The following is a 144,179-nucleotide window of genomic DNA, read 5'->3' as shown; positions in this document are numbered from 1 at the left end:
TTTGCCTCTTGTTCCTAAGTGAATCACTTGCCAGTATTTAATGTCATTCCATTTTGGAAGAACCACAGTGCCGATTTGCGTAGGGCTCTTTGGATTTTATTCTTCCAAAATGTCAACCACCCCATCCAATTTAATATTCGAGGAAGCCCGGCGGTTGGGATGGTCGGGGGAAGAGAAAGGCTCTGGGAATCGGGAGATGTGGGTTCTCGGCCTGGCTCTGTGAGAAAGGGAAACCCTGCTTGGGGTGGCACTGTCAGAGCTGAAGGTGTTTGACCAACGACCTGAAGTGATCTACAAGAAGGACCAAGCCCTGCGGGTGTCGTGAAAAACTGTCGGCCAGCGGTGGTCAGCAAGACAACCGCCGGCCGGGTTAAGACGGCAGGGCATAGCTCTTCGGTCGTGTGTTCTTCGCAGTGTTCTGCACCCCTTCCAATCACGTACTCATTGTCGTCATCATCACCAAAGCACGGGAGAGAAAAATACAAGCATTGTACAACGAGTTTACGGTGTAGAGGGGGAGACAGTGATATAAATAAAAACACGTTCCGGCAAGGATGAGACGGCATGAGTAGGGAGGTGTAAACCACCAGCACTCTAATCGATTCCTTCACTCAGGTTCTCGATTTCGGGACCGAGGTCGGCTCTGCCGTCGCTCTCGCAGGCTCCGTCGGCATCTGCAGATAGGAGGAAGCTCTCATTTCCATTATCCTGGTCTTCCTGTGGAGGTGGGCGCTGAAGAAAAAGTAACTAGTGCAGTACATGAATCTGGATGATGCTCAGTTTTACTGATGAAAATGGAATAGAGATGGAATGGTCAAAGATCACTGAAAAAATACCTGCATCATCAGATTAACAGAGCTGACAGGTGGAAAACGGAAGACTGCAGAATTGATTTCGACCCACTGCAATGATGATAGTGGTATTTGTTAAGCACTTACTATGTGCCAAGCACTGTACTAAGCGTGCTTGGGTAGATGCCAGGACGTGTAGATTGGACATAATTCCTGGTCCACATGGGACTCATGGTGTGAAATGGAGAGCGAATGGATTCTAGTGGTGCCGTAGTTTTGATGTTAAAGGTAGGAGCGCATTAAATCGAAGGAAATGCTTTCTGTGGGTAGCAGAGAACCTCTGTGGTTCTTAATAAAGTCCAGTATACGATGCCCATCCTTTTTTTCTATCAACTGCACGTTTTTGTACTCAATCACAAAATTGACACTCATTTTTAAAAGACATATTTTTGATAGCACATGCTGTGTTATAGACAGCCATCTAGTACAAGTGCGTTCTGCCCGGGCGTGCTTTGAGCTCTTCATTTATGGAGATTGATTATGGTATTGAGTGTTGTGGGCAAGGAATAGTAATAGTAAATTCATTCGATCGTAAGCGCTCAATAAATACGAATGAATAAATGAATTTATGATTTGCTGAGCCCCGGGGTCGGTATATAGTGTTATCCGACTCCAGTGTGCGTAGGCGCTCACAATCTCAATGAGGGTCTGTGAGTACAAAGAACAGCAACGGCAGATAAGAGAATCAGTGTGGTCTAGTGGAAAGACTAGGCCCGGAAGTCAGAGGATCTAGTTTCTCATCACTTGCCTGTTGCTTGACTGTGGTCAAATCACTTGATTTCTCTGGGCTTCAGTTTCCTAATTTGTAAAATGGGGCTCCAATACCTGTTCTCCCTTCTACTTAGGCTGTGATTCCTATGTGGGATGGGGATGGTGTCACAGACTCCATTTTCTTGTGTCTACCCCAGGCCTTAGAATGCCTGGCACCGAGTAAGCACTTAACAAATGCCGCAAGTATTACGATTGTTATGATTATTTTTTAATAATACAGTAACAAAGCTCACCAAAATCAAAATGTTAAGTAAACAGCTCTTGAGGACTGTTCACTGCTTCAGATAAGATCTCTGTAACAGTGTCACCCGTCGCCGGGGACTGGTTCTTTCAGAATCGGCCCGGCGAGAGAGAGAGGCCGGGGATGGAAAACCTGAGTTTTGTATAGAATTTATTCCGAGGGGCGAATTGAATTATTTAGACGCGACAATCGGCCTTCCCTTTAGGGGGAAGCATAGTGTTAAAGCTTCCCCTTTGGGAGGAATATGGGATTAGAGCTTCCCTAACGGGAGGAATACACTGGTATGTTACTCGCGTGTGGGTGGACACCAGGGCCTCCCCAGGCAGAGCTCGCTTATGGTTTACTCACAGTGTGGTGAGTCGGCTCGTTCCCACCATGTGCGCACCCACTCAGGAGGAACCCACTTAGGCATTAAACCCACTGGCATGTTAAAATCCTCTTATGCATTAGCCCCACTTGTAGGTTAAAACCCACTTAGGCGTTAAGTTCACGTATGCGCTACTTGCACGTGGTGAGGCGGCCAGCTCCCGCCACATTCACGTCCCACTCGGGAGGCACCCACTTAAGCATCAAATCCATTTAAATGTTACATACCCATGGCGAAGGGTCTGCCTTCCAACCCCACGAGCGCTCAGCAGGACGGGACACTCACCCATCCCACGGCTCCTCACAGTGCAGGCAGAGCGGCCTTCTCACGCTCTGGACAGAGGCGACCCGCAGCCGGCCGCTGCGGGTCCAGTTCCTCTGCACGGAAGTTTAGAGTCGGCAGGTATTTAACACCTGTGCCCTTAGGCCTTTCCAGCTTCCGGCCTCAGTTTATCCAATCTCTTCCCTCCCCCCCTTCTCCATTCCTAATTCGATTGGCACGTGGGCGAGGGTCATCTTCTGTATTCCCAGCTTGGACTGTCAATCTGGCAGTTTGGGTTGTGGGGGCGGCGTCACCCCCACACTTCCGAGTTCCGCCTACTGGCTCAGGAGGTCACGAGGTAGCATTTGACCTCGAGATGGTCGGTACCCCAGGGTCACCTTGGGACAGACAGGCTATCCCAGTCGATGGTATTTGAGTGCCGATTACAAAATGCCATACTAGATGCTTGGGAAAGTTCAACGGGAGCATTACGCAGTCCTTCCCCACAAAGAACTTACAGTTAAATAGGGAAAACAACTGTTAAAAAATGGAGGTAGGAAGAAAAAAGGATAAAAGTAGAGCGTGTGCCATGATGAAATAGAATAAATCACTTATACATAGTTTGGTAGATGCTGTGCTTATGATGGGTATAAATATACAAGTGCTTAGGTGGCACTTGGGTTAAGAAGTAGTGGCATTGATGCTTATGGTTCCCTCCAGTGGTTGCCTATCAACCTCCACACAAAACAAAAACTTCTCACTCTAGGTTTCAAGGCTGACCATCACCTTGCCCCCTCCTACCTCTCCTCCCTTCTCTCTTTCTACCGCCCACCCTGCACACTCCGCTCCTCTGCCGCCCACCTCCTCACCGTCCCCCGTCCTTGCCTATCCCGCCGTCGACCCCTGGGACACGTCCTCCCACCCTCCCTCCTCACCTCCGCCAAATTGATTCTCTTCCCCTACTTCAAAACCTCCACCCAGACGGCTACCTTACTGCTACGGGCTCTCGTTATATCCAGGCTAGACTACTGTGTCAGCCTTCTCTCTGACCTCCCTTCCTCCTCTCTCGCCCCGCTCCGGTCTATTCTTCACTCCGCTGTCCGGCTCATCTTCCCGCAGAAACGATCTGGGCCTGTCACTCCCCTTCTTAAACAACTCCAGTGGTTGCCTATCAAGCTCCGCTCCAAACAAAAACTCCTCACTCTAGGTTTCAAGGCTCTACATCCCCTTGCCCCTTCCTACCTCTCCTGCCTTCTCTCTTTCTACCGTCCACCCCGCACGCTCCGCTCCTCCGCCGCCCACCTCCTCGCCGTCCCTCGGTCTCACCCGTCCCGTCGTCGACCCCTGGGCCACGTCCTCCCGCGGTCCCGGAACGCCCTCCCTCCTCACCTCCGCCAAACTGATTCTCTTCCCCTCTTCAAAACCCTACTTAAAGCTCACCTCCTCCAAGAGGCCTTCCCACACTGAGCTCCCCTTTTCCCTCTGCTCCCTCTGCCCCGCCCTTCACCTCTCCGCAGCTAAAGCCTCTTCTCCCCCCTTTCCCTCTGTTCCTCCCCCTCTCCCGTCCCATCCCCTCAGCACTGTACTCGTCCGCTCGACTGTATATATCTTCATTACCCTATTTATTTTGTTAATGAGGTGTACATCACCCTGATTCTATTTATTTGCTATTGTTTTAATGAGATGTTCTTCCCCTCGATTCTATTTATTGCCATCGTTCTCGTCTGTCCGTCTCCCCCGATTAGACCGTAAGCCCGTCAGGCGGCAGGGACTGTCTCTATCTGTTGCCGATTTGTACATTCCAAGTGCTTAGTCCAGTGCTCTGCACATAGTAAACGCTCAATAAATACTATTGAATGAATGAGTATGGTGTGCAGAGGACTGTACTGAGCGCTTGGAAGACTACAGTACAACAGTTGATATGTTCCCTGCCCACAGTGAGCTTACAGGTCCGTGGGCGATACAGACATTAATATAAATAAGTGCTAATAAGAATTGTGACAACTGTGACACGAGGGTAAAAAAGAATCAGGTCGGACACATTTCTTGTATCGTGCTGGGCTCACAGTCTAAGGTAAAGGGGGAGAATTGAGAGAATGATGGTGTTTGTCTACAGGGGATGGACATGGAAGACGAATCACGTGTCTTTAATTTATTACGTATGTGTAATTCATTTGTATTGATGTCTGTCTCCCCTCTCTAGACTCTAAGCTCGTTGTGGGCAGGCAATGTGTCTGTTTATTATTGTATTGTGCTCCCCCAGGCGCTTAATTCAGTTCTCTGCAGACAGTAAGGGCTCAATAAATACGACTGAATGACTGATCGAAAGGAGTTCCGTGGCAAAATGAATAGGTGGGCTTGAGAGGAACAAAATACTCGCCAATGGTCAGGAGTTTCTGCGTGATGCAGAGAGCTAACGGGCAACCGTTGGGGATTTTTGAGGAATGGGTGATGAGGAAGAAATGATCCGGTCGGCAGAGCCCAGTGTGGATTGGAGAGAGAAGAGATAGGGTGCAAGGAGGTGGGTGAGGAAGCTGATGTAGTAGGCAAACCGTGGTATAAGTGCTTGATTCAGTGTTGTTGCAAATTGGAGAGGAAGGGATGAATTCCGCAGATTCTGGATTTTGGTGGGATTTGGGGACGGACTGAATAGAGAGAGTAAGGAATGAAGGATAATGCCAAGTTTTGGGACTTGAGAGATGAAGAAGGTGGTGATCTTGTCGATCGTGATAGGAAAGTTAAGAAGAAAATTGGGGAGGGCAGAAGAGTTCGGTTTTGAACAGGTTGAGTTTAAAAGCGCCTACAAGACATCCTATTTAGTGATGTCTTGGAAGCAGGAGAAGCGAGATTGCCCAAAAGGGTATAAACTGAGGCTTAATGAGATTGAGATAGATTTGCGAGTCATCTGGGAATTGCTCGTAGGTGAAGCGGATGAGCTCCACACGAGCATGGGTGTCGACTGAGAATAGACGGGGACCTGAACCAAGGCTACGGAGGTTGGACGGTTACAGAGTTGGAGGCAGAGGAAGATCCAGCAAAAGAGATGAAGAAGCAGCCCGGAGAGGTGGTAGGAGGAGATCTGGCCTAGTGGCTAGAGCCCGGGCCTGGGAGTCAGAAGACCTGGGTTCTAATCCCGGATCTGCCACTTGTGTGCTGTGTGACCTTGGGCAAGTTACTTTGCTTCTCTGTGCCTCAGTGACCTCATCTGGTAAATGGGGATAGAGACTGTGAGCTCCATGTGGGACAGGGACTGTGTCCAACTGGATTTGCTTGTATCCACCCCACTGCTTAGTACAGTGCCTGGCAGATAGTAAGTGTTTAACAAATGCCATTATTATTATTAATATTATTATTAAGACTTTGAGCCCCATGTGGCACTGGGACTGGGTCCAATCAGATTTGCTTGTAACCACCCCACCGCTTAGTACAGAAGCAGCGTGGCTCAGTGGAAAGAACCCGGGTTTTGGAGTCAGAGGTCATGGGTTCTAAACCCAGATCCACCGCTTGCCAGCTGTGTGACTTTGGGCAAGTCACTTCACTTCTCGGTGCCTCAGTTACCTCATCTGTAAAATGGAGATTAAACCTGTGAGCCCCACTTGGGACAACCTGATCACCTCGTATCCACCGAGCGCTTAGAACAGTCCTTGCACATAGTAAGTGCTTAACAAATGCCACCATTATTATTATTATTACAGTGCCTGGCAGATAGTAAGCACTTAGCAAATACCTTTATTATTATCATTAGTATTATTATTATTAAGACTCTGAGCCCCATGTGGAACAGGGACTGTGTCCAATCAGATTTGCTTGTGTCCGTCCCAGCACTTAGTACAGTGCCTGGCATATAGTTAGCGCTTAACAGATACCGCAACCCCCGTTCCAAATGGGATTCACATTTTCAGATTATCCCCATTTTACAGATGATGAATCTAAGACCCCAGCAAGTGAAGTGATTTCCTGTGGTCACACAGCAGGCCAGTGGCGGAGCGAAGGCTAGAACCCAGGGCTTCTGACTCCCAGGCCTGGGCTCTCTTCACTAGACCAATCAGTCCTATTTATTGAGTGCTTACTGTGTGCAGAGCGCTGTACTGAGCGCTTGGGAGAGTGCAGTGAAACAGTGTTGGTTGACACATTCCCTGCCCACAACAAGCTTAGAGGATCTAGATCAAGCTGCTTTCTACCCTTGCTGGACTCTCAGGGTGATAAACTTCCTTCAGGGTGATTCCTACCCTGGAAATTCATTCATTCATTCATACATTAGTATTTATTGAATACTTACTATGTGCAGAGCATTGTACTAAGCGCTTGGAATGGAGATCAGATCGTAAAATCCGTGGGGGCGGGGGATGTGTTTCAATGCAATTGAATCTCCCAAACACTTAACACAAAGCTCTGCACACAGATTAATATTATTATGATATTTAAGCACTTACTGCCTGCAAGACACTGTACTAAGCACTGGGGAAGGATACAGGCAAATTGGGTTGGACACGGTCCCTGACCCACGTGGGGCTCACAGTCTCAATCCGCATTTTGAAGATGAGGTAACTGAGGCACGGAGAAATGAAGTGACTTGCCCAAGATCACACAGATGACGTGGCAGAGCCGGGGTTAGAGCCCATGACCTTCTGACTTCACGGCCCGGGCTCTATCCACTAAGCCAAACTGCTTCGGTGAGACCACACCATGTCCTGGACAGCGCTTAGTTCAGTGCTCTGCACACAGTAAGCGCTCAAGAAATACTATTGAATAAATATGCTTGGAGACAAGAGGCTGCTACAGATGATCATTTGAGGGCCTGTCACCCGTCGCCGGGGGCAGGTTCTTTTGGAATCGGCGCGGTGAGAGAGAGAGAGAGGCCGGCGATGGAAAATCTGAGTTTGCATAGAAGTTATTCTGCGGGGCGAATTGAATTAATTAGTTATTTAGACGCGACAAATGGGCCTTCCCTTTTTGGGAGAAATATGTTGTTAAAGTTACTCGCGTGTGGCCGGACACCCGAGCCCACTTATGATTTACTCACAGCGTGGTGAGGCGGCTGGCTCCCACCATGTGCTCACCCCACCCAGGAGGAATCCACCTTTGCGTTACATATACTTACGTGTTAAATACTTATGAGTTACATACATTTATGAGTTACATACACTTATGAGTTGCATACACTTACGCGTTAAACCCAGTTATGCGTTACCCACTTAGGTGTTGCACTCGGCGAGACGGCTAGCTCCCACCCTGTTCACGTCCCACTCGGGAGGCAACCACTTAAGCATCAAATCCATTTAAACGTTAAATACCCATGGCGAAGCGTCTGGCTTCCAACCCCATGAGCGTTCAGCAGGACGGGACACTCACCCATCCCACGGCTCCTCACTCGGTGCAGGCAGAGCGGCCTTCTCACGCTCTGGACAGAGGCGACCCGCAGCCGGCCGCTGCGGGTCCCGTTCCTCTGCACGGAAAGTTAGAGTCGGCAGGTATTTATCACCTGTGCCCTTAGGCCGTTCCAGCTTTCGGCCTCAGTTTGTCCAATCTCTTCCCTCCCCCCGTTCTCCATTCCTAATTCGATTGGCACGGGGGCGAGGGGCACCTTCTGTTTTCCCAGCTTGGACTGTCCATCTGGCAGTTTTGGTTGTGGGGGTGATATTCCACCCTCACTTTCGAGTTCCGCCTGCTGGCTCGGGAGGTCACGAGATAGCATTTGACCCGGCATGGTTGGTACCCCAGGGTCACCTTGGGACAGGGTCCGCCAAGATCTGTAAAATAAATGCTAAAGAAGAGTGTCCCTCTCAGGGTCACACCTGGAGAGTGTCCAGTAGTAGTCTACCAGTCTCGACTACGGGAGGGAGAGTCGAGCAGAGGCCTGTCCATTCCATCTCTAGCTTGGGCCGTGGCTAGCCGGTGGAAGGCCAGCTGCTACAAGTCAAAACTCACCCGTGCTGGGCAGCAGCGACATCGGAGAGAGTCGAAGGTGGACTTACTGTGCGGAAGGAGGCAACAGTAAACCACTTCTGGATTTTGACCAAGAAAACTCTCTGGATCCACCACCAGAACGATTGCAGATGGAGAGCGGGCGTTCAGAGAGAGATGCGTCCATGGCGCCGCTATGGGTCGGAGACGTCTCGACGGCATATGACGAAGAGTGACCCAGGGGATGGCGGTTAGAAGTTTCAGCCTTTGTTCTGACCAACCTAAATTTTAGATTCTCAAACACACACTGCCTACAAGGGGCTTTTGTGAATCTGAATTAAACACAATTCTCTTTGTTCCAACGTTGAGCGTCGCCTTGAAGGGCATGTGTCGATAGCATACGCCAGCTGTCTGCTTTATGTTGGAAGAAGTGTATCAGTGCTATTTCCTTAAGGGACACATGTAAAACAGGATCTGTGTTTCACCAAATCACCCATTACCAACAAGACGGGTGCGGTTGCCTTGTGGAATCGCTCCCATTCGAGACGAATCGGAATTCACGAGAGCTACCGAGGAAAGGCGTGTGTGTTCCCTGTAGGAACTCTCTTTGCTTTCTCCTCCTTTTGTATCCTGTTGGATTCTGGATTTGAGATGCTTAAGCCTTAAAGGCTGACCAGCTTCTAGAGTGAGCTTTTAACAGTTGGCATGAACTGCCAATCTGAATTTCTCCTGAAATTTCATTTGAAGAATCCCCATTCTGAATCCTCAGGGAGCTCTGTCGTGAGATTCTCGTCTTGAGCATCTGAGACCATGTCCATCAATCAATCAGTGGTTTTTAGTGAGCACTTTTTTATATAAAAAAAAAAGTATTAAGCCCTTGCTCTGTGCCAGGCGCCGTTCTAAGCACTGGGGTAGATTCAAGTTAATTAGGTTAGAACCAATCCATGTTCCACATGGTGCTCACAGTTTTCATCCCCATTTTACAACTGAGGTAACTGAGGCATAGAGAAGTGAAGTGACTTGCCTAAGGTCACACAGATAAGTGGGGATTAGAACCCATGTCCCCTGACTCCAAAGTCAGGGCTCTTGCCACTAAGCCACGCTGCTTCGGTGAGAACACTCCGTGTCGTGGGCAGATGTGCTTGGGGACAGGAGGCTGCAACAGATGATTATTTGAGGGCCGGTCCAGCTCTGTAAAATGTATCAAATGCCAAAGAAGAGTGACCCAGGGGGTGGTGGGGGGTAAAAGTTCCAGCCTTTGTTTTGAATAACCTAAATTTTAGATTTTCAAACACACATTGCCTACAGGGGCTCTTGTGAATTTGAATTAAACACAATGCTCTTTGTTCCAGCGTTGAGCATCGCCTTGAAGTTCGTATGTCGATAGCATACGCCAGCTGTTTGCTTTAAGTCTGTTAATAGCTAAATGTTGGAACAAGTGCATCCGGGCTACTTCCTTCAGGGACACACATAAAACAGGATCTGTGTTTCACAAAATCACCCACTGCCAACAGAACGGGTGTTGTTGCCTTGTGGAACCGCTCCCATTCGAAATGAATGGCAATTCACGAGAAGTATCGAGGAAGGCGTGTATGCTCTCTTTGCTTTCTCCTCCTTTTGTATCCCATCGGATTCCAAAGTTGAGATGCTTATCTTTTAGACTGTGAGCCCATCGTTGGGCAGGGATTATCTCTATCTGTTGCTGAATTGTACATTCCAAGCGCTTAGTGCAGTGCTCTGCACATAGTAAGCGCTCAGTAAATATGATTGAATGAATGAATAAAGGCTGACCAGCTTCTAGAGAAAGGTTTTAACAGTTGGCATGAACTGCCAAACTGAATTTCTCCTGACATTTCATTCGAAGAATCCTCGTTCTGAGTCCTCATGGAGTTCTGTTGTGGGATTCTGGTCTTGAGCATCTGAGACCATGTCAATCAATCAATCAATGGGATTTATTGAGCCCCCTTTTCTTTAAATGGTGTTTGTTAAGCGTTTACTATGTATCAGGCACTGTTCTAAGCGCTGGGGTAGATTCAAGTTAATTAGGTTGGAAACAATCTATGTTTCACGTGGCGCTCACTGTTTTAATCCCCATTTTACAGCTGAGGTAACGGCCCGGAGAAGTGAAGTGACTTGCTCAAAGTCACTCAGCTGGCAAGTGGCAGAGCTAGGATTAGAACTCAGGTCCTTCTGACACCCAGGCTTGGGCTCTGTCTACTAGACCACGTTGGCACTTAGCACTGACCTAAGTGTTGGGGAGAGCACAACATAAGAGTTGGTAGACATGTTCCCTGCCCTCAACAGGGATAAAGATGTTCATATAAACAAGTAAATTGAGGATATGTATATTAATGCTGTGGGATTGAGGAAGGGGGGGAATAAAGGACGCAAATCCAAGTGCAAGGGCGATGCGGAACGGGTTGGGAGAAGAAATGAGGGCTTAGTAGGGGAAGATCTTTTGGGGGAGATGTGCTTTTTACCAAGACTTGGAGGGTGGGGAGAGTGATTGTCTGTCGGACATAATAATAATTATGATATTTAAGCGCTTTCCATGTGCCAAGCACTGTTCTAAGTGCTGGGGTATTCTTTCATTCATTCAATCATATTTATTGAGCGCTTACTTTGTGTGCAGAGCACTGTACTAAGCACTTGGAATGTACAATTGGGCAGCAGATAGAGACAATCCCTGCCCCACAAAGGGCTCACAGTCTAAACCGGGAAGACAGACAACAAAATAAAACAAGTAGTCAGGTAGATACAAGGTAATCTGGTTGTCCCACGTGGGGTTCACAGTCTTAATCCCCATTTTACAGATGAGGTCACTGGGGCACAGAGAAGTTGAATAACTTGCCCGAAGTCACACAGCTGACAAGTCGCGGAGTCAGGATAAGAACCCACGACCTCTGACTCCCAAGCCCGGGCTCTTTCTGCTAATCCACGCTGCTTCTCCTTCTGTCTCCCCCCCCCCCAGCGCTTAGAACAGCGTTGGACACATAGTAAATGTTTAACAATTATTGCTATTGATAATAATAAAATAATAAACCCCAACGGTCAGTTTGACGAGGGAGGGCGTTCCAGGCCCGAGGCAGGATGTCGATGAGAGGTCGGTGGCGAAAGAGATGAGATGAAGGCCCCGTGGGTAGGGTGACATTTGAGGAGCAAAGTTGCGGGAAGGGGGCAGGTCTTTTCACCATTCTTTCATTCATTTAATCGTATTTATTGAGGGTTTACTATGTGCAGAGAGCACGGTACTAAGCGCTCGGACTGCACAGTTCGGCAACAGATGGTGATCATCCCCGCCCAGTGACGGGCTCACAGTCTAAATGGGGGAGACAGCAAAGCAAAACAAAACAAGTAGTCTGGCGTAGATATATCTGTCTCGGTGGAGACATAAAAAACTTTTAATTTTAATGTTTAAAATTTTTAATTCAGAAAATTTTTTAAAAAAAGCCCTGCTCTCAGCCCTCCTCTACCAACATCCATATCTTTGAACAAGGGAAGCGGCACGGCCTAGTGGTCAGAGCCCGGGCCTGGGAGGCGGAGGACCCGGCCGCTCATCCCGGCGCTGCCACCTGCCTGCTCTGGGATCTTGGGCAACTCACTTCACTCCCTGGGCCTCAGTTCTGTCATCCGCAAAATGGGGATTCAAGACCTGTTCTCCCTCCTACTTAGTCGGGGATCCTCTTGGGGGTCCCGATCATCTCGAATCTACCCCAGTGCTCAGTACGGCGCTTGGCACATAGTAAGCACTTACACGACATGGTTTTCAGTTTGAGAACTAGGGAGGGTCTAGCTTTCTAGGCGTTTGGGTCTGCTGAGGATGTAGATTGAGCTGTCTAGACGCAAGGTCCTAAGTAGCTGCCGAAGGAGGCCCAAAATAATAATAATGTTGTTATTTATTAAGCACTTACTATGTGCAGAGCACTGTTCTAAGCGCTGGGGTAGATACAAGGTAATACAAGGTCGTCCCACATGAGGCTCACAGTCTTCATCCCCATTTTACAGATGAGGGAACTGAGTCACAGAAAAGTGAAGTGACTTGCCCACAGTCACACAGCTGACAAGTTGCAGAGCCGGAATTCGAACCCATGACCACCGACTCCCAAGCCCGGGGTCTTTCCACTGAGCCACGCTGCTTCTCTAAAACATTCCTAATGCCATTATTATTCTATTTATCGTGATTATGTTGTCTTGTTTTTGTCCATCTGTCTCCCCCGATTAGACTGTGAGCCCGTTATTCTATTTATCGTGATTATGTTGTCTTGTTTTTGTCCATCTGTCCCCCCCGTATTAGTATTGGTATTAGCTAAGCGCTTACTATGTGCAGAGCACTGTTCTAAGTGCTGGGGGAGATACAGGGTCATCAGGTCGTCCCACGTGAGGCTCACAGTTAATCCCCATTTTACAGATGAGGTAACTGAGGCACAGAGAAGTTAAGTGACTTGCCCACAGTCGCACAGCTGACAAATGGGAGAGCCAGGAGTCCAACCCATGACCTCTGAGTCCGAAGCCCGGGTTCTTTCCACTGAGCCACGCTGCTTCCCTACTATTGAATGAATGAATGAATCTGTGCATAGACCGGTCTGCTCGACTGTAAGCTCTTCATGGGCAAGGAGCATGTCTGCTAATTCTGTTATATTTACTCTATCAAGACCCAAGTACAGCGTGAGAAGCAGCGTGGCTCAGGGGAAATAGCACAGGCTTGGGAGTCAGAGGTCGTGGGTTCTAATCCAGGCTCTGCCAATCGTCAGCTGGGTGGCTTTGGGCAAGTCACTTAACTTCTCTGTGCCTCAGTTCCCTCATCTGTAAAATGGGGATTAAGACTGTGAGCCCCAGGTAGGACAACCTGATTACCTTTTAATCTACCCCAGTGCTTAGAACAGTGTTTAGCACATAGTAAGCGCTTAAGAAATGCTATTATTATTATGATTAGAAGGACCCCACTAATCTTGGTTCCAATCTTGGCTCCGCCACTCGTCTGCTGTGTGACATCAGACAAGTCGCTTCACTTCTCTGTTCCTCAGTTGCTTCATTTGTAAAATGGGAATTGAGACTGTGAGCCCCATGTAGGACAGGGACTGTGTTCAATCTGATTAGCTTGTATCTACCCCAGAGTTTAGTACAGTGCCTGGCATAGAGTTGTTATTATTATTATTACTATTTTTAATGTTTGAAACACCTGGCACCATTTTCTCTTTTGCCACTTTGTTTTTCTTTCCTTTTGCTCAAAGAGAGGTCTCTCTTCCTCATGGTCTGTCCTCAATAGTGGACTCCCAGTTTTCAGCTGAGACACAGCCTCGTCTGATGATTTCAGCCCTGTGACACGTGTCCAAATTTATGTATTGTATCATTAGTGCCCCCCTCTAGGGAAGCAGGGTGGCTTAGTGGAAAGAGCTCACGCTTGGGAGTAAGAGGCCGTGGGTCCTCATCCCGACTCTGCCACTTATCAGTTCCGTGACTTTGGGCAAGTCACTCAACTTCTCTGGGCCTCAGTTACCACATCTGTAAAATGGGGATTAAGTCTGTGAGCCCCATGTGAGACAAGCTGATAATCTACTGTCCCCCCCAGCACTTAGAACAATGCTTGGCACATAGTAAGTGCTTAACAAATAGCATTATTGCTATTATTAGACTGTAAATTTCCTGTGGGCAGGGAACTTGTCTACCAACTCTGTTACAGTGTCCTCTCCCACTGCTTAGTTCAGTGCTCTGCATAGAGTAAACGCTCAATAAATACCATTGATCGATTGTACTTCCCCAAACACTTAATACAGTGCCCGGCACACAGTAAGCCCTCGATAAATGCGACCGATCGATTGATCGTTGTTGCTCATTCTCCTCCCGGGTCCTAACGGCAGCGACCGTGTCATGGTGAGCGTGGCCTCGATACCATGAGACTGAATAATTCCAGAGCTTCACCGTTCGTGATCTTGCCTTGCCATTTGAAACGACCCATAAATAACCCGTGAAAGAGGCCACCGGACCTGCCCGAGAAGCCGGATCTGGGGCTTGTGTGGTCCAGAACTCACATCCAGAGGGAAGATCGGATGATGCGACAGATCTGTAGATACTGATTTTGGTCTGAGGCCTGAACCCACAATGCCACCACATTCTGTTTGACAGTCTCCCAAAATGGACATCTTGAATTGGTTTTCTATTTTTTTTAATGTATTTGCTAAGCACTTCCTATGCCGAGGCGCTGTACTAAGTCCTGAGGCGGAAACAATCGTTCATCCAATCGTATTTATTGAGCTTTACTGTGTGCAGCGCTTGGGAAAGTACAATACAACAATAATAATAATAATAGTGTTGGTATTTGTTAAGCGCTTACTATGTGCAAAGCACTGTTCTAAGCGCTGGGGTGGATACAGGGTCATCAGGTTGTCTCACGTGAGGCTCACAGTTAATCCCCATTTTACAGATGAGGTAACTGAGGCACAGAGAAGTGAAGTGACTTGCCCAGTCACACAGCTGACAAGTGGCAGAGCCAGGATTCAAACCCATGACTTCTGACTCCGAAGCCCGGGCTCTTTCCACCGAGCCATGCTGCTTAAACAGACACATTCCCTGTACACAGTGAACTTACAGTCTAGAAGTGGAGAGACAGACATCAGTCAAATAAATTACAGAAATAGACATAAGTGTTGTGGGGCTGGGACGGGGGGAGAGCAAAGGGAGCGAGTCAAGGCGACGCAGAGGGAGTGGGAGAGGAGGAAAGGCGGGGGCTTGATCTGGGAAGGCCTCTTGGAGGAGATGGGCCTTCAGTAAGGGTTTGAAGGCGGGGAGAGTCATTGTCAGATTTGAGGAGGGAGGGCCTTCCAGGCCAGAGGCAGGACGTGGGCTAGGGGTCAGCGGCAAGATAGGGGAGATGGAGGACAGTGAGAAGGTTAACACCAAAGGAGCAAAGTGTGTGGGCTGGACTGTAGAAGGAGAGAAGCGAGGTGACGTAGGAGGGGGCAAGATGATGGAGAGCTTTAGAGCCAATGATGAGGAGCTTTTGTTTGATGCCGAGGTGGATGGACAACCATTGGAATTTTTTGAGGAGGGGGGGTGACACTTCCTGGCACATTTCTGTAGAAAAACGATCCAGGCAGCAGAATGAAGTACGGATTGGAGCGGGGAGAGTCAGGAGGCTGGGAGGTCAGCAAAGAGGCTGAGGCAGTAATCTAGGTGGGATAGGATGAGTGTATTAACCTGGTAGCAGTTTGGATGGAGATGAAAGCATGGATTTTAGCAATGTTGTGAAGGTGGGACCGACAGGATTTGCAGGTGGATTGAATTTGTGGGTTGAATGTGAGAGAGGAGTCAAGGATAACACCAAGGTTACGCGCTTGTGAAACAGGAAGGACGGTGGTGCCTTCTACAGTGATGGGAAAGTCCGAAGGAGGACAGGGTTTGGGTGGGAAGATAAGGAGTTGGACATAATCCCTGTCCTACATGGTCTTATTCCCCATTTTACAGATGAAGTAACTGAGGCACAGAGAACTAAAGTGACTTGCCCAAGGTCACAGCAGGAAAGTGGCAGAGCCAAGATTAGAACCCAGGTCCTTCTGACTCCCAGGCCTGCACGTTATTAACCAGGCCACGCTGCTCTCATCTGTCCTTGTCTATCACTGTAGGTTGATCAGCATGATGCCTAGGTACAATCGTACTAATAGTAATGATAATAATTTTGGTATTTGTTAAGCACTTCCTGCATGTTAGGCACAGTACTAAGCACTGGGTAGATCCAAGATGATCAGGTCTCACACGGGGCTCATAAAGAGAACAGGTATTGAATTCCTATTTTGGCAGATGAGGGAACTGAGGCACAGAAAAGTCACTTGACTTGGCCAAGATCACACAGCAGACAGGTGGCAGAGCCGCGGTTAGGACCCAGGTCCTCTGTTTCCCGGAATTCTGTTACAGCCTTTAGCTCCCCGTCGGCAATGTGGGTTCTCAGTTGTGTGTGCGGCTTCCCTGAAACATCACCTCTGTTTTCCTTAGACTTATCATCAGCCCATAGCATTTGGATGTTTCATGAAGCGTTTTACAATTAATTGCACCACGGCCTAGTGGACGGATCCCGGGCCTGGGAGTCGGAAGGACCTGGATTCTAATCCCGGCCCCGCCACTCGTCTGCTGTGTGACCTTCGGCAAGTCACTTCACTTCTCCGAGCCTCTGTCACTCATCCGTAAAATAGGGATTAAGACTCTGTGCCCCGTGGGGGAAATGGACTTTGTCCAATCAGATGATCTGGTATCTAATTCAGCATTTAGTTCAGTGACTGGCACTTAGTAAGTGCTTAACGAGTACCATAAAAAGCAAAACAAAAAGCATTCAACTTTTCAGAGCAGCCAGTTTCCACAGCCCAGTCTGCTGATCATATCAAATGTTTTGGTATGGGCTAGGAAATCCGTACAGAGCTGGGATGTCCTGGTTCTTGCACTTCTGCATCTGAAGAGCAGAAAAGATCACACCATGTTGTTGTTTGAATAATACTAAGAAGCAGCCTGACTTAATGGAAAGAACACGGGCTTGGGAGTCAGAGGTCATGGGTTCTAATTCCTGCCCTGCCGCTTGTCAGCTGTGTGACCTTGGGCAAGTCACTTTGTTTCTCTGTGCCTCGGTTACCTCATCTGTAAAATGGGGATTAAGCCCTATGTAGGACAATCTGATTACCTTGTATCTACGCCAGCGCTTAGAGCACTGCTTGGCACATAGTAAGCGCTTAACAAATACCAACATTATTATTATTATTATTAACTGTGTTATTTATTAAACGCTTACTGTACTAAGCTGCGGGTGGATACAGGGAAACCGGGGTGGACACAGCCCCTGTTCCACATGGGGCTCACGGGCATCTGGTCAACAATATTCTTTTTGCAGCAGATCCAGGGCCTTTGGCTAGTAACTTGTCAGGACAGCGATAAGACGCCTCTATAATCGCCACCCTCTGATCTTTCACCTTTCTCCTCGAAGACGGCGATGATGATGGCATCTTTGAGACCCTCTGGCATTTTCTCAGTGCTCCGTATCGATCAGTCGATCAACCGGTGGCATTTTTGATGAGGAAGGGTTTGCCCAAGTCAACCCGATAAGTTTATATCTACCCCAGCGCTAAGTACATTGCCTGGCACATACTAAGCGCTTAACAGATACCATAAAAAAAGTGTTTAGGCAGAGTTTCCGCGGGTCATTTATATTAGAGAAGCAGCGTGGCTCAGTGGAAAGAGCCCGGTCTTGGGAGTCAGAGGTCATGAGTTTGAATCCCGGCTCTGCCACTTGGCAGCTATGTGACTGTGGGCAAGTCACTTAACTTCTCTGGGCCTCAGTGACCTCATCTGTAAAATGAGGATGAAGACTGTGAGCCTCATGTGGGAACAACCTGATTACCCTGTATCTCCCCCAGCGCTTATAACAGTGCTCTGCACATAGTAAACACTTAACAAATACTAATATTATTATTATTAATCCTGGCTTTGCCACTTGTCACCTGGGTGACTTTGGGCAAGTCACTCAACTTCTCTGGGCCTCAGTTACCTCATCTGTAAAATGGGGATTGAGACTGTGAGCCCCACGTGGGACAGGGACTGTGTCCAACCCAATCTGCTTGTAACCACCCCAGCGCTTAGTACAGTGCCTGGCACCTAGTTAAGTGCTTAACAAATACCATAATTATTATTATTATTATTATTTTTTTGTTAATCACACACTCTATTGCTTCCCCTATCTATAATTGATTTTAATGTCTGTCTCTCCTGCTAGACTGTAAGCTCTTTTTCATTCATTCGATCCTATTTGTTAAGCACTTACTGTGTGCAGAGCACCGTGCTAAGCATTTCGGAGAGTACAAGAGTGCATGTGGGACAGAGACCGTGTCCAACCTGATTCGCTTGTAATAAAAATGCTAACGTATTAATCGCCGTATCCTGTCCAAGCTTGGGAGAGCACAAGGATCGTGTCTTCCAACTCTGTTAAGTCGTCCTCTCCCAAGGACTTAGTTCAGTGCTCTGCACATAGTAAGCCCTCAGTGAAAACCACTGATTTATCGATCGGTTGATCAGGTTGTCTGGTCTTGCTTAGGTCTGCATTTTCAACTGCATATCTGTTCAGTTCATGCGCTATTACAGCTCGCTTTCTTTTAGGCCAATAACTGTTTACTTAGCACAAGTTTTATTTCTATTTGCATTGGCACTGCAGATGTATAGCTTGCCAGGTTACTGATAGATAGGTCTGGGTGAGGCAGGTAATTTCTCAGAGTGCCATTTCTGGGCCCAGCCCAGGTCAGGGTGAGCAGTGCACCCCTAAATAGAGCCTCTCAGCCGTCCGGGGGGCTACCGTTCTGTGTCGCCGTCTCTTCAGCAACCAAGCCACCAATATCCTGGACTATCTACTCGTGTATTTATGTATATGCTTATATCTCTGTATGTAAGTACATATATATATATATACAGAGAGAGAGAGAGAGAGAGAGAGAGAGAGAGAGAAGCAGCATGGCCTTATGGCTAGAGCACGGGCCTGGGACTCAGACGGTCACGGGCTCTAATCCCGGCTCTGCCACTTGTCTGCTGTGTGACCTTGGGCAAGTCACCTCACTTCTCTTTGCCACAGTTTCCTCATTGGTAAAATAGGAATTAAGATTGTGAGCCCCATGTGGGACAGGGACTGTGTCCAGCCTCATTCGCTTGTATCTACCCCAGTGCTTAGTACAGTGCCTGGCACAGAGTAAATGCTAAGAAATCAGAATTATTACTATTATATGTATGCATATATCGTATGTATATATCTGTAATGTATTTATTTATGAACATTAACGTCTGTCTCCCCCTCCATTCAGTCATAGTTATTGAGCTCTTACTGTGTGCAGACCACTGTACTGAAGTTCTTGGAAAGTACAATTCAGCAACAGATAGAGAAAATCCCTACCCAACAATGAGCTCGTTGTGGGCAGGGAATGTCACTGTTTATTGTTGTATTATACTCTCCCAAGAGCTTAGTACAGTGCTTTGCACACAGTAAGCACTCAATAAATACGATTAAATGAATGAAATTGTAGGACTTTTTTGTGTGCGGGAATGAGGCGCATCACCGTCATTAGGACTTGCCCTTGAATCGTTTTTCATTAGCGGTGATGGTTTGCACTGAGCCATCCACAGTCTCTTGCCCAGTCCCCAGAAGTCAAAAGCATACCCCGAAAGCCAGCTTGGTTTTTTTAATGGTGTTTGTTATGTGTATACTGTATGCCAGGCACTGTACTAAGCACTGGGGTTGAATCAAGATACAGTCCCTGTCCCACATAGGATTTACAGTCCTAATCCCAATTTTATAGATGAGGAAACTGAGGCACAGTCCTGGAATGCCCTCCCTCCTCACGTCCGCCAAACTCTCTTCCCCTCTTCAAAGCCCTACTGAGAGCTCACCTCCTCCAAGAGGCCTTCCCACACTGAGCTACCCCTTTTCCCTCTGCTCCCCCTCCCCCCTCTGCTCCTCCCCCCCCCGCTCCTCCCCTTTCCCCCTTCACCTCCCCTCAGATGAGCCCCCTTTCCCTCTGCTCCCCCTCCCCTCCCCTCCTCCCCCCATCCTCTGCTCCTCCCCCTCCCCCCTTCCCCTCCCCTCTGCACTGTGCTCATTTGTATATATTATTTATTACCCTATTTGCTTTGTTAATGAGGTGTACATTCCCTTGATTCTATTTATCGTGATAATGTTTTTCTTTCATTCTGTTTTGCTCTGCCATCTGTCTCCCCCGATTAGACTGTGAGCCCGTCATTGGGCAGGGATCGTCTCTATCTGTTGCCGAACTGTACATTCCAAGCCCTTAGTACAATGCTCTGCACATAGTAAGCGCTTAATAAATACGATTGAAGAATGAATGCATACTTGTCTCTCCCAAGCACTTTGTACAGTGCTCTGAACACAGTAGGTGCTCAGTGAATACCTTGGATTGATTGATTAATTAAGCACTGGGGCAGATATGAGATAATCCAGTTGGACACAGCCCCAGTCCCGCAGAGAACTCAGGGTCTAAGAGGGAGGGAAAACACTTATCGAACCCCTGTATTGCAGGTGACACTAATGGAGACTAATAGTTTAGAACACGGGATGATTAGACTGTAAGCCCGTCAGTGGGCAGGGATTGTCTCTATCTGTTGCCGAATTGTCCATTCCAAGCGCTTAGTGCAGTGCTCTGCACATAGTAAGCGCTCAATAAATACTATTGGATGAATGAATTATGATTTGTGGATTAGAAAGTTTTGAATGATAATTGTGGTATTTCTTAAGTGCTTACTATGTGCCAGGCACTGTTCTAAACACCGGGGTAGATACAAGATAATCGGGTTGGACACAGTCCCTGCCCCCGTAGTGAAGTGACTTGCCCAAGGTCACAAAGGGAGTGATCTATCAGGGTTCAGTGCATGCTTTTGCTTCCTCAGCTCTACTTTGTGCCTTGTTGGGTCTAGAGGTCTCTTCCCCCATCTTGAGACAAAGAAACCAGTCCCGAAAGAACCCTGAGAAACAACCATGAAGCCACATCCTCCCATCTAAACTGTAAGATCATTAATAATAATAATAATAATAATGATAATAATGGTATTTGTAAAACACTTAATATGTGATGGGCACTGTACTAAGTGGATACAAGCAAATCGGGTTGGACACAGCCCCTGTCCCACTTAGGGTTCTCAGTTTAAATCTCCATTTTACAGATGAGGTAACTGAGGCCCAGAAAAGAGAAGTGACTCACCCAAAGCGACACAGCAGACAAGTAGCCGAGCCGGGGCTAAAGCGCGGGACCCCCAGGCCCGGGCTCTATCCACCTCTATCCACTGTGGGCAGGAAATGTGTCTATCAGCTCCGTTGCATTGGACTCTCCCAAATGCTTAGTACAGTGCTCGCCGCACAGTAAGGGTTCAATAAAAGTCACTGATCGATTGATAGCCTGATAATTGTCGTATCTGTTAAGCGCTTACTGTGTGCCAGGCACTGTACTAGGCGTGGAAGCGAGACAGAGTGAGAGAGGGAGAGAGAGGAGGTTTTAGCTAAGCGGCCACTACATGCGACTCCTTCTACTGCATCTGATTCTGACACTAAAACTCTCAACTCCTTTCTCCTTTCCTTGGAAGTCCCCAGAAAGTCCCCCGCCGCCTGTTTGTTTCTTTCTCTAGCCATCAGATTCTGGGTTTGTCGCCTTCGAAAAGGGAGGAGTCAACTAGGAGTATGCTCCTTCTGTACTTGCTGCCAGCTTGCTTTCTTTCAGTCTGGAGTGCCCGGTTATCTCAAAGAGCCACGGGAGGAAAAAAAATAAGCTGACCCTTCTTTCTATTCGACTTCAGGTTCCGGCTGAAGGTGAGTTGTGAATTACTGATTTTGATTTCTAAACCCGATTTTCTAAATTTGGATCAAATTGATGAAATTGATTTAATCTAGTTCATTTAAGCAAATGGATTTTGATCAAAGGATTTGAGAACTCTGGCGTATGGAATAATAATGTCGGTATTTGTTAAGCGCTTATTATGTGCAGAGCACTGTTCTAAGCGCTGGGGTAGATACAGGGTAATCAGGTTGTCCCACGTGAGGCTCACAGTCTTAATCCCCATTTTACAGATGAGGTCACTGAGGCACAGAGAAATGAAGTGACTTGTCCACAGTCACACAGCTGCCAAGTGGCAGAGCCGGCATTCGAACCCATGACCTCTGCCTCCCAAGCCCGGTCTCTTTCCACTGTCGATCTGGGCAGGATTGTCCACTTGACTTTCTAATAAGGAAGTATGAAAGACTTCAGATTCCCAAAGTTCACTGAGAAGGTGGGGTTTGATCTGGCTGGGAGGATGGAGCATAGTCTGTGTCTTTCATTCCACTATATTACCACTCTGTAGGATTTAAACCACTGATTTTCAGAAAGAGAAGGGGGAAGGAACTGAGTGAGTTTAACAGCTGAGTGAGTTTACACCCGGAGTGAAATGAGGAAAGCATTTGGTCCATAATGTAGTTTGCTGACTGATTCTGGAGGATTATTTCAGAAGTATTAAGAAATGACTTATTCCCCCACAACCCCAAGCGCATGGAAAAGCTTTCAAAACAGTCTCTTTCTTTGGAGTTGAGCTCATTTAAAAGCTGGGATCTTCTAGAAGCATCCACTGCACTCAGTCCTTTCTGCCACGTCTACCCTCAAGAGGTTTCCAGGCCAGCTTTCTTGGTTGCTGTTGATCCTCCTCTCCTTTCTAGGTAGAATCAATCAACCAGCTAATCAAGCTTATAGAGCACTTACTATGCTCAGAACACCGTAAGAAACGCTTGGGAGAGTATAGTGTAATAGAGCACTTGACACAGAGTAAATGCTTAAAAAATAGCATAATATTGCTAATACCCTGCCCATAAGGAGCTTACAGTCTAGAGAGGGAGACAGCCATAATATGAATAAATACTTTACGGATCTATACGTAAGTGCTGTGGGCTGAGGGAGGAGTGAATAGAGGGCACAAATCCAAGAGCAAGGATGATGCAGAAGGGAGTGGGAGAAGAGGAAATGAAGGGTTACGTTCAGTTCAATAGTATTTATTGAGCGCTATGTGCAGAGCAGTGTACTAAGCGCTTGGATTGTACAATTCGGCAACAGATAGAGAAGGACTCTTGGAAATGATGTGATTTTAATAAGGCTTCGAAGGTGGGGAGAGTGATTGTTTGGCAGATATGGAGGAGGAGGGAATTCCAGGCCAGAGGCAGGACCGTGGGTTTGGGATCGGCGGTGAGGTAGAGGCGATCGAGGTACAGTGAGTAGGTTGGCATTAGAGGAGTGAAGGGTGCATGTTGGGTTGTAGTAGAACATCAGTGGAATAAAGGAGGGAGCAAGGGGATTGAGGGCTTCACAGAGTTTCTGCTTGATGCAGAGGTGGATGTGTGTGACCACTGGACATCCTTGAAGGGTTGGGAAACACGGACTGGATGGTTTTGTAGAAAAATGACCCGGGCAGCAGAGTGAAGTATGGCCTGAAGTGGAGAGGGACAGGAGGCTGGGAGGTCAGCAAGGAGGCTGATGCAGTAGTCAAGATGGGTGTGGGTAAACACTTGGATTAACTTGGTAGCAGTCTGGATAGAGAGGAAAGGGCAGATTTTACTGACGCTATGAAGGTTTTCAATCAGTTGTATTTATAGAACACATACTGTACTGATCGAGCACAGTACTAAGCACTTGGGAGAGTACAATATAACAGACTTGGTAGGCTCATTCCCCGCCCACAACGAGCTTATAGTCTAGAGGAAGGTTGAACCAACAGGATTTGGTGACATTGAATATGTGGGTTGCATGAGAGAGATGAGTCAAGGATAATGCCAAGGTTACAGGCTTATGAGACAGGGAGGGTGGTGGTGCTGTCTACAGTGAAGGGAAAGTCAGGAGGCGGGCAGGGTTTGAATGGATACATTTCGGACATGAGGTGTCTGCGGGACACCCAAGACGCGATGTTCTGAAGGCAGGAGGAAATATGAAACTGCAGAGAAGGAGAAAGATCAGGGCTGGAGATGTAGATTTGGGAATCACCCTCGTAGAGATGGTAGTTGAAACCAGGAAAGGACATGAGTTCTCCAAGAGAGCGGGTGTAGATGGAGAATAGAAAAAGAACCAGAAATGAGCCTTGAGGGACTCCCACGGTTAGGGTTGGGAGTAGAGGAGGAGCCCGTGAAAGAGACTGAGAATGAGTGGCCAGAGAGAGAGGATGAGAACCAGGAGAGGACAATGTCGGGAAGACGAAGTTGGGTTTCCGGGAGAAGGGTTTGCTCTGTAGTGTCAAAGGCAGCTGAGATGTGGAAGAGGATGAAGATAGAGTAAAACCCACTCGATTTGCCAAGAAGGAGATCATCAGTGACCTTGGGAGGGCAGTTTCTGTAAAGTAAAGGAGGCAGAAGCCGGATTGGAGCCGGTCCAGGAGAGAACTGGAAGGGGGAAAATGGAGGCAGTAGGTGTAGATAACTCACTCGTGGAGTTTGGAGATGATTGGTAGGAGGGAGATAGGGCGATAAGTGGAGGGAACACTGGAGTCAAGGGAGGGTGTTTTAAGAATAGGGGAGACATAGGCAAAGGCATGTTTGAAAGCAGTGGGGAAGAAGCCAGAAGAAAATGAAGAGTTAAAGATGGTGAGTCAGGGAAGGGAGAAGAAAGGGGCAAGAGGAGCAAGTGTTTTGATAAAGTTTGAAGGGGTGGGGGAGATGGGAAAACTCCTCTAGAGATTGATTCTACTGGGAAAGATGGGAGAGTTGAAGAAGAGGTAGGAGGAGGGAGGGACTGGAGAGGAGTAGGAGAGATTTTAAGGAGATCACATCTGATAGTTTCAATTTTCTAGGAGAGGCAAATATATTATCCAGGTCTGACAGGTGAATTATAAAACCAATACCACTGTTGGATTTTATACTTTTCCCATAAACTCAACTTCAAATCTTTGTACCGAGTGGATGGATCGAAATAATTAAATTAGGAAGGAAGACAACCGGGGAAAGATTTCTCTGAAATGGAGAAAAGACAGGGCTCACTGAGATTAGACAAGTCACTGAGAGACAGCCTAAACAAGGAATGAATTGTGAAAGTATTAAAGATTTAGCGATCTCCCAGAGAGCAGGTTGTGTCGCTGGGAGCAACAGAGGCAAAATACTTGAAAATTGGGATTAGATTTATGAAGATCGTGGCCATACTGTCTCCATCTGAACCATAGTTCAAAGCCCTTGACCTCTTTCCCATTTGAATGGTGATAAATTGGAAAAGCTAAAGCTGTTGATAAAGAGGTCATCTTTGCAATGAATGACAAATTCCCATCCTATAATCTACGATTTTAATAATAATAATAATAATAGTGGTGTTTGTTAAGTGCTTACTAGGTGCCAAACACTGTACTAAGTGCTAGGGTAGATACATGATAATCAGGCCCCACATATGGCTCACAGTCTTAATCCCTATTTTACAGGCAAGGTAAGTGTGGCCTGGAGACGTTAAATGACTTGCCCAAGGTCACGCAGCAGACTAGCGGCAGAGCCGGGATTAGAATCCAGGTCCTTCTGACTTCCAGCCTCATGCCGCATCCACTCTTTGCTGTATCCACTATTGCCAGAGGTGCCCCAGTTGTTGATTCAGAAATATATCACCAATTACAGGATCTCCAAACATGTTTATTTAGATATTATTTGAAAAAGAATCATTTTGATGCTGAAAGAAACCCAAATCCCATTCTCTCCTCATACCTCCAGTGTGTTCCAACCTTGCTTTATTAGTTTGGGTTCACCCAGTCCGGAAAAATTAGTGGTTGAGCCCTGCTAATCCTTAACAGCGAATTGTGTGCTACTTATTTAAATGACATTTTATGGGAGGGTTTGATGAAAGGTGCTTATGAAGGAGTTTCCATGGAAAAATCATTCCCCAGTTTATATATTATATATAAAATAATGTTGGTGTTTGTTAAGCGCTTACTATGTGCAGAGCTGGAATTCGAACCCATGATCTCTGACTCCCAAGCCCGGGCTCTTTCCTCTGAGCCACGCTGCTTGTGTGTGTGTTTTTTTTTCATCCAGAGAAGCAGCATGGCTTAGTGGCTACAGCACGGGAAATCAGAAGGACCTGGGTTCTAATCCTTGCTCTGCCACTTGTCTGCTGTGCGATTTTGGGCAAGTCATTTCACTTCTCTGGACCTCAGTTACCTCTTCCGGGTAAGATGTGGGGATTAAGACTGTGAGTTCCATGTGGGACAGGGACTGTGTCCACTCCAATTAAATTGTGTCTATCCCAGTGCTTAGAACAGTGCTTGGCACATAGGAAGCACTTAACAAGTACCATTAGTATTATTATTGTTTTCCTAAGTGCTTGGCAGGAGGAGGCAATTGCTAGGAAAATCATGTGGAAAACAGGGTGTGTTTAATTAGTGTCAGTAGCTAACCTGCCAGACATTTTTTCCACCCCTACAGGTACTCTGAGGCATAATATTGTTCACTCAATCACTGACTCATTTGTACTTACTGAGTACTTACTGTGTGCAGAGCACTGAAAGAGGATTCTGAGGACTCTGTTAATACTAATAATAGTAATAACGTTGGTATCTGTGAAGCGCTTACGATGTGCCAAGCCCTGTTCTGAGCGCTGGGGGAGATATAAGGTGATCAGGTCGTCCCACGTGGGTCTCGCGGTCTTCATCCCCATTTTCCAGATGAGGTAACTGAGGCCCAGAGAAGTAAAGTGACTTGTCCAAGGTCACACAGCAGACAAGTGGTGGAGCGGGGATTAGAACCCACGTCCTTCTGACTCCCAAACCCGTTCTCTGTCCATTAAGGCCACACTGCTTCTCAACTATGAGCTTTCTCTTTTCCACTGAAGTGTTCATCTGAAATCCAGCTGGGCAACAGAGAAAGGAGTAGCACGGCATAGTGGTTACCACAATTATTATGTGCAGAGCTCTGTACTGAGCACTTGGGAGAGTTTAAGACAGTGGAATTAGCAGACATGTTTCTTGCCCAGAATGAATTTAAATGAATGAGTTGTATGTATTCATTCATTCATTCATTCATTCATTCATTCATTCATTCATTCATTCATTCAATCTTATTTGCTGAGGGCTTACTGTGTGCACAGCACTGTACTAACCACTTGGAAAGTACAATTTGGCAACGGAGAGAGACAAACCCTACCCACCAGCACTTACTGATTGCAGAACACTGTACTAAGTGTTTGGGAGAGTACAATATAACAGAGCTGGTAGACAGGTTCCCCATCCACAAGGAGCTTACAGAAGCAGCGTGGCTCAGTGGAAAGTGCATGGGCTTTGGAGTCAGAGGTCATGGGTTCGAATCCCGGCTCTGCCACTTGTCAGCTGCGTGACTTTGGGCAAGTCACTTCATTTCTCTGGGCCTCACTTCCCTCATCTATAAAATGGGGATTAAGACTGTGAGACCCACATGGGACAACCTGATCACCTTGTAACACCCCCAGAACAGTGCTTAGAACAGTGCTTGGCACATAGTAAGCACTTAACAAATACCATCATTATTATTATTACTAGTAAGCGCTTAACAAATACTATCATTATTAAGTGCCACGTGCAGCTCTTGGTCTTAATCCCCATTTTACAGAGCAGTCAATCGGTGATGTTAATTAAGCACTTACTATGCGCAGAGCCCTGTCCTAAGCGCTTCTCGAAGCACTTAGCTTTCCCAAGCACTTAGTACAGTGGTCCGAACAACAGTACAGCAGAAGGAGCGCTCATGTTTCCTGCCCATACCGAGTTTACAGCCTACAGTGAGGCACAGAGAAGTCATGTCACGTGCCCGAGATAACAGTGTGGCTCAGTGGAAAGAGCCCAGGCTTGGGAGTCAGAGGTCATGGGTTCGAATTCCTGCCCTGCCACTTGTCAGCTGTGTGACTGTGGGCAAGTCACCTCACTTCTCTGGGCCTGTTACCTCATCTTTAAAATGGGGATGGAGACTGTGAGCCTCACCTGGGACAACCCGATGACCCTACCCCAGCTCTTAGAACAGTGCTCTGCACATAGTAAGCACTTAACAAATACCAATATTATTATTATTATAACACAGCAGTACCGTTGTATCTTACTCTTCCAAGCAAAGCTCACAGTGAGCGTTCAAGAAATGTGATTGAATGAATGAAGCAGTTTGCCATGGTTTACTTCACAAAATGCGCTTGGCTGTTGGATAAGGTTGCCTCACCGCGGACGGCGTAGCTTCAGCGAGCCTTCCCCGTCTTCCCCCCGAAACAGCCGAAACATGCCCGTGGAGAGGCAGTTTGCCGGGAGAGCAGACAGCATAAAACTGTGCACTGGAGAGTAGCCAACAAAACCAATCAAAGTCCTTTTCACACTTACCAGATAAAGTTGGTGGGCCTGCTCTAATTTAACCCTAGAAACCCAAAGAAACAGAATTTACTAAGGGCAGAATTTTCCATTACTAAAATAAAAAAATCTACTTTGCATTTATCCTGATTTTCTTTTTTAAAGCTCTCTCTGATTTTTTTTGGAGAGTGGGCTTATGGGAAGCAGTGCGGCCTAGTGAAAAGAGCATGATTAGGGGAGTCAGGAGAGCTGGATTCTAATCCTTGTTTGGTCACTAGTCTGATGCAAGTTACTAGACCTCTCTGTGCTTCAGTTTCTTCATCTGGAATTGGGGTATAACGCTACCTTGTATCTGCCCAGTGCTTAGAACAGTGCTTGGTACATAGTAACCCCTTAAGAAATACCAAGTTATTATTATTATTATTATTACCTGCTTCCCCCTACTTCACTGGGGTATTGTGAGTAGAAAATGCAATACGTAACATAGAACGCTTTGGGAAAATAAAAGGGCTGTAATGAGATTAGACTGTGAGCCCATCACTGGGCAGGGATTGTCTCCACCTGTTGCCGAATTGTCCATTCCAAGCGCTTAGTACAGTGCTCTGCACATAGTAAGTGCTCAATAAATACTATTGAATGAATAATAGTTATTATGGTATTTTTTAAGCTCCCACTATCTACAGGACACTGTACTAAGCACTGGGGTGGATACCAGCAAATCGGGTTGGACACAATCCATGTCCCTGAGCCCCCGTCTCAATCCCCATTTTACAGATGAGGTAACCGAGGCCCAGAGAAGCAAAGCAGTTTGCCCAAGGTCACACAGCAGACAAGTGACCGAGCGGGATTAGAACCCCTGACCCTCTGACTCCCAGGCCTGTCCTTTATCGACTACGCCATGTTCCGTACAAATTCAAAGTATTACGATTATTACCACGAGGAGATGATATTGGATCTGATCACTGATCTTGACGTTTCCCTTTTTTTTTTTAAAGCAACCATCACCAAAAAAGACCAGAACCTCAGAGAGAATGCTGAAAGAGTTGCAGATCTCCCTTGTTATTATTCTGATGTTTGTTTGCGGTTTCCTCTATGAAATTATCTTGAAACCCAAATGCTTCTTCCCCTGCATCCCCACCTTCAAGAATCTCGTGAAACTGGAGGACGTCGTGACCCACGGCAGGGGCATCTTCTTTCTGGAGACCTCTGATCGCCTGGAGCCTCCTCCCTTAGTTTCTTGCGCTGTTGAATCTGCTTCCAGGATCTACCGTGACAGGCCTGTGGTTTTCTTTCTGAAGGGACTGAATGGGAATTTAAGTCACCTGCCATCCAACTCCACCAACAAAGCACTTTCTCTCTTGTCCAGAATAGCGAATGTCTTCCTTTTCCCATTGGATATGAAAACTCTGCTCCAAGAGACCCCACTCTCTACATGGTACTCCCAAGTAAGTATTAAAAATGGAAAAAAAATAACATTTGTTTCTTCTGCTCCCAACCCTAATAGGAAAATAAAACATCGATAATATTCCCTCACAAAAACCGGTCACTATATCACTGATTTTTACCCGAATGATTAATTTTTTACTATAAAAGATCTGCAAATATTGAAGAGAATTGAATTATACTCAGTCGATCAGTAGTATTTATTGAACATTTGCATTGTGCTAAGCACCTGGGACAGTCCAGAAGAGTTTGGAGAGCTTGGCACATAGTAAGCGCTTAACAAATACCATCATTATTATTATTCCTTGCCCTCAAGGAGCTTACAATCTAGTTGGGGAGACAGACACTAAGATTGCAGATGGAGAGCGGGGCGTTCTGGGAGAGATGTGTCCATGGCGTCGCTCTGGGTCGAAGACGACTCGACGGAATAAGACACAAAAAGTAGAAACAAAAGAGTTTAAAGATACGTTCATAAATCCTATTGGGGGAAGGAGGTTGTCTGAGTACCTACCTAAGTCCTTTGGAAATCAGCATGGCTTAATGGATAGAGCATAGGCCTGGGAGTCAGAAGGACCTGGGTTCTAATCCTGGCTCCGCCCCATGTCTGCTGTGTGACCTTGGGTAAGTCACTTCACTTCTCTGGGCCTCAGTTACCACATCTGTAAAATGGGGGTTAAGACCATGAGCCCCAGTTGGACAGGCACTGTCCCAATTAGTTTGAATCTAACCCAGCACTTAAAACAGTGCTCGGCACATAGTGAGCACTTAGCAAGTACCATAATTATTATTATTATTAGATGAGCATTCATAAATATAGGTGGTGCAACGGTGCGGAGAATAGAAACTGGGCGAGAGCTTGGTCCAGAGTAGGGCTCCGTACACAGTTCAGGGAATGTGTCTCTCGATTTTGTTGTATTGTACTCTCGCAAGCGCTTAGTACAGTACTCTGCCCACAGTAAGCGCTCAATAAATACCACTGATTGGTTGAATGCTGAAAAAGTGCCACTGAATGATTTTTTCACTGCGAGGCTTGTGAGTGGTTTAGACCAAAAGGGAAAACAGCAGCCACAAGAAAGAGCAGCCAAAAAAAACCCAAATCAAAACTCCCACAGAGAATTGTGGTCTCGTGCCAGGTACCTCGAAGACAAACCATCTTTTGGGACAGCGCTCCTCCTGCTCGTTGAATTCTCAAAGACTGATCGACCGTCTTTGAGCTGGTTTAGCAGAGCAACTATTCCCTTTCTCCAGGATGCCAAGCCTTGGTTTTGATACTTCTGGCCAAGATGCGGGGCCGGGGGGGTGCCCAAGGGATAATAACCTGACTCCCAAGCCGGGGCTCTTTCCACTGAGCCACGCACTGCCTCCCCAGCCAGGTCGGGGCTAGAGGCCTGGGGGTCAAGAGCAGTCATCCCCAAATTCCCCTGGGGGATTCGCTTCTCCCCTCCATATAAACCCTCTCCACCCCCTGCCCCCAGAAGGCTTCGGATCTTCTCCTCTCTCCTCCTCCCTGCTCCCTGAGGGGATGGGGACAGAGCCAGGCTCCAGCGCAACGACTTGACTCCAGCACCGTCCATTTGCTTCCAAAAGGATACAGGGCGCTAAACAATCGGATTGGAAACCTATCGTTGCCTGGCATTTAGTACGCGCTTAACAAACACCATCATTATTATTTGATGATTGAGTCTTAGACTAACGAGCCACTAGCTATTGCGTATCCTCTTAACAATGCCTAACTCAGTTGCAAATTGTATGCACATGATATTTATTATTATTATATTATTATTATAGTAATTATGGTAGTTGTTAAGCGCTTACTATGTGCCAAGCAGTGTTCTAAGCGCTGGGGTAGATAGGAGCTATTCAGGTTGTCTACGTGGTCTCGGTCTTAATCCCCGTTTTAGAGATAATAATAATGTTGGTATTTGTTAAGCGCTTACTATGTGCAGAGCACTGTTCTAAGCGGTGGGGTAGATTCAGGGTAATCAGGTTGTCCCACGTGAGGCTCACAGTCTTAACCCCCATTTTACAGATGAGGTAACTGAGGCACCGAAAAGTGACTTGCCCACAGTCACACAGCTGACGGGCAGAGCTGGGATTTGAACCCATGACCTCGGACTCCCAAGCCCGGGCTCTTGCCACTGAGCCATGCTATTTCATGAGATGAAGTAACCGAGGCCCAGAGGAAATGAAATAAGTTGTCCAAAGTCACACAGCCGGGATTAGAACAAGAGTCCTTCTGACTTCCACTTAGCCACGTATTTGAACACCTGTGGGTACCTTTCTCGTGAGGCTGTTTTTGCTGCATAGTCCTGTTCGGTGTTTTGGTCCGCACCACCTCGAAAATAATAATGGTGATAGCAATAATGGAAATAATCATCGTAGTATTTGTTAAATGCTCACTGTGTCCCAAGCGCTGCGCTAAGCGCTGGGGTAGATACGATCCAATCGGATTAGATACAGTCCCTTTCCCACAAAGGGCTCCCAGTCTAAGGGGAAAGAAGAATAAGTTCTAATAGCACTACCAAGGCATCTAAAGCTTCTGGATCCATTTCATCTTCAGATGGTCTTCGGTGGAGGTGGTTGGAGCACACCTTCTTTTCCCCCGAAATAGTCCATAAAACAGATTTCGCTAATGAAGACGTCTCTCGAGAGCAAATCTGTTGGTTATAAAGGGATGACGGGGCCTAGATTTAGAAAGCTCAGCGATGCTCAACACTGCAATAAATAAACAGAGATCAAAACAAAAACGAGAATCCAAAATGTCCAGGTAGGAAAAGCGTATTTTCACAATCATTCCTTCATTCAATTGTATTTATCGAGCGCTCACTATGTGCAGAGCACCGAGCATTTGGAATGTACAATTCGGCAACAGATAGAGAAGCAGCGTGGCTCAGTGGAAAGAGCACGGGCTTGGGAGTCGGAGGTCATGGGTTCGAATCCCGGCTCCGCTGCTTGTCAGCTGTGACTGTGGGCAAGTCATTTAACTTCTCTGTTCCTCAGTGACCTCATCTGTAAAATAGGGATTAAGACTATGAGCCTCATGTGGGACAAACTGATTACCCTGAGTCTACCCCAGCGCTTAGAACAGTGTACTGCACATAGTAAGCACTTAACAAATACCAACATTATTATTATTATTATTAATCCCTGCTAAACAAAGGGCTCACAGTCTAAACGGGGGAGACAGACAACAAAACAAGTAGTCGGGCATCAATATCATCAAGATGAATAGAATCATAGTTATATACACATCATTAATAAAATAGAGTAATAAATAATATATACAAATATGCACAGGTGCTGTGGGGAGGGGAAGGGGGAAGAGCAGAGGGAGGGAGTCGGGGCAATGGAGAGGGCTCAATCTGGGAAGACCTCCTGGAGGAAGTAAGCTCTCATTAGGGCTTTGAAGGGGGGAAGAGAGCTGGTTTGGCAGAGGTCAGGAGGGAGGGCATTCCAGGACAGCCGTAGGACGTGGGCCGGGGGTCGACACAGCGGATCAGGCGAGAACGAGGCACTCTCTGTGAGGAGGTGAGCGGGAGAGGATCAGAGTGTGTTGGGTGGGCTGTAGAAGGAAAGAAGGGAGGTGAGGTGGGGGGGGCAAGGTGATGGAGAGCTTTGAAGACAAGAGTGAGGAGTTTTTGCTTCATGTGAAGATTGATAGGCAACCACTGGAGGTTTTTGAGGAGGGGGGTGACATGCCCAGAGCGTTTCTGTAGAAAGATAATCCGGACAGCGGAATGAAGAATAGACCGGAGCGGGGAGAGACAGGAGGAAGGGAGATCAGAGAGAAGGCTGACACAATAATCCAGCCTGGATATTATAAGAGCTTGTACCAACAAGGTAACTGGATGGAGACGAAAGGGCGGATCTTGGCGATGTTGTGAAGGTGAGACTGGCAGGCTTTGGTGATGGATTGGATGTGTGGGGTGAACGAGAGAGCAGAGTCAAGGATGACACCAAGGTTGCGGGCCTGTGAGACGGGAAGGATGGTAGTGCCGTCCACAGTGATGGGGAAGTCAGGGAGAGGGCAGGGTTTGGGAGGGAAGATAAGCTCAGTTTTGGACATGTTGAGTTTTAGGTGGCGGGCAGACATCCAGGTGGAGACGTCCTGAAGGCAGGAGGAGATACGAGCCAGGAGGGAGGGGGAGACAACGGGGAGGAGATGTAGATTTGGGTATCATCTGCGTAGAGAAGCAGCGTGGCTCAGTGGAAAGAGCCCGGGCTTTGGAGTCAGAGGTCATGGGTTCGAATCCCAGCTCTGCCACTTGTCAGCTGTGTGACTTTGGGCAAGTCACTTAACTTCTCGGTGCCTCATTTACCTCATCTGTAAAATGTGGATTAAGACTGTGAGCCTCACGTGGGACAACCTGATTCCCTTGTGTTTACCCCAGCGCTTAGAACAGTGCTCGGCACATAGTAAGTGCTTAACAAATACCAACATTATTATTAGAGATGATATTTGAAGCTGTGGGAGCGAATGAGTTCACCGAGGGAGCGAGTACAGATGGAGAACAGAAGAGGGCCAAGAACTGAATTCCCATATTCCAATTCAAGAATTTCAAGAGGATATAATATTAAAATAATTGGGTAGTTGCTACATGCTATGTGTTTATGAAACACTGGGGTAGATGCCAGATAATCAGACCGGATATAGTCTCCGTCCCAGATCGAGTTCACAGTCTAAAAGGGAACGAGAACAGGAATTCGATCCCCGTTTTACAGTCGGGGAAACTGAGCACAGAGAAGAGAAGCGACTTGTCCCAGGCCATACGGCAAGCAAATGGCAGAGCCGGGATTGTAACCCAGGCCTTTGGATTCCCAGGCCTTTCCTCTTTCCATTAGGCCAATCAGTCTATCAATCTGTCAATCAACTGTATTTTCTGAGCGCTTACTGTGTGCAGAGTGCTGTACTAAGCGCTTGGGTGAGTAGAACAGTGTCGGCAGAAACATGCCCCGCCCACAGCGGGGAGACAGACACTAATTTTAGGGCCCCGTCGCTCGGAGCAGCCGTCCCCCGGGGAAACGTCTCGCTCGCAATCCTAAATCGTTCCCCCCCGCAGATCAACCCTCAAGCCCAAAAGAACTGGCTCCACATCAGCTCGGATGCTTCCAGGCTGGCCGTCGTCTGGAAATTCGGCGGGATCTACATGGACACCGACGTCATCTCCATCCGCCCCATCCCCTCGGAGAACTTCCTAGCGGGCCAGTCATCTCGGGACTCCAGCAACGGTGTCTTCGGCTTCGTCCGGCACCACCCCTTCCTCTGGCAGTGCATGGAGAACTTCGTCGAGAACTACAACGGGGACGTCTGGGGCCACCAGGGCCCCGCGCTGATGACGAGGGTGCTGGAGCTGTGGTGCAATCTCACCGATTTCCAAGAGGTGACGGACCTCCGCTGCCAGAACCTCTCCTTCCTCCATCCCCACAGGTTCTACCCCATCTTCTACCCCCAGTGGAAGCTCTTCTATGAGGTCTGGGCCCAGCAGCCGACCTTCAACGACTCCTACGCTCTGCACCTGTGGAATTACATGAACCAGGAGAAGATGGTGATGGTTCCGGGGAGTAACACCTTGGTGGAAAACCTCTATAGAAACCACTGCCCCGGGACGTACGAGAACGTTATCCGAAGCACAGAAGAGAGGGGTGAGCTGGTGGAGCCGGGTGGGGTGAAGAATGGCTCATGAGTAGATCTGTTATTAGCCCCGAGTAAAAACTTCCTCAGGGCCGGTGATTATACAGTTAAGGGAAATTACCTGTTGCTCTGTAATGTGTCCTGGTGAATCGTCATCTGGATGGACTTCACCTCTCCCAAGTGGAAGGATCAGGGAGAAAAAAAAAGAATAATCAATCCGTCGTATTTACTGAGCGCTTACTGTGTGTAGAGCACTGTAGTAAGCGATTGGGAAAGTACAATACAGCAGTAAAGAGTGACGATCCCTGCCCACAATGAGCTCACAGTCTAGCGGGGATGGGAGACAGACATCAATACAAATAGCATTATAAATAAATAAAATGACAGATATATACTTAAGTGCTGTGGGGTAGGGAGGTGGGGAGAAGAACAGAGGGAGCAAGACATGGTGACGCCGAAGGGAGTGGGAGATGAGGAAAAGTGGAGCTTAATAAAAATGCCTGTCTCACTCTACTCTCTTAAGTCTGGTTTTTAACTCACTTTTAAAAAAATTTTTTTTTAGGATATGTTAAGCGCTTACTATGTACCAGGCACTGAACTAAGATCTGGGGTAGATATGATGATGATGGTATTTGTTAAGCGCTTACTATGTGCCAAACACTGTTCTAAGCGCTGGGGGGTGGATACAAGGTGATCATGTTGTCCCAAGTGGGGCTCACAGTCTTAATCGCCATTTTACAGATGAGGTAACTGAGGCATAGAGAAGTGAAGTGGTTTGCCGAATCAGTCTGGATACGGTTCCTGTCCCACATGGGGCTCACAGTCTCAATCCCCATTTTACAGATGAGGTAGCTGAGGTACAGAGAAGTTAAGTGGCTTGCCCAAGGTCACACAGCAGACAAGTGGCGGAGATGTGGGGAGAAAGCAACCAAGGTGGCCTGGAAGATCTGCCGTGGGCCTCTTAGGATGGACCAAGAGACAGAGGTGGGCGGTGGTTATGCCTTCATCCCGAAGATCTGCTCATCATGAACATATCAGGGTCCTTTTTCCCTGGCGGTCTGCAGTGTGACCTGAAATAATAATGTTGGTATTTGTTAAGTGCTTACTATGTGCCGACCACTCTTGTAGATACAAGCTAATCAGGTTGTCCCACGTGGGGCTTACAGTCTTCATCTCTATTTTACAGATGAGATAACTGAGGCACAGAAAAGTGAAGTGACTTGCCCAAGGTCACCCAGCTGACAAGTGGCAGAGCCAGGATTAGAACCCACAACCTCTGACTCCCAAGCCTGGGCTCTTTCCACTAAGCCAAGCTGCTTCTGTCCTGGGAACTGGGAAGCCCAAATTTCTGGCCCAAACTAATCTCTCTGCCCTCATCTGCTCCCTAGTCTCGTCACAGAGGACACTGGGAAAAAGATACCAAAATAATTGACAGATAGGAGGAAGCACAAGTCGTTATGAAAATGACAGTACTAATATTAATGGTGGTATCTGTTAAGGGCTTAAGATATGCCAGACACTATACTAAGCACTGGGGTAGATACAAGATAACTGGATACAGTCCCCATCCCCCATGGGGTTTACACTCTTAATCTTCATTTTACAGATGAGGGCAATGAGGTACAGAGAAATTCATTCATCCATTCAATAGTATTTACTGAGCGCTTACTATAATAATAATAATAATAATGTTGGTATTTGTTAAGCGCTTACTAGGTGCCGAGCACTGTTCTAAGCGCTGGGGGAGATACAGGGTAATCAGGTTGTCCCACGTGAGGCTCACAGTCTTAATCCCCATTTTACAGATGAGGTAACCGAGGCTCAGAGAAGTTAAGTGACTTGCCCACAGTCACACAGCTGACAAGTGGCAGAACTGGGATTCGAACTTATGACCTCTGACTCCCAAGCCCGGGCTCTTTTCACTGAGCCATGCTGCTTCTCTGACTATGTTCATAACACTGTACTAAGCGCTTGGAATGCACAATTCAACAACAGATAGAGACAATTCCTGCCCAATGACAGGCTCACAGTCTAAACGGGGGCATGAAGTGACATGCTCAGGGTCACCCAGCAGACAAGTGGCAGAGCCAGAATTAGAACCCAGGTCCTTCTTTCTCCCAGGCCCATGCTCTATCCACTAGGCCACACTGCTTCCCCGGGGCACACGTGGCTCAGTGGAAAGAGCACAGACTTGGGAGTCAGAGGTCGTGGGTTCTAATCGCCGCTCTGCCACTTGTTAGCTTTGTGATTTTGGGCAACTCACTTCACTTCTCTGGGCCTCAGTGACCTCATCTGGAAAATGGGGATGAAGACTGTCAGCCCCATGTGGGACAACCTGATTACCTTGTATCTACCCCAGCACTTAGAACAGTGCTTGGTGCATAGTAAGCGCTTAACAAATACCATCATTATTATTATTATTATTATTATGGGGGCTGCTTTGAGCCTCTGCCCTTGTAGGATGTGAGTGGTTCCCTCTCCCACCTTCGTATTGGGCAGGGGGTGCGCACTCACGGAGGGGATGAGGGTTAGAGTGAGGGATGACGGCATCTTGAGTTCAGCTCGTCGTCTGGTAGGGCTGCAATTTTGGCTCTTCCTCAGCCTCATTCCAGCTCAAAGGGGGGCAGTTACTCCCCAGTTCCTTCCCATCCACTTTTCTGCACATCTTTCTCCCGTGGAGGCAAAATTCATGGGCTCGCCCTCACAGTGCTGCCTCTGGGGGCCTGGAGGGGGATGAGGAAACACACCTAATCCTCAAAAATCAATCAATCAGTAGTATCTATTGGGTGCTTACTGTGAAGCAGCGTGGCTCAGTGGGAAGATCCCGGGCTTGGGAGTGAGAGGTCATGGGTTCTAATCCCAGTTCCGCCACTTGTCAGCTGTGTGACTTCGGGCAACTCACTTAACTTCTCTGGGCCTCAGTGACCTCATCTGTAAAATGGGGACTAAGACTGTGAGCCCCACTGGGACAACCTGATCACCTTGTATCCCCCCCAGTGCTTAGAACAGTGCTTTGCGCATAGTAAGTGCTTAACAAGTACCGTCATTATTATTATAACTGTGTACAGAGCTCCATATTAAGCACTGGGGAGTGTTAGAGTTGTTAGGCACATTCCCTGCCTGCAAGAAGTTTGCAGCCTAGAGGGAGAAGTGCAGAAGCCACTTTTGATTCCAAGAAGCACCATATATGGATTGTAAACCAGAGGTTCCCGACCTTGCCTTAGAAGGAATAATAATAAGAATAATAACTGTGGTATTTGTTAAGCGCTTACTATGTGCCAGGCACTGTACTAAGTGCTGGGGTGGATACAAACCAGTTGGGTTGGACACAGTCCATATCCCACTTGGGGCTCACAGTCTCAAACCCCATTTTACAGATGAGGTAACTGAGAAGCAGAGAAGTAAAGTGACTTGACCAAGGTCACACAGCAAAGTGATGGAGCCAGGAATAGAACCCATGACCTTCTGACTCCCAGGCCCGTGCTCTATCCACTAGGCCGTGCTGCTTCGAAAAACACCACAGGAAAGGTGGCAGGAAGGGCGTGGGGAGCTGTGGGAGGTGGGTTATATCCCTGCTATCCAGCGCTTTGGAGGCGAGGACCGGGCTTCTTGCCTCTCTTAGGCCTCATAGGTGCCATAGTCAGTCAGTCAGTCAATCGTATTTATCAAGCATTTACTGCGTGCAGAGCACTGTACTAAGCGTTTCGGTTAGCGGAAAGAGCCCGGGCTTGGGAGTCAGAGGTTGTGGGTTCTAATCCCAGCTCTGCTACTTGTCAGCTGTGTGACTTCTCTGTGCCTCAGTGACCTCATCTGTAAAATAGGGATTAAGACTGTGAGCCCCGCGTGGGACAACCTTGTATCTGCCCCAGCGCTTAGAACCGTGCTTGGCACATAGTAAGCACTTAACAAATACCATCATTATTAGAATTACAATAAAACAGACACGTTCCCTGCCCAGTTTACAGTCTAGAGGGAGAAGCAGAGAATAATATAAATAAAATCACAAATATGTACATAGATTTTTGGGGGCTGGGAGGGGAGATGAATAAAGGGAGCAAGTCAAGGAGACAGAGAGGGGAGTGGGAGAAGAGGAAAGGGGGAGCTTCGTCTGGGAAGGCCTCTTGGAGGCGGTGGGTCTTCAGTAAGGCTTTGAAGCGGGGGAGAGTGATCTTATATGTTGTTCTATGCAGATGATTGGAAGAGTCCAGGATATGGGATTGGGGATGAGCCAATAAATAAGGAACTCCGGTTTGAAGAAGGAGCATGTTTGACAAAGCATCCTGGAGGGGAAGCTGAATTTGGGGTTTCCGGGCATGACGGCTTGGGTAGGCCATGGCCATAAGAGGGCAGCTTTGTGTTACAATTGACAGGAAACAGCCAAGTCTACCTCTTTTATGAGTTTGTTAATCTGTCATATTTATTAATCAATCAGTCAATCGAGCGATCATATTTATTGAACGTTTACTACACAGAGCACTGTACTAAAAGCTCGACAGAGTACAATATAACAGACACATTTTCTGCCCTCCACGAGCTTAGAGTCTAGAGAGGGGACGGACATTATTATAAATAAATAAATTACCGATACGGACATTAAGTGCTGTGGGGCGGGGAGGAGGTCAATAAAGGGAGCAAATCAGGGTGATACAGAAAGGAGTGGGAGGGGGGGAGGGGGTAAATATAGGGAGCAAATCAGGGTGATGCAGAGAGGAGTGGGAGAAAAGGAAACGAGGGCTAAATCAGGGAAGGCCTCTTGGTGGGAATGTGCCTACGGTGATGTTTTGAAGGTGGGGAGAGTCATTGTCTGTCAGAAATGAAGAGGGAAGGCCATCCAGGTCAGGACGTGGGCGAGAGGTCAGAGGCAAGATAGATGAGATCACCGTACAGTGAATGGGTGGGCATTAGAGGAGCGAAGTGAATGGCTGGGGTGGAAGTGAAAAAGCAGGAAGGTAAGGTGGGAAGGGCAAGGTGAATGAGTGCTTTATAGCCAAAAGTTAAGAGCTTCTGTTTCATTTGGAGGTGGATGGGCAACCACTGAAGGTACTTGAGGAGTGGGCAAATGTGGACTGAACTATTCCGTTGAAAAAGATCGGGGCAGAGGAGTGAAGTATGGACTTGAGTAGAGAGAGACAGGAGGTAGGGAGGTCAACAAGGAGGCTAACACAGAAATCGAGGAGGGATAGGATAAGCGCTGGGATTAAGGTGGTAGCAATTTAGATGGAGAGAATGGATGGATTTTAGCTACGTTGTGAAGTTTGAACAGATGCGATTTAATGATAGATTGAATATGTGGGTTTAATGAGAAACCATCTGCTTTGAGGTGGTAATTGAAGCCATGGGAGCAAATGAGTTCTCCAGGGGAGTGGGTGTAGAAAGAATGCTTACTTGGTGCAGAGCACTGTACTAAATACTTGGGAGAGTACAATTTAAAAGAAGTGGTAGATATGTTCACTGTCCACAATGCTTACTATGTGCACTGAACAGCACTGAGGTAGATACAAGTTAATCAGTTGGACCCAAAAACTGCCCCACATGGAGCTCACAGTCTTAAGCCTCATTTTACAGATGAGGTAACTGAGGCCCAGAGAATTTAAGTGACTCGTCCAAGGTCACCCAACAGGCAAGTGGCGGAGCTGGGATTAGAACCCAGGTCTTTCTGACTCCCAGGTCTGTGCTCTATCCATTAGGCACACTGCTTCACATGTACTATGTACTATGATGAACTGAATTATTGCCTTATGCCGTCGAGTCGTTTCCGACCCATAACGACACCACGGACACCTCTCTCCCAGAACGCCCCGCTCTCCATCTGCAATCGTTCTGGTAGTGGATCCAGAGAGTTTTCTTGGTCCAAATCCAGAAGTGGTTTACCGTCGCCACCTTCCGTGCGGTAATCTTGAGTCTCTGCCCTTTACTCTCTCCCATGCCGCTGCTGCCCAGCACGGGTGAGTTTTGACTTGTAGCAGATTGCTAGCCACTGGCCAAGCTGGGAACGGATGGACAGGCTTCCGCTTGACTCTTCCTCCTGTAGCCGAGACTCGTAGAGGACTGGAAACATGACAGGTATGACCCTGAGAGGGGGAATGGAATTACAGTAGTAATAATAATAGTATTTATTAAATGGTCATTGTGTGCAGAGCACTATAATAAGCTCTGGAGAGAATACCCAGGTGGGGAGACAACTTGGGAAATAGTGGAAGATTTTAAATATTTATTCAGATTTAATACTACCATGTCTCTATTTGGAGTATTCATTTTAAGGGGGAAATAGGATACTTGGTAGAGGAGAGGAAGGGAAGTGGACAGAAGAAAAGTTTTTAATGTTCACTTTATAATTTTACAGACAAGAATGGAATAATTTCATTGGTCTAAAAGCGGGCGTCGAAATGATGGGAGACTTCTAAAATCAGTCCCGAGAGACTCCAAAAAATGACATAATCAGCTATTTTTGGTCTCAAAGGAAAAAAAAAATCCCAAAAGGCTTTAGCAGCTCCCACACTCCTATTACTAATGAGGCTTGTGGGCTCCGCTGTTACCATCTTTTTACTGTTTTCCCTCAGCTTCCCGGGGCAGTGAGTCCCCTGAGGTGGTGGCTTCTCTGGTCCTCCATAGCCCCACCCAGGCTCACTGTAGCTTCCCTAGCTAAAGCATTGTGTGAGGGGTACTGATTGATTATCAAGACTGATTGATCGACTATCAGTGACTACCGGTCCCACAGCCGTTCAGGAGTCCTGGCCTCTCTCCCATCTTTTTTTTTTTCATTCACTCCCACTGCTTCAACTATCATCTCCATGCAAATGACACCCAAATCTACATCTCCTCCCCTGTTCTCTTTCCTTCCCTCCAGGCTTGTATCTCCTCCTGCCTCCAGGACGTCTCCACCTGGGTGTCCACCTGCCACCTAAAACTCAAGTGTCCAAAACTGAGCTCCTTATCTTCCCTCCCAAACCCTGTCCTCTCCCTGACTTTCCCATCACTATGGACGGCACTACCATCCTTCCCGTCTCACAGGCCCGCAACCTTGTTGTCATCCCTGACTCTGCTCTCTCATTCACCCCACACATCCAATCCATCACCAAAACCTGCCAGTCTCACCTTCACAACATTACCAAGATCCACCCTTTTCTCTCCATCCAAACTGCTACCTTGTTGGTGCAATCTCTCATAATATCCAGGCTGGATTATTGTGTCAGCCTTCTCTCTGATCTCCCTTCCTCCTGCCTCTCCCCGCTCCAGTCTATTCTTCATTCCGCTGCCTGGATTATGTTTCTACAAAAACGCTCTGGGCATGTCACCACCCTCCTCAAAAATCTCCAGTGGTTGCCTATCAACCTTCATATCAAGCAAAAACTCCTCCCTCTGGGCTTCAGAGCTCTCCATCTCCTTGCCCCCTCCTACCTCACCGCCCTTCTCTCCTTCTACAGCCCACCCAGCACACTCTGATCCTCTGCCGCTCACCTCCTCACAGCGAGTGCCTCGTCCTCGCCTGACCCGCTGTGTCGACCCCTGACCCACGTCCTACTGCTGTCTTGGAATGCCCTCCCTCCTCACCTCTGCCAAATTCTCTTCCCCTCTTCAAAGCCCTACTGAGAGCTCACCTTCTCCAGGAGGCCTTCCCAGACTGAGCTCCCCTTTTCCTCTGCCCCTCCTCCCCATTCCCATTTCCCCCGACTCCCTCCCTCTGCTTTACCCACCCTCCCTGCCCCACAGGACTTGTGTATATTTGTATATATTATTTATTATTCTATTTATTTTATTAATGATGTGTATATATATCTATAATTCTATTTATCTATTCTGATGCTATTGTTGCCTGTCTACTGGTTTTATTTTGTTGTCTGTCTCCCCCTTCTAGACTGTGAGCCGCTGTTGGGCAGGGATTGTCTCTATCTGTTGCCAAATTGTACTTTCCAAGCACTTAGTACAGTACTCTGCATATAGTAAGCGCTCAATAAATACAATTGAATGAATGAATAAATTTGTTTAGTCTTTCCTGTGTGTCAACATTGTTCTAAGCGCTGGAGTAGATACAAATTTATCGGATCAGGAGCAGTACCTGCCCCATCTGGGGCTCACAGCCTAAGTAGGAGGGAGTAGGAGCTCGTCCCCATTTTCTAGATGAGAAAAATGAAGTGCGGAGAAGTGAAGTGAGTTGCCCAAGGTCACACAGCACACAAGAGGTGGAGCCGACATTAGAACCCAGGTCATCTGACTTCTAAGCCCTTGGTCTTTCCACTAGGCGATGCTGATTCCTTCTTCGTGCTCGGCCTCTGGAGCGTAAACTCTTCGTGGGCCGGGAATGTATTTGCTGACTCTGTATTATTCTCTCAAGTGCTTAGTACAGTGCTCCGCACACATTAAGCACTCAATAAATTCAATCGATCGACTGATTTTAGCCAAAGGACGGCGGCGGTGGATGGGAGTTAACTCCCGATCCATCTGGCTGCAGGAAGCCCAGTCACCACATTTCCTAGGAGAAGCAGCGTGGCTCAGAGGTTAGAGCACGTGGCTCAGAGGTTAGAGCACGGGCCTGGGAGTCAGAGGGTCATGGGTTCTAATCCCAACTCTGTCACCCGTCTGCTGTGTGACCTTGGGCAAGTCACATCTCTAGACCTCAGTTCCCTCATCTGTAAAATGGCAATTAAGACTGTGAACCCCATGTGGGACAAGGCTTCTGTCCAATCTGATTAACTTGTATCTACCCCAGTACTGAGAACAGTGCTTGGCACATAATAAGCGTTGAAAAGTGTCACAATTATAGTTATTATAATTACCACCGGTCACTGCCGACTAGAGACCAACTTGGACGCAGTGAACTCTGAAGTCGGCTGGCTCTTTCCTAAGAGGTGGTGTCTTAGCAACCGCTTGGCTTCAGGGACAAGTTGTTGCCACTGAGCTTTTCCAGGCTGGAGGAGGAGAGAGCCCTCTCTCTCTGGACAACTTCAGGTAGGGACATCCTTCTTCTGGACCCAGATTCCCACCGATATAAGCGGCCAAACACCCCGAAGCTGGAAGCAGCCGACTGTATTCTCTGCAGACGGCAGAGAGGGGACTGTTTTTCCAGGGTGGCTCGAATTCACAGACCAGGGGAGGGGAGAGGGAAGAGGGGGTGGAGAGAGGCTTGGGGGAGTGTAGAGTTTCAACTCAGTCATGCCTCCTTCTTTTGGCAGAAGCTCGAAGCCTCCTCTCTCTCTCCGTTAGGAGCAGGGTCACGAAAGAGGATCCTATTTTTACACCATTTTGAGCTCTGTGCTCAAACCACTTGGTGATTTGGGTGTTGGAGGGGAGAGAAAAATCATAATTTTATCGACTCCTCTTCCACGGCAAACGTTGGAGGTAGGAGAATTTTGACGCGCTCTATCCCAAACGCGAAGGCTCGTTCTGACCACGGCTCGGTCCGACGATGGGAGACTTAGAAAATGAAAACTGGGCAGCTTTGTTTAGGAAATCCTTTTCCCCATGTGTCCCGGCCCCTCCTTTTGAAAGAATCTCTTTCATGACTCTTCCATTTACTTGCACGGAGTGGGGGTAAGTAGGGTAATACTTAACTCGTTTCAAACGGTGCAAGATCCCAGATTTCTACTGGAGAATTTGGATAACTATTTCAGGAATTCAGCCGCAGGGGGTGGCGCGGTAGGGGAGAGGGGGAAGGGGAGAGGAAAAATTTGTTAATGTTCACTTTCTTTAGATTCCCGCAGGCCTAACGGAGTTTTCCCACTGGTTCCGGCGGATTAAATATTAGCAGCTGGGGAGTGTTGTGGCTTCACCAGAGCCCGGGGCCTACCTCCTCTCATTTCACTGGACAATCTTGGCTTCTATCCTGTAAAGATTTAGCCTTGGGGTGCTTATGTGCTTCTGAGGCCCCTCTTTCTGCCCAGATAGTCCAGTTGTAGCCATCTCATTTCATTGGACAATCTCGACTTCTATCCTGTAATGATTTAGTCTTGGGGTGCTTATATGCTTCCGAGGCCCCTCTTTCTGCCCAGATGGTCCAGTTGTAGCCACACAAAGACCAGACGGGGATCTGTGAATTTAATTCTAGACTGCAAGCTCATCCTCTAGACTGCAAGCTTGTTATGGGCAGGGAACGGGTCGGCTAATTCTGCTGCATTGTACCCTTCCGAATGCTTAGTACAGTGCTCTGCACATATTAAGCCCTCAATAAATACCATTGATTGATTCCTTCAAAATCGACCTTCCTGGGGGGCAGCATTTAGGATGGATGCTTAGGGCTTCGCACATTGTAAGCGCTCAATAAATACGATCGAATGAATGCTTTAGGTGAAAACAAAATACCCAGTGTGCTTTTTTCGTCTGTGGCTAGTTCAGTCCAGTGAATATTTTCCCTCTTTCTGCATCCAGCTAAATTGATATAAATGGTAAATTTTTTTTTTACACCCAGTAGATAAATAATGCACCATTCGAAAGTTGTGTCTGGTTCTTGGCCTCTCTGTTCTTCAGTCAGGGTAGTAACGGGAAGTGCCCATTGTAGCTGTAACATTTCAACAATTTGGGCAGGAGGAGGAAAAGGTCTGAAAAGAAGCTGACCCTTCTCAGTGCACATATCCCCACCCCCAGGCAGAGAAGAGACCGGATGAGTGGAGTGAGTGAGTGAGTGCCGCTGGTTAGAACTGGGGGCAGGTTGGGGGTTGGACGGGGAAGGGATCTGGGGGTTTGGGGTGAGAGTTTTAGGGTTCTGGCTTAATTAGGAGAGATGAAGCCTGAGGAGGGGGGAGATATGGGAAGAGGCACAGAAAGAGGAGTGGTTTGGAAGAAATTGGCAGGGAGAACGGAGACGCAGCATGTCTTACTGGAAAGAGCACAGGCCTGGGAGTCAGAGGACCTGAGTTCTAATCCCATCTCTGCCACTTATCAGCTGTGTGACCTTGGGCAAATCACTTCACTTCTCTGTCCTTCAGTTCCCTCATCTCTAAAATGGGGATTGAGAATGCGAGCTCCATGTCGGACAGGGAGTGTGTCCCACCTGAATATCTAAGTGGCGTGGTTTAGTGGAAAGAGGCCGGGCTTGGGAGTCAGAGGTCATGGGTTCTAATCCCAGCTCTGCCACTTATCAGCTGTGTGACCTTGGGCAAATCACTTCTCTGTGCTTCAGCGACCTCATCTGTAAAATGGGGATGAAGACTGTGAGCCCCACATGGGACAACCTGATTACCTTGCATCTACCCCAGCGCTTAGAACAGTGCTTGGCATATAGTAAGTGCTCAACGAACACCAACATTATTATTATTATTTCTCAGCATTTAGTATAGGACTTAACAAGTAAACATTAAAAACAATTTAAAAATGGATGGAATGACAGGTCCAGAAACGTAAGTGCAGTGGAAACTTACGTGTAAAAATTCATTCATTCAATAGTATTTATTGAGCGCTTACTATGCGCAGAGCACTGTACTAAGTGCTTGGAATATACAAATTGGCACAATTTTTAATCCCCATGTAAAAATGGGGATTAAAAAATGTGAGCCCCACGTGGGACAATCCGATTACCCTTTTCCTACCCCAGCGCTTAGAACAGTGCTCAGCATATAGCAAGCACTTAACAAATACCATTATTATTATTATTATTACCATGATTATTTTTTGCAGTAAAATGCCAGATTAGTTGAGTCCAAACTGGATGGGGCAGTTTATGCCCTTTGAATTTAGGAAGGCAGGTGCTATTTAATCGAAGGGATAGCATTATTATTATTATTGTTATTATGGTTACTGTTGATGTGGCAACTGAATCTAGGATCCATTCTGTTATTAGATTGGGCTGACTTGAAGAACTTCAAAAAAAGCCTATCTTACAAAAATGTTGAATAACCTGAAACACTTCCTCCATGTTTTCTAAGACACCTTAACAATGCCGGTTCTAACGACTGCGGCATTCTCAAAGTCTGAAGGAGGGTGGGACAATTAAAAAATAATCCTACTTTATCTCCACCTGGCTAGGTTTCTTTCAAGCCTCAGGCTGATGGGCATAGCTGAATTTGGATTTTTTTGTTGGTTATGGCTGTAAAAATCGGAATCATTTTTCAGAGGTTTTCAACCCTTTTTCAGCATGGTCTAGCGGGTAGAGCACGGGCCTGGGAGTCAGAAGGTCATGGGTTCTAATTCTGACTCCACCATTTGTCCAATGTGTGACGTTGGGCAAGTCACTTCACTTAACTGTGACGCAGTTATCTCATCTGTAAAATGGGGATTCAGAATACAGCCCCACATGGGATGGGGCTGTTTACAACCTGACTTTCTTGTATTCTCCCAGTGCTTAGTACAGAGCCTGGCACATAGTAAGCACTTAACAAATACCATAATAATAATTATTATTCTGGAATTGGCATCCTGGAAATAAGAGCTCTCTGGTTATGTTTCTGGTTTGGAACTCTTGGGTCTCTTGGGAATAGATGAATTTTCTGTAAAGATAAAGTGGTCGAGACTCATCGTTATATTTCTTTAAAATTCAGTTGAGAAAGAATATTGGTAAGCACCCGATAGGTCAGTAACGTCATTTATGGACATTTATGGTGACATATGCTAATTTTTATCTGCTTTATGTCTTTTATTTCTTTTGCTATTTGCAAACAATACAATGTACCCGTTGCTTCCCTAGTTACCATAACAACAAGAGATGCTAACCAGGGAATTGGCTTTCTGGAACAGTTTCCCATCTCCCTTAGGCAAGTTCTGGAAGGGGTTGCTGCTTTGCATTTTACTAATTGTATCCATGGGCATGGCAGGTACTGTGATGGTCTGCGTCTTGACCGGTTTGATTAGTTTCCTCCTCGGGGGAAGAGAAAGGATTCAAAAGAGATGCCTGCTCTACTGCTTGCATGGCCTAGTGGATAGATCCGGGGCCTGGGAGTCAGAAGGATTTGGGTTCTAATCCTGCCTCTGCCACTTGTCTCTTGTATGACCTTGAGCGAGTCACTTTTCTCTGGGACTTAATGATCTCATCTGTAAAATGAGGATTAAGACTGTGATCCCTATGTGAGCCGTGGACTGTGTCCAGTCTGATTAGCTTGTGTGTACCCCAGAGTTTAGTACAGTGTCTGGCACAGAGTAAGCCCTCAACAAATACCATAAAAAAATCCCTTAGATGCCCCTCAGCTCAATTAAGCTCTGCAGGGCTGTATGGAAGGGCAAGACAGAGAGGATCTGAGGGGTTAAAAATGAACACCTCTACTATGCCTACGTCCTAATGGACCTGGGAGTCAGAGGACCCGGATCCTATTCCCGGCTCCATCACTCATCCGCTGTGTGACCTTGGGCAAGTCACTTCACTTCTCTGGGACTCAGTTTCCTCCTCTGTAAAGAGGGGATTAAATACTACTCCCTCCTACATAGACTGTGAGCCCATGTGGGATGGGACTGTGTCCAATCTGATGATTTTACATCTACTCCAGTGCTTATTACACTGCTTGGCACAAAGTAAGCGCTTAAGGAGTACCACCTCCCCAAAAACCTACCAAACAAACAAACAAAAGCCCCTCTGATTCTATGCCTTTTCAAATATGGAAGAACAAGCTCATTGATGAGCTTTCGGCCCTTCTGTCAGAGGACTGAATGAGTTTCCCTCTTCATTAGGTGCTGTCATCCTTAATGAGGCACAGAGAGAATTGGATCTTGTCACCTTAATCCTGACTGGACTAGTGCTATCGCTGTGGGATTTCACTTGAGTATTTTCCTCAGGTCCCCCCGCCCCACCCTGGCTACTCCCACATTAAGCTACAAAAACAATCTATGAATGGCTAAAATTTCCAACAGCGCACCAACAGTCATAGCGACCCATTGAGTGGCCTGAAGAACATTTGGACCTGCTAGAAATATTGCCCTTCCTAGACTTTTTTGTTTTAACATTAACACGAGGTCTGAGGGAAATGCTCAGGAGGCAGACTTTGGCTCTTGTGGATTCTTTTTACTGTGGACATTTTTCCTTGGCACCAAATAATATAATAATACGTTGTATTTGTAAAATGCATTTTTTTCCAAGTGTTTTTCATAAATGTTACCTCGTTTTACTCAGAACATTTCTGTGAGGTAAGAAAGAGGCAGTTAATATTGTTTCTATATTACATATTCATTCATTCAATCATATTTATTGAGAGCTTACTGTGTGCAGAGCACTGTACTAGGCGCTAGGAAAGTATACGAGGAGACTGAGGCACAGCAAGCTCGTGATTTGTCTGAGATCACCCAAGAGGCTGGAGGCAGAGTTGGGATTAGAACTCCCAACATGACCCTCTTGCCGTAACATCAAGTGACCTCCCGCGAAAAGAAGACATAGCAAAATGAGTGGCTGAAATTCTGAGCAAACTCGCATTGCTAAATTAGATGTGACTGACTTTTACTTAGAAAGGAGGGCAGAGGAAGGACAAGTACCCTAAAATACGTATCGGTACCTGTTGTACCTGAATCCAGGGCCAACATTGTATTGTCCTCTCCCGAGCACTTAGTACAGTGCTTTGCACACAGTAAGTGCTCAATAAATATAATTGAATGAATGAATGAATGAATGAATGAAAGGAATAGCGTGTCTTGGTCACACACGATCACACTCACATACATGAATATTCATTCAATCTTATTTATTGTGTGCCTACTGTGTGCAGAGCACTATAGTAAACGCTTAATGAATAGGCCCTTTCCCTCTGCTCCTCCTCCCCTCCCCATTCCCCCCTTCCCTCCCTCTGCTCTTCCCCCTCCCCTCAGCACTGTGCATATTTGTATATATTATTTATTAATCTATTTATTTTGTTAATGATGTGTATTTCTCTATGATTGTATTTATCTTGATGATGTCTGCGCTAGACTGCTTGTTTTGTTTCGCTCTGTTTTGCTTTGCTGTCTCTCTCCCCCGTTTAGACTGTGAGCCCGTTATTGGGCAGGGATTGTCTCTATCTGTTGCCGAATTGTACACTCCAAGCGCTTAGTACAGTGCTGTGTACATAGTAAGTGCTCAATAAATACTATTGAATGAATGCATGAATCCACAGGATCACTTTCAAAAATGTAAGGCAAGCTGGGCACGTCTTGGGAAGACATTCAAATGGATTATCAGTCAATTTAAAACTCCTTAAGAGAGCAAAAGTTACCAGGAAGGCAATCACCATGGCTCTGGGAGGAGAAAAATTAAATCACCATTATTAAAGTGCCCAGCTTGCCTTTCATTTTTGAAAGTGATCCGGCAGATGATAAGATCCTATTCGTGTGTGTGTGTGTGTGTGGTTGTCCAAAACCAAAGCACTATTCCTTTCATTCATTCATTCATTCAATCATATTTATTGAGCGCTTACTGTGTGCACAGCATTGTGCTACGTGTTTGGAAGAGTACAATCTAACAGCAAGAAGACACGTTCCTTGCCCACAACAAGCTCACAGTCTGGAGGGGGGGCAGACATTAATAGGCATAAATAAATAAATGAATACATAAATAAATAAATAAAAGCTATATACATATGTGCTGTGGGGCTGGGAGGGAGGATGATTGAAGGGAGCAAAGCCAGGAAGATGCAGAAGGGGGTGGGAGAAGAGGCAAGGAGGGCTTAGTCAGGGAAGCCTTCCGGGAGGAGATGGACCTTCTATAAGGCTTTGACGATGGGGAGAGCAATTATCCGTCTCATATGAGGAGGGAATTAAACTTCTGAAACTCTACTCTACTTTACTGCTTCCCACTTATGGAGAAGTCCTGGTAGAGCTCACCTCCTTACTTCATGCCCGTCCCGCCGTCGACCTCTGGCCCACGGCCTACCACTGACCTGGAATGCCCTCCCTGCTCACCTCCCCCAAACTAACTCTCTTCCCCTCTTCAAAACCCTACTGAGAGCTCACTTCCTCCAAGAGGCCTTCCCAGACTGAACTCCCCCCTTTTCCCTCTGCTCCCCCTCCATCCTCTGCTCCTCTTCCTTCCCCCTTCACCTCCCTCAGCTGAGCCCCCTTTCCCTCTGCTCCCCCTCCTCTCCCCTTCTCACCCTCCCCTCTGCTCCTCCCTCTCCCCCCCCGCCCCTCCCCTCAACACTGTGCTCATTTATATATATTATTTATTACCCTATTTATTTTGTTAATGAGATGTACACCCCCTTGATTCTATTTATTGTGATAAGGTTGTCTTGTTTTTGTTTCGTTCTGTTTTGCTCTGCTGTCTCCCCCGATTAGACAGTGAGCCCATCATTAGGGATTGTCTCTATCTGTTGCCGAATTGTACATTCCAAACACTTAATACAGTGCTCTGCAAATAGTAAGCGCTCAGTAAATACTACTGAATGAATGAATGAAGTTCTAGAACAGGTCCACTAGTGCAGGTTGGGCAACCACAGAGAAGTATGGAATAATAGCGTGGCTTAGTGGAAAGAGCCCGGGCTTGGGAGTCAGAGGTCGTGGGCTCTAATCCCAGCTCTTCCACTTGTCAGCTGTGTGACCTTGGGCAAGTCACTTCACTTCTCTGTGCCTCAGTTACCTCATCTGTAAAGTGGGGATAAAGACTGTGAGCCCCACATGGGACAACCTGATAACCTTGTATCTATCTCAGTGCTTCGAACGGTGCGTGGCACATAGTAAGCGCTTAACAAATACCATCATCATTATTATTATTACTAAGCGTAGGGGCGGATACAAGCAAATGGGGTCGGACACAGTACCAGTCCCATGAGGGGCTCACAGTCTCACTCCCCATTTTACAGATGAGGGAACTGAGGCCCAGAGAAGTGAATTGACTTGCCCAAGGTCACCCAGCAGACAAATGGCGGAGCTGGGATTAGAGCCCATGACCTTCTGACTCCCAGGCTCATGCTCTATCCACTAGGTCGCGCGGCTTCACCCATAATGGTAATGACGATGGTATTTGTTAAGTGCTCACTATGAGTCAAGCACTGTTTGCAGGAAAGTCCTCTGGGAATCTGACAGGGGAGAAAAGGGAAGCCACCAGCATTTTAATCGATTCCTTCACTGAGGTTTTTGGTCCTGAGAAATCTCCTTCATTCCTTCTTTCACTCCCGACTGGGGATTCCATCATCCTTTGTTGCCCCAGGATACTCTAATCCCGGCTTCACCTCTCGTCTGCTGTGAGACCTCGGGCAACTGACTTCACTTCTCTGGGCCTCATTTACCTCATCTGGAAAATGGGGTTTGAGGCTGTGAGCCCTACATGGGACAGGAACTGTGTCCAACCCGATTTGCTCATATCCATTCCAGTGCTTAGAACAGTGCCTGAGACGTGGTAAGTGCTTAACAAGTACCCCAATTTTTATTATTATTCTCCTTTCTACCTAGTGCACATAGTAAGCGCTTAAGAAATACCAGAATAATAATAATTATCATTGTACACCAAAATACATCTGAGATGCAGTCTGCTGTAGAATCAAAGCCAAACTGGATCTCTAGATTTGTAAACTCATTCATTCAATCATTCAGTCGTATTTATTGAGCTCTTACTGTGTGCAGAGCACGGTACTAAGCATTTACACTCAACTATAAAGCAGCGTGGCTCAGTGGAAAGAGCACGGGCCCTGGAGTCAGGGCTCATGAGTTCGAATCCAGCTCTGCCACTTGGCGGCTGTGTGACTGTGGACAAGTCACTTAACTTCTCTGTGCCTCAGTTCCCTCATCTGTAAAATGGGGATTAAGACTGTGAGCCCCACGTGGGACAACCTGATTCCCCTATGTCTACCCCAGCGCTTAGAACAGTGCTCGGCACATAGTAAGCGCTTAACAAATACCAACATTATTATTATTATTATTTAGGAGAGCATAATATATCAATAAACAGACACATTTCCTGCCCACAATGAGTTTACAGTCTAGAGGGGGAGACCCACATTATAATACAAATAAATGAATGACAGATATGTACATAAGTGCGGTGGGGCTGGGGGAGAGGTTGAATTAAGGGAGCAAGCTGGGGCGATGCAGAAGGGAGAGGGAGAAGAGGACAGGAGGGCTTAGTCAGGGAAAGCGGCTAAACTGATGGGCATGGATGGAAAAGTGATGAGCCACTTGCTTATGGTTTGCAGCTACCTTCTGTTTGATTTTATTTCCCTTTGAAAGAAGCAAACTCCACCCTTCACCTCTGTTCTGAGCTTGCCACGGAATTTTATAGGCCAGTTAATTCATCTTTCTCTGGTGGTTTCATTGTTTGCCTGCTTGGAGGTGAGGGATTGAATCACAGGGCTTCTCAAGGTCCCTTCTGGCTCTGTTATCTCACAATCAATCAGTCATTTTTATTGAGCACTTATTATGTGCAGAGCACTGTACTAAGTGGTACACAGTGCCACAGATTGGGTAGACCAGTTCCCTGCCCCGACAAGTTTATAGTCTAGAGAGATACAATAATACAATGGATGAAATGGATGAAAGAAGGCTTCCCTGACTGAGCCCTCCTCTCCTCTTCTCCCACTCCCTTCTGCGCCGCTCTTACTTGCTCCTTCATTCATCCTCCCTCCCATCCCCATAGCACATATGCATGTATCTGCAATTCATTTATTTATATTAATGTCTGTTTCCTCTAGACCGCGAGCTCATTGTGGGCAGGAATGTGTATGTTTGTTATATTTGTACTCTGCCAAGCACTTAGTACAGTGCTTTGCACACACTAAGCACTCAGTAAGTACGAATGAATGAATAGTTGGATGAATGAAATAGAAAAGAGCCAAGTGAAGAAATGGAAAGATTGAAAGGACCCGAAATCAGCCAAATCAGTTTGAACAAGTCTGGTGGCTTTCTTTCACTTACATAGGATTTCTGATTAAAATCACAAAGGCAGAAGTATGACTCCCTTTATCCCCGAAAGGCAGCAAGAGTAACTCTTTTTATATTAATCCTCCTGACAAGCTGGAAATGACTGTGGTATTTGATAAGTGCTTAGTGTGTTCCAAGGACTGTACTAGGCTTTGCAGGAGATATAAAATAATACGTTTGGACACAATTTCCTGTCCTGCTTGGGGCTTACAGTCTAAGTATAGGGGAGAACAGATTTCATCCCTATTTGGTAGATGAAGAAACTGAGGCACAGAGCAATTAAGTGACTTGCTCTATTTTACACAGCAGACAAGTGACAGACTTCAATCCTTGCCTCCTTTACAGTGAGTGGGAGAAAGTATTTAACTCCAGATGTATATATATATACATCCATATGGATGTACCCGACGACTCCTCTGCCGCCCGCCTGCTATCCCTCCTCGACTCTGCCGACCTCCTCCTCCACCATACCGCGCCCACTCACCGACTCGGTCACACCCTCGATCTCGTCATCTCCTACCGCTGCACTACCTCCTCCCTCACCGACTCTGAAATCCCTCTCTCTGACCATAACCTTCTCACCTGCCTCATCTCTCACACTCCCTCCCCCTGCAAATCTTCGCTACTGCCCCACGGAGACCTCCGCTCTCTCGATCCCATCCATCTTTCCAATAGCATCTCTCCTCACCTCGCCGCCCTGTCCTCTCTTCCCACTCTCGACGATCGGGTCTCCGCTCTCGACTCCACCCTCTCTAATCATCTCGACTCTCTCGCCCCCCTTTCCCTCCGCCACTCTCGCTCCACTAACCCACAGCCCCGGATCACCTCCTCTGTCCGCCTCCTACGCTCCTATGTTCGAGCTGCCGAGCGCTGCTGGCGAAAGTCCAAGCACCGAGCCGACCTCACACACTTCAAATTTATCCTTTCCTGCCTTAACTCTGCCCTCTCCTCCGCCAGGCAAAGCTTCTTCTCCTCCCTCATCGACACCCATGCCCATCACCCCCGCCGATTGTTCCGGACCTTTAGCTCTCTCCTTAGGCCCCCTGTTCCTCCCCCTCCCCGATCTCTCACCCCCAATGATCTGGCCACCTATTTCCTCACGAAAATCAACACGATCAGGTCTGAGCTCCCCAAAGTCACCCCTCCGCCTCTCCCCTCCCCCCCACCGACCCCCTCCCCTACTTTCCCATCCTTCCCTGCAGTATCCTCAGAGGAGATCTCCTCCCTCCTCGCAAGTGCCACCCCCTCCACCTGCGCCTCGGACCCCATTCCCTCTCACCTTATTAAAACCATCGCCCCTGCCCTCCTCCCTTCCTTAACTTCTATTTTTAACCACTCGATCTCCAATGGCTCCTTCCCCTCTGCCTTCAAACATGCCCACGTCTCCCCCATCCTAAAAAACCCGCTCTCGACCCCACTTCCCCCTCCAGTTATCGCCCTATCTCCCTACTACCCTTCCTTTCCAAAATCCTAGAACGAGGTGTCTACAATCGCTGCTTAGAATTCCTTAACTCCCATTCTCTCCCGGACCCCCTCCGATCTGGCTTCCGTCCCCTCCGCTCTACCGAGACTGCTCTCTCTAAGGTCACCTGTGACCTCCTTCTTGCCAAATCCAATGGCTCCTACTCCATTCTGATCCTCCTTGACCTCTCTGCTGCCTTTGACACCGTCGACCATCCCCTCCTCCTCCATACCTTATCTCACCTCGGCTTCACGGACTCTGTCCTCTCCCGGTTCTCCTCTCACCTCTCTGGCCGATCATTCTCGGTCTCCTACGCTGGAGCCTCCTCCCCCTCCCATCCTTTAACTGTCGGAGTTCCTCAAGGGTCAGTTCTCGGCCCTCTTCCGTTCTCCATTTACACTCACTCCCTCGGTGAACTCATTCGCTCTCACGGCTTTGACTACCATCTCTACGCAGATGACACGCAGATCTACATCTCCGCCCCTGTCCTCTCCCCCTCCCTTCAGGCTCGCATCTCCTCCTGCCTCCGGGACGTCTCCACCTGGATGTCGGCCCGCCACCTAAAACTCAACATGAGCAAGACTGAGCTCCTCATCTTCCCTCCCAAACCCGGTCCTCTCCCAGACTTCTCTATCACCGTGGATGGCACGACCATCCTTCCCGTCTCTCGGGCCCGCAATCTCGGTATCATCCTTGACTCGTCTCTCTCGTTCACCCCACACATCCTATCCGTTACCGAGACCTGCCGGTTTCACCTCTACGATATCGCCAAGATCCGCCCTTTCCTCTCCACCCAAACGGCTACCTTACTGTTACGGGCTCTCGTTATATCCCGGCTAGACTACTGTGTCAGCCTTCTCTCTGACCTCCCTTCCTCCTCTCTCGCCCCGCTCCGGTCTATTCTTCACTCCGCTGCCCGGCTCATCTTCCCGCAGAAACGATCTGGGCATGTCACTCCCCTTCTTAAAACAACTCCAGTGGTTGCCTATCGACCTCCGCTCCAAACAAAAACTCCTCACTCTAGGCTTCAAGGCTCTCCATCACCTTGCCCCTTCCTACCTCTCCTCCCTTCTCTCTTTCTACCACCCACCCCGCACGCTCCGCTCCTCTGCCGCCCACCTCCTCACCGTCCCTCGGTCTCGCCTATCCCGCCGTCGACCCCCGGGCCACGTCCTCCCGCGGTCCCGGAACGCCCTCCCTCCTCACCTCCGCCAAACTGATTCTCTTTCCCTCTTCAAAACCCTACTTAAAACTCACCTCCTCCAAGAGGCGTTCCCAGACTGAGCTCCTCTTCTCCCTCTACTCCCTCTGCCATCCCCCCTTTACCTCTCCGCAGCTTAACCCTCTTTTTCCCCTTTTCCCTCTGCTCCTCCACCTCTCCCTTCCCATCCCCACAGCACTGTACCCGTCCGCTCAACTGTATATATTTTCGTTACCCTATTTATTTTGTTAATGAATGGTACATCGCCTCGATTCTATTTAGTTGCCATTGTTTTTACGAGATGTTCTTCCCCTTGACTCTATTTATCGCCATTGTTCTTGTCTGTCCGTCTCCCCCGATTAGACCGTAAGCCCGTCAAACGGCAGGGACTGTCTCTATCTGTTGCCGACTTGTTCATCCCAAGCGCTTAGTACAGTGCTCTGCACATAGTAAGCGCTCAATAAATACTATTGAATGAATGAAAGGATGGAGAAAGTTGGAGATATTTTTTCTCTTCTCCTCTCCTCCTTCTCCTTCTCCCTTTCTCCTCCTTTTCTTTTTTTTGGGTGATATTTGTTAAGTGCTTAATACATGTCAAGTGCTATTCTAAACACTGGGGCAGTTACAGGTTCATCAGTTCAGACACAGTCTCTGCCTACATGGGGCTCACAGTATTAGTAGGAGGGAAAAAAAGAATCCTCATTTTGTTGATGAGGCAACTGAGGCACAGAGAAGTCAAGTGACTTACCCAAAATCACCCAGCAGACAAGTGGCAGAGCCAGACTAGAGTTCAGGTCCTTTGACTCCCAGAGCTGTGCTCTTTCATTCAACCGCATTTATTAAGCACTTGCTGTGTGCAAAACATTATATTAAGCATTTGGGACAGTACAATATAACGACAAACAGACATATTCCTGCTCGCAACGAGTTCACAGTCTAGAGGGGGAGGCAGACATTAATATAAATAAATCAATAAATTGCAGATATATACATGTGTGCTGTGGGGATGGGAGGGAAGATGAATGAAGGGAGCAAATCAGAGCCGTGGAGAAGGGAGTGGGAGAAGAGGAGAGGAGGGCTTTGTCAGGGAAGGCTCTTCTTCTTCTTCTCTGTTGTTTATGTTCTCTCAAACACTGAGTCCAGTGCCTTGCACACAGTAAGCACTCAATAAGTACGGTCGATTGATGGATTCTTCTTTCTTCTCTCATCAGAATGGTGACTGTCTATCCTCTTCTTAGCGATCTCCCTTGGCCTTTTCTTGGCAATCCTGATGCTCTTTATCCAAGGGGTAAAAGATGACTTCATGCTGTGGTGACTGGAGCCCTGTGGAATTGCATGTATAGTTCCCTTAGGGAATTAATCGTCGCTAACACGAAGCCCGCCATCCAACACAGTGACAACCCAGCTCCTGAAGTCCTGGCAATAATGCTGCCTTGAGGATCTTGAGTTTGTGAACTCAAGTGAACTATTGCTAAGCTTGAACAAGGTGACAACTTTTTTTCTGGATTGTCAACTCAAAGTTCCCCAACTCTGTTTCATTGGAGTCTCCCAATTGTTTAGTACAGTACCCTGCATGCAGTCAGGTCTCAATAAATACCATTGTTGTTGATGATGATGATGATGATGATGAGTATGATTTATCCTAATCTACAGATTGGGGAGAGGGGTTCAGGGTGGCTTTATGAGTCAATCAATCAATGGTATTTATTGAGCACATACTGTGTGCAAATCAATTGAATAAATTCTTAAAGTGTTATAGAGCACTGTTCTGAGCACTTGAGAGAGTACAATCCAACAGAATTAGTGAGCATATTCCTTGCATAACAAGCTTATTATTCCACATTGTTTCTTATTCCAGTCATGGGGAATGTGCCTGCTAATTCTGTTGTATTATACTCTCCCAAGCACTTAGTAAGTGCTCAATAGATATGATTGATTTTTTGGGGAAGGGGCAGTCAACCAACCAGTGGTATTTATTAAGTGCTTACTGTGTGCTTAGCACTTCATTAAGTGTTTGAGAGTAGTCAGTCAATCAATCAGTGGTATTTATTGAGGGCTTACTGTGTGCAGAGCACTTAGTAAGTGCTTGGGAGAATACCATACACAGAGTTGGTAGCCACGTTCCTTGCTCACTGGATTTACTACAATACAATAGAGAAGGTGGACAGGATCCCTGCCCACAAGGAGTTTACTGTTTAGAGAGGGAGACGGGCATTAAAATCACTTATTGATCTGTGAATCCAGAATCTGCTCCTGGTGAAGAATTGAAACCTGGCTAATAGGGGAGGTTTGAGCTCCAAATTTCAACTCCTTCCCAGCAGCAGCAGGGATTCTAATATGGAAGGTCTGGACTAGTCCCTGAAGACCATAAGCTCGTTGTGGGCAGGGACTGTCACTGTTTATTGTTGTGTTGTACTTCCCCAAGCGCTTAGTACATTAAAACCTTTGAATGAATGAATAACTTCATTATTCAGAGAAGCAGCATGGCGCAGTGGAAAGAGCACGGGCTTTGGAGTCAGGGCTCATGAGTTCGAATCCCAGCTCTGCCACCTGTCAGCTGTGTGACTGTGGGCAAGTCACTTAACTTCTCTGTGCCTAAATTCCCTCATCTGTAAAATGGGGATTAAGACTGTGAGCCCCACGTGGGACAACCTGCTTCCCCTGTGTCTACCCCAGCGCTTAGAACAGTGCTCGGCACATAGTAAGCGCTTAACAAATACCAACATTATTATTATTAACTTGTTCCTAGGTGATCCGCGGTTTCTGTTGGTTTTGCTGTCTCCTGTTTTAAGAAGTGTTTGGAAATGTTAAAGAGCTGCCTGAAGGGAAGACTTTAGATCTTAATGGATTCTGCTTAAAATGTATCCACCAGACTGGTGTTTTTTTTTGTATCGTTCTCCTAGGCTGTTGCTATGGGGGAAAATGAAAGGTTTCATTTGCAGAATCTCTAGAGAATACATTCCTTCCTACTTAAGCGGGGTTATTAGCAAACTCATCCTGATACGCAGACATGTTTGCAAATTATCCACTGTTCCCAGATAGAAAATATCATATTCCTGAGAGACTTTGTAAGTGACTCGTTTCAGACATTTGGTTGAAAAGAAAAAAATACATTGAATGGAAGTGTATTTGTAGGTAAAAAACACTGAGCACCCAAAGTGCTAGATTTTTGCCTGTCTCAGGTTTAGTGATGCTCTGCACATAGTAGGCGATGAGTAAATATGACTGAATGAATGTTGCATCCTTTAAACTCCTCTGACTGCAATCCAAAAGTTCTTTGTCTTATTTTTTTAATATGGCATTTGTTAAGCGCCTACTCACTCTCTTCTCCCAACACACCCCAGCTCACAATCTTCAGTCCTCTCAAGCTATCCTACTCAATGTGCTTCGTTCTCATAATAAATAATAAATAATTATGGTATTTGTTAAGCATGCTCTGTGCCAAGCACTGTTCTAAGTGCTGAGGTAGATACAAGGCAATCAGGTTGTCCCACGTGGGGCTTACAGTCTTTATCCCCATTTTACAGATGAGGTAAATGGGGCACAGAGAAGTGAAGTGACCTGTCCAAGGTCACACAGCAGACAAGTGGCAGAGTCGGGATTAGAACCCATTTCCTCTGACTCCCAAACCCTTGCTCTTGCCACTAAGCCATGCTGCTTCTCATCTCCCCAGACACTCACCACTCTCCTCTGCCCTTCCTGCAGCCTGGAACTCACTTAATCAATCAATCAATCATTGATCAATCAATCAATCATTGGCATTTATTGAACCCTTACTACATGCAGAATGCTGTACTAAACGCAACAGAATTAGCTGACATTCCCTGCCCGTAAAGGGTTTACTATCTAGAGGGTACTGTATTTCCCTCCCGATTCCAATCCTAAAGACCTCAGCTCTCCCTTTCTTCAAAGCTCTCTGATACATCTCCTCCGGGTGGTCTTAGCCAATCAATAATAATATTCATTCATTCATTCAATAGTATTTATTGAGCGCTTACTATGTGCAGAGCACTGTACTAAGCGCTTGGGATGAACAAGTCGGCAACAGATACAGTCCCTGCCGTTTGACGGGCTTCCGGTCTCATCGGGGGAGACGGACAGACAAGAACAATGGCAATAAATAGAGTCGAGGGGAAGAACGTCTCGTAAAAACAATGGCAACTAAATAGAATCGAGGCGATGTACAATTCATTAACAAAATAAATAGGGTAACGAAAATATATACAGTTGAGCGGACGAGTACAGTGCTGTGGGGATGGGAAGGGAGAGGTGGAGGAGCAGAGGGAAAAGGGGAAAATGAGGCTTTAGCTGCGGAGAGGTAAAGGGGGGATGGCAGAGGGAGTAGAGGGGGAAGAGGAGCTCAGTCTGGGAACGCCTCTAGGAGGAGGTGATTTTTAAGTAAGGTTTTGAAGAGGGAAAGAGAATCAGTTTGGCGGAGGTGAGGAGGGAGGGCGTTCCGGGACCGCGGGAGGACGTGACCCGGGGGTCGACGGCGGGATAGGCGAGACCGAGGGACGGCGAGGAGGAGGGCGGCAGAGGAGCGGAGCGTGCGGGGTGGGCGGTAGAAAGAGAGAAGGGAGGAGAGGTAGGAAGGGGCAAGGTGATGGAGAGCCTTGAAGCCTAGAGTGAGGAGTTTTTGTTTGGAGCGGAGGTCGATAGGCAACCACTGGAGTTGTTTAAGAAGGGGAGTGACATGCCCAGATCGTCTCTGCGGGAAGATGAGCCGGGCAGCGGAGTGAAGAATAGACCGGAGCGGGGCGAGAGAGGAGGAAGGGAGGTCAGAGAGAAGGCTGACACGGTAGTCTAGCCGGGATATAACGAGAGCCCGTAATAGTAAGGTAGCCGTTTGGGTGGAGAGGAAAGGGCGGATCTTGGCGATATCGTAGAGGTGAAACCGGCAGGTCTCGGTAACGGATAGGATGTGTGGGGTGAACGAGAGGGACGAGTCAAGGATGACACCGAGATTGCGGGCCTGCGGGACGGGAAGGATGGTCGTGCCATCCACGGTGACGGAGAAGTCTGGGAGCGGACCGGGCTTGGGAGGGAAGATGAGGAGCTCAGTCTCGCTCATGTTGAGTTTTAGGTGGCGGGCCGACATCCAGGTGGAGACGTCCCGGAGGCAGGAGGAGATGCGAGCCTGAAGGGAGGGGGAGAGGACGGGGCGGAGATGTAGATCTGCGTGTCATCTGCGTAGAGATGGTAGTCAAAGCCGTGAGAGCGAATGAGTTCACCGAGGGAGTGAGTGTAAATGGAGAACAGAAGAGGGCCGAGAACTGACCCTTGAGGAACTCCAACAGTTAAAGGATGGGAGGGGGAGGAGGCTCCAGCGTAGGAGACCGAGAATGATCGGCCAGAGAGGTGAGAGGAGAACCGGGAGAGGACCGAGTCCGTGAAGCCAAGGTGAGATAAGGTATGGAGGAGGAGGGGATGGTCGACGGTGTCAAAGGCAGCAGAGAGGTCAAGGAGGATCAGAATGGAGTAGGAGCCATTGGATTTGGCAAGAAGGAGGTCATGGGTGACCTTAGAGAGAGCAGTCTCGGTAGAGTGGAGGGGACGGAAGCCAGATTGGAGGGGGTCTAGGAGAGAATGGGAGTTAAGGAATTCTAGGCATCGATTGTAGACGACTCGTTCTAAGATTTTGGAAAGGAAGGGTAGTAGGGAGATAGGACGATAACTGGAGGGGGAAGTGGGGTCGAGAGCGGGTTTTTTTTAGGATGGGGGAGACGTGGGCATGTTTGAAGGCAGAGGGGAAGGAGCCCTTGGAGATCGAGTGGTTAAAAATAGAAGTTAAGGAAGGGAGGAGGGCAGGGGCGATGGTTTTAAGAAGGTGAGAGGGAATGGGGTCCGAGGCGCAGGTGGAGGGGGTGGCACTTGCGAGGAGGGAGGAGATCTCCTCTGAGGATACTGCAGGGAAGGATGGGAAAGTAGGGGAGGGGGTTGCAACAATAATAATAAAAATCAAATAATTACGGTATTTATTAGGCACTTATTCTCTGCTCCCTAGATTTTTATCCCTCTTCCCACTGCCACTTCAGCAATTTGGCATCATCTAGGCACTTGAATACTCAAAACATCTCTTAGCGTGTTTTACGTATTTTACTTATCCTACACACATTTCTATGATAATAATAATAATTGTGGCATTTATTAATCACCTACTATACACCAAGCACTGTACTAAGCTCTAGAGTAGATACAAAATAATCAGATCATAGATTGTCCCTGTCCTTCATGGGGCTCAGAGTGTAAATAGGAGGGAGAGCAGATGAGGAAACTGATGCCTAGCAAAGTTAAGTGTCTTGCCTAAAGACACATACAGCAGGTAAGTGGCAGAGTTAGGATTAGAATCCAGGTCTTCTGACTCGAGGCCCATTTTCTTTCCACTTGGCCAGGCTGCTTCTCCCCTTTTCCTTCTTCCTCCTATCTGTGAATTTTTTAAGTATCCTTTTCCTTTGCTAGATTATAAACTCTCTGAGAACAGGGATCATGACTACTAACACTATAGTACTGTTCCAAATGGTTAGCAGTGTTGTGCTCAATAAATTGGAGAAGCAGCGTGGCTCAGTGGAAAGAGCACGGGCTTTGGAGTCAGGGCTCATGAGTTCGAATCCCAGCTCTGCCACTTGTCGGCTGTGTGACTGTGGGCAAGTCACTTAACTTCTCTGTGCCTCAGTTCTCTCATCTGTAAAATGGGGATTAAGACTGTGAGCCCCATGTGGGGCAACCTGATTCCCCTATGTCTACCCCAGCGCTTAGAACAGTGCTCGGCACATAGTAAGCGCTTAACAAGTACCAACATTATTATGCTATTGATTGATTGTCTCCAGGCCCTTCCTGATCATGCCTATGGGTATTTCCAGATTTGAGGGATTCCTGCAGCAAACTTTCCTTATAATAATAATAATTATAACATTGGTATTTGTTAAGTGCTGACTGCTAAGCACTGGGAGGATACAAGCAGATCGGGTTGGACACAGTCCCTGTCCCTCGTGAAGCTCTCAGTCTCAATCCCCGTTATACAGATGAGGTAACTGAAGCACAGAGAAGTGAAGTGACTTGCCCAGGGTCACACAGCAGACATAGTGGAGCTGGGATTAGAACCTTCTGACTTCTGGGCCCATGCTCTGTCTACTACGCCATACTGTTTCTCTACTATTCCAATGGCACTTATGTACATACCCATAATTTATTTATATATATTAATGTCTGAATCCCCCTCAGGACTGTAAGCTCATTTTGGATAGGGAAAATATCTACTAATTCTGTTGTACTGTACTCTCCCAAGCATACAGTATACAGTAAGCACTCAATAAAAACCACTGACTGATTCATGCATCTGCTTTGACCTTCTGGTCACCCCTCTGCTAATCCTGACTTCTTTCCTCTTTGTTTCTTCCCTTTAACTCTCATTTCCCAGCCCTCATCTCTGCTTACTGGCTCTCTAGAAGTGCTTTGCACATAGCAAGTGCCCAATACATGCCAGTGATTGACTGATTATTGACTGATCGATGGCTTAAGCCTTTCAAGACAGTGCTTTGGAAATAGGCAGAGAGACTTAAAGAAGCAGTCCTGCTGCTTGTCCATGGCACTGTTGGAATTTCCATATCAGCCCTTTCCTCTCCACCCAAACGGCTACCTTACTGCTACAGGCTCTCGTTATATCCCGGCTAGACTACTGTGTCGGCCTTCTTTCTGATCTCCCTTCCTCCTCTCTCGCCCCGCTCCGGTCTATTCTTCACTCCGCTGCCCGGCTCATCTTCCTGCAGAAACGATCTGGACATGTCACTCCCCTTCTTAAACAACTCCAGTGGTTGCCTATCGACCTCCGCTCCAAACAAAAACTCCTCACTCTAGGCTTTGAGGCTCTCCATCACCTCGCCCCTTCCTACCTCTCCTGCCTTCTCTCTTTCTACCGCCCACCCCGCACGCTCCGTTCCTCCGCCGCCCACCTCCTCGCCGTCCCTCGGTCTCGCCTATCCCACCGTCGACCCCCGGGCCACGTCCTCCCGCGGTCCCGGAACGCCCACCCTCCTCATCTCCGCCAAACTCATTCTCTTCCCCTCTTCAAAACCCTACTTAAAACTCACCTCCTCCAAGAGGCCTTCCCAGACCGAGCTCCCCTTCTCCCTCTACTCCCTCTACTGCCCCCCCCTTCACCTCTCCGCAGCTTAACCCTCTTTTCCCCCCATCTCCCTCTGCTCCTCCCCCTCTCCCTTCCCATCCCCTCAGCACTGTACTCGTCCACTCGACTGTATATATTTTCATTACCCTATTTATTTTGTTAATGAGATGTACATCGCCTCGATTCTATTTAGTTGCCATTGTTTTTACGAGATGTTCTTCCCCTCGACTCTATTTATCGCCATCGTTCTCGTCTGTCCATCTCCCCCGATTAGACCGTAAGCCCGTCAAACGGCAGGGACCGTCTCTATCTGTTGCCGACTTGTTCATTCCAAGCGCTTAGTACAGTGCTCTGCACATAGTAAGTGCTCAATAAATGCTATTGAATGAATGAGTGAATCAGCAAGATTTCTTCCCACTTTCAATCAATTAATCAATCGATCACATTTATTGAGTGCTTACTATTTGCAATGCACTGCACTAAGGACTTGAGAGAGTACAATATAACGGAAATAGTGACCAGTTTCCCTGCCTATAATGAGTTTACAGTCTAAAGGGGGAGATGGACGTAAATATCAATAGGTAATTTATAAAAGAATATTTAAAGATATGTTCGTGAGGTTGTGGGGTTGGATGTGGGGCAAATATTAAATGTCCAAAAGTCACAGGTCCAAGGCCAAAGACGACACAGAAGGGAAAGCCAGCCAGGGAGAAAAGGACTTAATCAGGGAAGACCTCTTGAAGGTAATACAACCCAGTCATTCATTCATTCAGCTGTATTTATTGAGCACTTACTGTGTGCAGAGCACTGTACTAAGCTCTTGGAAAAGTACAATGCAGCAATAAAGAGAGACAATTCCTGCCCACAACGAGCTCACAGTCTAGGTGTGGGGGGAGACAGACATCAATATAAATAAATAAAATGACAGATATATGCATAAATGCTGTGGAGTGGGGAGATTGTGGGGAGAGCAAAGGGAGCAAGTCAGGGCGATGCAGAAGGGAATGGGAGATGAGGATAAAGGGGTGTTTAGTGTTGGAAGGAGGAGATGTGCCTTCAGTAAGGCTTTGAAGAGGGGGAGAGTAATTGGTGGCTTTGAGGAAGGAGGATGTTCTAGGCCGCTCTGCACACTTTGCTCCTCCAACATCAACCTGTACCTCGATGTCGTTTATCTCATAGCCAATCCCTTGCCCATGCCGCCCCCAACCTCTAACAACCACTACTCTACCCACTTTTAAATCCTTCACAATAATAATCATAATAATAATTATAACTGTGGCATTTGTTAGGTGCTTGCTATGTGCCAGGAACTGTATTAAGCACTGGGGTGGATAGAAGCAAATAGGGTTGGACACATGCCCTATTCTACATGGGGCTCACGGTCTCAATCCCCATTTTACAAACAGGTAATTGAGGCCCTGAGAAGCGAAGTGACTTGTCCAAGGTCACACAGCAGACGAGTGGCGGAGCCAGAATTAGAACCCATGACCTACTGATTCCCAGGCCCGTGCTCTAGGCACTGTGCCATGCTGCCTGATTAAAATCACAACTCCGAGAGGCCTTCCTGAGCTAGGCCATCATCCAGTGCTTAGAACAGTGCCTGGCACATATTCATCGCTTAACAAATATTGTATTTATTATTTCCCCTACTCCCTCTCCCTTCTGCGTCACTTCTGTGCTTGAATCTGTACCCTTTAAGCATCTGATATTCACCTATTTCTCAACCCCACAGCACTTATGTACATAGCTATAATTTATTACACTGTCTGTCTCCCACTTTAGACTTTAAGCTCCTGGTGGGCAGGGAACACGTCTACCAATTCTGTTATAGTGTGCACTCCCAGGCACTTAGTACAGTGGTCTGTACACATTAAGCCTTAAGTAAAAGCGTTTGATTGATTGATTAATTGATTGGGAGTTATCTTTGATTATAGTTTAAAATATGGTTGATCTTTGATTAAGCTACCCCTCTTATAGATGGCAACAGGAATGCCAGGGTCTAGAAGCCAAAATTCTGATCAAATGATGTCATTTGCCAAAGTAAAATTATCTGCTGTCTACATGTTCACAAATGACATGAGTTTTGTGATGCTATGGCCTAGAGGATAGAACATGGACCTGGGAGCCAGAAGGTCCTGGGTTCTAATACCAGCTCCGCCACTTGTCTGCTGTGTGACCCTGGGTTAGTCACTTCACTTCTCTGGCCTCAGTTACCTCATCTGTGAAATGAGGATTAAGACTGGCAGCTCCGTGTGGGACAGGGACCCTGGACAACTTGATTAGCTTGTATCTACCCCAGAGCTTAGTACAGTATAGTGCCTTGCACATAGTAAGCGCTTAACAAATATCATAAAAGTTGTGGGTACAAACACTTAATATTGCAAAAGGGCCAATAATAATAATTGTCATATTTGGTAATCGCTTACTATATGCCAAGCTCTGGGGTCCAACACTTAATATTGCAAAAGGGCCAATAATAATAATTGTCATATTTGGTAGTCGCTTACTATATACCAAGCTCTGGGGTCCATGCAAGTTAATCAGGTCCCACACTGGACTCACAGTCTAGGTAGGAAGGAGAATAATAATAATAAAAACTGTGGTATGTGTTAAGCACTTGCCACCTGTCAGGCACTGTACTAAGCGCTGGATGGATAAGAGCAAATTGGGCTGGACATACTCCCTGTCCCACATGGGGCTCACAGTCTTAATCCCCATATTCCAGATGAGGTAACTAAGGCCCAGAGAAGTGAAGTGACTTGACCAAAGTCACACAGCAGACAGGTGGCCGAAGGGAATTAGAACTCAGGGCCTTCTGACTCCCAGGCCCATGCTCTAACCACTAAGCCACGCTCCATTTTCAATGTTCATGCCAATTCTTCCTTACCCAGAGTCTGATTTCTTTCAAGCCATAGACTGAGGTAATTATACAATCCCGAGGTTTGTCTAAAATCTTCCATGTTGCCAATTGCCAGTTCCCTCATTCTGTTTTTAGAAACTGCAAATGCGCTGTCCGATTGGAGAACATCAAATAACAGAGCATGAATATTTAACCACCTGAAACCCTTGGTTTAGCTCTGGTGGACTCTGCTATAGTCAGGACCCAAGAGTCCTGTTACCTCCGTACACGACACACCTAGCAACCTCTTGTTGTTATCAGGAGGTTAACTAATGTTGCCGAGCTCCCCTTGGGAATTGAGTGCTATAACAGTGAGGCGTTCGAACCATGGTACGTATCCCTTTATGGGCATTGATTTTTCGGAATATTCACTCAATTGTATTTATTGAGCATTTTACTATGTGCAGAGCACTGTAGTAAGCTCATAGAAAGTACAATACAGCAATTAAGAGAGACAATCCCAGCCCACAACAAGCTCACAGTCTGGGGGGGGGGGAGGCAGTCATCAGTACAAGTAAACAGGCGTCAATATAAATAAATAAAATTATAGATATATACATAAGCGCTGTGGGGTGGTGGGGGGAAGAGCAAAAGGAGTGAGTCAGGGAGATGCAGAAGGGAATGAGAGACGAGGAAAAGTGGAGCATGGTTTGGGAAAGCCTCTGGAAGGAGGTGAGCCTTCAATAGGGCTTTTAAGGGGTGGGGGGAGTGATTGTCTGGTGGATGTGAGGAGGGAGGGTATTCCAGGCCAGAGGTAGGATGTGGGTCAGGGGTCGGTGGTGGGACAGGTGAGATAGAGGCGCAGTGAGAAGATTAGCAGCAGAGGAGCGGAGTGTGAGGGCTGGGCTGTAGAAGGAGAGAAGGGAAGTGAGATAGGATGGGGCAAGCTGATGGAGAGCTTTAAAGCCAGTGGTGAGGAGTTTTTGTTTGTTACAGAAGTGGATGGGCAACCACTGGAGATTTTTGAGGAGGGGGGTGACATGCCCTGAACCTTTCTGTAGAAAGATAATCTGAGCAGTGGAGTGAAGTATGGACTGGAAAGGGAAGAGGCAAGAGGTTGGGAGGTCAGAAAGGGGGCCGATGCAGTAATCCAGTTGGGATAGGATGGAGACGAAAAGGCGGGTCTTGGAAATGTTGTGAAGGTGAGACTGACAGCATCTGGCGACGGATTGGATGTGTGGGTTAAATGCGAGAGCAGAGTCTAGGATGACACCAAGGGCCTGTGAGACGGCAAGGATGGTGGTGCTGTCTACAGTGAAGGGAAAGTTCGGGAGAGGACAGGGTTTGGGAGGGAAGAGAAGGAGCTCTCTTTTGGACATGTTAAAGTTGAGGTGGTGGGAGGACATCCAAGTAGAGGTGTCCTGAAGCTAAAAGGAGATGCGAGCCTGGAGAGAGAACAATGGAGGAGATGCAGATTTGGGTATCATCCACGTAGAGATGGCAGTTGAAGCCGTGGGAGCCATTGAGTTTTCCAAGGGAGTGAGTATAGATGGAGAACAGAACGGGACCAAGAACTGACCCTTGAGCAATTCGTACAGTTAGGGGATGGGAGGGGGAGGAGGATCCCGCGAAGGAGAATGAGAAGGAATGGTCAGAGAGATAAGAGGAGAACCAGGAGAGGACAGAGTCAGTGAAGCCAAGCTTCGATAGCATATCTAGAAGAGGGTGGTCCACAATGTCAAAGGTGGCTGAGAGGTTGAGGAGGATTAGGATGGAGTAGGAGCTGTTGGATTTGGCAAGAAGGAGGTCACTGGTGACCTTTGAGAGAGCAGTTTCAGTGGAGTGAAGGGGTACGGAAACCAGATTGGAGGGGATCCAGGAGAGAGTTGGAGGAGAGGAATTGGAGGCAGCGATTGTAGATGACTCGCTCCAGGAGTTTGGAAAGGAAGGGTAGGAGGGAGATGGGGCTATAACTGGAGGGGACTGTGGGGTCAAGGGAGGGTTTTTTTAGGATGGGGGTGAAGTGGGCAAGTGTGAAGGCAGTGGGGAAGAAACCTACGGAGAGTGAGCGGTTGAAGATGGTAGTTAAGGAGGGAAGGGGTGAGAGTTTTTATAAGGTGCAAAGGAATGGGGTCTGACGTGCATGTGGTGGCGGTGCCGTTTGAGAGGAGACAGGAGACCTTGTCTGGCGATACCGCTGGGAAGGATGGGAAAGTTGAAGAGGGGGTCAGGAGAAGGGGGAATTGAGGAGGGGGAGGGTGGTTTGGGGGACCTCACACCTGATGGTGCTAATTTTCTTAATAAAGTAGAATATGTCTGAAGAATTGTCAAGTGGAAACGATCACTTGCTGCCGGGAGCTTTTTATTTGGTGTGTTGGCAGGGGAAGAGAGAGTCAGGGTGTGCTTGGAGGGCAGAGGAGATCAATTAATAAGTATGTAAATGACATACGCACCTTTATTTGTATATCTGGAATTTGATTATATTAATGTCTTTCTCTCCCTCTATACTGTAAGCTCGTTGTGGGCAGGGAACATACCTACCGACTCTGTTATACTCTCCCAAGTGCTTGGTACAGTGCTCTGCATATGGTAAGAGCTCAATATATATGATTAATTGATTAATTGATTGACCGAGGTTTGGCAAATTTGGTGGTGGTTATGGGAGGTTGGCTTCGGGCCTGGGGGAGACCATTAGCAAGGATTTCTAATCAATCACTTGTATTTATTGAGCACTCACTGTGTGACTTTCAAGATGCTTCAGTGTTGGAGAGCCCCTTGAGAAGTTGTTTTGTTTATAATGGTATGTTTCGTGCCAAGCACTGGACTAAGCACTGGGACCCCTGGCCCACATCCTACTTCTGGCCTGGAATGCTCTCCCTCCTCAAGATAATCAGGTTGGACATTGTTCTTGCCCCTCATGGGGCTCATAGACTAAGTAGGAAGGAGGTGGAGGGTGGTTGTAATTCATGGATTCATTTGTGCTTTCTGGAAGAACGGGTACAACTGCGGGTACGGACACTATGATTTTGGTGTGTACTTTGAGCTTCTATCTGTAATTTATTAATTATCTGTAATTTCTTTATTTCTATTAATGTCTATCTCCCCCTCTAGACTGTAAGCTCGTTGTGGGCTGGGAACGTGTTGTTTTACTGTTATCTTGTATTCTCCCACACTCTTAGTACAGTATTCTGCACACAGTAAGCACTCAATAAATACAATTGACTGACTGGTTTCAAGGCTTTCCCCACTTCTCTCCAACTTGTCAGCTCTCCTTGCCCATTTATCCTCTGCTTGTTCCTCCCAAGCACCCCCTCCTTCTTGTACCATTTTTGCCAGACTTCAACCCTCCCCACCTTCAAATTTTCACCTCCTCCGTGACTAATGATTAGACTTCAAAATATTTTATTCTTTTTAATCACCTCTTGCGTTTCCATATTAATTCTCCCCCCCCCCCATCCTTAGCCCTCGAGTATAGCTGTATATTCGATTGAGCTTTTAATGTTATTTATGCTGATTCCATTGTTTGTGCATATTCCTACATCTGTCTCTCCATCTGGAACGTAAAATCTTTGTATGCAGGGGATGTGTCTTGCTCTTTTTTTTAAAAAAATGAAATGTGTTAAGTTCTTACTATTTGCCAATCACCGTACATACAAGATCATCTGGTTGGACCTAATCTCTGTTCCACATGGGGCTCGCAGTCTAATTAGGAGGGAGAGCAGGGATTGAATCCCCATTTTACAGTTGGGGAAACCAAGGCACACAAAAGTGAAGTGTCTTACCCAGCAGGCAAATGGCAGAGCGGAATTAGAACCCAAGTCCTCTGGCTCCAAGGCGTGTGCTCTTTCCCCTAGGCCTCGCTGCTGTTCTGGCTCCATAGTACGGTGCATTGCACTCAATAAATATCATTACAACTATGACTACTAGAATCAAAATATCTACTGGCCTGTAATATGTTTCCCAGCCGATGTAATCAGGGTCAGAGCAGTGATACATTTGATGTCAGCAGAAGTCTGAAGAGAAGGCCAATAATCTAGATCATAGTTTTCAATGAATTGAAATTCATCTTCAGCCTCATTTCTTTTAGTAAATCACTTTTTTTCAGACCTCAGGGACTGGCCCTATGCTACTTTGCATGATTTGTTCACCAGAGGAGTGTAATAATAATAGTAATTATGGTGTTTGTTACGTGCTTACTCTGTGCCAAACAATCGATGAAATACAAAATAGGTTCCACAGGGGACTCACAGTGTAAGTAGGAAGGAAAGCAGGTACTGAATCCCCATTTTAATAATAATGATGGTATTTGTAAAGCACTTACTATGTGCCAAAAAGCGCTGGGGTAGATAAAAGGTAAGCAGGTTGTCCCATGTGGGGTTCACAGTCTTCATCCCCATTTTACAGATGAGGTAACTGAAGCTCAGAGAAGTTAATAATAATAATAATCATGATAATAATGGCAATATTTTTTAAGTGCTTACTATCTGCCAAGTACTGTTCTAAGCACTGGGGTAGATACAAGGTAATCAGGGTGTCCCACGTGGGGCTCACAGTCATAATCCCCATTTTACTGATGAGGGAACTGAGGCACAGAGAAATTAAGTGACTTGTCCAAAGTCACAAAAATGACAGGTGGCAGAGCCGAGATAAGAACTCATGACCTCTCATTCCCAAGCCCGGGCTGTTACCGTTAGGTCTTGTTGCTTCTCATTTTGCAGATGAGGGAACTGAGGCACAGAGAAGTGAAGTAACTTGCTCAAGGTCACCCATCAGGCAAGTGGCAGATTGGGATTAGAACACAGGTCCCCTGACTCCCAGGCCAGTGTGCTTTCCAGGAGGCCGTGCTGCTCCTCAATCAATCAACCAGTCGAGTCAATCAATCGACCGGTTAATCAATCCATTATCCCATCACTCTGCCTCCGGCTTTCACTTCTCCTGCTCAGTTTCCCCTCTGTCCCTCCACCACACCCACAATACAAAGCCTTTGGCGGTGACTGGGAGGTCAATCAATCAGTCAATCAATCGATGGCATTTATTGAGCATTTACTATATGCGGAGCACTGTACTAAGTGCTTTGGAGAGTACAGTATTACAATATAACAGACACATTCCCTGCCCGTAGTGAGCTTATGGTCTAGAAGGGGAGACAGATATTAATATAAATAAATAAATTACAGCTTTGTCCATTAATGCGGTGGGGCTGGGTGCTGTGGGCCTGGGAGGGGGATGAATAAAGGGAGCAAGTTAGAGCCCATCTGCTAATTCTGTTGTACTCTCTCAAGTGATTGGCACGGTGCTCTTCTCATAGTAAGCGCTCAGTAAATGCCACTGATTGATCGATTGATCAGAAGAGCACAGCACAGTAGAGTTAGCAGACACGTTCCCTGCTCGCCATGAGTTTAGCTGTACCCCACGTTAGTGTCATTTTTTTTTAAAAATGGTATTTATCAAGCACGTACTATGTCCCAAGCACTGTTCTAAGCGCTGGGGTAGATGCAAGCTAATCACTGGACACAGTCCCCGTCTGACGTGGGGCTCACAGTCTCAGTCCCCATTCTCCAAATGAGGCAACCGAGGCCCACTTCGCTTCTCGCCCGAGGTCACAGAGCAGACGAGCGGCGGAGCCGGGATGAGAACCCGTGACCTTCCTACTCCCAGGCCCGGGCTCTACCCGCTAGGCCGTGCTGCTTCTCTAAATAAAGCGATGAAGTCATCGGGTGATTTTTTTCTTCTCTCTCAGCCTTTCTTCCAGAACGGCTACCACCCGCAGCCGACGCCCGGGTTCAAGGGTCAGGCCTGCCCTATGCCGGGGCGTCCCGACCCCCGGTCGCCCCCGGGCCCCCGGGGGCTCCTCCCGGGGCCCGCCGGCCCCTCGTCCTTCCAGTTCCAGCCCCGTCACCAGACCGTGGACTGGAGGCGGTTCAGCGCCATCGACGTGGAGCGGGTGGCCCGGGAGCTGGACGTGATGACCCTGCAGGAGACCATCACCGGGGTGACCTTCTGCAACCTGGACACGGAGCGCTGCGCCCACTGCCAGCAGCCCGTGGATCCGGTGCTGCTCAAGGTGCTCAAGCTGGCCCAGCTGACCATCGAGTACCTGCTGCACTCCCAGGACTGGCTGAGCGGCAGCGTGGCCCTCCTGGAGGAGCAGCTGCAGCGCGCCCTGGACCAGCGCGAAGGCGCCCAACGGGAGCTGGGCCGCCAAGCCCAGGAGCTCAAGGGCCTCAGGGACCAGAGCCGCCGGAACAGGAAGATGATCGCCACCCAGCAGCTCCTCTTGCAGGCCGGGGCCAACAACTATCACAAGGTGAGCCGGGGGCCTCCCCCCCGGCGGGCTGCCGGCCAGCGCTCAGTCCATAATAATAATAATAATAGCGATCATATTATTTGTCAAGCACCTACTATGTGCCAGGGACTGCCACTCTCACTCAGCCCATAATAATAATAATAACAATCATAGTATTTGTCAAGCACTTACTATGTGCCAGGCACTGCCACCCATCACTCAGTCCATAATAATAATAATAGTAATAATAATAACAATCATAGTATTTGTTACGCACTTACTACGTTCCAGGCACTGCCACCCATCACTCAGTCCATAATAATTATAATAGTAATAATAACAATCACTGAATTTGTTAAGCTCTTATTAGGTCCCAGGCACTGTCACCCATCACTCAGTCCATAATAATAATAGTAATAATAATAACAATTGTATTTTTTAAGCGCTTACTATGTGCCAGGCAATGCACCCATCACTCAGTCCATACTAATAATAGTAATAATAACAATCACAGTATTTGTTAAGTGCTTATTAAGTGCCAGGCACTGTCACCCATCACTCAGTACATAATAATAATAGTAATAATAAGAACAATCATTGTATTTGTTAAGTGCTTACTATGCGCCAGGCACTGCCACTCGTCACTCAGTCCATAATAATAATAATAATAACAATCACAGTATTTGTTAAGCACTTACAATCACCCATCACTCAGTCCATAATAATATTAATAATGGTATTTGTTAAGTGCTTACTATGTGCCAGGCACTGTCACCATCACTCAGTCCATAATAATAATAATAATGGTATTTCTTAAGCGCTTACTATGTAATAATAATAATAATAATGTTGGTATTTGTTAAGCGCTTACTATGTGCAGAGCACTGTTCTAAGCGCTGGGGTAGACACAGGGGAATCAGGTTGTCCCACGTGGGGCTCACAGTCTTAATCCCCATTTTACAGATGAGGTAACTGAGGCCCAGAGAAATGAAGTGACTTGCCCACAGTCACACAGCTGACAAGTGGCCGAGCCGGGATTCGAACCCATGACCTCTGACTCCAAAGCCCGGGCTCTTTCCACTGAGCCACGCTGCTGCCAGGCATTGTCACCCATCACTTAGTCCATTAAAAAAAATAATAATAATCATGGTATTCGTTAAGCACTTAGTATGTGCCGGTACTGTACTAAGTGCTGGGGTAGATACCAACCCAGTGCTTAGAACAGTGTCTGGGACATAGTAAGCACTTAACAAATATTATCATTATTAAATCGGGTCGGATACAATCCCTGCCCCATATGGGGCTTACAGTCTCGATCCCCCTTTTACAGATGAGGGAACTGAGGCACAGAGAAGTGAAGTGACTTGCACAAGGTCACACAGCAGACAAGTGGCGGAGCAGGAATGTCTGGAGTCAGAAAGTCTCCTAGGCCCATGCTCTTTCCACTACATCAATAAGGTTTCCTGAAGGAAGGCTGTCATTTCAAATTGGGGCCAGTTTATCGGGCGGAGTTCTTCATGATTGCCTAGATCTTTTTGTCTTCCTAACCAGCAGACAAGGGCTGAGGAGCCCTCCACCCACTTCTCCTTCCCCTCTTCCCTCCCCTCCATCTCCCTGCACCGACTGATAAACTGAAGTACCCATGTATATTTTAATCATGGAACTTCCCTGGATCTCCTCCACCCACCCCTGCCCCATCTAAATCAGATCGTACCACACGATTGTCAGATGAATTTTTCATTTTGTATCTTTTTTATTTTTAGTGGTATTTGTTAAGCGCTGTGTGCCAGGCAGTGTGCTAAGAACCGGGGTAGATACAAGCCAATCAGGTTGGACAGTCCCTGTCATTCATTCATTCATTCATTCAATTGTATCTACTGAGCGCTTACTGTGTGCAGAGCACTGTACTAAGCCCTTGGATTGTACAGTTTGGCAACAGATAGAGACAATCCCTGCCCAACAGTGGAGTCATGGTCTAAAAGGGCAAGACAGACAGCAAAACAAACCAAGTAGTTAGGCCTCTGTCCCTGTCCCACGTGAGGCTCAAAATCCTCAACCCCATTTTACAGATGAGGGAACTGAGGCGCAGAGAAGTGAAGTGACTTGCTCAATCCACATAGCAGACAAGAGGAGGAGGCGGGATTAGAACCCATGGCCTTCTGACTCCCAGGCCCATGCTCTACCCACTACACCATGCTGTTTCTCAATCTGATTCTGATTCATTTCCTGGCCTAGTGGAGGAGCACGGGCCCCACCATTCCTCTGCTGTGTGACCTTGGGCAAGCCACTTCACTTCTCTGGGCTTCATTTACCTCATCTGGAAAACGGGGATTGAGACTGTGAGCCCCACATGGGACTGTGACCAACTCAGGTTGCTTGTATCCACCCCAGTGCTTAGTACAATGCCTGGCACATAGCACTTAATAAATACCATTATTATTGTTATTATTATTATTATTGTTGTCCTGTCTTCAGGTGCCAATCAGAGAATGTGGCTCATTAGCATGTTGTAAATAAATCCCTTTAACTGGGTGGAGGATGATCAGAGAGGGGCAACCCAGGCAAATTTTGTTAATGAAATGTACATCGCCTTGATTCTATTTAGTTGCCATTGTTTTTACGAGATGTTCTTCCTCTTGACTCTATTTATCGCCATCGTTCTCATCTGTCCGTCTCCCCCGATTAGACCGTAAGCCCGTCAGACGGCAGGGACCGTCTCTATCTGTTGCCGACTTGTTCATTCCAAGCGCTTAGTACAGCGCTCTGCACATAGTAAGCGCTCAATAAATACTATTGAATGAATGAATGAAATTATAATCCAATCAAATGCACCTCAGACAATTCCCACCCAACCCGACAACGCAGTAGAAAATCCAGCAAATGACCATCCAATTCTAGCAGGGTCTATGTTGTCTTATGCCATCAAATCATGTCTGACCCATAGTGACATGGACACATCTCTCCCAGAACACCCCCACCTCCATCTGCAATCATTCTGGTAGTGGGTCCTGAGAGTTTTCTTGGTAAAAATATGGAAATTATTTACCACTGGCTCCTTCAGTGCAGTAACCTTGAGTCTCCACCCTCAACTCTCTCCCCTGCCTCTGCTGCCCAGCACGGGTGAGTTTTGACTTGTAGCAGATTTGCCTTCCTCTCACAAGCCACTGCCAAGCTCGGAATGGAATGGCCAGGCCTCTGCTTGGCTCTCCCTCCTGCAGCTGACACTGGTAGACTACTGGAAACTCTCCAGGTGCCATCCTGAGAGTGAACAAGGAGCTCACAATCTATTTTATCTCCATTTTAGAGCTGAGGAAACCGAGACCCACAGAGGTTAAGGTTGGATCTGTAGTTTTTAAGCACAAGTTATTCACCCCACCTTCAGCCCCACAGCACTTATGTACATAGCCGTAATTTATTTATATTAATCTCTGTCTCCCCGCCTCTAGACTGTAAATTCACTGTGGGCAGGGGTCGTAGCTACCGGTTCTGTTGTATTTCAATCTCCCAAGAACTTAGTATAGTGCTCTGCACACAGTAAGTGCTCAGTAAATATGATTCGCCCCACCTTCAGCTCCACACTGGGCGTCCATATCTGTAGTTTGTCTATATGAATATTTGTCTCCCCACTCTAGACTGTAAGATCCTTAAAGGTAAGGAACATGTCTGCCAATTTTGTTGTACCGTACTTTCCCAAGCACTTAGTACAGTGCTCTGCACCCAGTAAATGCTCAATAAATGCTATTGATTGATTGAACCCTGGTTGCATGACAATTTATTAACTGTGCCTCAGTTACCTCATCTGTAAACTAATAATAATAATAATAATGATAACGTTGGTATTTGTTAAGCACTTACTATGTGCAGAGCACTGTTCTAAGTGCTGGGGTAGATACAGGGTAATCAGGTTGTCCCACATGAGGCTCACAGTCTTAACCCCCATTTTACAGATGAGGGAACTGAGGCCCAGAGAAGTGAAGTGACTTGCCCACAGTCACGCAGCCGACAAACGGCAGAGCCGGGATTCGAACCCATGAACTCTGGCTCCCAAACCTGTGCTCTTTCCACTGAGCCACACTGCTTCTCTAGTATAGTGCTTGGCATGTAGTAAGCGCTTAACAAATAATAATGATTTAATAATAATGATAGATTCAGAATTTATTGAGCACCTCTACGTGCAGAGCACTATACTGGGCGTTTAGGAAAAGTCCAATAAAAGTAAAAGATATAATCCCTGCCCTCAAAGAGTTTGCATTCCAATAAAGGAGATAGGCTGTCACAGAATGATGGTATTTGTTAAGCGCTTACTATGTATCAGGGATTGCTCTAAGCGCTGGGATAGATACAAGCTAATCAGGGTAGGCACAGCCTCCGTCCCACATGGGACTCCCAAGTCTTAATCCTCATTTTGTAGATGAGGTAACTGAGGCACAGAGAAATTAAGTGTCTTGCCCAAGGTCACAGAGCAGCAAAATGGCAGAGCTGAGATTAGAGCCTAGATCCTTCTGGCTTCCAGGTCCGTGCTCAGGTCCGTGCTCTATCCACTAGGTCATACTGCTTCAGAAGATATCATCGGTCAATCACTCACTCAATGGTATTTATTGAGCACTTACTATGTGCAGATCACTGTACTAAGCACTTGGGAGAGTGCAGTACAACCGAGTCGTTAGATTTGTTCCCCGCCTACAGAGAGTTTACAGCCTAGAGGGGGAGACAGAAACTAATATAAATTTAGAAATTATGGATATGGGCATAAGCGCTGTGGGGCCGAGGGTGGGGTGAACGAAGAGTGCCCAAAGGGGACGGATCCAAAGTGCCCAGATGATACAAAAGGGAAAGGGAGCCGGGGAAAAGAGAGCTTAATCGGGAAACGTCTCTTGTGTCCTTTCCCCGACTTTCCTGTCACAGTGGACGGCACTACCATCCTTCCCATCTCGCAAGCCCGCAACCTTGGAGTGAGTCATCCTCGACCCCGCTCTCTTATTCACCCCACACATCCAATCTGTTACCAACACCCTCACAACATTGCCAAGATCCACCCTTTCCTCTCCATCCAAACCACTACCATGTTAGTACAGTCACTTATCCTAACCCTACTGGATTACTGCATCGGCCTCCTTTCTGACTTCCCAACCTCCTGTCTCTCCCCACTTCAGTCTGTACTACACTATGCTGCCCAGATTATCTTTCTACAGAATCGCTTTGGGCATATCACCTCCCTTCTCAAAAATCTCCAGTGGTTGCCTATCAACCTTCATATGCAGCAAAAACTCCTCACTATTGGCTTTAAAGGTCTCCATCAGCTTGCCCCCTCCTACCTCACCTCCCTTCTCTCCTTCTGCATCGCAGCCTGCACACTCCGCTCCTCTGCTGCTAACCTTCTCACGGGTCCTCCACCTCACCTGTCCCCTCTGCATCAACCCAACTGACTCCCTTTGCTCTATCCCCTCCCTGCCCCACATCACTTGTCTATAATTCTATTTATTTATATAAAGCCTGTTCACTTGTTTTGATGTGTATATATCTATAATTCTATTTATTTATATTGATACTATTGATGCCTGTTTACTTATTTTGATGTCAGTCTCCCCCCTTTTAGACTGTAAGACCGTTGTGGGTAGGGATTGTCTCTCTTTTTGCTGAATTGTACTTTCCAAGCGCTTAGTAGAGTGCTCTGCACACAATAAGTGCTCAATAAATATAATTGAATGAACGAATGGGAACTTAATAAGGCTTTGAGGGTGGGGTGAGTGGTGGTCTGGTGTATATGGAGGAGGAGGGAGTGGCCAGAGGGATAGAGTGCGGAGAAAGTGGCTCAGACACAATTCCTCTGATTTCAACTCCTGCTGCTATTTCCCATCTAGTGCCATTTGTGCGAAAAGACCTTCCTGAACTACTCTTACCTCCAGGCTCATATTCAGCGTCGTCATGTCGAGGCCACGGAAGCTGGTGAGTCTCGGAGCGGAACCCTTTTTCATGGTTTTCGCTAAACGCTTGCTGCGTGCCAGACACCTTATTAAGCACTGGGGTAGATACAGGCTAATCAGGTCACACACAGTCCACGTCCCACATGGGGCTCACAGTCTCAATCCCCACTTTACAGATGAGGGAACTGAGGCACAGCGATTGAAGTGATTTGCCCAAGGTCACATGGCAGATGAGTGGCAGAGCTGGGATTAGAACCCAGGTCCTCTGACTCCCAGGCCTCTGCTCCTTCCACTAGGTCACGTTGCTTCTCAACCTTCCTCTTGTGATCTAATCGATCTTACCAAAACCTTTTTATAGTTACCAATTTAATTTAGGAATGTTCGCAATAATGTGCTGTTGTGTGTCTACAGTGTTTCTGGAGCAGCTGAGCAGGCTATCAGATGTTTTAAGTGGCTCAGTGGAAGGAGCACGGGCTTGGGAGTCAGAGGTCATTGGTTCGAATCCCGGCTCCTCTACCTGCCAGCTGTGTGACTGTGGGCAAGTCACTTAACTTCTCTGGGCCTCAGTTACCTCATCTGTAAAATGGAGATTAAGACTGCGAGCCTCACATGGGACAACCTGATTACCCTGTATCTACCCCAGCGCTTAGAACAGTGCTCTGTACATAGTAAGCGCTTAACAAATACCAACATTATTATTATTATTAAGTCTATTTTAAATGATATAATCGTGCCTTATAATTGAGCACTTTCAATTTGCCAACAGGGTTTTAATACTGCATGATCTCATTTTTCTTCTCTTCATAACATTCCCGTGGAGTAGAGGGAAGCGGGTTTCATTATCTCCATTTTCCAGATGAGGAAACGGAGGTATAGGAAGATGAAGCATCCTGTCCAAAGCCTCACTCAGCAAACCAGAGGGATTCCCAGCCTTGTGATCTTTCCTTTAGACTGTAAGCTTATTGTGGGCAGGGAATCTGTCTTCCAAATCTCTTGTATTGTACTTAGTACAGTGCTCTGCACGCAATAAGTGCTTAATAAATACCATCGCTTGTTTGATTGGTTGATTTCCACTGGACCACTCTGCCTCCTAACGCTGAAGAAAAGCTCGGCTCACTTAGTCTTGTGCAGATATACAAGCAGAGGTGGAATTTCCTTTAGGGCTCAAATGATTGTTTTTGAACTAACCCAGCTCTCTGTGGATGGTGTTGGCAGAGAGACAGAAGAAGAAGCAAGTAGAACAGATGGAGGATGGGCTAGAAGAACTGAGGGTAAAGCTGAAGCGGACCCAATCTCAGCTGGACGCGGAGAGGGAGGATGAGAAGCGGCGACGAGCTCAGGTAGGAACGAGGAAGAAGGGAAAGGTGGGAGAGTAAATGAATGAAAAATTTTGAGTGATTCAAAGTAGGAGGATTGTTCTTAATCCCATGGATGGTTCAGTCTTTCATTCATTTAATGGTATTTATTGAATGCTTACTGAGTGCAGAGCACTGCACTAAGCACTAAGGGCATCCTTTAATGATGGGAAGCAGGGTGGCTGATGAGAAACAACATGGCTTAGTGGAAAGAGCCTGAGTTTGGGAGTCAGAAGATGTGGGTTCTAATCTTGGCTCCTCCACTTGTCTGCTCTGTGACCTTGGGCAAGCCACTTAACTTCTCTGGGTCTCCGTTACCTCATTTGTAAATTGGGAATTAAGAATGGGAGCCCCACGTGGGACAAACTGATCACCTTGTATCTACCCCAGTGCTTAGAACAGTGCTTGGCACATAGTAAGCATTTAACAAATACCATCATTATTATTACTATTATTATTTCGGGTTCAGGTAAACAGTGACTGTAGTTGGCTCTTGAGGGTCGATCAAGAAGCTGATTTACTGATAATACCTACTTAACTGGGGTGGAAAATGGCTTCAAAAGAACACAGAGGAAATTCTTTATGCCTCTGCCTAGTCGAAGCAAAGCAATGTGGCCTAATAATAATAATAATGATAATAATAATAATGGTATTTGTTAAGTGCTTACTTTGTACCAAGTACTGTTCTAAGTGCTGGGGTAGATACAAGGTAATCAGGTTGTCCCACGTGGGGCTCACAAGTCTGGTGGATGGACCTGGGAGTCAGAAGGACCTGGGTCCTAATCCTGGCACTGCCACTCTTCTGCTGTGTGACTGCAGGCAAGTTATTTTACTTCTCTGTGCCTCAGTTACCTCATTTGTAAAGCGGGAGCCCCATGTGGAACAAGTGATTAGTTTGTATCTAGCCCAATGCTTAGTACAGTGTCTGGCACATAGTAAGCTCTTAACAAATACCATTAAAAAAAAGTCTGTTCTAACAAATCACTCGTTGTCAGATTCAGTAGACTCTATCCTGTAGATCCTATCCATTTCCAAACTCTAGAAATAGGCAGAAATTGGGTGGGCTTTTATGTTTTCTTGGTATTTGTTAGGTGTTTCCTATGTGTCAAGCATTGTTCTAAGCATTGGGGTAGATACAGGCAATTAGGTAGGACACAGTCCCTGACCCACATGGAACTCACAGTCTAAGTAGAAGGGAGAACAGGGATTGAATCCCCATTTTACAGTTGAGGAAACTGAGGCCCAAAGATATTAAATAATTTGCTCAAGGTCACACAGCAGACAAGTGGTGGAGCTGGGATTAGAAGCCAGGTCCGCTGGCTCCCAGGCCCAGGCTCTATCCACTAGACCACATTGCTTCCTCAGTAATGATAATTTCTGTGATATTTAAGTGCTTACTATGTGCCATTCATTCATTCATTCATTCAGTCAATTGTATTTATTGAGCACTTACTGTGTACAGAGCACTGTACTAAGTGCTTAAAATGTACAACTCAGCAACAGATAGAGGCAAACCTACCTTCTCTCCTTCTACAGCCCACCCTGTACACTCTGCTTCTCTGCCGCTAACCTCTTCACGGTCCCTCGTTCTCACCTGTCCCGCCGCTGACCCCTGACCCACGTCCTACCACTGACCTGGAATGCCCTCCCTCCTCATGTCCACCAAACTAACTCTCTTCCCCTCCTCAAAGCCCTACTGAGAGCTCACCTCCTCCAGGAGGCCTTCCCAGACTGAGCCCTTCCTTTCCCTCTGCCCCTCCTCCCCATTCCCCCCGCTCCCTCACTCTGCTCTTTCCCCTTCCCCTCCCCGCAGCACTGTGCATATTTATATTTATTATTTATTACTCTATTTTGTTAATGATGTGTATATAGCTATGATTCAATTTATCTTGATGGTATTGACCCCTGACTGCTTGTTTTGTTTTGTCGTCTGTCTTCCCCGTTTAGACCGTGAGCCCACCCTACTAAGCATTGAGACAGATGCAATGCAGGCAGAGTGGAAACAGTTCCTGTCCCACATGGGACTCACATCCTAGAAGAAATTAGGCTTATGAGGAGATGACCAAACTTTCTAGAAAGGAGATTGTTTATGGAATTTTCCACTGAAACTAATACTGTTATAGAGATCTGATACATATATCATCAAGAGTATTTATTAGTCAATCAATCAATCAATCATAGTTATTGAGAGTTTAATGTATGCAGGCCACTCTACTAAGCACTTGGGAGAGTACAATATAACAGAGTTGGTAGACACACTGATAGTAGACAATGGTATTTATTGAGCATTTACTGTGGGCACTGTACAGTACAGTGAGTACTGTAGTAAGCACTTGGTAGAGGGCAATGCAGCAGAGTTCCTTTTTTTATTACTATTGTGATTATTATTATCCTCAAGGTCACTAGATGCATTAGTAAAAACCAAAAACATTCAAAGAAGATTTTGTCAGAGGCTTCATGTTCAGCCTCAAATTATCCATATAATTCTCATCCTCCAAAATATACTTTGACTGAATTACTTAGTTTTTTTTTGATTGGCAGTAGGATAATTTGGATCAGACTGTACTTTTAAACCTTGGTTGCCCAGGTAAACTTCCCTAGTAGAGCTCTACAGATGGTTTCATCCTACTTACTGTTATTTTCCATTGATAGTGGAGTGGGATTTCGTGGAAATGAAATAATCTAATTTTCCAGGAATCTATGACCTTTTTTCTCAAGGCTTTTTTTTAATAACTAGGAACATGAAAAAAACCCTATAAAAATGAAATATGTCAATGAAGAGAATTCCTAGAACTTCCAGTTATATTCATACTGGAATCTGAGAGAGATTGCTTTGCAGTGCAGTTCCTCTATCTCTTCGAATCACCAAATACCTTGTCGGGAGGCTAGATCATAACCTCTCTGAGGGCAGGGATCAATTGTACTTACAATATTATACTCGCCGAAGCACTTAGGATAGTGCTCTGCACAGAGTAAGTGGTCATTAAATGCCAATCAATCAATCAATTTTATTGAGCACTTACTGAGGACAAAACATTGTACTAAGCCCTTGGGAGAGTGGAATAGAACAATATCAAAGACACATTCTCTGCCCACAACAAGGTTACAGTCTAGAGGATGAGAGGTAAGGATTTTAGTTCTTAGTTGGTTATGTGAATTAACCTGGTTCCCCGGTTTTACAGCTTGGAAAAAATTAGTCTGGCTCTAAAATCAACCAGGTCAGACAGAAATAAAGGAATTTATTTTACATATTCTTAGTCCTGATTCTACACTTTACAAGCTATTGATTTTTCTCTGTCAACAGATGCATCACTGTTGTGATCCTGGAAGTTGTGGAAAGGTTGTGAGCCTGCTGAATATTGATCCGATTCCATCTGCCAGCTAATCCTCTTCCCTGCTTTCAGTGCCTATTTGAGTCTTCGATTAGAAAACCAATTCTCATGGAAACCAATTCTCGGGCTTCATTTGGTATTTCCGTCTCCTTTACAGGAATCCGAGCAGGCCTATCAGCGGGAAGAGGAGGCCAAGAGAGAATTTGACAAATGGAAAGAAGAGGAGAGGACCAAGCTGCACCAGGAAATAGACAGCCTGAGACAATTGTTTCTCACTGAATTTAGAGACATCACCAGTAAGAACTCTTCCCTAGAAGGGGTTAGTAACATTCCTGCCAGGTTCTTTCTCGAAATGTCTTTAACTCGTGTGAAAATGACCTTATCAACTTCAGAAGAGCTAATAATGTTGATATTTGTTAAGCGCTTACTATGTGCCGAGCACTGTTCTAAGCGCTGGGGTAGACATAGGGGAATCAGGTTGTCCCACGTGGGGCTCACAGTCTTAATCCCCATTTTACAGATGAGGGAACTGAGGCACAGAGAAGTTAAGTGACTTGCCCACAGTCACACAGCCGACAAGTGGCAGAGCTGGGATTCGAACTCATGAGCCCTGACTCCAAAGCCCATGCTCTTTCCACTGAGCCACGCTGCTTCTCCAATTCTGGGGTTGTCACTAGAGAGATGTGGGGTTCATTCATTCATTCATTCAATTGTATTTACTGAGTGCTTACCGTGTACAGAGCACTGTACTAAGCACTTGGGAGAGTACAACGAAAAAGACATTCTCTGCCCACAGTGAGCTTACAGTCTAGAAGTGGGGAGACAGACATTAATATAAATAAATAAATTCCAGCTAAGTACATAAGTGCTTTGGAGCTGGGACGGGGGATGAACAAAGGAAGCCGGTCAGGATGACGCAGAAGAGAACGGGAGAAGAGGAAAGGTGGGTTTAGTCAGGGAAGGCCTCTTGGAGGAGATGGGCCTTCAATAAGGCTTTGAAGTTGGGGAGAGTCATTGTCTGTCAGATTTGAGGAAGGAGGGCATTCCAGGACAGAGGCAAGAAGTGGGAGAGGGGTCGGCGGCAAGATAGACAAGATGCGGTTCTTAGCGGTGGGAGTGAGTTTGAAGAGGGGAGCTACTTGTGGATACAATAGTTCTGTCCTCAAATCTCTGTCTCCCTCCCTTAGTCTAACTCCTAGAGTCACTGGGTCTGGAGATCAACTGGGTCCCAACTGAGCAACCGCCACTTTCTTTAACCCCCCAGAGGGTGCGGGTTAAGACAAGAAGCAGCGCGGCTCAGTGGAGAGAGCCCGGGCTTGGGAATCAAGGGTCGTGGGTTCTAATCCCGGCTCCGCCACTTGTCTGCTATGTGACCTTGGGCAAGTCACTTAACTTCTCTGTGCCTCAGTTACCTCATCTGTGAAAATGGGGATTAAAAAATGTGAGCCCCACATGGGACAATCTGATTACCCTGTATCTACCCCAGCGCTTAGAACAGTGCTCTGCACATAGTAGGCGCTTAACAAATACCATAATAATAATAATAATAATAATTATTATTATTATTAAGAGTCCTGATTTGTCCTACCCTGGGACAGCCCTCTCTAATGCCTCATCTAATTGGTGGGTTTCACGGTGCCTCTTGTCATTGGATGAGACAGCCAGAAGGATCAACTGTGCCCTTTTTTTTCCAGAACAATCGGTTCTGCCATCATCGTGATTTTAGTAGACAGTGCGGCTAGAATGTGACGGTAGAATTAAAACACTTTTTTCCAACAGCATGCACCTCTCTGGATCAAACACAACCCAGTGTAGGAAAAAAAAATGGTTGTGCATATCTGTGTGACGTGGGACAAGGTGGGAATACTGCCGTGTGAATTTTCCATGATGAGTGGGTCTTAAATAACACAACTCCCAGGTTCTAGGGCGACTTGTACTAAATTCATCTACACCTATGGTGTGGTCACTTGGGCCAAAATTGGGTCCTGTACATAAAAACTCGGGTGTACAATTCACCCATTTGACCATCAACTTGCCCGCTGTTCTCTGTGCTTAGTGGGGATGTGTTTGGCAAGGAAGCAGGAATGGGAGTGACCAACCGTCAACCATACAATCAATTCCTCCAGGCAGGTTCTCCATCCGGAAGTGTCAGGATCAAGTTTCATCCATCATTCTAGACAGGAGGCTCCATCATCATCTTCATCATCATCAATTCATCTACAGATTCATCCACATCAATCATTCGATCGAGCTTGTTTATTGAGCACTTACTGGGTGCAGAACACAGGACTAAGTGCTTGTCTTGTCTTATGCTATCGAGTTATAGGAACTTCATGGACACATCTCTCCCAGAACGCCCTACCTCCACCTGCAAATGCTCTGGTAGTGGATCCAGAGAGTTTTCTTGGTAAAGATACTGACGTGGTTTAGCCCTGCCTTCTTCCGCATAGTAAAATCGAGTCTCCGTTCTCACCTCTGTCCCATGCTGCGGCTGCCCAGCACAGTTGAGTTTTGACTTGAAGCAGATGGCCTTCCGCTCACTAGCCACTGGTCAAGCTAGGAATAATAATAATAATAATGATTGTGGTATTTGTTAAGTGTTTACTATGTGTCAAGCACTGTTCTAAGCACAGGGGTAGATACAAGGTAATCAGGTTGTGTCACGTGGGGCTCACAATCTTAACCCCCATTTAACAAATGAGGGAACTGAGGCACAGAGAAGTGAAGTGGCTTGCCCGAGGTCACACAGCAGACATAATAATGTAATAATGTTGGTATTTGTAAAGCGCTTACTATGTGCAGAGCACTGTTCTAAGCACTGGGGTAGATACAGGGTAATCAGGTTGTCCCACATGAGGCTCTCAGTTAATCCCCATTTTACAGATGAGATAACTGAGGCACAGAGAAGTGAAGTGACTTGCCCACAGTCACACAGCTGCCAAGTGGTAGAGCCGGTATTCGAACCCATGACCTCTGACTCCCGAGCCCGGGCTCTTTCAACTGAGCCACGCTGCTTCTCTATGTGGAGGAGGCGGCATTAGAACTCCCAAGCCCGTGCTCTTGCCACTAAGCCAGGAGCTTCTCTTGGAATGGAATGAGTAATAATAATAATGTTGGTATTTGTAAAGCGCTTACTAGGTGCAGAGCACTGTTCTAAGCACTGGGGTAGATACAGGGTCATCAGGTTGTCCCACGTGAGGCTCTCAGTTAATCCCCCTTTTACAGATGAGGTAAATGAGGCACAGAGAAATGAAGTGACTTGCCCACACTCACACAGCTGACAAGTGGCAGAGCCGGACTTCGAACCCATGACCTTCGACTCCCGAGCCCGGCCTCTTTCCACTGAGCCACGCTGCTTCTCAAGCTTGCCTCTGCTTGCCTCTCCCTCTAGTAGCCAAAATTGGTGGAGTACTGGAAACTCTCTAGGGGCGATCCTGAGAGGAGACGAAGTGTTTAGGAGAGTATAATATAATAGAGTTGGTAGATACGTTCCCTGCCCCCAAGGAGCTTACAGTCTACAGGACAGCACTATGGGAATTTCAAGTTCACACCTGCAGTCAGGTTTCATGTAGTTACCTTCCCTGATCCCTTCCAACAACCAGAATCTTCTTGATTTTTCAAACTAAACCGGATGCCTATGACTGAAAGATTTAGCAAACTGTTTAAAGACTCCAGTTCACGATCCAGTCATGTGCTAAAGATATTCCTAGTGTGTACTCTAGTGAGGAGCAAGAGGCCCACTGGAAAAGCACAGGACTGGGAGAGAACCTGGGTTCTAATCCTGGCTCTGCCACTTGTCTGCTGTGGTGACTTGGGGCAAGTCACTTCACTTCTCTGTGCCTCAGTTTCCTCATCTGTAACATGGGGATTGAATATCTGTCCTCCCTCCTATTTAAACTGTGAGCCCTGTGTGGGACCTGATTATCTTGTAACTACCCCAGTGCTTAGTACAGTACACACAATAAGCACAAAATGTATGTTATTATTATTACTCTTATTTGGCCTACTCGGTAATTGGCTATTATTTATATCTAAAATGATATCATCTCCTTAAAATGGCACATTGTAATAGTCTACTAAATTAGTTAGGACTATAGTTCAGATGGGCGCAAGCTGAAAAGAAATTCAACTAGGCTTCAAGAAAATGAGACTACGATAAAGTAAGATTGTAAGCTAGATTGTCAGAGCCAATCAATCAATCAATGATATTTATTGAGCTTTTACTGTGTGAAGAGCACTGTAAAAATAAAATAAATGGTGGTATTTGTTAAGCGCTTACTATGTGCAAAGCACTGTTCTAAGCGGTGGGGTACACAAGGTGATCAGGTTGTCCCACGTGGGGCTCACAGTCTTAATCCCCATTTTACAGATGAGGGAACTGAGGCATAGAGAAGCTAAGTGATTGCCCAAAGTCACACAGCTGGCAAGTGGCAGAGCCGGGATTAGAACCCACGCCCTCTGATTCCCAAGTCTGGGCTCCTTCCACTGAGCCACATTGCTTCTCTGTACTAAGCACTTGGGAGAATACCATACAGTAGAGTTAATAATATTGGTATTGTTAAGCGCTTACTCTGTGCAGAGCACTGTTCTAAGCACTGGGGTAGACACAGGGGAATCAGGTTGTCCCACGTGGGCTCACAGTCTTCATCCTCATTTTACAGTTGAGGTAACTGAGGCCCAGAGAAGTTAAGTGACTTGCCCACGGTCACACAGCTGACAAGTGGCAGAGCTGGGACTCGAACTCATGACCTCTGACTCCAAAGCCTGTGCTCTTTCCACTGAGCCACTCTGCTTCTCATTTTTGTAGATTATGATTCCTACCATCAAGGATTTTGTGAGGAATTGGCAATCTAGACTGTAAACCCCTTGAGGGCAGGGAGCATGTCTAGCTTCTCTACTCTCCCAGGTGCTTAGTACAGTACTCTGCACATAGTAAGAGCTCACTAAATACCACTGATTAAATGACTGATAATTGATATCGATAAGAATTTCAATAAAGTTGAAAGTTCACTCCAAAACACCCATCCCATCCTTCAGGCTCTTTAATGATTTTCGTTCCCAGAAGCCCAACTGCTCTGACGCAAGTGGACAAATTTACTGAAAATGTTCACAGACTGGTAACGTTTTTCTTTTTAAGTCTACCTGTGAGATTCTGCTAAGGACCCCTCAACCCTCTTTTCATATCAAGAGCCGGAAAAAAAAATGATATGGCTATTTCTTTTTCTTCTTCAAACGTCGTCGAGTCGTTTCCGATCCATAGCGACTCTGTGGATACACCCATGGCTACATGCCTGTCTGAAATCCGATCTTTACTGTTCCTCTTCAGAAACTCCAGGCACTCCAAAGTCAGAAAATGAAGGAGTCCAACCTCGGGACCCTGCAGGATGATAACTACGAAGACCGACAACGACAGGTGAAGGAGCTCCAGGCCATGAGAGAGAAGACTGAACAACAGGTGAGAGAGCTTTCCCGAGAGTCCGACAGTTCTCTCGCTGGACCCCCAGGACGGCCTCTCTTTTGCAGAATAGAATGGATCAAGTTTTCTGGTCATTTTCTACAAGCTTCCCAAATTAGAGTGAGATTCACGGAGTTCATGGTTATTTTCACTGTGAAGCAACAAATTATTTGGGAAAAAAATCCAGTTTGTTTGGCCTCTAGTCTGTAAGCTCCTTATGGGCACGGATAATGTCTACCGGTTGTCTACCAACAATTGTATTGTACCATCCCAGCACTTAGCACGGTGCCCTGCACATAGTAAACGCTCAATAAATTACACTGGTTAATCGATAGCACTAGTCCTTAACTTACCAAGTTAACTTTGTTAACTTCATCGAAAAGCATCATGGCCTAATGGATAGAGTATAGGCCTGAGAGTCAGAAGGACCTGGGTTCTAATCCCCGCTGTGCCATTTTTCTGCCGTGTGACCTTAGGCAAGTCACTTCAGTCCCCTTTGCCTCAGTTACCTCATCTGTAAAATGGCATTAAGGCTGTGATCCCCATGTGGGACAGGGACTGTGTCCAACCTGATTTGCTAGTATCTACCCCAGCCTGGCACATAGTGAGGGCTTAACAAATACCACAATTATTACTATTATCATTATTTTAATTCATTAGCCTGGGTCACTCCCCAGAGTTAGCAACATCACTTATCTCCTTACGGAACACTTGTCAACATAGTTTCTGGGACTCCAAGGACACAGCAGGACCGTGGAAGAGGCTTTGCTAGGTCTGGAACAAGGAGGGAGAGAGCCAAGTCCTCTCCCCCTTCCCTGTAACCTCAACAAAGTAAGAGCTCAATAAATATGATCGATTGATTAATTGATTCTTTTCCCCTTCCTCTTGTTCCAGTCTTTCACTGGAAGTGGCTAAACTTCAACTGATGTTATTGTTGGCCACTCAAGAGTGCTTGACAGAGTAAACCACCGTTGGCTTCTGCTCTGTGTGGTTTCAGATCATCATATCACTCCCTCCTTCTCCATCATTTTTTAAATGGTATTTGCTAAGTGCTTACTATGTGCCAGGCACTGAAGTAAACACTGGGGTAAATACAAAGCTAATCAGTTGGACACAGTCCATGTTTTCATTCCCATTTTACAGAAGAAGTAAAGTGACTTGCTCAAGGTCACATAGCAGAGAAATGGTGGCACTGGGATTAGAACCCAGGTCCTTCTGACCCCCAAGCACTTGCTCTATCGACTAGGTCGCGCTCCTTTTCTAAAGTTCTATCAGTGAAGCGATAGGTGATCATCCCATCATCAAAGTCTCCAGGATTGCACCGTTCCTCTAATTCCACACTCCGAGGAGGAGGAAGGTGGCTCGTGTTTGGGCTGCTTCTGGGTTGGGGCCTTTCCTGGACTTTGAATAATTGGGGTGATGAGCGCTAGGATCACCAATCATTTAACCAATCATTTAACATGTCCTCTGAGAGGCCACGTTGCTGTTTGGCCGATAGTTGACTGACTATCGAGCTTACTGTCTTCTTCATGTCTGTCTTCCCCTCTGGACAGTAAGCTCAGTGTGGGGAGAGTCTACCAACTCTGTTATATTGTACTCGCCCAAGTCCTTGGTACAGTGCCCAGTACACAGTAAGTGCTCAATAAATACCATTGATTGATAGAATCATGCCCTACTCCAAATGGGTGCTCAATAAAACCTAGTTCTACTATCGATCAGCACTGAACTAAGAACTTGGGAGGGTACAATGTAATAATAATAATAATAATAATGTTGGTATTTGTTAAGTGCTTACTACATGCAGAGCACTGTTCTAAGCGCTGGGGTAGATATAGGGGAATGAGGTTGTCCCACGTGAGGCTCACAGTCTTCATCTCCATTTTATAGATGAGGGAACTGAGGCCCAGAGAAGTGAAGTGACTCGCCCACAGTCACATAACTGATAAGGGGCAGAGTCGGGATTCGAACCCATGAACTCTGACTCCCAAGTCCGGGCTCTTTTCGCTGAGCCACCCTGCCTCTCTAATATTGGTATTTGTTAAGCGCTTACTATGTGCAGAGCACTGTTCTAAGCGCTGGGGTAGATACCGGGTAATCAGGTTGTCCCACGTGAGGCTCACAGTTAATCCCCATTTTACAGATGAGGTAACTGAGGCACAGAGAAGTTAAGTGAGTTGCCCACAGAGCGCGGCTCAGTGGATAGAGCACGGGCTTTGGAGTCAGAGGTCATGAGTTCGAATCCCAGCTCTGCCACTTGTCAGCTGTGTGACTTAAGAGAAGCAGCGTGGCTCAGTGGAAAGAGCATGGGCTTTGGAGTCAGGGCTCATGAGTTCGAATCCCAGCTCTGCCACTTGTCGGCTGTGTGACTGTGGGCAAGTCACTTAGCTTCTCTGTGCCTCAGTTCCCTCATCTGTAAAATGGGGATCAAGACTGTGAGCCCAACGTGGGACAACCTGATTCCCCTATGTCTACCCCAGCGCTTAGAACAGTGCTCGGCACATAGTAAGCGCTTAACAAATACCAACATTATTATTATTATTAAGTCACTTAACTTCTCTGTGCCTCAGTTCCCTCATCGGTAAAATGGGGATTAAGACTGTGAGCCCCACGTGGGACAACCTGATTCCCCTGTGTCTACCCCAGCGCTTAGAACAGTGCTCTGCACATAGTAAGCGCTTAACAAACACCAACATTATTAAGTGGCATAGCCGGGATTCGAACCCATGCCCCCCGACACCCAAGCCCGGGTTCTTTCCACTGAGCCACGCGTGGTAATTGTTCCCTGCCCACAAGGAGCTTACAATACAACTACTACTGTTAGTTCAAATATCCTTGTTTGAAGGCATGGAAAGGGTTGTAATACGAATGGACTACCTGAACGTTAAGATTATTTTATTGTTCTTGTCTGTCCGTCTCCCCCGATTAGACCGTAAGCCCGTCAAAGGGCAGGGACCGTCTCTATCTGTTGCCGACTTGTTCATTCCAAGCGCTTAGTACATTGCTCTGCACATAGTAAGCGCTCAATAAATACTATTGAATGAAGGAATGAATGAAAAAGGGTTGGGAGAAAGAGTCCCGAATCTGGGGAATGCTTTTCGGCTGCAAACTACTGCAAACTCCAGTAGCCATGAACCATAGCCTAATGACATGCTTTCAATATTTCAGAAAATGGAGTGGAAGAGAAAGATGAAGGAACTTCAAGGGGAGCATTTAGCAGAGAAGGAGGAGGTAATTTCTGCCCCGAGGTTAAGGGAAGCAGTACAGGTCTTGGCTCTCTGGCTGGCAGAGGTTACCCACTCTGTTCCAGCTTGTCTGTTCCAGGATTTAGAGGAGTGGGTCATAATTTGGTTATTTGTTCCTTGGGATGGGAAGAACATTTGGTACCAAGGGAAGGAACATGGGAGCTGGATGAATAATAGTCCTAGGTGGAAGAAGTCCAAAACCCAAACCCTCGGAACTGCTTAAAGAAAAGTGCCTAGACATAATAAATTGAAATGCCCCACTTTTCCTCATCTCCCACTCCCTCCTGCATCACCCTGTCTTGCTCCCTTTGCTCTTCCCCCTCCCAGCCCCAGAGCACGTATGTACATATCTGTCATTTCATTTAATAATAATAATAATAATAATGTTGGTATTTGTTAAGCGCTTACTATGTGCCGAGCACTGTTCTAAGCGCTGGGGTAGACATAGGGGAATCAGGTCGTCCCACATGGGGCTCACAGTCTTAATCCCCATTTTACAGATGAGGGAACTGAGGCACAGAGAAGTTAAGTGACTTGCCCACAGTCACACAGCCGACAAGTGGCAGAGCTGGGATTCGAACTCACGAGCTCTGACTCCAAAGCCCGTGCTCTTTCCACTGAGCCACGCTCTTTTGCTCTTCCCCCCCTCCACCCTAAAGCACTTATGTACATATCTTTAATTTTATTTACTTGTATTAATGTCTGTCTCACCCACTCTAGACAGTGAGCTCATTGTGGGCAGGGAATATCACTATTTATTATTGTATTGTACTTTCTCAAGTGCTTAGTACAGGGCTCTGCATGAATACGAATGAATGAATGAATGAATGAAATTTGCATCCTCTGAAACTTATCATAAAATAATGGTATTAATTTAAGAGCCATAGGATAACGCATTTTATTTTTATAACCTGTCAGAGAATAATGACAGGCTATAAAAATTAAACTACAGATGCCAGAAAGAAGAAAAATGCTGGTCCTTTGGGGTTGCAATATTTGTAAAGAACATTTTGATCCCCATTAAAATATCAAAGGGGATTATGAGGATTGTTAAATGTCCACAGAGGGGGAAGCTCCCAGTTGAAACAAGTTAACGTTTCTTTCGGTAATAATACTTTTGATATTTATTAAGGGCTTACTCTGTGCCAAGCCCTGAACTGAGTGCTGAGGTAGAGACTAGAAGCAGCATGGCCTAGTGAAAGGAGCACGGGCCTGGGTGTCAGAGGACTTGGATTCTAGTTCTGACTTTGTCACTTGGGCAAGTCACTTCACTTCTCATTGCTTCACTTACATCATTTTAAAATGGGGATTAAGACTATGAGCCCTGTGTGGGTCAGGGACTATGTCCATTCTGATTACCTTATAGCCACCCCAGTGCTTAGAACAGTGCCTCACACAGAGTAAACACTTTAAAATATTATTAAAAAAAATCAGATCAGACATAGTCCTTGTTCCACAAGAGATTCTCAATCCATCTGAGGGATAGGGAATTGAAAAAAAATCATAAAAATAGATTGTAGTTTTTCTAGAATCTTGTGGGGGGAGTTGTGGAGGAGGTTGTGGTTTTGATGGACCCCATGTGAAGGAAAACTCTAATTATCACACATGAAATTTGATTGACAGCATTCACAAAACTGTTTCTTTCCCATCACATCCTAGCCAGAAAGAGGTGAATTATGGGCAGAATGTTTGCCAAATTCTGCCCTCCTATTCTACCCGAAGTGCACAGAGAAAAATGCTTTATGGGAGAACTGAGTGTATCCTGAATTTGCCTGGCATTCATTTTTTCCAAAATGCTTTTATAGTCATTATTTCACTTTCTCCTCACATACTCTCCAAAAGTTAGGCATCATTATCCTCCCTTAACAGACGAGGACCCTGAAGACAGAGAGTTTAAGTGACCGTTCCAAGATCACCCGGCAGACCAAAGGCAAAGCTGGAGCTAGATCTCAGACCTTAGACCTCTCAGGGCTGTGTTTTTTATCACTGGACCGTGCTACCTTCAGGGGGGAAGCTGAATTTCACTATGGATCTGAAAGACCTCTTGCTTCCAAACAGCTGAAAGGTGAGAATGAAAGGCTCCGGGCTACTCTGTCTCGGGACCAGAAGAAAGCCACAGACCACTTCCACAGTCAATTGCTCACACTGAATACCCAGCTCCGAGAGCAGGCTAAGGTCATCAAGTCCCAGGAAGAAGTGGTAAGTGTGTCTACATGAGACACTCAGTCACTCAGTTGCATTTACTGAGGGCTTACTGTGCAACGAACTCTGTCCTCAGTGGTTGGGAGAGTACGATAGAACTGTAAACTGACACATTCCCCTCCCATGGAGCTCATCTTCAGCTCTATGTCTGTCCAATTCAGTGATTACTCACTCATTTCTATCCCTAGCTCTTTTTTTTTTAATAGCATTTGTTAGTGACAGGCGCTATACTAAGCACTGAGGAAGATACAAGATAGTCAGGTTGGACACAGTCCTTGACCCACATGGTGCTCACAGGCTTAATCCTCCTTTTACAGATGAGGTTACTGAGACACAGAGAAGTGAAATGACTTGCCCAAGGTCACAGAGCAGACAGGTAGCCGAGTCTTCTGACTCCCAGGCCCTTGCTTTATCCACTAGGCTATGCTGCTTTTTTTCCCCGCGACGCCCCGCCTCACATATTTCAATCCGCTCAAGCCAACCTACTTGCTCTTGCTGTAGTCTTCCCAGGCTAGCTGCCACTTACATCTCTACTTGCATCTCTGCCCTGTGAGACTGTAAGCCCCTCTGGGGCAGGGATTTTATCTATCTTGTCTTGTCTTAAGCAGTCGAGGCATCTCAGACCCATAATGACGCCATGGACACATCTCTCCCAGAACGCCCCACCTCTATCACAATCACTCTGGAAGTGGATCCATAGAGTTTTCTCGGTCAAAATCCAGATGTGGTTTACCATTGCTTCCTTCCAACGCAGTCAACTTGAGTCTGCGCCCTCGAGTCTCTCCCATGCCGCTGCTGCCCAGGACAGGGAAGTTTTGACTTGTAGCAGATGGCCTTCCACTTGCTAGCCACTGGTCAAGGTAGGAATGGAATGGCCAGGCCTCTGCTCGACTGTCCCTTCCACAGTCAAAACTGGTTGAGTATTGGAAACTCTCCAGGTGCGACCCGGAGCAGGGGTTGTGTCTATTGCCTCTCATGTATTGTACTGTATTGTACTGTCTGAGAAGCAACATGGTTTAGTGGTTAGAGCACGGGCCTGGGAGTCAGAAGGTCATATGTTAATCCCAGCTCTGCCACCTGCCTCCTGTGTGACCTTGGGCAAGTCGCTTCACTTCCCTGGGCCTCAGTTCCCTCATCTGCAAATGGAGGATTGTGAGTGTGAGCTCCATGTGGGACAGAGACTGTGTCCAACCTGATTTGCTTGTATCCACCCCAGCACTTAGTAAAGTTTCTGGCACATAGAAAGTGCTTAACAAACACCTCATATTAATATTATATATATAGTATATCATAATATTATAACATATCAATATTATTATATTAATTCTGTTGTATTGTCCTCCCAAGCGGCTAGTACAATGCCCTGCTCACAGAAAGCGCTCAATAAATGCCACCGATTGATTTAGTAAGTGCTTTCTATGGGACTAGCACTGAACTCGGCACTTTGCGATAATCTTAGTGAACACAGGCCCTTATCAGCATGCAGCTCAAAATCTAAGAGTTAGTGAACTCGGCACTTTGCGATAATCTTAGTGAACACAGGCCCTTATCAACATGCAGCTCAAAATCTAAGAGTTAGGAAGAGCACTCCTTGAGCCGCAGTAGGATTTTTTTATGAATGTAAGCTCCTTGTGGGCAGGGAATGGGTCTACCAATTCTGTTGTATTGTCCTCTCCCAAGCACTTAGTACATTGCTCTGTACTTTTGACTGCACTGCACTCAAAAAATGCCACCGATTGATTGATTAATCTCTCAAGTGCTAATTGCAGTGTTCTGCACATAGTAAATGCTCAGTAAACCACAGAGTAGCAGTGTGGCACAGTGGATAGAGCATGGGCCAGGGAGCCAGAAGGACTGGCATTCTAGTCCAAGCTTGGCCTCTTGTCTGCTGTATGGCCTTAGGCAAGTCACTTTACTTCCCTGGGCCTCAGTTTTCTCACCTGTAAATCGGGGAGGGACTGTCCAACCTGATTAGTTTGTATCTACCCCAGTTTAGAATAGTGCTTAACACATAATATGTGTTTAACAAATACCATTATTATTATTATTCTTGTTGCATGATTAATTGAAATGTCTAGTTGGAGGAAATCCACTGATATTTTATAATTCTTCCTTGCATCACTTAAATTCACAGTTTAGATTCTTCAGGCTCTTTTCATCACCAGGCTGTTTTTACATATTTTGCTAATAGTGAGAATTTTTATCCTTGCTTTCTTTATACCTTTCAAATTTCAAGACGTAGCTTTCCATTTTCAGAAAAGAGAGCAAAATGGGAGACCAAATGGGTTTTTGGAAAGAGTAGAATAATGCTTAAGGGAATAGTCATAAAACGTGTATTCAGGGCAGTCACTATTTCGGGAAGGATTTCCAGTGAAGGTCTTGAAATCACCTACAGCAGCCTAACCCTTTCAGTAATCCGCGGGGACAGATCTCTTCACCCCACGTTATCGAGGTAATGAGGGGTAACTCTCCAGAAAGCAGTTCTGGGACTTCCTGGCATCTCTAATAAACCGAAAATTAAACTATCAACCCGCCAGGGTTTCCAGACTCACTGATTTCCATGTTCAGCCTTCTCTTTTGCAGATCCATTCTTTCTCATACATAATCTTTCCTCTGGAGAAAGACATTTTAAGTCTTTTTTTGTCCAAGAGCAAAATGTTCTTTTTGTTCCGCTGCTCCCGGATTAATGTGGAATGTTAGGTTCCAAGCTCTGGTTTGGGTCACAGTGTCTCCCTCTTATAATAGTCAGCCTGATTTCCTTCTGTTGGGAAGTTGACATTTCTAGAGTTGTGCCAACTAATTCTTCTTATCTCATGCTATTTTTGTACTCTGCAGATTAAGAAGATGTCTCTCAGGAAAACTAAAGGTGAGGTTTTACAGATTCAATGAATTGAAGTCATAAATCACTAGTAATAACAATAATAATAGTGATAACAGTAATAAAGGTGCCATCACCATTTGCTTGTACCTTACTCTAGTGCTTAGTGCAGTGTCTGAACATAGCAAGCGCTTAACAAATACGTTATTATTAGTATTATATGTCAAGCACTGTTCTAACTGTTGGGAGAGATTTAAGACAATCGAGTTGGGCACAATCCCTGCCCTACTTAGGTCTCACTGTGGTATTTGTTTTGTGCCAGGCACTGTACTAAAAGTTGGGGTGGATACAAGCAAATCAGTTTGGATGCAATCCTGGTTCCACTCACGAGTATAGCCCCCATTTTACAGATGAGGTAACTGAGGCAAGAGAAGTTAAGTGACTTGCCCAAGGTCACACTGGAGGCAAATGGAAAAATGGGGATTAAAACTCAGGTCCTCTGACTCCCAGGCCCATGCTCTTTCTACTAGACCATACTGCTCTTTTACACTCTCTTTCAATAGGGGAAACTTCTGTCAGTTGAATTATGAAATTTCGCCAAATAGTAAAGTAATAGTAGTAGCAATCACACCTAATGAGGGACCATGTGATGTGGTGAAATGTACCAGGTGTTTGGGATGTCCAGAATAAAGAAAGGTCAAATGCCCTGCTCTCAAGGAGCCTACATCTTAATGGAAATCTTCTTAGTGGCTCTGCCATTTGTCTGCTATGTGACCATCATAGGCTTGTGGATAGAGCAAGGGCCTAGAAGTCAGAGGACCTGGGTTCTAATCCAGGTCAATTATCTGCTGGGTGATATTAGACAACTCACTGAACTTCTCTGGGCCTCAGTTACCTCAAATGAAAAATGGGATTAAGACTGTGAGCCCCAAGAAGGACATGGACTGTATCCAACCTGATTAGCTTTTAGGGCTTAGTTCAGTGTCTGGAGCATAGTAAGTGCTTAATAAATGCCATAAAAAAAGGGCTTCTCTGGACCTTCAATTCCCTCATCTGTAAAATGGGGATTAAGAGTGTGAGGCCTATGTGGGACATGCATTGTGTCCAGTGTGATTATCTTGTATCTACCACAGCACTTAGTACAGTGCCCGGAACATAAGGGCTTAAGAAATACCATTAAGAAAAAAAAGAAGTATTCTGGCCACATGCCCCAAGAGCAGAGGAGTATAATGGCTATATTCAGGGAGGACCTGATTTCATCCTTGGACTAGAGCAACTATTATGTATCCAGTTTTCTACAGGATGATTGGGTTTCTGGATGGTTTGAATATCGCGTGAGGCACGACGGTGGCATCAGATGCCTTTCTATCTGGTATTTGGAGTCAGAAGGACCTGAGTTCTAATCCCAGCTCTACCATATGTCTTCTGTGTGACCTTGGGCAAATCACTTTAAAGTCACTCAATCCCCTTGTCCCCTCCTACCTCACCTCGCTACTCTCCTACTACAACCCAGCCCACGCACTTCACCCCTCCTAATGCTCACCTTCTCATTGTGCCTTGATCTTGTCTACCTCGTCGGCAACCCCGGGCCCACGTCCTGCCTCTGGCCTGGAACGTCCTCCCTCCTCAAATCTGACAGTCAGTGACTCTCCCCAACTTCAAAACCTTACTGAAGGCCCATTTCCTCCAAGAGGCCTTCCCTCTCTAAGCCCCCTTTTCCCTTTCTCCCACTCCCTTTTGCGTCACCCTGACTTGCTCCCTTTGTTCTTCCCCCTTCCCAACTGCACAACGCTTATGTTCATAGCCATAATTTATTTATTTATATTAATGTCTGTCTCCCCTATTCTAACAATAAGCTCGTTATGGGAAGGGATTGTGTTCATTGTTGAACTGTACTCTTCCAAGCACTTAGAACAGTGCTCGGCACAAAGTAAGAGCTAAATAAATTCAATTGAATGAATGAATGAACTTCTCTGGGCTTCAGTTACCTCATCTGTAAAATGGGGATTAAGAGGGTGAGCCCCAATTGGTACAGGGATTGTGTCCCACCTGATTAACTTGTATCTGTCCTAGAACTTAGAACAATTCTTGGCACAAAGTAAGCTCTTAAGAAGTACGATGAATAAGCACCCAGCCTCGGTTCCTGAGGCTGAGTCGATCTGCCTTGAAGTAGCCCTCTCTCTTAAGAGGGACTCTGGAGGGGAATGCAAAGTTCTAGAAGAGATGTGTGTGTGAGTGTCTGTTTGTGCTGTGCTTGTGTGTAAACATGAGCACAGACTAGGGTTCTCCCAGGAGAAGCACTCTAATAATTCTAATAATAATAATTATGGTATTTGTTAAGTGCTTACTATATGCCAGGCACTGTACTAAGCGCTGGGGTAGATACAAGCAAATTGTGTTGGACCCAATCCCTGTCCCTTGAGGGGCTCACAGTCTCAATCCCCATTTTACAGAGGTTTGGGTGGTCTAGGTTTGGAAGGTCTTCTCCATATTATTTTATTACTTTAGGCTGCACAATAATAATGGTACTGGTTAAGAGCTGCCTTGCTATTTGTTTCCCATGTGGCCTTGGGCAAGTCACTTTACTTCTCTGTGCCGCTGTTACCTCATCTGTAAAAATGGGGATTGAGACTGTGAACCCGACGTGGGACAGGGACTGTGTCCCACTTATTATTATTATTATTATTATGATGGTATTTGTTAAGTGCTTACTATGTGCCAACACTGTTCTAAGCGCTGGGGTAGGTACAAGGTAATCGGTTTGTCCCACTTGGGGCTCACAGTTTTAATCCCCATTTTACAGATGAGGTAAGTGAGGCACAGAGAAGTTAAGCGACTTGGCCAAGGTCACGCAGCAGACAAGTGGCGGAGCTGGGATTAGAACCCATGTCCTCTGACTCCCAAGCCCAGGCTCTTTCCACTATGCCATGCTGCTTCTCTAATTTTCTTGTATCCACCCCAGTGCTTAGTACAGTACCTGGCATATAGTAAGCACTTAACAAATACCACAATTATTATTATTATGTGACAAGAAATGTTCTAAGTGCTGGGGTACATACAAGTTTATCAGGTTGGACACAGTCCCTGTCTCACATGGGGCTCACAGTCTAAGAAGGAGGGAATAGGACAGATACCCCATTTTACAGATGAGTTAACCGAGACCCAGAGAAGTTTAGTGACCCGTCCAAGACCACACAGCAGAAACATGGCAGAGCTGGGATCAGGGTAACCCATGGAATGTCATGTACTAGAATGTCATGTATTGCACTAAGATCTGGGAAAGAATAGACAGCTGGGAATCCTTTTAAAATATCGTCTACTTACTTGATAATAGCAGCTATCACAAGGCCTCCAAGTGCCTGTAGAACAACAACTATCCATGTCAGTTTGTTATGTCCCCGCACTAAGAGCTGGGAAAGAATAGACAGCTGGAAATCCTTTTAAAATATCGTCTACTTACTTGATAATAGCAGCTATCACAAGGCCTCCAAGTGCCTGTAGATCAACAACTATCCATGTCGGTTTGTTATGTCCCCGCACTAAGAGCTGGGAAAGAATACACAGCTGGGAATTAGAAATGATCCCTTTCCCTTGAGGGGTTGAGAATCTATGAATATAAGTGGTGGTGGGGTGGGGTGGGATGGGCGAGGTCTGGAGATGGAAACACTGAGAGCAGTGAAACACTAAAACATTAAAATGGCATGAGAGACGAGGACAAACATTTAATAATAATAATGGTAATAGTATCTGTTAAACCCTTACCATGTCTCAAGCACCTTTAATAATAATGTTGATATTTGTTAAGCGCTTACTATGTGCAGAGCACTGTTCTAAGTGCTGGGGGAGATACAGGGTAATCAGGTCGTCCCACATGAGGCTCACAGTTAATCCCCATTTTACAGATGAGGCAACTGAGGCACAGAGAAGTTAAGTGACTTACCCATAGTCACACAGCTGACTAGTGGCAGAGCCGGGAGTCGAACTCATGACCTCTGACTCCGAAGCCCAGGCTCTTTCCACTGAGCCACGCGCGGGGGTGGATACCAGTTAATCGGGTGGGACACAGTCCCTGTCCCACATGGAGCTCACACAGATGAGGGAACTGAGGCACTGAGAAGTGAAATGACTTGCCCGAGGTCCCACAGCAGACAAGTAGTGGAGCCGGGATTAGAACCCATGACCTTCTGACTCCCAGGCCAGTGTTCTGTCCATTATGCTGAAAAGCAAAATAGAAACCAAAGTCAGGAGGGAGCTGTGGCTAGATGAGTAGAATTGCTCCTTGAGATTCAGAGTTTATACAGTGGCTACCGTGGCCACTAGCTTTGCTGAGGTTCGATGCGGCCTCAAACTGCAGGTGCTGTTCTCATTCCTTCTGGGTCACTGGAAAGCCGTATGGGATGGGGTGGAAGAGGGCAGGTAACAGCCCTGGGTAATGGGTTCTAAGTCATGGGTTCTAATTCTGGCTCTGTCACGTGTCTGCTGTGTGACTTTGGACAAGTGACTTCACTTCTCTGGGCCTCAGTTACCTCATCTGTAAAATGGGGCTTGAGACTGTGAATCCCACGTGGGATGGTAAATATGTCCAATCTGATTTGCTTGTATCCACCCCAACACTTAGAAAAGTGCTTGGCACATGGTAAGCGCTTAACAAGTACCATGATTATTATTACTATTATTATTATTTTTATTATTAATAATGGGAAGAGAAGGTAGTGGGCTTGGCCATGGTGAGGGAGGCTGAGATGATGATGATGGTATTTGTTAAACACCTTTTATGTGTCAAGTATTCTTCTAAGCACCGGGTTAGATACAAACTGATCAGGTTGGACACGGTTCCTGTCCCACATGGGCTCGCTCACAGTCTTAATCCTCATTTTACAGATGAGGAAATTGAGGTACAGAGAAGTGAAGTGACTTGCCCCTGGTCCCAAGCAGATAAGTGGAGAGCTGGGATTAGAACCCAGGTCCTTCTGACTCTCAGGCCCATGCTCTATAAAAATTGTGGTATTTCTTAGGCGTGTACTATGTGCCAGGAACTGTTCTAAGCACTGGGGTGGATGCAAGCAAATTGGGTTGGACACAGTCCCCGTCCCACGTGGGGCTCACAGTCTCAATTTTACAGATGAGGTAATTGAGGCCCAGAGAATAATAATAATAATGCTGGTATTTGTTAAGCGCTTACTACGTGCCGAGCACTGTTCTAAGCGCTGGGGTAGACACAGGGGAATCAGGTTGCCCCATGTGGGGCTCACAGTCTTAATCCCCATTTGACAGATGAGATAACTGAGGCACCGAGAAGTTAAGTGACTCGCCCACGGTCACACAGCTGACAAGTGGCAGAGCCGGGAGTCGAACCCGTGACCTCTGACTCCGAAGCCCAGGCTCTTTCCACTGAGCCACACTGCTTCAGTAGAAGTCAGAGCAGCCACTTGCAGGCCCAGCCCGGTCTGCCCAGAACATTCTGGGAGCAGTCAGAGACTTCCCCAGTCCCGGCGGGAGGTCCGAGGGCATGCAGGGCGCACATTTTGCTCATGTGCATCTGGGCTTTGGCTATCCCCAAGTGCCCTGACCAGCCACCCTTTCCGTGAGTCCAAAGGAACAATCCGGTTCCCAGCTCGTCCCACTCATTTTTCTGAGAATCAGAACTAGGACTGACGTGACGAGCGTATTATCTGATGGAGACCCAAGTTGGCATCCTAGTGATGGGAACCAGGAGAAGCTGGCACTGGTCCTCTGGTCCTAATAATAATTATGGTACTTGTTAAGTGCTTATTATGTGCCAGACACTGTACTAAGCTCTGGGGGTAGACACAAAGTAATTGGGTTGGACACAGTCCCTGTCCCACATTGGGCTCACGGTCTTAATCCCCATTTTACAGATGAGGGAACTGGAGCACAGAGAAGTACAGCGATTTTTCCAAGGTCACACTGCAGGCACAGAGCGGAGACAGGATTAGAATCCAGGTCCTTCTCAGGCCCATGCTCTATCCACTGGGCCATGCTGCTTCTCAGCACACTCCGGGGTCTTTTCTCTGGTAACCGTGAGATCTAGGATTACGGATTCTTTGGGTTTCAGCCGCCTCCCAGTTGGGGGACCCCTGAAGTGTCAGTTGTATTTACTGAGCTCTTACTGTGTGCAGAACACTGTACTAAGTGCTTGGGAAGGTACAGTAACCTTATCCTCTGACAGGGTTCTGTTGCACGTTTGATACGTTTTTCTTCTTTCGATCCAGTGATCCAACCCGCGTCCAAGGCTGCGAATGAGAAAGAAGAGTCTACTGAAGAAGGTATGCAAATAAACTCTTATCAGTCTCTGCTCTCCAATTTGGGCATATTAAAGGTCATAGCGATTGCAGTTGATCAAAGCAGCAGCAGGGATTTGGATCTGTTTTCTGAGTGGGGGAGGTAGCTTTTTTTATTATACGGATTGTTGGACCTGAATTGCGTGAGCTGGGAGAAGTAGCGTGGCTTAGTGGAAAGAGCGTGGGGTTGGGAGTCAGAGGTCGGGGGTTCGAATCCCCCTCCACCACTTGTCAGCTGTGTGATTTCTCTGTGCCTCTGTTACCTCATCAGTAAAATGGGGATTAAGACTGTGAACCCCATGTGGGACAACCTGATAACCGTGTATCTACCCCAGTGCTTAGTACAGTGCTCTGCACACAGTTAAGCGCTCAATAAATTCAATTGAATGAATGAATGAATGGACAAATACCATCATTATTATTAGGAGGCTAAGAAGGATTACGCACTATCACTATGTCCCACTGGATTATCTTCTTTCTATCCTAGTGTTCAGTACAGTGCTTGGCACATAGTAAGCACTTAAAAAAAGTCACCATATTCTCTTTAGGATTTCCTTTTCAGACAATTAGTCAGTGGTACTCGTGGAGATAGTGGCTTAGAGGAAAGAACATGGGCTTGGGAGTCAGAGGTCGTGGGTTCTAATCCCGGCACTGCCAGTTGTCTGCTGTGTGACTTTCGGCAAGTCACTTAACTTCTCTGTGCCCCAGTTACCTCATCTGTAAAATGGAGATTAAGATTGTGAGCCCCACGTGGGACAACCTGTTAACCTTGTATCTACCCCAGTGCTTAGAACAGTGCTTGGAACATAGTAAGTGCTTATCAAAAATGCTCATTATTATTATTATTATTTATCGAGCTCCTAGCACTAATCTAAGTGCTTGGGAAAGAACAGCAAAAACAAAACTCATGTTCCCTGCCCACAAGAAGTTGACAGTCCAATGGTGAGAACAACATAAAACAATTATCTTCGGATAGTGGCACCAGAATGAAGAACAAGAACAAGAATCAGGCTGTAGAGCCAAAATGCCAGGATAAAAGATAATGATTAAATGTCTGGTTAAACACTATATGTATATATACATATACATACACACATATATACATTTTTACACACACACACACAATATACATATATGTATAACATACATATATGCAATACATATATCACACTATTACATGCTCACACATACATATATATATACACACATATATACATACATATATACACACATACACACGTATACACACACATATATACATACATATATACATACATATATATACACGCATACAGACACATATGTGTATGTGTGTGTAAATATATACATATATGTATACACACATATATGTGTCTGTATGTATGTTAAAGTGCTGAGAATGAGTATAAATAATAGAAGTGATAGTAACCGTAGTGATTGTAGTAATGATACTTATTGAGCACCTAACTGAACATGTCGAAGTGTACTAAATGATGGCGAAGTATGACAGAAGCCCAAGAAACGTGCCCTGCCCCCAAAGGCCTTAAATATGTAAATGCTAATGGAGGCTCTGAGTTGATAAAGGTTGGGGTGATGAGAATTAATAGGGGAAGGTTTCTTGGAGGAGGTGGAATCTTCAGAGAGGCTAGAAAGTGGGAGCCACCGTGGTCTGGATTGCCGGTGAGGGTTACGGAGGTTCCAGGACAGATGAAGAGCATTAACGAAGGATCTGAGACTAGAGATTCAAGAACGAAGTATAATTAAAAGGTGGTTTTTCTGGGGGTGAAGAGTTAGAGCTGGAAAATAGTGGGGGAAGTTGGCTGAAAGACCAAAGTAGACCAATGTGGTTTTCAGCAGGTCAAAAGCAGGTCCAGCCCAGTAAATTATAGTGCTCAAGTCATTGTTTCAAAATGAAGTGCTTAATTTGTAGATTCATTTAAATCTCTTCAATCCCCCCTCTTACCCTTCCATTCCCTTCCAGGAATTCCCAGTTACTGCTCTTTTCTCCCTAGGCCTTGTTGTGCCAGGTTAGGCTAACTCAAAGTGGGGAGACACTCCCCCCACCTCCCAGAAAACCGAGGTTAGATTTCTCTTAGATGTGCACAGCTTTCAGGCCACCTGGAGAGTTTGTTCAGTGACACTTCTGAGAAGGTTGATCTGATTTTGCTGCAGAACTGGAGGACTCCCTGGATCGAAAGCAGCAGGTTTTGGAAGCACTAAGGAGTAACCCCAATTTACTGAAGCAGTTCCGGCCAATTCTGGAGGAGACTCTGGAAGAGAAGCTGGAGAGCATGGGAGTGAAGAGAGTGAGTTGCCAAAAAATGTCAAGTCCCCCTTTCTCGTTCAATAAACCCTCCCAGCCCTTCCCCATTCCCTTCTCCATTCCTTTCCGTATTTTAAATCTCGGCGTAATGTGGAGACCAGAAATTAAGGTGTCAAACAATGAATCATCTACTGTGTGCCAGTTCTAAGCAGTTGGTAGAGCATAAAAGTTAGAAGGCAAGAGTCCTATCCTGAAGAAGATAACAGTCCCACAAGCCACTACATGTTAAACTAGAGAAACAGCCTGGCCGAGTAGGAAGACCATGGACCTGGGAGATGGGTAGACCTTGGGTTCTAATCCCAGCTCCACCACTTGCCTGCTGGGTGACCATGGGTAAGTCATTTAACTTCTCTGGGCCTCAGTTTCCTCATCAATAAAATGGGGATTCAGGACCTGTCCTCCCTCCTATTTAGATTCATTCATTCAGTAGTATTTATTGAGCGCTTACTATGTGCAGAGCACTGTACTAAGCACTTGGAATGTACAATTCGGCAACAGATAGAGACAATCCCTGCCCAATGACGGGCTTACAGTCTAAACGAGGGAGACAGACAGCAAAGCAAAACAGAACAAAACACAAACCAGACAACATCATCAAGATAAATAGAATCAAGGGGATGTACACCTCATTAAGAAAATAAATAGGGTAATAAATAATATATACAAATGAGCACAGTGCTGAGGGGAGAGGGGAGGAGCAGAGAGTGGGGGAGGATGGGAGGGGAAGCAGAGGGAAAGGGGGGACTAAAACATGGAACGCTTCGGAAATTTGTGTGTCATGAGCCCCACTGTGAGACAGAGACTGTGTCCAACCTGATTATTTTGTAGTGCAGTGCAGTGCTCGGCACACAGTGAACACGTTAAATACCTTCAATGTGATTATTACTCACCGGTGCATGTTACTGGTTTGCTACCAGGATCACTGAAGTGACCAGATGTCTTAAACTTGGTGGGACTGAGCCTCTTTAGGATCATCTACTCCCACCATGTTTCACTCACTGTGCCAAACTGTGGGTCGGCCCCACTGGTCCAGGAGAACCTGCGCTTGGGGAAAGGATGTTCTAATGGGCCTTGGAGTCAGGGGACCTGGGTTCTAATCCCAGCCCCTCCACTTGCCTGCTGTTTGACCTCCGGAAAGTCACTTAATTTTTCTGGGCCTTATCTATAAAATGGGGGCTCAATACCTCAGTACCCTTATACTTAGACCGTGAGCCCTGTGTCTGACCTGATTATCTTGTATCTCCCCAGGTGTTTAACACAGGACTTAACAAATACCACACAATAATAATATTAACGATTATTATTATGAGTGGAACTGCTGCTTTATAATGGAAAGGTGATGGAGTATGGCACTGAAATGCCTCTGCTTCACCATCTTGAGTCCTGGGGAAAGGGCCCAGTTGGATAGGCCTGCCTTTCCCTCTCTCGCTTTCTCCCTCTCTCTCTCTCTCTCTCCCTCTCTTTTCTCTTCTTTCCTCCCTTTACCCAACAGACATGCATGCTTGAATCCTATTCTCCTCCCTCTTCCCAATCCCCAACTGTGTTTCAGCATGCAGAACAGAGGGGCTATTTTTAAAAAAATGGGGAGGACGGAAAAGCCCTGTCTTTATATCAAGATCACCTTCATAGTCTTCCTTAAGTGAATGGAGATTTTCCTCATATCCTCTCACTAACTCTAGTCCCCCTGTCTCCCTCCTTTAATTCTTCCCCCCAGTCAGCAGTTGTCTCCTTTTCTTCTCTATCTGGGGGTTGGAGGGAAGGTGGATGAGGGACAGGAAGGGGGCAGGGTCACTTGACAGTTTGAGATGCAGTATGGTTTAGTGAAAGAGCAGGGCCCTGGGAGTCAAAGGGCCTGCGTTCTAATCTTGACTCCACCCCTAGCCTGTTCTGAAATCTTGGACAAGTCATTTAACCTCTCTTTGTCTCAGTTTCCTCATCGGAAAAATGAGGATTCAATGCCTGTCTACCCACCCTATGAGAAACAGCGTGGCTCAGTGGAAAGAGCCCGGGCTTGGGAGTCAGAGGTTGTGGGTTCTAATCTCACCTCCGCCGCTTGTCAGCTGTGTGACTTTGGGCAAGTAACTTCACTTCTCTGTGCCCTGAGAGGCCTCATCTGGAAAATGGGGATGAAGACTGTGAGCCCCATAAGGGACAACCTGATGACCTTATATCGCCTCCAGCGCCAAGAACAGTGCTTTGCACATAGTAAGAGCTTTACAAATACCATCATCATCATCATCACCCTCTTAGACGGTGAACTCCATGTGGGACAGGGACCATATCTGACCTGATTAACTTCTACCTCCCCCAGTGCTTAGGACAGTACTTAGTACATAGCAAGCACTTAACAAATATCACAGCAATCATTATTATTTCACTTCTGTGGAAGTAAAATTGGCCCTGCTGCGATTTTTACTTCAGCAGAAGTGGAATAATAATGGCCCTGCTGCCATCTTATTGGTAAATTTGGCTTCTCCCGACTTGAGGAAGGAAAAAGAGCTCTAATTTCAGAACCAGAGAAGATGGACTTACCTACCCACCATTCTGTCCATTTTAGGGCACGAAAAGAATCTCGGCTCAGACTCACCAGAATCTGGGGTTCCTGATAAAGACCCAACAGGAGCATAAGGCCAAGAAATTTCCCGAACTTCTGAGCCTGAGGGAAAGCCTCGGCAGAGAGGTGAGCAGAAAGGCCAGGCAGAGGCAGAAGAATGAGGAAACTGGGTCACATCCACCCGGCGTAGTTTCAGGTAAGTTGTTTGCCTCTGAGGTGGGGTAAGGTAAGCCTGGGAAGGGGATGGAGGGGAAAGAGGAGCAGTGTGGTCTAGTGGAAAGAACTGGGACCTGGGACCCCTCTGCCAGTGGCAGAGCTGACATTAAAACTGGGTCTTCTGAACCCCAGGTCCCAGCTCTGCCACTTGTCTGCTGTATGACCTTGGACAAGTCACTTGTCTTCTCTATGTCTCAGTTCCTCGCTTTTGTAATGGTGATTCAATACCTGTTTTCTCTCTCCCTTACACTGTGAGCTCCACATGGGACAGCGACTGCATCTGACCTGATTTACTTGTACCTACTCCAGAGCTTAGAATAGTGCCTGACACATAATAAGAACTTAACAGATATAATAATAATAATGATAATAATAATGATCCTAGTTATTTTCCTCTGGGCTATGCTAAGTTAGGAGCCCAGGTAACCTCCCAGCCTCCTACCTCTCCCCACTCCAGTCCATACTTCACTCTGCTGCCTGGATCATTTTTCTACAAAAATGTTAAGGACATGCCACCCGCCCTCCTCAGAAAACTCCAGTGATTGCTCATCCACTGCCACATCAAACAAAATCTCCTCACCATAGGCTTTAAAGCATTCATCACCTTCCCCCTCTCCTAACTGCAGGGTGGTCTAGTGGATAGAGCATGGGCCTTGGAGTCAGTAGGTCATGGGTTCTAATCCCGGCAAGTCACTTAACTTCTCTGTGCCTCAGTTTCCTCATCTGTAAAGTGGGTATTAGCACTGTGAGCCCCTACAGGGACTGTATCCAACCCAATTATCTTATATCTATCCCAGTGCTTAGAACAGTGCCTGGCCTATAGTAAGTGCTTAATAAATACCATTATTATTATTATTTTCTCATCTCGCTACTCTCCTACTACAATCCAGCTCACACCCTTCGCTCCTCTAATGCTAAGCTTCTCACTGTTTCTTGATCTCACCAACGCCTCACCCACGTCCTGCCTCTGGTCTGGAAGGCCCTCCCTCCTCAAATTCGACAGAAAATGACTCCCCCGACTTCAAAGCCTTATTTGAAGGCCCATCTTCTCCAAGAGGCCTTCCCTGACAGAGTTCCCCCTTTCCTCTTCTCCCACTCCCTTCTGCATCACTCTGACTCGCTCCCTCTGTTCTTCCCCACTCCCAACCCCATAGCACTTACATACATATCTCTAATTTATTTATTTATATTAATGTCTGCCTCCCTCCCCCTCACCCCCGACTGCGAGCTTGTTGCAGGCAAGGATTGCGTCCGTTTATTGTTGTATTGTATTCTCCCAAGTGCTTAGTACAGTGCTTTGCACACAGTAAGCACTCAATAAATATGATTGAATGAACTGAATGAAAGAAGACTGTGGGCAGGAAGGAATGAATGCTGATGGTATTTTTGAAGCGCTTACTCTGTGCCATGTGCTGTTCTAAGCTCTGGGGTAGATACAAGGTCTTCAGGTTGTCTCACATGGAGCTCACAGCCTTCACAGCCCGTTTTACAGATGAGACAACTGAGGTACCGAGAAGTTGTGACTTGCCCAGGGTCACACAGCTGACTAGTGGTGGAGCAGGGATTAGAACGCATGACCTCTGACTCCCAAGCCCGGGCTCTTTCCTCCAAGTCATCCGGCTTCTCCAATATGAGCCATAGTTGAAAGTGTCACACAAAAACTTTCCCAGAATAACACTGTAATAACTGTGGTATTAGTTAAGTGCTTATTACGTGCCAAACTTTGTATTAAGCACTGGGGTGGATACAAACAAATCGGTTTTGGACACAGTCCCTGTCATACATGGGGCTCACAGTCTCAATCCCCATTTTACAGATGAGGTAACTGAGGCCCAGATAAGTGAAGTGACTTGCTCAAGGTCACACAGCAGACAAATGGCAGAGCCGGAACTAGAACCCAGGTTTTTCTGACTCCCAGGCCCTTCCTTTATGCACGAGGCCACTCTGCTTCTTGCTAGCATCACCTTTCTACTTGCTAAATGGTGTCCAGAACATGGTGAGGAAAAATCTGGACTCCTGAGGAGGGACAGGAGAGAGGCCAGAGAGAGGCAGGAGGGAGAGAAGGAGAAGGGATTGAGGACCAAGGTGACCAGCTGCAGCTGCCCCCATTTCTAGTCAGTGACTATAGTGGCAGCTGAGCTCAGGGTTTCTCAATCGAGCTGGGATGGTCTGGGCAGCCTCCGAACACCCGTGTCACTCATTCTTTCATTCAGTCGTCTTTATTGAACTCTTACTATGTGCAGAGCACTGGACTAAGCGCTTGGAATGTACAATTCGGCAACAGATAGAGACTGTCCCTGCCCAGCGGCGGGCTCACAGTCTAAACAGTCACTCCTTCTGCCTGGGTTAGAAGGAGGACGGCTAGGGGGCCATGGCCTTGGGTGAATGGGCTTCTGTTAGGATGTGGGGCTACCAGAGTGGCCGGGCAGAGGTGAATAAATAATAAATAATAAATATGGTATTTGTTAAGTGCTTCCTATGTGCAGAACACTGTTCTAAGTGCTGGGGTAGATATAGGGTAATCAGGTTGTTCCACGTGGGACTCACATTTTTTAATCCCCATTCTTGCAGATGAGGGAACTGAGGCCCAGAGAAGTTAAGTGACTTGCCCACAGTCACACAGCTGACAAGTGGCAGAGCCATGATTAGAACCCATGACCTCTGACTCCCAAACCCAGGCTCTTTCCACTAAGCCACGCTGCTTCTCTAGTAATGTTGGTATTTGTTAAGCGCTTACTGTTCTAAGCGCTGGGGTAGATACAGGGTAATCAGGTTGTCCCACATCTTAATCCCCATTTTACAGATGAGGTAACTGAGGCACAGAGAAGTTAAGTGACTTGTCCACAGTCACACAGCTGACAAGTGGCAGAGCAGGGATTTGAACCCATGACCTCTGACTCCCAAGCCCGGGCTCTTTCCACTGAACCTCGAGAGGAGGTAGCAGTGGTAGCCACGGCAGGTCATTCATTCATTCGGTTGTATTTACTGAGCACTTCCTGTGTGCAGAGCACTGTACTAAGCGCTTAGTAGAGTGCAATACAGCGATAAACAGAAACATTCCCTGCCCACAATCTCTAGGCCGCTAGAGAAGCAGCGTGGCTCAGTGGAAAGATCATGGGTTTAGGGGCCAGAGGTCGTGGGTTCTAATCCCCGCTCCACCAGCTGTCAGCTGTGTGACCTTGGGGGAGTCACTTAATTTCTCGGTGCCTCAGTTCCCTCATCTGTAAAATGGGGATGAAGGCTGTGAGCCTCACGTGGGACAACCTGATTACCCCGTATCTACCCCAGTGCTTAGAACAGTGCTCGGCACATGGTAAGCGCTTAACAAATACCAACACTATTATTATTATTATTATTAGGGTGGCCACTGCAGTCACGTAACGCTGCCACCTGGGAGGAATTAGTAGTCAGTCGTATTTATTGAGCGCTTGCTATGTGCACAGCACTGGACTGAGTGCTTGGGAGAGTACACTATAAAAATATAACAGACATATTCCCTGCCTACAGTGAGCTTACAGCCTAGAGGGGGAGATAGACATTAATAGACATAAATAAGCGCTTACTACAGTTCTTTGCACCAGTAAGTGCTCAAATACGATTGAATGAAGGAAATAAGTTTCAGATATGGACATAAGTGCTGTGAGGCTGGGAGGGAGGGATGAATTAAAGGAGCAAGTCAGGGCTCTGCCAGCCACTTTACCTCCAGGGTGGTTGCTCTTGCCGGGGATAGAAATGAATAAAAGTGTCCGGCCAGGGTTCAAGCACAGGCCCAGTGATGGCCTTTTCAACTGTGGTGGGGAGGGGATTTTTGACCCTGAAGCAGAGGCGGACAGAGGCCCTTCTAATCTCCTTCTCCTCTCACTTTCCCTCTCCTCCTTCTTATCGTCTTCACTGTCCTGCTGCTGCCATAAAATATAAGCTCCTCCAGGGCGGGGATCTTGTCTACCAATGCAATTGTATTATATTCTCCTAAGCACTTAGAACACTTTAAGCTCCCATTAAATACCATTGATTGATTGATTGATTGAGCTGAGGTGCCTTCTCTCACTCTCTTGGTCCAAAACAGAACCTCCCCCAAAGTATGACTGCCCTGAGAAGCAGTGTGATCTAGTGGTTAGGTCACAGGTCTGGGAGTCAGAAGGACCTAGATTCCGCCACTTGTCTGCTGTGGGACCTTGGACAAGTCGCTTTACTTCTCTGGGCTTCGGTTACCTCATCTGCAAAATGGGGATGAAGACTGTGAGCCCCATGTGGGATAGGGACTGTGTCCAACACAATTTCAGTGCCTGTCTACCCACCCTATGAGAAGCAGCGTGGCTCAGTGGAAAGAGCCCGGGATTGGGAGTCAGAGGTCATGGGTTCTAATGCCGCCTCCGCCGCTTGTCAGCTCTGTGACTTTGGGCAAGTAACTTCACTTCTCTGTGCCTCAGTGGCCTCATCCTCCTGAGCACTTGGTACAATGCCTGGAACAAAGTTAAGCACTTAACAAATACCTCAATTATTGTTGTTATTATTATTGCTATTATTGGATTCCTAGTCACCCTTATTTAGGATGGAGCAAGTATTTGCATGGGGTAACAAATACCTCACTTATTATTATTATTATTGCTATTATTGGATTCCTGGTCACCCTTATTTAGAATGGAGCAAGTATTTGCATGGGGTAGGTTTGTGTCTAAATTTTTTGTGGGAATGGGAGCTGGATTTAGGAGATGGTGGGGAAATTTGAGGAGACACTAAGAAATTCAGTCCAGCCATGGTTTTAGGAATACTTGAGCAAGGATTGGGTTTGCAGTACATTTACAGACTCTGGTGATATATAATCTGCCTTGTAAATTAGGGAGGTCCAAAGGTCTTAAGGAAATCAGATCTTGGGGCCAAAACAATTTGAACAAAATGCAGAATGCCTCCCTTAATCTATCAATCAATACTATTTACTGAGCACTTACTCTGTGCAGAACATTGTACTAAGTGCTTGGGAAGGTACAGTAGAGTTAGTAAACATCATCCCTGCCCTCAAGGAGTTTATAATCTAGGGGAAGCAAAACCAGCTGAAGATAAGTGCTAGGATGGGAAGGGCGATTACCTAAATTCTTAGAGGATGAAGATTCAAATGCATAGTTGATGCAGTGGAGGAGGAAATAGGGCAGGAAGATGAGAGATTAGCTAGGGAAAGGCTTCCTGGAGGAGATGTGACTTCAGAAGGGCTTTTAAAATGAAGAGTCTAGTGGTCAGATTTGAAGGGAAAGGGACTTCCTGTGCCAGATATGGAGCAAGTTCAATCAATCATTTATTAATCAATATTTATGGAATGCTTATTACGTGCAAAGCACTGTACTAAGCGCTTGGGAGAGTACGCTATAGCAGAGTTGGTAGACACATTCCCTGCCCCAAAGAGTTTACAAGGCTGAGGACAGAATATGAGGTTGGCAATAGAAGAGATGAGAAGAAAGCACAGTGAATAAATTGGTTTGAGAGGAATAAAGGGTGCGAGCTGGGGTGTAGGGAGACAGCAGTAAGGAAAATTAAGGGGGAGAGAGTTGATCGAGTACCTTAAAGCCATCTGTGATATAGTACGTTCACTGCTATTGTCTACACAAGGAGCCGTGTTAATGGCTGGAGAGTCTTTCTGCAGTCTCTTGGAATTGAGGAACCGCTTGTGAAGTTGATTTCCGTAACTCTTCGAGTGCTGTCCAGGGCAAGTGCACATCCTTTCACAGTTAAACTGAAAATGACTATTTCATACTACGGCTATAATCACATTGGGATTATAATAATGAAGAAAGCAGAGGGTGAAACTAGAAAAGATAGAAGAAAGAAACTCCCAGGCTACAAATCTTTTTATTGGTGACACCCAATTATTGAAATCCTGAAAGACACGTTGGAGCTCTCTCAAAATCTTCTCTTTGATTTCCATTTTGACATTTTGTGTCAATAAATACTATTGAATTTTGTGTCATCTTTGCACCTCATTATTCACCTCTCCCTCAGCCCCACAGAAGTTATGAAGATATCTGTAATTTATTTATTAATTTTAGTGTCTGTATTCCCCGCTAGACTATAAGCTTGCTTTGGCCAAGGAAAGTGTCTGCCAACTCTGTTATATTGTTATCTTGTACTTTCCCAAGTGTTTAGTGCAGTGCCTGCATACATTCAATACGATTGATCTTTATGGCAGAGGCAGTGTGGCTTAGCGGAAGGAGCATGGACCTGGGAGTCAAAAGGTCGTGGGTTCTAATTCTGGCTCCTCCACTTAACAGCTGTGTGACTTTGGGCAAGTCTGTTAACTTCTCTGTGCCTCAGTGACCTGATCTGTAAAATGGGGATTAAGACTGTGAACCCCGTGAGGTAACCTGATTACCTAGTATCTACCCCAGTGCTTAGAACAATGTTTGGCACATAGTATGCACTTAAGAAATACCATCATCATTATTATTATTAATAATAAAATATAGTGGTGTAGTGTCCTCTCATGATTACTCTGTGGATCTGGGGAATTCCATACTGAATGATGACTCATGGGAAAAGGAATCCTGAACGTATAAGGCTGGATGATTCCAGAACCTCCTTGTTTCCTTCCTTTCTTCAGTCAGATATGACTTAACTCACTCTCAGCTGATGGGCATCTAGACTGCTTTACACATCTTGAGGGAGGAAGATTCAAAAATTTTCCCTAGATACAATCTTAGTACTTAATACTCTAATTTTGAAGTAGGATTCAATTAAGCTTGAATTTTTCTGCCTCACTATAAACCTATTCTCTCTTTTTTTAATGGTATTTGTTAAGCGCTTATTATGCACCGGGCACTGTATTAAGTGCCGGGGTAGATACAAACTAATCAGATTGGACACAGTCCTTATCCCACGTAAAACTCACAGTCTTAATCCCCATTTTACAGATGAGGTAACTGAGGCAAAGAGAAGTTAAGTGATTTGCCCAAGGTCACACAAGCAGGCAAGTGGAGGAGACGAGATTAGAACTCTGCTCCTCTGATGTCCAGGCTTGTGCTCTTTCCGCTAGGCCAAGCTGTTTTCCTCTTCTTTCCTCAGTGGAGATGGAGAATGAAATGAAGATTGATAAAAAGGCAGCCTCTCAGCTGTCTCTTTTCCAGGATAAATAAATTCTCTTTTCTCAACACCTGGGTTCATTTTCGCATTTCTCTTCTCTCTCTTTCTATGCCCTCCAGCTCCCAAATACTTCTCTGGTTGTAGATGTCTTTTCTTTTTCTTATTTCCTCCTTATTTCTGTTGGGGAAAGACTGGCAGTCCTATTCCGCTTAGATCAGAGCTCTTCAGTCTGGACAGAAAAAGGTTGACTGGGGACTTGGGGACGGGGTGAATGTAGAATCATCGTCCACCACGTCGCAAAACAACAGAGGCTTAGAGGCGGCATGATCTAGTTAAAAGAGCCCAGACTTGGAAGTCAGAGGACCTGGGTTCTAAACCCAACTCCAACACTTGTCTGCACTATGAACTTGGGCAAGTCATGTAACTCTCCCTCTGCCTCAGATCCCTTATCCGCAAAATGGGGATTCAATCCCTACTCTCCCTCTTACTTAGACTATGCGCCCCATGTGGAACCTGATTAATTTGTCTCTACCCTAGTGCTGAGTATAGTGCTGGACATATAGTAAGCACTTTTATAAATACCACTGTTAATATTAATTTTATCATTATGAGGTACTCACTGAAGCTTGAAGATGGAAGTCCAAATAGACCTCAAAAACATTCCTGGGAAGGCATATGTATCAGCCTCCTTTCTGATCCCTCATCCTCCTGTCTCTCCCTGCTTCAGTCTATACTTCACTCTTTCTACAGAAATGCTCTGGGCAGGTCACTCCCCTCCTCAAAAACCTCCAGTAGTTGCCTATCAACCTTTGCATGAAACAAAAACTCCTCACTCTTGGCTTCAAAGCTCTCCATCACCTTGCCCACTCTTACCTCACCTCCTTTCTCTCCTTCTCCAGCCCAGCACGCACACTCCGCTCCTCTGCCACCACTAACCTCACTGGGCCTCGTTCTCGCCTGTCCCACTGTCAACCCCTGGCTCACGTCCTACCTCTGGCCTGGAAGGCCCTCCCTGCTCACATTTGCCAAACTAGCTCTCTTCCCCCCTTCAAAGCCCTACTGAGAGCTCACCTCCTCCAGGAGACCTTCCCAGACTGAGCCCCCCTTTCCCTCTGCTCCTCCTTCCCTCCCCATAACCCCTATTCCCTCCCTCTGCTCAATCCCCTTCCCCGCCCCACAGAACTTGTATATATGTGTACATATTTATTTATTTTATTCAAGATGTGTATATATCTATAATTCTGTTTATCTATTTTGATGCTATTGATGCCTGCCTACTTGTTTTGTTGTCTGTCTCCCCTTCTAGACTGTGAGCCCATTGTTGGGTAGGGATTGTCTCTATCTGTTGCCGAATTGTACTTTTCAAGTGCTTAGTACAGTGCTCTGCACACTGTAAGCACTCAATAAATATGATTGAATGAATGAATAGAAAGGATCAGTAGTTTCCAAAAGACTCTAGATTAATTTTGGTTGCTAGGTACATAATGGGTCACGAGAAGGATGTGAAATGGTTCATTATGAGGACTGAAGTTCATATGTTCTTATTTGTCTGGTGTCCAGTGGAGTGTGGAATAATGCATCTTATGTATTTTCCTACAAACAGGCCCAGAATTATCCATTTTCATGTCCACACACTTGGATATAATACCCAGTGGTACTGTAGGATTGGATTGAAGGATTAAGATTCCCAACAGTCTTGATCTTGGTGGAAGGTGCATGGTGGTTCTTTCAAAACACTTTTATTTGTTCTATCTTCACCTAGGATTTTGTTCTCCTGCTGCTGGCTGTTTATTGAGCATACATTTTTTCACTTTCTACATTAATAGATATACCAGTATTCTGTCTTGATGTCTTCCTACCAACTGGTTTTATGTAATATTGCCTGAGTTTACTTAGCTTGGTTAGTAGAATACATATTTGAAATTCCTCACTTTGGTATATGATTATTTCAAATCTCCCCATCCATATTTACACCAAGGCTTCCCTCACCTCTTTCTTCCACAGTCAGTAATCTTTTTATCTTCCCAAATTTTCAGGTCATCTCTATTCTCCAATTCCCAGCCACAGAAAGACCGCAACTCCGGGTAAGTCCAAGCTTCTTTTCGTGTTTGTATTGTGAGAGGTGCAGTCATGCTAATCAGTCAGTCAGTAGTGTTTATTAGGATTTGCAATATGAGTCAATATAGTACATATGAAAATACAGCTTTGCTATCCTTTGACCTTATCTATATCAATCAATCATATTTATCAAGGCTGTATAGAAAACGGAGCATTGAACTAAGCACTTGGAAAATAATAATACATATCTTTCCCTCAAGGAACTTCCAATCTAATAGGAGAGACCAACAGGCACACATTATTTATAAATAGTCAAGTAGGAATCACAAAGACACAATGGATAATGTCAAATGTATGGAAATATGGATAAATTAATGAATAAATAGAGTATGTAGATGAGTAAATTTGTTATGGGCAGAGAACGTTTACCAGCTCTGTTATAGACTGTGACCTCGTTGTGGGCAGGGATTGTCGCTGTTCATTGTTCTATTGTACTTTCCCAAGCGCTTAGTACAGAGCTCTGAACAGAGTAAGCACTTTATAAAAATGATTGATTGATTGATCGCCTGTCTACTTGTTTTGTTTTGTTGTCTGTCTTCCCCCTTCTAGACTGTGAGCCATTGTTGGGTTGAGATTTTCTCTATTTGTTGCCAAATTGTACTTTCCAAGCATTTAGTACAGTGCTCTGCACACAGTAAGCGCTCAATAAATACGATTGCAGGAATGAATTGAATGAATGATTAGACTGTAAGCTCGTTGTGGGCAGGGAATTGTGTCCCCGTATTGTTGTATTGTACTTTCCCAAGCACTTACTACAGTGCTCTGCACATAGTAAGCGCTCAATAAATATAACTGAATGAATGAATGATTGATATACATAAGATCAAAAGATAGATATGCTCTATTTTCATACATACTATATTTACTCACATAATGCCCCACATTTTGGTATAATTTTTGCAACCCAATAACAGGGAAGGTTACATGGGAAATTAAGTCTAAACAATGAAGGAGCAAGAAAATAGAAGGGAGGAAAAAGAGGAAGAAAGTGTGGGGTTAGGAAGAGGAAGATAAGAGGACACTTGAGACTGGCTCTTACAGCTACTGCACTCTCCTAAAGGCTGAATACAATAGGCACTCAATGAATTATACACTCCCTTCTTCTCTTTCTATCCCTAAATTTTCTTTTCTCAGTGATGCAACTTCCTGATATGAATCTGTACCGGTAGTGTTAACACCCTCTGACCTTACGGTGCAAGCCACTATCACTGCCTGTAAAAATAATCTTTCATTTCCTCCTAAAAATATCAGGGTGAAACTATTCACTGGAGGCAGTTTTGTGAGTAGATACAATTTATTTGCCTAGGCGTGTGCATTTGTGTTTGCGTAGGAATCAGAGGTGAGAAGCAGCATGCTGTAGTGGATAGAGCCTAGGACTGGGAGTCAAAGGTCATGGGTTCTAATCCCAGCTCTATTATATGTCTGCTGTGTGGCCTTGGGCCTCAGTGATCTCATCTGCAAAATGGGAATTGAGACACTGAACATCACATGGGACAGGGACTGTGTCCAACCTGATCAGTTTCTATCGACCACAGTGCTTAGTATAGCGCCTGGCATATAGTAAGTGCTTAACAAATACCACGATTATTATTTTTATTATTAAGTTAACCAGAGATCGCTCCTGAAAAGAGGTGGGATTTTAGGAAGGTTTTGAAGTTAGTGATTGAACCTCCTGTAGGTATTTTCATTATTGGATTAAATAAGAGGAAACCCAAGCAGACAGGAATTGCACTCTGAATAGCACTGAGTTCTCTAGTGGGAGTCTCACTTCACTAAACTTGTGCAGATCCCCCCAAAACAGGCAACCTTGGGCAGAGCCATGGTTTGCAAACTTTTATTTTTCTTGTGACCCAGAAAAAGTAATAGTTACTGGAATTCAAAGGAAAGAGGACTTGTGGTTCTAGAAAAATAAGATAGAGATATTGCAAATGCCAACTTGAACTTATTTAACCTGATACAGTCGCTTCACACCAGTGTTATTTGGCAAAAAGAATATTGCCGGAAATACATTCTTTTGGTGTTGTTGCCTTGACCCTAATTGTGACCCAGCACATTTTCTGCTGAGACTGGGAGCTTCTGGTGTGATCCTGGGCAAGTCGCTTAACTTCTCTGTGCCTCAGTTATCTGTAAAATGGGTCTGTGAGCCCCACGTGGGACAACCTGATCACCTTGTATCTACCCCAGCGCTTAGTACAGTGCTTGGCAGATAGTAAGCGCTTAACAAATACCATTATCATTATTATTATTATGGAAAGCTCCACACACCCTGGGGTGGAATTTTCTGCTCAACTAAGGACATAAACTCCTAACCAATCCTGAGTCAGATGAGGGTTCCATCCCATTCCAGAGTCCTCTCTGAGAACAGCAGCAGGATGTTTGATGGCCCCATGAGATGGTAGCCCTCCGTGGCAGCCATTCGGTAGCAACAGTGGATTATCTGCAGAAATGCTGGCATCTCCTATGGAGTGTTTTACACTCAATCCATTGAGTAAAAATAGCAAAATAGCACACTTCAATCAATCAATCAATGGTATTTATTCAGTGCTTACCGTGTAGCGAGAAGTGAACTAGGTGACTGGGAGAATACAATACAGACAAGTTGGAATACACATTCCCTGCCCTCCCCAACTCAGGTGTGGTCATTTGCAAAAATTCACAAATCATTTTGAAAACAGCCAGTTTTCCAACTCACAGTCCCACAACCTGATTCTTTACTCTCCTTCAACCTGATTATTCACTAAACACTGCCTGTTCTGTCTTGGTAGCATCTTCAGATTCCACCCTTCTTCTCCATCCAAGCTGCTTCCATGTTAATCCAAGTACTTATCCTATTCCTCCTGACTACTGCCTCAACATTCTTGCTGACCTCTCTGCCTCCAGGCTGTCCCTTCTCCATTCCATCCTTCACTCTGCCACCTGGATCATTTTTCTAAAATATAGAAGCAGCATGGCCTGGTGTATAGGGTATGGACCTGGAAGTCAGAAGGACCTGAGTTCTAACCTTGATTCTGCCACTTTTCTGCTGAGTGACCTTGGACAAGTCATTTTACTTCTCTGTGTGTCAGTGACCTCATCCGTAAAATGGAGATTGAAGACTGTGAGCACTATATGGGACAGGTACTGCGCCCATTCCGTTTCTCATGTATCTACCCCAGTGCTTAGTACAGTACCCGGCATAAAGTAAGTGCTTAGCAAATAGTAAAAAAAACCCAAAGAACTTTCATTACACATCTCCTCACTCCTCAAAAGCCTTCAATCCTTGCCCAACCATTTCAACACTAAGCAGAAATTCCACCCTTCATCAGCCCGGGCTTGGGAGTCAGAGGTCATGGGTTCGTATCCCGACTCTGCCACTTGTCAGGTGTGACTGTGGGCAAGTTACTTAACTTCTCTGTGCCTCAGTTACCTCATCTGTAAAATGGGGATTAACTGTGAGCCTGACAAGGGACAACCTGAATACCCTATATCTACCCCAGCACTTAAAATAGTGCTCTGCACATAGTAAGTGCTTCACAAATACCAACATTATTATTATCAGCCTTAAAACATTCAATCAATGGTATTATTTATTGAAGGCTTACTATGTGCAGAACACTGTAAGTGCTTGGATAACAGATAATAGAGTTGGCAGATGTGTTTCCTCCCTCCTCCTCGTTGCATCTCTCCTACTGCAACCCAGCTTGCATATTTCATTCCAACCTTCTAACTGTGCTTCACTCTCATCTCTCTCACCAAAGCTACATCGCTAGCCCTGAGCTCTCTCCTCCCCTGCAGTCTCACATTTCCTCCTGCTTTCAGGACATCTCTATTTGAATGTCCTGTCAACACTTCATATTTAACATGTGCAAAACAGAACTCCTCATATACCCACCTAATGCCTGCCCTCCCCTTTGACTTTCCCACAGCTGTAGACAGCACCACCCTCCTCCCTGTCTCACAAGCCTATAATGTCACCTGTAACCTTGGCGGTTTCCTCAACTCAATCGCTCTCATTCAACTCACACATTCAATCTGTCACCAAATCCTTCTGGTTCAACCTTCATTCCATCACTAAATTCTGCTCTTCTCCATCCAAATTGCTACCATGTTAATCGTAGAACTTGTACTATCCCCCTGATGATGATGATGGCATTTGTTAAGCACTTAACTATATGCCAGGCACTGTACTAAGCGCTGGGGTGGATACAAGCAGATCTGTTTGGACACAGTCCCTTTCCCATGTGGGGATCACAGTCTCAATCCCCATTTTACTGATTTATTCATAACTGAGGCCCGGAGAAGTGAAGTGACTTGCCCAAGGTCACACAGCAGACAAGTGGCAGAGCTGGGATTAGAACCTATGACCTTCTGACTCCCAGGCCGGTGCTCTATTCATTCATTCAATCTTATTTATTGAGTGCTTACTATGTGCAGAGCACTGTACTAAGCGCTTGGAAAGTACAATTTAGCGACAAAGAGACAATCCCTGCCCAACAATGGGCTCACAGTCTAGAAGCGGGGAGACAGACGGCAAAACAAGTAAGCAGGCATCAACAGTATCAATATAAATAAGTAGAATTATATATATATATATATATATACACATCATTAATAAAATAAATAGAATAATAAATATGTAGATACATACACAAGTGCTGTGAGGCAGGGAGGAGGGGTAGAGCAGAGGGAGGGAGTCGGGGTGATAAGGAGCAGCGGAAAAGGGGGGCTGTAGAAGCTGTAGAATGAATCTGGGGTAAGCTCCTTGTGAGCAGAAATAATGTCTCCTGACTCTGTTGTATCATACCTTCCCAAGAACTTAATATTGTCATGGATAGAGCACGGGCTTGGGAGGCAGAAGGTCATGAGTTCTAATCTCAGCTCTGCCACTTGTCTGCTGTGTGACCTGGAACAAGTCACTTCACTTCTCTCAGCCTCAGCTACTGCATCTGTAAAAGGGGTATTGAGACTCCCCCATCTAGGACAGGGACTGTGTCCAACCTGATCTGCTCGCATCCACCCCAGCATTTAGTACGGTGCCCGGCATGTAGGAAGGCCTTAACAAATACTATAATTATTATTACAGTGACCTGCACGTAGTAAGCACTCAATAAATACCACTGATTGATTGATTGAAGTGGAGACAGAGCAAGATAGCTATTCTACAGAAATGATGTAGCCACTACCCCCTGCCTCCTGCTTCTCCCCACTCCAGTCCATACTTGGCTCTGCTGCCCACATCATTTTTCTATAGAAACATTCACTTCATATTTCTTCACTCGTCAAGAACTTCCAGTGGTTGATCATCCACAACCTCATCAAACAGAAACTCCTTACCATCAGCTTTAAAGCAGTCAATCACCTTTCCCCCTCCTACTTCACCTCGCTACTTTCCTTCTACAACCCAGCCTGTATATTTGGCTCCTCTAATGCCGTCCCGCTCAGTGTAGCTCGATCTCACCTATCTCACCGCCGACCTGTCGCCCACGTCCCGCCTCTGGCCCGAATGCCCTCCCTCTTCATATTTGACAGACTCTCTCTGTCCCCAACATAAAAGCCTAGCAACAAGAGCACGGGCTTGGGAATCAGAGGATGTGGCTTCTAATCCCGACTCTGCCACTTGTCTGCTGTGTGACTTTCACTTCACTTCTCTGGGCCTCACTTCCCTCATCTGTAAAATGGGGATCAAGACTGTGAGCCCCACATGGGACAACCTGATTACCTTGTATCTACCCCAGTGCTTAGAACAGTGCTCGGCACCTAGTAAGCACTTAACAAATACCATCATTATTATTATTATTATTGAAGTCACATCTCCAAGAAGTCTTCCCCGACAAAGCCCTCATTTCCTCTTCTCCCACTTCCTTCTACATCGCTCTTGCGCTTGGATCTACACTCTTTTATTCACTCCTCCCTCAGTCCCACAGCATTTATGTACATATCCATAATTTATTTATTTATTTATATTAATGCCTGACCCCCCTCTGGACTGTAAGCTCGTTGTGGGAAGGGAATGTGTCTGTTATATTATACTCTCCCAAGTACTTAGTACAGTGCTCTGCACACATTAAGTGCTCAACAAATATGATTGATTGATGGATCACCATCCATCTCTTGCTCACACCCCTTCTCCTGCCTAGAATCCCTTCTGCTCTACATTAGACAGACCATTACTCTCCCCATCTTCAAAGCCCTCCTAAAATTACATTCCCTCCAGAAAACCTTCCCTGATTTATCTTTCCTCTCCCCGTACCATTTTCCATTCCTAGCTCTTTTCCTGTGCGCTTAAACTGTAGACTGTAAGCTCTTGGTGGGCAGGGATCAAGTCTACCAACTCTGCTGTATTGTACTTTCTGAAGTACTTAATACAGTACTCGGCACACAGTTAACACTCAAAAAATACTATTGATTGATTCCAGTGCATACCCAATAAACACTTAGGTACTTATCTCAACTACCTCTCCTCCCTGTATATATCCTTTTAAGATGTGTAATTTATTTTAAAGTTGGTGTCCTTTGCTAGATTCATTCATTCATTCAATCGTATGTATTGAGCGCTTACTGTGTGCAGAGCACTGTAGTAAGTGCTTGGGAAAGTACAGTACAAAAATAAACAGTGACATTCCTTATCCACAATGAGCTCCTTGAGAGAAAGAATGTGTAATAATAGTCAGCTGTACTCACCAAAGCATTTAGAACAGTTCTTGTACACAGTAAATGTTCAATGAATTCCAGTGATCGATTGCTTGAACGGGTGTGGGACTAGAAGTTGGGAAACCTGGGTTCTGATCTCACCTTGGGTGTATGATGTGAATGAAAAATCAGTACGACTCAGTTTTTCAACCAATAATGGGAGACCCTAAGCCCAGTCCCTTAATCTATCAATCACTCAAAAGTATCGGTTGAGCACCTCCTCTGTGTAGAGCACTATACTAGAAGCAGTGTGGCTTCTAGATTAGACTGTAAACCCGTCAAAGGGCAGGGACTGTCTCTGTTACCGATTTGTACATTCCAAGCGCTTAGTATAGTGCTCTGCACATAGTAAGCGCTCAATAAATACTTTTGAATGAATGAATGGCCTAATGGAAAGAGCAAGAGTCTAGGAGTCAGAGGCCCTGGGTTTTAATTCCAACTCCACCCCTTGTCTGCTGTGTGTTTTGGGCAAGTCACTTCTCTTCTCTGTGCCTCAGTTCACTTATCTGTAAATTGGGGACTAAGACTATGAGTCAAGTGTAGGACAGGGACTGTGTCCAACCTGATTAGCTTATATTGACCCCAGTGCTTAATACAATGCCCGACACATAGTAAGCACTTAACAAATACCATTAAAAGCAAACAAACACAAACCCCTGAAACATTTGTAAAATAGAGATTAAATACTACTCTCTCTTAGACTGTGAGCCCCATATGGGACGGAGATTGTGTCCAACCCGCCTATCTCATATCTACCCCGGTTCTTAGTATAGAGCTTGGCATATGGTAAGCATTTAATAAATATCAAAATCATTATTATTTTTAATCCCTACCCTCAAGGTGCTTACATTCTAGCAGAGTAGTTAAGAAAGATGAAAATGTTCATTTGGATGCTTTGGGATCCATGGAAAAGCATGTGTTTCCAGGAGTTTAAAAAAATCATTGTCTTGCAAGAGATCATGAACTTCCTCGTAGTCAGTCTCCTAACCCCGAAGTTGTGTTCACCTTAGGCAGCTACACTAGGTGGGAGATGTGAGGATTTTGAGCCACAGCAGGAGAGCCAAACGGCTGCTCTGTGGAGACCTCAAATGGGGAAACAGAAAGCGAGGTGGGCAGAAGAAGCATTTCAAGGACAAGATAAAATAAACCCCTAGACATCCTGCATCTAATTGAAAACAGGGACTCAATCAGTCATATCTGTTGAGAATTTACCGTGTGCAGAGCCATGTACTGAGCACTTGGGAGAGTCTCCTCTTCTTAAACAACTCCAGTGGTTGCCTATCGACCTCCGCTCCAAACAAAAACTCCTCACTCTAGGCTTCAAGGCTCTCCATCACCTCGCCCCTTCCTACCTCTCCTCCCTTCTCTCTTTCCACCGCCCACCCCGCATGCTCCGCTCCTCCGCCGCCCACCTCCTCGCCGTCCCTCGGTCTCGCCCATCCCGCCGTCGAAACCCGGGCCGCGTCCTCCCGCGGTCCCGGAACGCCCTCCCTCCTCACCTCCGCCAAACTGATTCTCTTCCCCTCTTCAAAACCCTACTTAAAACACCTCCTCTGAGAGGCCTTCCCAGACTGAGCTCCTCTTCTCCCTCTACTCCCTCTACCACCCCCCCTTCACCTCTCCGCAGCTAAACCCTCTTTTCCCCCTTTCCCTCTGCTCCTCCCCCTCTCCCTTCCCATCCCCTCGGCACTGTACTCGTCCGCTCAACTGTATATATTTCCATTACCCTATTTATTTTGTTAATGAATTGTACATCGCCTCGATTCTATTTAGTTGCCATCGGTTTTTACGAGATGTTCTTCCCCTCGACTCTATTTATCGCCATCGTTCTCGTCTGTCCGTCTCCCCTGATCAGACCGTAAGCCCGTCAAACGGCAGGGACCGTCTCTATCTGTTGCCGACTTGTTCATTCCAAGCGCTTAATACAGTGCTCTGCACATAGTAAGCGCTCAATAAATACTATTGAATGAATGAATAAATGAATGCAACACAACAATATTACAGATATATTACATACCCACAATGAGTTTACAATGAGGTCTAGAGAATTGATAGCTAAGGACAGACTAGCACGGCATGCCGCTCACCAGAAGCAGTGTGGCCTAATGGATAGAGCAAGGGCTTGGTAGTCAGAGGACTGTGTTCTAATCCTAGCTCTGTTACTTGTCTGCTGCGTGACATTGGGTAAGTCACTCCTCTGTGCCTCAGTTCCCCCATCTGTAAAATGGGGATTAAGACTGGGAGCCCCATGTAGGACAGGGACTGGGTCCAACCTGATTAGCTTTATCTACCCCAGTGTTCACAACAGTGCTTGACACATGGAAAGTGCTTAAAAAGTACCATCATCATCATCTTTTCAGGCAAAAAATTCTTAGGGAAACAGCGACAGAGGAAAGAGTGAAAATTGTGCCAGAAACCACAAATGAGAAAAATGACAACACAACGGCAAGGGAGAGTTTTTGGTGTGTCCATAATGGGGCCTGACTGTGGGTCCCATATTGGGCTTTTCGGTCACAAGTGTGGTCACACATGAATTTTATTTTCATAGAGTCTCTTTGAATTATGAAGACCTGTGGAGAAAGAACTACCTTCTCCAGGAATTTTCTTTACTCTGTCAGTGCGATATAGGCCGTACAGACAGGAAACCTACGGGGAGAGAAGCAGCGTACTAGTGGACAGAGCACGGGCCTGGGAGTCAGAAGGACCTGGGTTCTAATCCCTGCTCCTCTACTTTTCCACTGTGTGACCTTGGGAAACTCACTTCATTTCTCTGTGCTTCGCTTTCCTCATCTGCAAATGGGGATTAGGACGGTGAGCCCTACGTGGGACGCGGACTGTGTCCAACCTGACTAGCTTGCGTCTTCCTTAGTGTTTAATACAGTGCCTGGAACATAGCGAGTGCTTAACAGATATCATAAAAAAACAAAATTTATCTGACTTACCACTTGCATCCATGAGCATTCGTTCCAGTGTCACGGACCTTTCCCGCCTTTTCCGATTGTGTGTCTAGTTAGCAGCCGGAAGAACCCTCTGGCCTCCAGACAGGCCACCCCGAAGCCGCGGACATCGCGGATGGAGGTTCCGTCACAGCCGCCCAGGCCGACACCCCGGAGGAAAGTCAGCGGCCCCGCGGGGCTGTCGGAGACACCGAAGCCAGCTCCGGAGCCGGCTCCGCGCAGAAGAGCCTACAGCACCACCACTCTGCCCGGCCCCCCTGCCCTTCAGTTGAGGTAACTCTCAACCTTCTCAGACGTAGAGAAGCGGTATGTCCTATTAGATAGAGCACGGGCCCGGGAGTCAGAAGGACCTGGGTTTTAATCCCGCCTCTGCCACTTATCTGCTGTGGCGACCAAGGGCAAGTCGCTTCTCTTCTCTGGGCCTCAGTTACTTCATCTGGAAAATGGGGATTCATTCATTCATCAATCATATTTATTGAGCGCTTACTAAGAGCTTAGTACAGAGCACCATACTAAGTGCTTGGGAAGTACAGTTTGTCAACAGATAGACACAATCCCTACTCAACAACGGGCTCACAGTCTAGAAGGGGGAGACGGACAACGAAATAAAACAAAACAAGTAGACAGTCATCAAGAGCGTCAAAATAGATAAATAGAAACATAGATAAATGCACATCAATAATAAAGTAAATAGAGCAATAAATGTGTACACATATATACAAGTGCTGTGGGGAAGGGAAGGAGGTGGAGGAGAGGGAGAGAGTAGGGGTGATGGGGAGGGGAGGAGGAGCAGAGGAAAAGAGGGGGCTTGGTCTGGGAAGGCCTCCCGGAGGAGGTGAGCTCTCAGTAGGGCTTTGAAGAGGGGAAGAGAGTCAGTTTGGCGGAGGTGAGGAGGGAGGGCGTTCCAGGACAGGGGTAGGACGTGGACCAGGAGTCGACGGCGGGACAGGGGAGAATGAGGGACGCTGAGGAGGTGAGCAGCAGAGGAGTGGAGTGTACGGGGTGGCCAGGAGGAGAGAAGGGAGGTGAGGTAGGCGGGGACCAGGTGATGCAGAGCTTTGAAGCCAAGAGTGCGGAGTTTTTGTTTCATGTGGAGGTTGATAGGCAACCACTGGAGGTTTTTGAGGAGGGGCGTGACGTGCCCAGAGCGTTTCTGTAGAAAGATAATACGGGCAGCGGAATGAAGAATAGACTGGAGAGGGGAGAGGCAGGAGGATGGCAGATCAGAGAGGAGGCTGATGCAGTGATCCACTTGGGATATGATGAGAGAAGACTGTAAGCCCGTCAGAGGGCAGGGACTGTCTCTATCTGTTGCCGACTTGTACATTCCAAGCGCTTAGTAGAGTGTTCTGCACATAGTAAGCGCTCAATAAATACTACTGAATGAATGAATTGTACCAGCAAGGCAGCCTGTTAGCCTCTAAGGTAGAGGGACTGAGTCTAACCTGATTAACTTGTATCTACCCCAGCTCTTAGAGCAGTGCTTGGCATATAATTAGCACTTAACAAGTACCATAATTACTAATATTATCTCCTCTCCTAGGCATCCTGGCATCTCCTCTCCCCTCTGGACTGTAAGCTCCTTGTGGACAGGGGACGTGTCTGCCAATTCTGTTGTATTGTGCTCTCCCAAGCGTGTAGTACAGTGAAGTGAACGCTCAATAAATACCGCTGATTGAGTGATCTCCGTTATCCTTACATCCTTGGGATTTTAAACTTGTTGTGGGCAGGGAATATACCTGTCAAATTGTTATGTTGTACTCTCCCAAGCACTTAGTACAGCACCCTGCACACGGTAAGCCCTCAATAAATACTACTGATTGATTGGTTAATATCATCTATTGATTGATTAATCAATCAGGCAATCAGTGGTATTTACTGAGCACTTGGAGAAGCAGCGTGGCTCAGTGGAAAGAGCACGGGCTTTGGAGTCAGAGGTCATGGGTTCGAATCCCGGCTCTGCCAATTGTCAGCTGTGTGACTGTGGGCAAGTCACTTCACTTCTCTCTGCCTCAGTTACCTCATCTGTAAAATGGGGATTAAGACTGTGAGCCCCACGTGGGACAACCTGATTCCCCTGTGTCTACCCCAGCGCTTAGAACAGTGCTCTGCACATAGTAAATGCTTAACAAATACCAACATTATTATTATTATTACTTACAATCAATCAATCAATCAATCAAACAATGGTATTTACTGAGCACTTATTATTTGCAGAGCATTGTACTAACCCTTTGGAAGAGTACAGTACACAAAACTAACAGACACGTTCCCTGCCCTTAATGAGTTTTTTATCTAGACCATGAGGATGCTTATGGGGTGTGGAATTGTACTTTCAAAGCACTTAGTACAGTGCTCTGCACACAGTAAGTGCTCAATAAATACGATTGAATGAATGAATGAACATAGTCCTTTCTTCTTGGCGTTCAATCATAATTAGTGTGATATTTTTGATTACATGTAGCTTAGTGGGAAGAGCACGGGTTTGGGAGTCAGAGGTTGTGGGTTCTAATCCTTTTTCTGCCACTTATCAGCTGTGTGACTTTGGGCAAGTCACTTAAATTCTCTGGGCCTCAATTACCTCATCTGTAAAATGGGGATTAAGACCGTGAGTCCCATGTGGGACAGCCTGTTTACCTTATATCTACTCCAGCGCTTAGAACAGTGCTTGGCACATAGTAAAGCACTTAACAAATACCATTATAATAATAATTATTATATGTCAAGTACTGTACTAAGATTTGGAATAGATAGACGATAATCAGGTCAGAGTTCCTGTCCCACACGGACCTCACAATCTAAGAGGGTGGAAGAACAGGTAAATAATAAAAATTAATAACAGTAAAAGATCATTTTACTGATGGAGAAACTGAATCTTGGAGAGATTAAGTGACTTGTCGTAGGTCCCAAAGCAGGTAAATGGCAGAGTTGGCGTTAGAACCCAGGTCCCCTAAACTCCCAGTCCTGTGATCTTTCCACTAGACCATGTTGCTTCTCAGTGTTTTAATAATAAAAATAATTATGGTATTCATTAAGTGTTTACTGTGTGTCAGGCACTGTACTAGGTGTTGGGGTTGATCTAAACAAATCAGGTTGGTCGCAGTCCCTGTCCCAGTGGGGCTCACAATCTCTATCCCCATTTTCCACATAAGGTAAATGAGGCCCAGAGATGTGAAGTGACTTGCCCTAGGTCACACAGCGGACAATTGTCGGAGCCAGGATTAGAACCCATGGCCTTCTGATTCCCACGTCTGTGCTCTATCCACTCTGCCATGCTGCTTCTCAGTTTTTACTCTCATCCTCACTGAGTACTTCCTGCCTCGACAATGGAAATCAATCAATAGTTTTGATTAAGTGTCTACTATGTGCAGAGCACTGTACTAAGCACTTGGGATAATACAGTGTGGGTAAAACACATTGTCCTTATTCTTAAGGAACTTACGATCTAATCGGGGAAAACGGGAGTCACAGATGAATTACAAATAATGGAAACAGGTGCAAAATACAGAGGATGGAATGTGAATATAACAGTATGGTGTAGTTGCTAGAGCATGGCCCTGGGAGTCAGAAGGTCATGGGTTCTAATCCTGACTCTGCCACTTGTCTGCTGTGTGTAAAATGGGGATTGAGACTGTGAACCCCATGAGGGACAGGGACTGCGTCCAACCTGATTTTCTTGTATCCACCCCAGCTCTTAGTACATGCCTGACACATAGTAAGAGCTTAACAAAGACCATAACTATTAATTATTATTAATGTCTGTCTCCCCCTCGAGAAGCAGCGTGGCTCAGTGGAAAGAGCCCGGGCTTCGGAGTCAGAGGTCATGGGTTCGACTCCCGGCTCTGCCACTTGTCAGCTGTGTGACTGTGGGCGAGTCACTTAACTTCTCTGTGCCTCAGTTACCTCATCTGTCAAATGGGGATTAACTGTGAGCCTCACGTGGGACAACATGATTACCCTGTATCTACCCCAGCACTTAGAACAGTGCTCTGCACATAGTAAGCGCTTAACAAATACCAACATTATTATTATTAGACTGTAAACTCATTGTGGGCAGGAAATGTCTTTTATTGTTATATCGTACACTCCCATGCACTTAGTACAGTGGTTTGCACACAGTAAGTACTCAGTAAATACAATTGAATGAATGAATGGATGAATAAGGGTAGTGAATGCAAGATCAAATAATAGGATTTTTGCATCTCAGAGAGGATCCTAAGAAGAGACATCAGAAAGAGGCTTAGGCCTGGGAGCAAGGCAGGTTTGGAATGAGATCCAACCCAGTGTCAGGAATAAAATCAAGCTCAAGGCCAGGCCGAAGCTAGCTGTAGGTCATGAGGATTTTTTTTTAAATTTCCACTCCGCTGCTCATTCTATTCCATCCAAGTGTATGAGCAAGAAGTTCTGCTCCTTTTTTTTAAAAAAAATTGTGTTTGTTAAGCACTTACTATGTTGCAGACACTGTACTGTGTGCTGGGGTAGATACAAATTAATCAGGTTGGACACAGTTTCTGTCTCACATGGGGCTCACAGTCAATCCTCATTTTACAGACGAGGTAACTGAGGCATAGAGAAGTGAAATGACTTGCCCGAAGTGACTTTTCACTAAGCCATGCTGCCTCTCTATCGCACTTCTGAGCGAAATAGGGGAGAGAGCTGCAAACCCTCTCCAAATCCAATGAGTACATTGTTTTCAGCCCTAAGAAATTCCAAGTCTCCACATACACTGTCCCTCCCGTAAATCGTGGCCTAGTGATAGAGCCTGGGCTTGGAAGTCAGAAGGACCTGCGTTCTAATCCCTCTTCTGCCATTTGTGTGCTGTGTGACCTCAGGCAAGAAACTTAGCTTCTCTGTGCCTCAGTTCCCTCATCTGTAAAGTCAGATTAAGACTGTGAGCCCTGTGTGGGACAGCGACTGTGTCCAACCTGATTAGCTCATATTAGCTCATATCTATCTGTAACATAGTAAGCACTTAACAAATACTACAATTATTATTAATAAAAATCAATCAATGATAATAATTAAGACCTTCTCGGGGTTCTCTCAGTTACCAGTAAACCCATGAGCTTCCAGTTCCAGATCCAGGTTATTTCTCAGTATTTAAAGAGAGTGGCTCCATCACAAACCTGCCATGTGACCTTAGGCAAGTCACTTCACTTCTCTGAGCCTCAGTTCCCTCATCTGCAAAATGGGCATTCAATATTGGTTTCCCTCCTACTTAGGCTGTGAGCCTCAAGGAGTGCCTGGTGATCTTGCATCTACCCCAGCGCTCAGTACAGTGCTCGGCACATCGTAAGCACTTAACAAATGCCACAATTATTGTCATTATTATTAATTCCCTGCGATCTCCTCAAGTCTCCCTCTAATTTCAGATGGTCGTCTTGCATTCCCACCATGTACTGTTTCCTCTTTGACCCCTCTCTTCTAGCACCCCGCCTTTTAGCTCGGAGGGCGACTCAGACGGAAGCGACGCTCGCCGGGGGAGTCCCGGACTGACTCGCCCCGAGAGGCTGCAGCCAGCCCAGCCTTCGTCGTCTCGTCTGGAGACCAGAGTCGAGAGCGAATGGTCCTGGTCGGACACGGACACCTCCGATGGAAAAGCCATCCGCCCTACAGGGGCTGGAGTCGACAAAATGGCACCCTCAGGTACTTTCTTTGCTTCCAGTGGGTGGCCAAGGGACTTTTCTTCAAGGGGCCAGAGAAGTAGTAGAATTAATAATTGTGGCTCTTGCTAAGCATTTACTGTGTGATAAGCATCGTTCTAAGCAATGGGGAAATACAAGATAATCAGGTTGGACACAGTCCCTGTCCCACATGGGACTCACAGTCTTAATTCCCATTTTCCAGATGAGGTCACTGAGGCAAAGAGAAGTTAACTGGCTTGTAATAATAACGTTGGTATTTGTTAAGCGCTTACTATGTGCCGAGCACTGTTCTAAGCGCTGGGGTAGACATAGGGGAATCAGGTTGTCCCACGTGGGGCTCACAGTCTTAATCCCCATTTTACAGATGAGGGAACTGAGGCACCGAGAAGTGAAGTGACTTGCCCAAAGTCACACAGCTGACAAGTGGCCGAGCCGGGATTCGAACCCATGACCTCTGACTCCCAAGCCCGGGCTCTTTCCACTGAGCCACGCTGCTTCCTTTGAAAGAGCCCGAGCCTGGGAGTCAGGAGGATCTGGGTTCTAATTCTCACTCTGCTATCTGTCTGCTGTGGGAACTTGGTCAAGTCACTTCACTCCTCTGGGCCTCAGTTATCTATAAAATGGAAAAAAATAATATTTGTGGTATTTGTTAAGCACTTACTATGTGCAAGGCACTGTGTTAAGTGAGCCCCATAAGGAAGAGGGACCCGTGACTGACACAATTGGCTTTTATCCACCTCAGGGCTTTTTACAGTGCCAGGCACATGGTAAGTGCTTAACAAATATCACAGTTGTTATTATAATTATTATTCATTCAATTAATTCAATCGTATTTATCGAGCACTTACTTTGTGTGCTGAGCACTGTAGTAAGCGCTTGGGAAAATGCAATACGACAATAAACAGTGACATGCGCTGCCCACAACGAGCTCACAGTCTACTATTATTATGGACTTTTGCAAAGCAGTTCATATGGCCTTATTATGTTTAGACTGTGAGCCTGTCGTTGGACAGGGATCGTCTCTCTCTGTTGCCGAATTGTACATTCCAAGTGCTCAGTACAGTGCTCTGCACATAGTAAGTGCTCATTTAATACAATTGAATGAATTATGTTACACTGTACATCTCATATAATGTATGTGATGTCATGCATGACCTGGGCATCCAGAATCCACAGATGCTATCAATGCTACTTTAACTAGAAGGAGCAATCTATAGAGGTTCCTTAGTATCACGATTTAATGGAAAGAGGACCGGCTGGGGAGTCAGAGGTCGTGGGTTCCAATTCCAGCTCCGCCACTCGTCAGCTGTGTGAGTTTAGGCAAATCACTGAACTTCTCTGTGCCTCATTTACCTCATCTGTAAAAGGGGGATGAGGACTGTGAACCCCATGTTGGACAACCTGATAACCATGTATCTACCCCAGCGCTTACAACAGTGCTCGGCCCATAGTAAGCGGTAATAAATACCGTTATTCTTGCACATAAAAGTACAACATATATAATATTTTCATTGTGGGTAGGGAATGTATCTGTTTTTTGTTATTTCGTACTCTCCCAAGCGCTTAGTACAGTGCTCTGCACACAGTAAGCTCTCAATAAGTACGACTGAATGAATAAATCGTATTTCTTTAAGTGCTTGCTATGTACCAAACACTGTGCTTTAAAGCACTGGAATAGCTACAACAAAATCAGGTCAGACACAGTCCATGCCCATATTGGGTTCATAGAGCGGGAAAACACAGTGTTTATTCTTATTTTCCTCTTCTTAAAATGCCGTTGAGTCGTTTCCACCCCTTAGCAACTCCATGGACAAACTCTTTTCAGAACATCCCACCTCCTGTCAAGTCTTTCTGGTAAGTGCATCCATAAAGGCTTTTTGGTAAAGATGGGGAAGTGGTTTACCGCTGCCTTCTTTCATGCTGTAAAAACTTGAGTCTCTCTGCCGTTGGCTTTGATCAATGTTTTGATCACTTGATCATCCGCCTCGGCCTCTTGCCCTCACCGCTACTGCCCAGCACAGGTGAATCGCCTTTGTCCGACGCTTCGGCTTAGATTTTTCCATTCTGGGTAGCCCTATATGGCACAGCTCTAAGCTTCATCAGCATACACAAACTCTCCTGACTCTATAAGGTGTCAATTCATAGGAGAAATCCTTATTTTACAGATGAAGAAACTGAGGTACAGGGAATAATAATAATAATAATGTTGGTATTTGTTAAGTGCTTCCTATGTGCAGAGCACTGTTCTAAGCGCTGGGGTAGATACAAGGTAATCAGGTTGTCCCACGTGAGGCTCACAGTTAATCCCCATTTTACAGATGAGGTAACTGAGGCGGAGAGAAGTGAAGTGACAGTCCCACAGCTGACAAGTGGCAGAGCTGGGATCCGAACCCATGACCTCTGACTCCCAAGCCCGGGCTCTTTCCACTGAGCCACGCTGCTTCTCTAAATGACTTCTTTAAATTCATACAGCGGGCAAGCGGTGGAGCTGAGACTAGAACCCAGGTTCTCTGACTCCCAGACCCATTGAGAAGCAGCGTGACTCAGTGGAAAGAGCCCGGGCTTGGGAGTCAGAGGTCATGGGTTCTAATCCCGGCTCTGCCATTAGTCAGCCGTGTGACTTGGGGCAAGTCATTTAACTCCTTTGTGCCTCAGTTACCTCATCTGTAAAATGGGGATTAAGACTGTAAGCTCCACGTGGGACAACCTGATCACCTTGTATTCCCCCCAGCGCTTAGAACAGTGTGTAAGCACTTAACAAATACAGATATTATTATTATTATTATTATTTTCATGCTGCGAGAACATGCTGTTTTATTAGTACAGCAGATAGGATTACGTGCGTGCAGGTAGACATGTGTGTAATCCTATCCGCTATACCCGAGTCTGAGTCGGTAAGTGTGTCTATGTGTGTGTATTTATGTGAATACAGAGAAAGGCTACGGAAGTGTTTTGGTCATTTTCTGTATTCTCCTTTGCGTTTAGCTCTTTTTCAATTCTTAGTCCTACAGTGTTTAAAAAAATGAGTTCATCTCATTCAGGAATTCTCCACCCACTCTCCCTTCTTTCTCAGTTCAGTTCGCCCACTGAAAATAATCATCATCATAATTATGGAATTTGTTAAGCGCTTACTATGTGCCAAGCATTGCTCTAAGCGCTGGGGTAGATACCAGATAAGCAGGTTGGACACAGTCCCTGCCCCTTGTGGGGTGGTCTTAATCCCGATTTTGCAGATGAGGTAACTGAGGCACGGAGAAGTTAGGTGTCTTGCCGCAGGTCACCCAGCAGACATGTGGCAGAGCCCTGATCAGAACTCATGACCTCTGAGTCCCAGGCCCGTGCTCTTGCCACTAGGCCACGCTGCGCCTGCGCTATCATCACGTCACCGCCACCGTGACCGACGTCCCCCCACAGTCGGAGAGGCCCCGGGGGTCAAGCATCCCGTTCTGTGCTCAGAGCCTTAGGCCTCTTTCCCTGGATAAAGTCCATCGTCTCCCCCTGGTCTTCGCCCCCATCTTTTGGCCGTGTCTCTCGGCCCCCAGCACAGCTTGGATGGGACCTGTTCCCTCAGACGGCCTACGATTCTGACTTCGGCTGCTTGTCGTTTGTTCAGGGACTCTGGTGCTGTCCATAGCCCAAAATCTGGAGAGACAGCTCAGCACGCCTGGGAGGAAGCCTGCTGGCGGGGTCCGTCTGTTTCCGGCAGCCCACACGGGACTCCTCAAAACCTCATCGTCAGTCAAGAAGCCCCAGGTACCGTGTCCACCTACAGCAACCAGAAACAGTCCACACTTCACTCTGCTGTCCGGATCATTTTTCTACAAAAATGTTCAGGCCATGTTTTTCCACTCCTCAAGAACCTCCAGCGGTTGCCCATCCACCTCCACCTCAAAGAGAAACTCCTCACCATTGACTTTAAGGCAGTCAATCCCCTATCCCCCTCCTGCCTCCCCTGGCTACTCTCCTACTACAACCCAACCTCTTCACTCCTCTAATGCTATCCTTCTCACCTTTTGCCTTGATCTCTCCGCCGACCCTTTGCCCACTTCCTGCCTCTGGCCTGGAATGCCCTCCCTCCTCCTATCTGACCGAAAATTACTCTCCCCACCTCCAAAGCCTATCAGAGGCCCATCTCTTCCAAGAGGCCTTCCCTGACTAAGCCCTCGTTTCCTCTTCTCCCTTTCCCTTCTGCGTTGCCCTGACTTGCTCCCTTCATTCAACCCCATCCCACCCCCACAACACTTATGAACATATCTATCATTTATTTAATATCTGTCACCCCTCTTGACTGTAAACTCGTTATGGGCAGGGAATATGTCTGTTATATTGTACTCTCCCAAATGCTCAGTACAGTGCTCTGCGCACTGTAAGCGTTCAATAAATACAATTGACTGACTGACGGACAATTTCAGAATGCAGTCACCGACATTCATTAAATGAAAATAGCCCAGAAGTGACCAAACTCCTTCCCCCTTCTTATTCGGCAAATTACGAATCTCCCCACCTACAAATCCCTCCTGACGGCCCGTCGTCCCCAGGAAGCCTTCCCAGATTATTCACTCATTCCCTCACTCTATATCTCCTAATTTGCCACTCCAGCACTTCTGAGTCTTCTAAACCCTTGGATTCCTTTTGGCCCTTATGTATGTAACTTGTTTTTGTAAATGGTATGTGCCATTAAAAATGCTTACTAAGTGCCAGGAACTGTATTAAGTAATGGGGAAGGTACAAGCTACTCAGGTTGGACACTGTCCCTGTCCCACATGCGGCTCACAGTCTTACTCCTCGTTTTACAGATGAGGGAACCGAGGCACAGAGAAGTGAAGTGACTTTCCCAAAGCCATACAGCAGACGAGTGGCAGAGCAGGGATTAGAATGCAGATTGAGAAGCAGTGTGGCTCAATGGAAAGAGCCCGGTCTTGGGAGTCAGAGGTCATGGGTTCTAATCCTGACTCCACTTGTCAGCTGTGTGACTTTTGGGCAAGTCACTTAACTTCTCTGTGCCTCAGTCATCTCATCTGTAAAATGGGGATCAAGACTGTAAGCTCCCTGTGGACAACCTGATTACCTTGTACCCCCCCAGCGCTTAGACCAGTTCTTGGCACGTAGTAAGCGCTTAACAAATGCCATTATTATTAGATCCTTCTGAGTCCCAGGCCCATACACTATCCACCAGACCACACTGCTTCTCGTTATACTCTATTGCTTCCTAAGTGTCTGGCTTCCCAGCTAGATTGTAAGCTCCTTGACAGCAGGGATCATATCTATTAACTGGTGCACTGTACACTCCCAAATTTTTAGCACAGTGCTCAGCATGGAGTACAAGATGTTATTATATATATATTCATTCATTCATTTGTTCATTGTATTTATTCAATAGTATTTATTAATTCAATAGTATTTATTAAGTACTTACTCTCTGTAGAACACTGTAGTAAGTGCTTGGAAAAGTATAATACAACAATTAAGAGAGACAATCCCTGCCCAGAACGAGCTCACTGTCTGGGGGAATGGAGACAGACGTCAATACGAATAAATAAAATTACAGATATATACAAAAGTGCTGTGTACATGCCGCTACATGAATATGTAACACATATGTGGCATTTCATGTGTCGGTGTGTCCCGTGTTTGTGAGGGCCACCAGTGACCCGCTCTCGTAGTTGTAATGATCAAATCCGTGAGCTGTACAAATTAGCGAGTGAGAAGTAGCGTGGCCTACTGGATAGAGTCCGGGCCTGGGAGTCAGAAGGACCTGGGTTCTAATCCTGGCTCTGCCACTTGTCTGCTGTGGGACTTTAGGCAAGTCACTTAACTTTTCTATGTCTCAGTCCCTGTCCCTCCTGGAGCTCGGCGGGTAAAATGGGGATTAAGACTGTGAGCCCCATGCAGAACACTGACTGTGTCCAACCTGACAACCTCGAATCTACGTTCCAATGCTTAGTACAGTGCCTGGCACATAGTAAGTACTTATCAAATGATAAAAAAAAATTTTTAAAAAAGCAAGTGGCATACCAAGCCCACAAGGAGACCTGGAAATCAATCCATGGTATTTTTTATAATAATAATAATAATTGTGGTATTTGTTAAGGACTAGGTACAGGATAATTGGGTTGGACTCAGTCCCTGTCCCACATGGAGCTCAGAGACTTAATCCCCAAATGACGGACGAGGGAACTGAGGAACAGAGAAGTGAAGCGACTTGCACAAGGTCACACAACGGTCAAGTGGCGGAGCCGGGAATAGAGCCCCCGTCCTTCTGACTCCCAGGCCCGTGCTTTATCCACTAGGCCATGCCGCTTCTTCGGAGCACTATATTAAGTGCTTGGGAGTGTTTAATATCACAGAATTAGCAGAGACTTTCCCTGGCCGAAGATGAGTTACAGTCTAGAAAGGAGCTTACAGTCTAGAGAATCCTCACCAGCTCTGTATCGACCGACAAGTGCGTGTATTGCCTCCTCCTCCTTGTCTAAGTTGGCTCCTTTCCCATCCTTCACCCAGCTCTCAGCGGAGGACAGTGACCTGGAGATCTCGTCCTTGGAGGACATCACCCAAGACCTGGACCTGGGCCCGAAGGGGGGACGGCCGTTGCTTCCACGCTCTGAGCCGGGCGTGAGACGCGGCGGGGACTCCATGAGCTCACAGGCCACGAGCGTCTGGACTTCCGACAGCGCCAGGGCCGCGGGCTGGTGAATCCCGCCGGGCGCTACGCTGGAAGTTCCTTGTGGACGGGGATCGTGTCTCCCAACTCTGTTGTATTGTTCTCTCCCAAGCGCGTAGTACAGTGCTCTGCACACAGTAAGCCTTCAATAGATACCACTTCTTGATTGCCAACCTCAGGGGGACAAAACTGCATTTTCTTCAGTTTCCTGTTCTATGATAATAATGGTGGTATTTGTTAAGGGCTTACTATGTGCAAAGCAAGGTGATCAGGTTGTCCCACGTGGGGCTCTCAGTTTTTAATCCTCATTTGACAGATGAGGTAACAGAGGACCAGAGAAGTGAAGTGACTTGCCCAAGGTCACACAGCTGACAAGCGGTGGAGCCGGGATTAGAACCCAGGACCTCTGACTCCCAAGCCTGGGCTCTTTCCACTGAGCCACGCTGTTCTTTGCCTCCTTCCTATTGGGAAGCAGCATGGCATAATAATAATAATAATGATGGTATTTGTTAAGCGCTTACTATGTGCCGAGCACTGTTCTAAGCCCTGGGGTAGACCCAAGGTGATCAGGTTGTCCCTCGTGGGGATCACAGTCTTCTTAATCCCCATTTTACAGAGGAGATTACTGAGGCACAAAGAAGTGGCTTGCCCAAAGTCACACAGCTGAGAAGTGGGGGAGGGAGCTGGGATTAGAACCCACGACCTCTGCCTCCCAAGCCCGTGCTCTTTCCACTAAGCCACACTGCTTCTTTATCATAGTGGATAGATCTCAGGTCTGGGAGTCAGAAGGGCCTGGGTTCTAGTACCTGCTCCGTCACTTGTCTGCTCTGTGACCTTGGGCAAGTCACTGCACTTCTCTGTGCTTCAGTTACCTCATCTGTAAAATGGGGATTAAAACTGTGAACCCCGTGGGGGACAGGGACTGTGTCCAACCTGATTAGCTTGTATTTACCCCAGGGCTTAGAACAGTGCTTGACACATAGTAAGCGCTTAAATACCATTATTATTATTAATAATAATAAAAATCTGTTTCTGTGCCTCATTTTCCTGCTTTTGGATTGAAATGGAGCTGTTGCTCTCCTTTCTTCTAATCAACCAAGGAGGGGTCTTCTTTTCATCACCATTATCGCTGTCATCAAGGCCATCCTCTGGACTCTAAATTTCTTGAGGGCAGAGAGTGTGCCTACTTACTTTATCATAAAGTATTCTCCTAAATTGTTAGGGCAGTGTTCTTCACACAGCAGTTGCTCAATAAATACCATGAGAAGCAGCGTGGCTTAACGGAAAGAGCATGGGCCCGGGAGTCAGAGGATACGGGTTCTAATTCCTACTTTGCCACTTGCCCGCTGTATGACCTTGGACAAGTTACTCCACTACTCTGTGAGTCAATTACCTCATTTGTAAAATAGGGATTAAGACTGTGAGCCCCATGTGGAATTTGGGCTGTGCCCAATTTGATTAATTTTTATCTACCCCAGGGATTAGTACAGTACCGGGCATATTGTAAGCGCTTAACAGATACCTTTAATTAAAACAAATTGACTGATCAAAATATTTATTGAATACCTCCTATACTCAGAACACCATCTTAGATGTTAGTTTTATTTAGATTGTGGATATGCCTCTGTAAAGAAGAGTTGATTTTTTCACTCTCCATACTAACCCAAACTCAGAACTGGCACCATGAACACAAAAATCAGTTTTCCAAAAGGCCAGAACTCCTAACCCTAAAGTTCCCCAAACTCATTGCACATGGAGGCCCCAGAATTGGTGAAAATGAGCAATGTGCTCACAGGAAGTCTATTAAGGCATGAGATTGATAGTCACAGAGACAGCAGGGGACAGAAAAAAGGAGTGAGGGACACCGAGAAGCCGCAAGGCCTAGTGGAAAGACCACTGACCTGGGAGTCAGAGGACCTGGGTTCTAATTCCAGCTCTGCTATGTGCCTACTATTTGCCCATGGGTAAGTCACTGAACTTCTGTGTGTGTGAGTTTCCTCATCTGTAAAATGAGGATTTAATGCCAGTTTTTCTTTCCACCCTACTAGATTCTGAATTCCAGGAGGTACAGGGACTGTGTTTGACCTGATTATGTTGAATCTGCCACAGCACTTAGTACGGTGTTTGATGCTTACAAAGACTATTGCTCTTATTTGTAACAGAAAAGTGTCCGATCAAGGCTGGATTAACTCCTCCTGGGCCCAGGGCCTGATCTGTCTTGCAGGCCTTCCACACGCTCTCTCTGCTCTGTTGGATTCCTGCTGATCCCTATCCGGGATCCATGTCGTATCTGCATCCCACCCCTGCTCTATGGAGAGACACTTCTTCCCCCTGCCCCGCCACAAGTGGAGAGGAGAAATGGGGTTCTCTCTCCCTTCTGGTGGGTTGGGCGGGGAGGGCGGGGGGCGGTGTCCGGGGAAGACTGGGGAGTAGTGGTTTTCACCGGTTTTAGCTCTTTCATTTTTTCATGATATTTGTTAAGCGCTTACTATGTGCCAGGCACTGTACTAAAAGCTGGGGAAGATCAGATTAAACACCGTCCATGATGCAGATGAAGCTCACGGTCTTAATCCCCATTTTACAGATGAGGTAACTGAGACGCAGAGAAGTGAAGTGACTTGCCCAAGGTCACCCAGCAGACAAGTGGAAGAGCTGGGATGTATTGCCGACCTCCCAGCCTCCTGTCTTTCTCCACTCCAGTCCATACTTCACTTTGCTGCCGGGATCATTTTCTCCAAAAAAGTTCAGGCCATGTTTCCCCACTCCTCTAGAATCTCCAGTGAGCTCATCCACCTCCACATCAAATAGAAACTCCTTATCATCAGCTTTAAAGCACTCAGTCACCTTGTCAGAGAAGCAGCGTGACTCAGTGGAAAGGGCCCGGGCTGGGGAGTCAGAGTTCATGGGATCGAATCCCGGCTCCGCCACTTGTCAGCTGTGTGACTGTGGGCAAGTCACTTAACTTCTCTGAGCCTCAGTTCCCTCATCTGTAAAATGAGGATTAACAGTGAGGCTCACGTGGGACAACCTGATGACCCTGTATCTACCCCAGCACTTAGTACAGTGCTCTGCACATAGTAAGCGCTTAACAAATACCAACATTATTATTATCTTTGTCAAGATCTGGAGTCTGGAGTCCATTTTTATCACACTTTCCCACGCTCACCACAGCAGGGAATCCCCCTCTGATCCTGGACGTGGGGATTCATTCACTCATTCATTCAATCGTATTTATTGAGTGTGTACTGCATGCAGAGCACTGTTCTAAGCCTTTGGAAAATAAAATTTGACTACAAATAGAGACGATCCCTACCCAACTACGGGCTCAGAGTCTAGAAGGGGAGAGTCAGATATTAATCCCTAGAAGAATTAAGAATTAAGAATCCCTAGAAGGGGAGAGACAGATATTAATGTAAATAAATAAATTACAGATATGTACATAAGTGC

At 46.3% G+C, this 144,179-nt stretch overlaps 2 protein-coding genes across 3 annotated transcripts; both read left to right on the top strand.

The window, feature by feature from the left end:
• Positions 1-29,226: 29,226 nt before the first annotated feature.
• On the top strand, positions 29,227-35,322 carry A4GNT (alpha-1,4-N-acetylglucosaminyltransferase). The gene is made up of 2 exons (XM_029062978.1): positions 29,227-29,640; positions 34,699-35,322. Exons 1-2 carry the CDS (start codon positions 29,227-29,229, stop codon positions 35,320-35,322), a joined length of 1,038 nt encoding a protein of 345 aa, XP_028918811.1.
• Positions 35,323-73,396: 38,074 nt separating this feature from the next.
• On the top strand, positions 73,397-141,014 carry DZIP1L (DAZ interacting zinc finger protein 1 like). Of its 2 annotated transcripts, XM_029078683.2 has the most exons (16): positions 73,397-73,933; positions 79,774-79,858; positions 81,052-81,176; positions 84,681-84,842; positions 89,850-89,978; positions 93,144-93,206; positions 95,279-95,419; positions 98,258-98,288; positions 104,474-104,527; positions 106,694-106,827; positions 109,402-109,594; positions 118,719-118,766; positions 128,480-128,699; positions 133,855-134,072; positions 137,685-137,824; positions 140,573-141,014. In XM_029078683.2, exons 1-16 carry the CDS (start codon positions 73,430-73,432, stop codon positions 140,762-140,764), a joined length of 2,439 nt encoding a protein of 812 aa, XP_028934516.1. In that variant the 5' UTR covers positions 73,397-73,429; the 3' UTR covers positions 140,765-141,014. The 2 variants fall into 2 exon arrangements, with proteins under 2 accessions (XP_028934516.1, XP_039769329.1); XM_039913395.1 differs by lacking the exon at positions 95,279-95,419.
• Positions 141,015-144,179: the final 3,165 nt, after the last annotated feature.

Source organism: Ornithorhynchus anatinus, chromosome 1, assembly GCF_004115215.2.
Source record: "Ornithorhynchus anatinus isolate Pmale09 chromosome 1, mOrnAna1.pri.v4, whole genome shotgun sequence".
Lineage (NCBI taxonomy): Eukaryota > Metazoa > Chordata > Mammalia > Monotremata > Ornithorhynchidae > Ornithorhynchus > Ornithorhynchus anatinus.
The sequence above is the reverse complement of the archived record's forward strand: the minus strand, read 5'-3'. Positions and strand labels throughout refer to the sequence as shown.

What these genes read in the sequence shown, in the direction of transcription:
- A4GNT (XM_029062978.1), top strand. Translation starts at nt 29,227, where the DNA reads ATGCTGAAAGAGTTGCAGATCTCCCTTGTTATTATTCTGATGTTTGTT. An exon ending in TCTCTACATGGTACTCCCAA is followed by an intron (nt 29,641 to 34,698) that starts GTAAGTATTAAA and finishes TCCCCCCCGCAG; the next exon opens with ATCAACCCTCAAGCCCAAAA.
- DZIP1L (XM_029078683.2), top strand. Translation starts at nt 73,430, where the DNA reads ATGCCGGGGCGTCCCGACCCCCGGTCGCCCCCGGGCCCCCGGGGGCTC. An exon ending in AGAGCATGGGAGTGAAGAGA is followed by an intron (nt 106,828 to 109,401) that starts GTGAGTTGCCAA and finishes TGTCCATTTTAG; the next exon opens with GGCACGAAAAGAATCTCGGC. An exon ending in CGTCAGTCAAGAAGCCCCAG is followed by an intron (nt 137,825 to 140,572) that starts GTACCGTGTCCA and finishes TCCTTCACCCAG; the next exon opens with CTCTCAGCGGAGGACAGTGA.